Source organism: Mytilus edulis, chromosome 1 (assembly GCF_963676685.1).
Source record: "Mytilus edulis chromosome 1, xbMytEdul2.2, whole genome shotgun sequence".
Lineage (NCBI taxonomy): Eukaryota > Metazoa > Mollusca > Bivalvia > Mytilida > Mytilidae > Mytilus > Mytilus edulis.
In genome coordinates this window covers 110,775,416-110,914,684 of record NC_092344.1, presented here as the reverse complement: position 1 = coordinate 110,914,684, position 139,269 = coordinate 110,775,416, and the positions used below count along the sequence as shown (strand labels likewise).

The window sequence follows — 139,269 nt, the reverse complement described above, 5'->3', positions numbered from 1 at the left end:
AGCTTTGTTAGCTGTACATGTCTGCTTGGCATGGTTCATCTGACCTTGACCTCATTTTCATGGTTCATTGGTCTTTGATTAGTTATCTTGGTTAATGCTAAGTTTATGTGACAGTTTATAATAAAGCTTTATACTTAGGACTATCAACATAATATCAATGATTAGTAAAGAAGGCGAGAAATTTCAGTGTGCACTCTTGTTTTCAAAATGTGTCAAAACAAGGGGTATTACAATTTAATAGGATGTATGATGTAAAAAAACAATAATATACAATGATTGTTACAGGTAAATATTAACTTTAATAGTATCATGGATGTGATTCCGATAAGATGGCGTATACATTATGGTTTCAAAAATATCTTCACAAGGTTTGTTAGACAACAAGAGTTAGACAAGTCTGATAGAAAAATATTGAAACTTGAAAAGCCTATATCGTCTATTAGTTGGACAAGAGGGAGGATGTTTACATAATGTTGTTTTAGTTGTGATGCAGTCCTTACTGGACATCAATGTTATTTACGTTTTTGATATTAAGTTTTTTAAACAGTGAAACATTCTGATATAATTTACGGATTTCCTGATATTCTTTTCAAAAAGTTTTGACTTTTATTGCTATTGAAATGTCTTTTGTAGACGAAACGCGCGTCTTGTTTACTAAATGTTAGTCATAGAATCAATGAAGGGTTTATTTACCTTATTGTCAGTTTTGTTTATTCCAGCTAAAAATGCGATATAGGCCAATATCAATGTAACACACATTATCATTAATATCACAGATTTATCAGATGTAAGATTCCTGCAAAATGAAGAAAAAAGAAATAAAAACATTTTTTAATCCGTTGATAAAAATTAAACATGGCATCATTTATAGATTGTTTCGTGGTTTGTTTTTCTAATATTTTTAGATGCTCGCATAGAGTTATGTGAGTTGTTATCGTTTAGTTATATCGTTTGCAATTTCACATCAATTTATGAGATTTGATTATACCCTTGAAATATTTCACCTCTCTTATGAAATAGTCTGTTGTTGAAAATCATTATTTTAAAAGTGAGACAAGATAACATCGAATGTCATAAGTTAATTTTAAAATTAAAATGCCATGGAAAAAAAAGAAAAATGACCAATAAACTATACTTCAGTATTCGAAACACAGTAACCATATACAAAATTCAAAAAATTCTGCTGCAGTGCTTTATAAAAGTCTTCTACACTTCACATGCAATCAGCAATGGTGAAGGACACAATAATAAAAGATTTTCATCAAAAAGTAATCTTAAAAATTTGCAATGGGTTGATTCTTTTAAAAGTACCTTAACTAGTTTGTTTGTAAGTGCAATATTCCCTTTTCTAATGGGAGGGGAATAATTATACGTCTCCCATTGTGTCTCTAAATAAAAGGGACCTGCATTTATAACATTTTCCAAAAATATTTATATCAATTGGTTTTCATTTCCCTTTTGTCAATTTGATATCTATGATCCTACAACAACTATTTAAAAAAGATTTCTACTCACTTCCATTCTAAACTGTATATAATACTATAACAACTATATAAAAAGATTTCTACTCACTTCCATTCTAAACTGTATACCATTACTGTGATGAATAAACATATCAATGATATGATACAGCCAACCAAAGACATTGTCGACATTATTTCGTGATGTTCGTCAGACTGTTAATAATAAAATCAGATTTTTTTTTTTTAAATACAAAAAGTTTACACATAAATACAAACATATCAATGATATTATACAGCCAACCAAAGACATAGTCGACATTATTTCGTGATGTTCGTCAGTTTGTTAATAATAAAACCAGAAAAAAAGTAAAACATGGTATGACAAAACATTTACTCATGAATACAAATTAATAAAATCGAAATTAACAGTATTTGATGATGATGGTCGGACAGGATCTTGTACCCGCTGTCGTTCTAAAACTCAAGTCACTTGCAATCTGAACTAACGTCAGGGATCTCCGAAAAGCGCTTACATGTTTCAAGTCATTCGTATCGAGATGCAGACCAGACATCAAATCAGTCTGTTCAGAAGTGGTGTAATATATTGAAGAATTCAAACTATCGGAAAACAAATTGTTTTTGTTCGATAGATAAAAAAATAAAACAAATTCTCAAACGTTACAGCTCTTAAATTTCCAGCTGCTGACTTAATGTAATGCCATTCTGTTCAGTGGTACATGAAAAAAGTGAGATGACTAACATACGGCAATATAGCTCTACTTTAAAATAAGTCAGAGTATAGAAATATAAATCAAACAAAAGAAAAGACAAAGAAACCTTTAAAATTAATGCAGTACTTAATTCTTATAAGATTTTAAATAATATAATAATAATCTATTTACTATATCTTCCAAGCTTAGTATAACTGCAAAGTTTGTCAAATGATTACATCTGCATTCAGTAACGCTGTCATTCATGTAGGCAGTTTCACATCCATCCGTAGCCCAGTTGCCACCATTCCTGCAATGTATTTATATATAGAGACTCTCTGGAAAGGAATAGGTCCGGTAAGGGCCGATTTGGGCCTCAAATTTCACCTGACGAAAGATTTTGGACACTTTTTAAACACTAAAGTGTCTATTTCATTTGATTCAATTAGTTTATGTGAACGATTTTAACGGATTTAGTCATAAAAACTCTCCGATTCAAGCTCAAATATGAAAAATCTATCAAATATGTCAAAAATGTCACTTTTCAGATGGTTTTTGTCAAAAATGAAAGTGGCCGCATCCGAGATCATCCTCAATCTTTATATATGTTATGTATTATCATCATATACAACTTACATTTCAATATAAAGAATGAACACAAATGCGGCCACATTCATTTTAGACGGAAACCGTCTAAAATTTAACTAAAATGTTAAAATTGTAAAGATTTCAGTAATTTAGCATGACTTAATGATGCTAGTACCAGATATATGTGCATTGTATTGTCAAAAACAGCCCATATTTATGTAGCAGAAGCATTCTACTTTCCAATAAATAACTAAAAGTTTACATCTTAACAATTTTGTAAAACTGCTATATTTTGGGGCCAAAAATGGGTCTTACTGGACCTACTCCTTTGTTGACGACATCTTCAAATAAATGTGACATAAAAAAACTTTAATCAAATATACAAGGACCACCACTACACTTAAATTGGTGGTCCTACAACAATGTATGATCTTATTTTTGGTGGTCAGGACTGACATGTGACTGCCAGTTTGTGAGAAGAGTGAAGAAATGTGGGCTCAAAACTGTTGTATGTCATTCTTTTGATGTGTTTGAGCCTTTGATTTCGCCATTTGTGAAAGGACTTTCCGTCGGTGTTTTTGTTATTATTTTTTATAAACAATACATAGTCGAAAATATATATATATCCATCAAAAAGCATATGTTATGTTAACTTATAATGTAAGATAAGATAAATTGATAATTATTTTGTGTACAAAAATATGTGTGGAAAATGAAACATTGTTTATTTTTAGTTGATTTTCGAAATAAGCATAGCTTTCCTGGGCCCAATGTTTTTTTATAAATGTATAAAACATTATTTGAAAAAGAATAGAAATGCTGACATTAATTATCAATCATCGTTTTGGGTTTAACACATATGTAGTACATATTCATAAGTTAATTCCACTCCAGTTATAATTTGGAACATTGTGTCATCTTTTATCTAATTAGATCAACACTTGATATTACCGGGTGAACTCCGATGTTGTTCAAAACATTGATTTCCCTTTACTTACTTTAATCAAGTGTAGAAATGCAAGTTTCTTTAAGTACCATTTGAAAAAGAGTTATAACGGATTTACTCTAAAAATACCCCCCAAAAAACACAACCAAACACATTTATTTCATGAAATTTATTATACTTACGGTAGATCAAAATTCCAAAAAGAACAAATCTTCTTTGTGAGGTTTGACTACAAGACAAATTAAATTAATTTTAAATTAATACTTAAAATTAACAAGAGTAGTAAAGTCACATCTAACAATTTATGATATCCCACCAGGAACACATTCTATAATGATATAATGGTATAACGAGAAAAGCACTAACGGCATAACAAAGGAGAACGTTCAACAAGGCATACAATGCTCCCTATTCCTAGCAATAATTTCAAAGTGCATGTTAATGTTGATATCACTAATAAACATAGTTAAACAGTGACTTGAAAAAAAAAGTCTATTTTTGCTTTCATATCTGTAGTTTTAAAAAATCCATAACAACACGTTTAATAATCTCTTGCGTCCGAAGCGCCCCTCTGGATCAACCTTCACCAGGAACGCCTTAAGCCAAACACTAGAAATCCGAAGATGTATAAGTACCGAAACTGTTGAAGAGCTATATGTCAAAAATATCTAAAATAAATTGCCAAATTCATCTAAAGCCAAATTTGCCTGAGGGAATTGAAGCCTTAGTTTCTAAATAATTTCAAAATTTATAAACGGATATATGACGTTATAAATATTAAGGATTTCAACGTCCCACACAATAATTGAAAACAGGTAAATTTTCATTATTTTTCAGGACCAAAAACGTTTATTGAATATGTTGACAAACCAATCTGAATTAAGCACTATTTTCTTCAAAGGAATAAATGCATTTGCCATCCAGAGGATTCTGCCAATAGGAAGTTAAAGATACCAAATGGACATTCAAACTCATAAGTCGAAAAGAAACTAACAACGCCATGGCTAAAAAATAAAGAAAAAGAAAAAGACCAACAGACCAACAACAGTACACACAGCACAATATATAAAACTAAATACTGAGCAACCCAAACCGGACCAAAAAACTGGGGTTAGGAAATTGACGCTTTATCTAACACTAAAACATCACCAAATGCATAAATCATCAATCATGTTAATAAACTTACTCTAAAATATAAACGAACAATACATTTTGCAATTAAAACAACTTTTTCATGACGGAGGAAAGACAAGACTATTACCAGTATAAACACCACATGCATTTAGAAAATACAAAATCACAAAGAACAAAACTATTGCAAGACAAATTTAAGCATCTCTGGTACTCCGGAAGGGAAAGCAAATTCTGCTTAACATCTGGAATCTTTTTTGATGCTCATTTAAGTACAAACCTAGTGATCAGTCTACTTCGGTAAGTCACATTAGGGGAAAGGGAGACGTGATCAAAAGTCATCAAAAACTCTACGCTTGACCTGTGTTGCTTGTAAAATGTCAAGAAGTTCAAACATTCTAATCCACTGTCTCTTATATTTTTTATTCACTTAAAACACTTTTTAATTCAAAATTATATTGGAGGCCCAAAATAAGCACTTACAACACATTTAATTTCTAAATAATTTGAAAAACTGATAACTGTGGTTATCAACAAATTCCCCAATTCATGATTACATAATTGAAAGGTTTGCAAATATTTGGATTTATTGTTGCTTATGTTATTTGGACAAAAACAAATACACTAACCTCAATTGTTTCAAAATGTAGCTGGAGAGGTGGGCTAAGCTTTTTCAAAATTTGACCTTGCGGAATTGAAAACGCCATAACTTGTGATCCAACTATGTTCTGTGACGCGCTGTAAAAGAAAATAGAAACAACGTCATCAGTATAATTATGCTTGAACAACTTCTTGATAAGAAGAACATAGACACAACAAAAGTCGGTTCTTTCTTAAACATGCTCAATTGAAAAAGATGTTATTTTGATTGAAAATTGGTATTATTGACATAGAATGAAATTGAAACTTAAATCTTAAAAACAATTTCAAATATTTGACTTAGCATGGATTCATATGATAACTGTTGCATGCTGTGAAGTGGCCGCTTTCATGTTTAATGCATCCGGTATTGTTCCGTTTGGAGTTTGACTCAGTCATTTCCAGGACTATTAGAGCTTTATGTGCGGTATGGGTTTACTTATTTTTGATGGCATGTAATTGGTATTTTCTACATCTTTTGGTCACTGATGGAGAGTTGTCTCATTGGCAAATATATTTTATTTACTTATTTTTATATTATATACATTACTTGTTACTGGTAGGTAGCAGTTGTGACATTGTTTTATATAACACCGCTGAGTACTGTATTGTACCATTTGCTGTAAACATATACGTATAAATATGTATTCTATAATATATGGTCGATGTTCTAAAATGTATCAACATTTTGCATGAGGCTTAGAAACTGGGAAAGTACGAAGTTCGGCGAAGTTCACCGAACCCTTCTACTATTTCGTGTCAATTACAAAAACGTTGATATGTTAATGAAATCAACCATGTTTTGTTTTTAATACTGAAGCCAAGAATTATAACACACAGTTATGCATATATTAACATAAACAGTTAAATGTACATTCCATCCTTAAACTTAAGTAAAAACTGTGCAAAAAGTGACGTGATACTAAATCGACTTTGCATGAAACATCCCTTTTATTTGTTACAATGTTTGGTACAACTTGGAGTATTCAAGTTGCAGTATATATTCCTATATAGGATGTATAACAGCAACTTAATATTAATCACTTTGTGAAAGAAACGTATCAAAGATAACAGGCTTATAATTTGTAATGCCAGAAATCATATTTTTGCCAGTATTGTTGTGATTAGGAAACAAAAAATATAGTTACGAAAAAGTTTTGTTATGAACTCTATATCAATCAAAATGTTGTCCGACCAACCAATTTCGGTTCTGAGAGGAATATACCCCCCCCCCCCAAAAAAAAAAAGAGAAAATGTATGATACGATTTTTCTGTTATGCAAGACTGACTTATGGAAGAAATATTCGAATATCAAACTGTATAACTTCAGATTTAATTTTATCGTTATTTATTGTCATTTACTAAAAGTATAAGCATATCTATATATATTATGATATTTACTCAAAAGGTTATATCATTTAATGTAAATGTCAATATATCAATTATTCTCACTCTTTAAACTATCAGTAATCGTCTTTTCTAATAGAACTACTTTGTTTTGAAAACTCTGTGTTTTATTTCGAATTTCATTCCCTGGAAACCTAACGTCACCAATATCTGCATTTCCGATTTCTAAAACTGAAATAAAGAATAAAGTTGTATTATCCAAAATAATGTAAAGGATCAACACAAATTGTAAGACCAAGAGGTAAATTTATGAAAAGCAAAAAATGTCCTTAAAATAACTTTCACATTTCAATTGTAATACAGTCTTTATTTATTTATATTTTTTTACAACTGCGTTTTATTTTTATATGTTTCTATTACTTATAATAAGATATTTGATACTTCCATTAAATATAAAACTATCAATCCTATAACTTAAGATTTATATTTTACTATGTAATGCCTGAGTGGAAATATAATCCAAATTCAAACGTTAATTACACAGTTTTTATTTTCAAAATCAATCAAATACCTCTTGATGTCTGATAAAAAATGTTTATTTAATGAATAATTCGACGAAACAATGTTTACGCGCGGCAAACTATCATGTTGGTATCTTGTGGACAGTTGTCTCATTGGCAATCATACCACATCTTCTTTTTTGTATCAAGAAATCATAGTTCTTTACAATTAAAATAGCAACTCAGATTCCTAGTTTGACCTACTGTTTTTTTTTTCAAGTTAGAAATTTAATTAATCACAAAAAGATTTACGATTATCTCCTCTTTAACCCTTTCGCCGATGAGTCCCGGTTTACCGGGATTCACGCTTCAGACAGCTGACGATGAGTCCCGTTTTACCGGGATCGGAATACCTCTTTTATGTTTCCCGCTTAAAACAGTGCAAACATGAGTTATCTTTCTTTGATGAATACCCGGATGAAAGTGTAAACATGGCGCTTCCGTTTGTTGAAAACCGTGTCAAAATCAGAGGAAATTTACGGAATTTACGAGAATTTGAAATGAGCGGTCTCACTAATTAGCGACAAGAAAACATATTTTTTCAATTAAAATTAATTATTGCAATAAATATTAAAAGAATATGCAAAAGAAAATAATTTTAGCGACAAGAAAGTTATAATTGATAGAAAAAAATGAAACATTATTTACATAATATTTTATCATCTATTATGTATAACAGCCAGTATTACGTTTAATTATTGTGTTATGAGATTACTTTTCCTTGTGTTTTAAAACATATTATTTATCTTATAATATTTTTTTTTAAACTCTTTTCGTGCAATATATATATTAAGCTCGCAAAATGAATTATTTGTGCATCATTGTCCTGAAAATATTGACACAAATTGTGAAATACAAAGAACTGAAATCAAACAAGAGGAAAAGAAAATTGAAATGTGAATGTTTTCATCTTTTTATTTGCTTATTGTCTCATTAAACGATATTTATCATGTTTATGCATATTGATTGAAGATGAAAGAAAATTAATGACAATCTTGAGTTTTCAACAGGTGTTCACTATTTCTTCCTCACAAATGTTTCCTTTCTTCGTCTATCTATATAATAAAACATTTTAATTAGACTGACATATCTGCTCGTATATTTAAAAAAAAAACATTAAATACAAATTTCTTTATATCTAATAAAAAAAAAATGTTTTCTTGTCGCTAAATAGTCTTCTTGTCGCTTGTTGTCCCTAAAATAATTCTTGTTGTCGCTTTTTGTCGCTTGTTGACGCTTGTTGTCGCTTCTTGACGCTTGTTGTCGCTAATTAGTGAGACCCGAAATGAGGGAACATTTTTTTTGAAAGAATATGGAAGAATTGAAGCCAAACTAGTATACTTTTTTGACATAAAATGTCGTTTAAAGTACAAAACACTTGGAATGGACATCGTTCAGTGTGAGGAATTTGTACAGCCTCATAAAAATTTTCAAAATTTTGCCGTTTTGGGTTAAAAAATTACGATTTGGGGTCAAAGAGCAGAATTTTGAGAATTTCACCTAGAAAATGCCGAAAATTTGAAAATTTGAATATTTTAAGAAGAAAAAATTATTAAAACATGAATAAAACTGTGAACATGGTGTTAGTGAATGAAATAAATACACAAATAACTACAAACAAGTTTTTATTGACATTTATTATGAAGATCTCCCACTTGAGTAATAGTAGCCAGGGAAGCCATCGTCTCAGAGTAGCTTCTGTCTTGGCAGCAATCGGTGAAAGTGTTAAACAGTTCGACCCAACATTTGTGCAGATACTCGGGTAGTGTTGTACAATATTGCCAATTTTCATCAATATCAATCAAACCATTTTATGTATTACGATAGCAAAGCATATGGACATGCAGAAAGACGGACATACTATTTCCTATATTCCCCCTCACAACGTGTTACATTAACTGGTATAAGAGATTGCTAGTTATCCTTTAATGTTATTAAGCATTACTAACGTATGTTGACAACAATTGTAACTATCAATGTGATAACCGTATTTTAGGACAAAAAATTCTAAAACGAAAGGAACTGCTCATAAAACAACATAGTACTAAACTGCACCAAACACTATATTACACTTTTCTGTTTAAGTGAAATTTTATTTAAAAGGTGCATAATAAGCAGAACTCACTCTGCTACAAGTCTAATAAAGTAATACAATAAGACTTACCAATATTATCGCGTACAATACTTCTAGATTCGTTCTTTTTGAGTGACTTTAAAACTGAATCACTAACATTTGACACAATGCTCATCATTTGACCAGCCTTGTTTTCTCCAGTCTTTGTGAAATGAAATTAAAAAAAAGCGTGAAACGATCAGAGTGCAATTAAATAGCTTACATTTAGTACTTTCATCATTGAAGCAAGAATTTAGACTTATGTATTCAAAAATATAGTCTAAATCCAACAATAAGTCCGTTATTTTTTTTATCCTTTGATATATATGTACACAAGTTTTTTTTCTCTAGAGTTTCAATTATATAGCTATTTTCGTTTGATGTGTTTTGTCATTTGAATTTGCCATTTGAGTGGAGTGACTTTCCGTTTTAAATTTTCCTCGGAGTTGTGATTTTACTTCTTTTTTTATTTCCTTCTACACAATATTTGGCTTGATCTGAGTTTGAACTAATTTTGAATAATTTTGATCTGTTAAGAAAAAAGATAGTAGCCTTCTTAAATTCCTAAATGGTACAATTTGAGATAGAACAAACCTTGGTATAGAATTCTTTCCATGATTTGTCTGTTTCACTTGATAATATGTTATCCGTGGCAGTAAAGAAATCCTTAAATAAAATCAATCTTAAATCATTTAAAGAAAACATGATGATACAGTAGCTACAATTGCAGCTTTTATTTGAAGACGAAAATCAACATTTCAATACCATGTGAGTAACACCAAGTGTAGTGTTGAGCATATCCACACTGGTCATTCAAAGTTTTTGAGTACAGGAAGCAGATGCTTGTCATGTCATAAATAAAGTCAACAATAGTATTTCGCTTTTCAATAGTCATAATTCAATTAAGCAAAACAAATCCACGTAGTAAACTAAAACCGAGGGAAGAATAGAATTACCGAAGTCCAACCAAAAGCAAACGCCAAACGATATTGAAACGAACTGTAGATAATAACTGCCATATTCCATCCAACCAAACAGAAAACAGAACTTTATTCCTGCTCAACTTAATTGACATTCGACAAGAGTTGAAAGATGAAATAGGATTTTCCATATATCTTTTTGCAATCAATGCCACCATGTTTTCAACCAAACGCAAAACATTGTTTTGTGATGGTCTTGCAATGATCATCCAACCTTAGAGACTCCACCATATTTCAATTATCAGCTGCACAATGAGCGCATTACACGCCCGTCGCGTTTTCATGTTTTCAAGATATTCAATATCTCTCAATATCAGAAATTCATGAAAAACTAAAGGGATGTTATCTTAATAAATATAAACCAGTCACCAAAGTTTACTGAAAACTGCTCAAAGCACTCCTTTTTATGATTTAAATCCCATAATTTGGAAATGTAAAATCTAAAATTAATTAAAATTGAAATGGAGCTTACGTATATAGATATAAACACTTCACCAAGTTTCATGAGAACTGCTAAAAACATTTTTGATTTCTTGACCGATAACTAGACAAAATTCCCCTTTATGAATAAAACCGCATAATCATCCCTTCGTAAATTTTATGTCATCACAAGTTGGTTGACCGTTATGGAATAACCGTTTCACAGATGGTATCGGATATGTACCTTATGTCGTAACTAAAATACCCTTCCCTTTTCACAAATGTGTCCTACCGAATTAGACTATTTACTGGATTTGTAATAACATAAGCAACAAGACGGGTGCCACATGTGGAGCAGGATCTGCTTATCCTTCCGGAGCGCCTAAGATTACCCCCAGTTTTTGGAGGGGTTCGTGTTGCGTAGTCTTTAGTTTTCTATGTTGTGTCTTCTGTACTATGATTTGTCTGTTTGTCTTTCTTTTTTTAGCCATGACGTTGTCAGTTTATTTTCTATATATACGATAGACTCTTCTTCTTGTATCTTTTGTACCTCTTTTACACCCAAAAAGACACACACGAGTACAGCTGTTCCGAGTTCTATTTTTTAATGATTGAATTTGCAATATGTATAGATGATATTGAAATAGTTTAATGAAATGTGTGGTTATTTGTTTTGGATGTGAAAACAACATATAAAGAGGATATGACATATTCAACCTGAAAATAGGTGACTTAAAAAAAGAGTGCCAGGTAAAATGAGTAATTCATATCATTCTATTTGATGCAAAGGCTTTTCAACTTCAGATCTATTTCATTTAAATAATACAAAAAAAAGCCTAATTGAAATAAACACAACAATAGTTTGCATATGTTCATATGACATGAATTAACTAAGAAGATTCAAATGAAGACAACAAAAACTAAGGGAATGGCAAGAACTTTTCAATGAACGGGCTGGGTACATCGAAAGAGTAAGCGTCGATATTTCTGCAACCTTCAACCACAATTTGAACTCACATTCAGTCAAATATCTTTACCGAGAATATTATGAAATATAATTCTTACGTCTGTTTCCTCTTCTGTAATGTTTTCTTCTCTATTAGACACAATACTTGATGCTGTTCTTAAAATTTCTACACCGGACCTGATATCACTCGCAGTTGATTTGTTGCTGTTCAAAATGTCTTTACTCTCATTTGAAAACACTTTCAACACATTAGCTAATTTATCCACTTGTAAGCCATCTTGGATATTGTGTAGCTGAAATAATTTAACTAATTATTAATCATAAACTATTGTGATTTTCTAGCTGTATAATGCCTTAAATTTATAAAGCAGAAATCCTCAATATTAACGGTTTTTTTTTCAATCAAAAATTCTTTATCAGGGATCTTCAGATGTCTGATTGTTAATTTGTTCGTTTTAATTGTTCTACATTTTGTTCATGAACAGAACGCCTAAAACACTTTGTATCTGATTTTCGAATGCTCCAATTAAAACATAATGACCATTAGGGCATTTAACAAAGACTACAAAATATTGTCAATTGCTAATCTTTTAAGTCAGATGTAAAATTCATTAAATTAAGTTGGCTTTGAATGAAGGTTTAAAAAGTAATGTTTCAAATAATTCAGGCATTGGCAATCTGATAGCCTTACTTGATCAGAAATCGATGCAAATACTTTTCTAGTGCATGAAACCAGGTTTGGTTCTCTCCACATGCCTCTGAAATCTTTAAGTTGGCAATATCTGGAAGCTAAACCTGTAGTTAAACAAAATGTTCATCAAATTTTATACAATTTCTTTGTTTGTTGCATATCAAATGATTTCCTTGATTACGGTTAATCAACTTTATTTCAAAGGTTATCAATCTAGGTTCTTTTATCAATGCTTCCGCAAAAATTGTCGCCTTAAAACTTTTACATACTAGGTCACATTTTACACCTACCAATTATCATAATAAATCCACTTTTATAAAGTTATATCGTAGATATTTTCAACTATTTTGTCATTGTCTTTGGCTTTAATTATTTGAAAATAGAATATTAAGAAAAGAAAGAGTAATAACTGAAATAACTAAAATACCGAACTCCAAGGTAATTACAACTGGGAAAGTCCCTTATTAAAATGCCAGATCAAAAACCTTTAATAGTCAATGTTTTGTTATACTATAAAACACCATCCACGATAGGCGAATATAGTTATCAAAGGTACCAGGATTATAATTTAATACGCTGGTCGCGCGTTTCGTCTACACAAGACTCCTCAGTGACGCTCAGATCAAAAAGTTATAAAGCCAAACAAGTACAAAGTTGAAGAGCATTAAGGACCCAAAATTCCAAATAGTTGTGCCAAATACGGCTAATGTAATCTATTCCTGGGATAAGAAAATCCTAAGTTTTTCGAAAAATTCAAAGACTTGTATTAAACATGAAATTTATAAAAATAACCACATAATTGAAAACATACCTATATATCCAGACGGGCATGATTGCTCATTGGTGATACCAGGATGAGTTTTCTCCCATGTAATATTGTTTGCGTCATTTTCTTTAAGACATGGCGTTATTTCTGGAAGATTGATTAATTAATTATGACGAGGAATACCGGATAAAATATAGTTGTGCAGCTTATACATTTATGATGCGCTTCTAAAATTATATTTTTGAAATGATAAACACTTAGGACGACATCATCTGGTCACTTAATTGTGACATATTTAACATAGCTGATTTGAAGTTTTCAAAGAAATATACATTAAAATATATATTTAATATTACAGTGAAGAGATATTCAAAAAGTTCCATATGCAGTTTTAAATCATAATATATACATATATATATATATATATATATATTAAAACGTATTCGAACTTTAAAAAAATATGGAGTAATTGTTACAGCAAACAAGCAAATACGAAGGTTGAGTTGTTCTAGTTTTTTTTTATATTTAAAAAAACGTATTTATGATGATTGAATGGTTCACCACATAATTGTAAGACATGAGGACTTATGTAATATTATCAGTTATTTAATCATTCATAAAATATAGAGTCAGAAAATTACATTATTGAAAATAAAAAAAACAAGAAAAGCACTAATTAATCTTTAGGAATACCCTGTATCCACTTACTAGGATTAAATATCCTTATTGTCCTGGTTTCGGAGCAATCTTTGTCAGTTTTCCAACTACATCCAACAGTTGTTTGGGTTTTTAGGGTGGTCAATTTCAACTCTGCAATGTTAGCCTTTAAAATCACCCTGGAATCTATAATGCAAAACAGACTCTGTAAGATTTTGCTAGGCATAATGTCGGTATCAATTTGATAGCTGACTAAGTTAACATACAATTCTAAATTTTCGCAAGACAAATATGGAAATAAGGAGATTTGTAATGATAAACGATTATCTTTCAAACTTCAAGTAAAGTGGAGGTATGCAATTATATGTAAACGTACGGCCTTCAACATTAAAATAAGCTCCTAACTGTATAGTCGGCTGGATCCCAAAATTAAAAATGTGAAACATTTCAACTAAAACTAACGGCCAAATTTATAACAAAATAATTTACGAAAAATAAATATGACTGACATGAACCCACTACAATCATTTAACTAACCATTTCTGACTTCGGACATGCACATAAAGAATGTGACGGGGTTAAACATATTGAGTCGTTAACCGTCCCCGTACCCTATAATAGTGTAACGCCATACCACAAGAACAAACTACACAATACAATATCTAAAATTGTAAAATTATCGCTCAATGCATCAGAAGTTCTGCAAAATTTGAAATTAACTCTTGATTTTTTGTATCAGGTAATGTTGCGTAACATATGTTGACCAACTGTTAACTATCAAGTAGCAAATATAGTGATAAATATTCCGTCACTAGAAATTTATAGTTTCAAAATTTTCCAAACGAAAGTTTTTGTTGAAACAGTCCCACGTTGATTCATGTATAAAAAGGGGTCTGTAATTACTATGTTTTCTTGGTCCAAAATGATAAATAAAGTAATAGCCATAACATTTATATAGTTATGCTATGTAATTTTCATCAACATCAATTATGTCGGCATGATTTCAGTCATAAGTAATTCCGAATATAATAACAGAGCATTTCACTCATTTTTGTTTCAATGATATATGACAGCGAACACAACTTCTAAAATACGACAGAACATAACAACGACAAAATGTTAATTATACTGTCTTTAATCATAGTCATAAATAGCCTGTTTGTCGAAATAAGTGAAGACCTACCACATGTGAGATACCGATAAAAGAAAAAAAATATGTTTAGCCTATTCAATCAAAATGACACCCCCTCAGACAGTTGATCGAGGAAGTCTAAGACGTTTACAGGGCATTTTCAAAATGTATCATGGATTCGAATAATGATGGGTGGACGCATCGAGTTACTCGGTCTAACTTATAATGATGGGTGGACGCCTCGAGTTACTCGGTCTAACTTATAATGATGGGTGGACGCCTCGAGTTACTCGGTCTAACTGATAATGATGGGTGGACGCCTAGAGTTACTCGGTCTAACTTATAATGATGGGTGGACGCATCGAGTTACTCGGTCTAACTTATAATGATGGGTGGACGGCTCGAGTTACTCGGTCTAACTTATAATGATGGGTGGACGCCTTGAGTTACTCGGTCTAACTTATAATGATGGGTGGACGCCTCGAGTTACTCGGTCTAACTTATAATGATGGGTGGACGCATCGAGTTACTCGGTCTAACTTATAATGATGGGTGGACGGCTCGAGTTACTCGGTCTAACTTATAATGATGGGTGGACGCCTCGAGTTACTCGGTCTAACTTCATTTGAAGTTCATGCGATTCCCTCGTTTATGTTTGTTCCCTTGATTTGTATCTTATTAAAAGATTTATTCGATTTTTTCATCGGTAAAACTTCTTCTAGTTTATATTTAATGATAAATACAACATTAGTCCTCTTGTGCAGTCTTCATAACTCACAATTAAAATCACACATTGTCAGAAAATATTATACAAAAAGCTTAATATAAACATACCAGGAATAACCTTTCCATTTAAACACATTTTCAAGTCATTTGCTGATTTAGTAGGTGGTAGAATTGTGCACGTGACGTTGATATCACTCCCATTCCGAATAACAAATGAGTCACTTTCAAGTTTGAATGAATAAAGATATATCTTGGTTGATCTGATTTCAGTGTTGTTACCAAGTCTTGCCTCACATGTCAAATTTCCTACAGATAAAATTATATTAGTACTTGCATTGTCAGTTAAAAGAGAATTTAAGCCCATTCCAAACTATTAGTTAGATAATAAACACACTATTCATCAAATCGTGGCGATCTGATAGTTTCTTCTAAAGTGTGAAGTAGAATGTCTCCTTGTAACAAGTTTTCTTTTCCTAAAACACAATAAAGGAGAAACGAAAGATACAAGAGGGTAATTCAAACTCATAGATTGAAAAAAAAAAAAAAAACTGACAACGCCATGGCTTAACATAGAAAACTAAAAACTAAGCAACACGAACCCCACCGACACAACATAGAAAACTAAAGACTAAGCAACACGAACCCCACCGACACACAATAGAAAACTATAAACTTAGCAACACGAACCACACCAAAAATTAGGGGTGATCTGATGTGCTCCGGAAGGGTAAGCAGAGCCTGCTCCACATGTCGTCCCCGTTGTATTGCTCAAGTTATTACAAACCTGGTAAATAGGTTAATCAAGTAGGTCACATTCGTGAAAAAGACACGGGATATTAGTTACGACATAAGGAACATATCCGATACCATCTGTGAAAGTGATATTTCATAACGGCCAACCAAATCGTAATGGCGTCTGTAAAATTTACGAAGGGATGATTTCAACTTCACCATTTTGGAACTCTTGGTTTAATAGCTTCCGGAAATATCGTATCAATTTGGGGATAAAAAAACCTGACAAAATCAAACGCTATCAATCAACAAAAGAAGTGAAAAGTAACTGCCATATTCCTGACTTGTTAAAGGCATATCCGAAGAAAATGGAGGGTTAAAAAAATGAAGGGTTCAAGCTAGTTTTATAGCTAGCTTAACATCCCATTTCTCATATGTTTATTTGAAAGTGTGCTCATCTCTTTTTGAAAATGATTCTTCCAAATTGATACACTAGAGAAAATATAAAAAATCAATATAACAGATCTAGGAAATTAATAAACGCAAGACAATAATGTGTCCCCAGTACACGGATGCCCCACTCGCACTATCATTTTCCATGTTCAGTGGACCGTGAAATTGGGGGTCAAAACTCTTATTTGGCATTAAAATTAGAAAGATCATATCATAAGGAACATGTGTTCTAAGTTTCAAGTTGATTGGACTTCAACTTCATCAAAAACTACCTTGACCAAAAACTTTAACCTGAAGCAGGACGAACAGACGAACGGACAGACGGACGAACGGACGTACAGACCAGAAAACATAATGCCCCTCTACTATCGTAGGTGGGGCATAAAAATAATTCTCTTGTCTCCATATGTTGTATAAATAAACATTCTTAAAATATGTGAATCCATGATACCAACCTTTATCCTGTCTCTTTAAATTTTCTATCACTAGAGTAGAGTTGTATTTTGTACTTGTTATCTTACTGTACAACACTTGTAATCTAGATATCTTTGTTGGGTTTATTTTTACATCATTTAACTTCCAAAGATATTCAATATTCCCAGTAATTGATACTGCATCTACTATACATTCTGCTGTAGCTATTGCTCCTTCAGTACCCGTAACGTTTTCATTAATAGTGATATCAGTTATATATCCCACTGGAATAAAGGAAAACAGAAAGTTTGTGACAAGAATATGTGTCCATTGAATAATAACTAAATCTGTTTCTCTCTTATACAAATAAAAGGCAACTACAAACAGAATAGATATTTAAAAGAAGTTAACGTATGACCTTCAAATAACAAGTGACAATAAACATTTTTTCAGGATCACACTTCAAAATCATCCAGATTCAACATGAAATCTCAATGAACAAAATGAGGAAATGACAAGATAAAAATGGTTAAGACGAGCAAAATATATTACAATGTATACAGTCATCAAACTTAACGAAAACTGATTCACATTACATCTTCCAAATTACTCATTACGTACTTTGTCAGTTTAGAATGTGTATGTGAAAAATAACTGTATTTGATGCTTTTAAAAAAGCGTCTTTTATAGAATACTATTTCTACCAAACAGCTTAGAAAGCAAAATAAAATACCAAGAGACCAATCAAAACCAATAAAACGAAATCTTTATGTACAGTTACGATCACTTACGATCCTAATTTTATTAAGGAATTGAATGTTTTGTGTCAGACTGTTAACGACGTCTTTAAAGTAAATTCGTTAGATATTTACCGTTTGATATTTTTGTCCATGACACATGATTTATTTTTAAGTTGTTAACGCTTTTGAATATCCTTCCAGTAACCAAAAGTACTCTGATATCGGTAATTTGTGTCTTTAATCTTTTTAAACGTTTTTCGTGGTTGATTTTGATCCAATGAAATAAACCTTTTTACAACTGATTACAGCTTATCCCATCCCTGTCCCAAATTAGGGGATGTAGAGATATAGCAAACATATTAAACCTGAAACATACTTTTAAATACTACACGACATGGGTTTTGCACGTAAGTGAAGTCCATATGGTGACCAATTATTGCTTACTATGTCATTCGTTTCTCTTGTGGATTGTTGTCTCGTTTGTTTTTCTCGTTCTAAATAGTCCTTTTACGTGCTCTGGAGATTTATATCATATTTAAAAACATATTTGAACTATTGTATTCTTAATATTTGCCTTCTTTTACTTACAGCCCTGGACGCTCCGAACAGTTTCATTCGTGACTGTGAAGTTTCCAAATGTTTGCATTGTAACGTTCCTTTGTATACTTTGAAGAAGCATTGATAAATTTGATGACTTGTCCATTATGATACCTTGATCTACATCTATACTTCCAGGTCTGAAATGTTAAATGTTATCTATTTTATTCATTTTCTTTCCTTAATTATAGTAAGAGACCATCAAACAGTGTTTGAAAAAAACTATCGCTACATGTGTATGACTCTTATAAATGTTGGTTATATAAGAAAAAAATAAATAAAATAGAAAAGAATGATAAAAAAAAATCAGTTTTCGCCCAAAATTTTACTTCTCTCATGTCTCGCATAAAAACTTCAAGAACCACGCATCAATCATCACATAAAATATATAACAGTATATTTTCGTAATATTTATAACCCCTTATGGTTTTGAAACTGTTAAATATATTAATTCTAAGTAGAATGTTCTAACTTTTGTTTCTTAGTATTCATGAGAAAGAGTAAACATGAGATATGAATCGTAGATAACAAAAATATCAGGTTAGAAATCCACAATCTAGAGGTTGCTGATTCAGTGATAACTTTATCATATCAACCCAATCTAGAGGTTGCTGATTCAGTGTTAACTTTAACATATCAACCCAATCTAGAGGTTGCTGATTCACTGTTAACTTTAACATATCAACCCATTCTAGAGGTTGCTGGTTCAGTGTTAACTTTAACATATCAACCCAATCTTGAGGTTGCTGATTCGCTGTTAACTTTAACATATCAACCCAATCTAAAGGTTGCTGATTCAGTGTTAACTTTAACATATCAATTGGATTATAATAAGAAATGAAATGGAAGTACTTTTAAAATAAAGTTCTAAATGGGAAAGATATTCCGCAATACTATTTCCACTAGAACTTTACAGTATTTGTCTCTAATGAAAATAAACGGAATAGTAAATGTGTTCCAATAAAAACAGATATTTTACCGGTTGATAACAAATTTTCTTGGGGATTTCTGATAGGCGGAAGAAATATACGTTGACACACAAGTGGTAAATTTTGAAATAGTTGCAGTAACTCGGTTCGAACCTACCGCAGACATAATTCATTTCAGTTGGATACGTTTACTTACTTTAAGTAAATAAAATTTATATTTTGGACATATTGTTATATTGTAGTTCGTTTCTGTGTGTGTTACATTTAATATTGTGTTTCTGTTGTGTCGTAGTTCTCTTATATTTAATGCGTTTTCCTCAGTTTTAGTTTGTAACTCGGATTTGTTTTTTTCTCTACAGATTTATGAATTTCGAACAACGGTATACTATTGTTGCCTTTATATATCATCTTTACTGAATAAAAATCTCGTTTTGATAATTCAGGTATCCTGGTAGGTACATGTTCATGTCATGTTTATATCTTTTGACGTGATTTTGTCATAACTTGTGAACTCTCAATTTATTCATTCATCTTGTGGGACCTTCGACAACGTCTAAACTGATCGATGAATGTGTATCTAGATATGCTCCACCGAAGGCATAAAACCTACCTTAAACTTATAATCTTTGTTTCTCTGTATCCAGGATGTGTTTGGCCAATTTCATTTGCCTGTAAAAGAAAGACGAAAGATAATCAATGAGTCATTCAAACTTATACGTTGAAGATGAACTGACAACTAAATGTTTCATATTAATTCGGATTAACTAGGGATTATTTTGAAAAAAATGTGGACAAAAAATGTCGATATCGATATAGGTGTTATACCACCAAATAATGGTACATTATATCCGGTTGTATACGAAATTAGGTCATAACAAAAATATTCCCTTGAATTTGACAGTTGTAGGTAATTATTCCTACATTTTATTGCATTAAAACATTTCTGTTTTATAAACATTATGTCTTGGGTATTTTAAAGCACCATTATTTTTTTATTTGGGGTTTCTATAGAAGATTTTGTAAACTTGAGGTTACAGGGTAACTCAAGCATGTACACATGTTTAATAAAGGGAGAAATTTGATTGCCTAACTTCCAGTGATGGTTATTTTCTTATATGCAATGAAATGTTATGTGAAGTTTTTCTATAGTACTGGATAGGATAGGTATAATAGTAAATTATTGCCATAATTAAGCAACAGGATGGAACACAAGTTTTTCTTATGTTCTTATATTTAACAATTCACATATAATGATGTGCATTATTAATGTTAAAAATTAACAGAAAATTAACAGTATTAATAAATGACAAATGGAGTAGTTAAAGATTAATACAATCACATAAAAAAAAAGAATAGAAAGAAAAAAAATAATAATGAAAACAGAGAAATAGAACCAGGTAGAAATAAGATGGCTGACTTGTAGAATATATATTTTGACCGTTAAATGAAATTTATCGAACATTTTTTAATAGTTTTAGAATTCTATAAATCGTTTCCAAACAACTGGGCGTCAATGTCATATCATTTGTATAAAGTAGTCCTGCTTTATTCTGAATGCAAAATTGCTTATCGGTTTAATATATGGCACGATCATTTCAATGAGTGAAAATTGCTACCCATGTTTTGCATGATTCATAGTTATGTATTCGTCTTTTAAATATTGTATTGTTATAGTAGGTTGGTTTTGTAGAAAAGCGACCCCTGGTAGATTTTGTGCGAACCGATATTTACAAATTTGATACGGTCATAAAATTTAAGAAAAGAGACATGCATTGATATCTGTAACTTTTTCTGCCTTGCAATAATTATATTTTGTCATGTCTTTAGTAGGTTAATAACTAATAACTCTTCAAGAACACCTAGTTTCACCCATATTCTTTGAGTTCTAATATGATCAAAATGATAATCAGTTGCTATATATTCTTCTCCAGTCTTTTGTTTGTTCTCTTAATTCGATTCTTTTTTCATGTAAATGTCTTTTCATGTAAATGCATAAGAAAACAGAACAAGTCATTTCACCTAAAGCCTTGTATTGATCAACATACCGTTTTAACAAATTGTGATGTGAAGTATTTATAATAGTTGGAATTAACGTCATACAAGCTTGCATTCCATTGATATGGACCTTCAACAGTTATGGAAATCACTGCAGTTCTTAAATATTTTGCTGTTGATAAAAACATGGTAGCTAAATAAATTTTATAAATTAACCATATCAACATAGCTCTAATATATATATATGTGATCTGTAACAATAACATCTTCATGCCTTATATATCATGTACTGTAGTACGCCGCTAGATTAAAACTGACGTGGAAAGGTAACACATGCCCACCGAAAGCTCTTTTTTTGAGAGCCCAGGTGGTCGTGTGGTCTAGCGGGACGGCTGCAGTGCAGGCGATTTGGTGTCACGATATCACAGTAGCATGGGTTCGAATCCCGGCGAGGGAAGAACCTAAAATTTGCGAAAGCAAATTTACAGATCTAACATTGTTGGGTTGATGTTTAGACGAGTTGTATATACATTATGTACACAGCCATGTATCACCATCATTGATGGCGATCCGATAGATACATCTGTTGTAGGGTTGTCACTGACTCAGACGTACTTATGCATATAATTATTTTCTGTGACTGTATCTTACATTAATTTGTAGGATCCTTTACTATAGATAATTTAGCTGATCTGTAACAATAACATCTTCATGCCTTATATATCATGTACTGTAGTACGCCGCTAGATTAAAACTGACGTGGAAAGGTAACACATGCCCACCGAAAGCTCTTTTTTTGAGAGCCCAGGTGGTCGTGTGGTCTAGCGGGACGGCTGCAGTGCAGGCGATTTGGTGTCACGATATCACAGTAGCATGGGTTCGAATCCCGGCGAGGGAAGAACCAAAAATTTGCGAAAGCAAATTTACAGATCTAACATTGTTGGGTTGATGTTTAGACGAGTTATATATATATATATGTGGTCTAGCGGGACGGCTACAGTGCAGGCGTTTTGGTGTCACGATATCTCAGAAGCATGGGTTCGAATCCCGGCGAGGCAGGGTTGGCAAAGTATTACCCGCCCGGGAAAACCCAGGTGGGAAAACCCGGGTTTTCCCGGGCTGGGCAATACTCCCTGAAAAGGGTATTAGTGGGCAATACTGAGCAATATGATTATTTAAGCTTATTTCAACACAACAGACTAAAGACTTGTGGTAGTTTCATAGTGTTATAGCTAAATATATACATTTTATACAGATAACCATTGAGAGTCATTGCTAGAAGATTGAAAATTCAATTCATTCTCCTCTCCACTAATTCTATACATGTAGGCAGAATACATGATTTGCACATTTTAGGATAGCTTATTAATTTCCTAGCATTGTTTCAATAATTCAATCTTTGCAAAAAAATACATTTTATTGCAGTGTGGTAAATTCAAATTGTCATACAATCATATTGCTAAATAAACACCCTACAGGGTCATGTCATTAACACTTATAGAAATGAAAAGGCTGATTATTGTTATATAAACATATCTGTGTTCTATTCTGAATAATTACTAACTAATTAGTGATGTACATAGATATTATTCAAAAGAATTTTTCTTACATGCAATTGTTAATTCTTAATATTAGTTATATATATTTGAAATAAATGAATTATTTGGCTTTAAATGAATGTTAAGAGTGTGACCAATCTAGACAGATGGGTGATTTACTAGAGTTTTAGGATAATTATTGAGAAAGGCTTTCTGCTATTTATATTTGTCTAATGTGTCTTCATGTACACTTGTCTCAGAGTTGCTAGAATAATACATTTGTATTATAAGTCTCTTAAACGATAATGAGACTTATTTATTAATCAAACTGTGTTTACATATAATTATATCTTTAATGTATTGCATTTGTGTTTAATCACTGAATCCTCTTCAAAAATTTAGGCCAGTATTTCATATTACCCAGTATTGCCCAGTATTACCCGGTAAAACACAGTAAAACCCGGGTTTTCCCAGTATTTCCCACTGGGCTGGGCAATACTCATAAAACCCGGGGTTTTGCCAACCCTGCGGCGAGGGGAGGAAAAAAATTTGCGAAAGCAAATTAACAGATCTAACATTGTTGGGTTGATATTTAGACGAGTTGTATATACATAATGTACACAGCCATGTATCACCATCATTGCTGGTGATCCGATGGATAAATCTGTTGTAGAGTTTTCACTGACTCAGACGTACTTATAATATACTATATAATACGATTGAAGTTTGCCTTGTTTATACCACAGCTTGATTTGAAATGTGTTCATGAACTTGAAAAGAACCATCTAGACATTACATGATATTAATGAAAGCTTTACTCAAAACCAAATACAAAGCAATCTACGTAATTGTAATATATCAAAGATGTAGGTTAAAGTAATCATTTGGATTATCAAACTGACTTAGAGTATATAGAAAAATTGAAACAAACATTAATTTTAAAGTACTTCAAGTAATTAAAGCAGGAAGAATAAGTAAAACGAACAATATTTTTGATTGATGCTGACCTTTTTAAAATATTGCAGTACAAGAGAATTTTACATATTGAAATTGTTGTTGATAAATCTGTGGTATTCTGTGATATTTTCTATTCAAACAAGATATTTATCAAACATTTTTTAAATATTTTCATAATAATATGAATCATTTCCAAACAAAAGGGCTTCAATATGATTATTTTTCAAATTAAATAATTTTATAAAACGTAAAGGACTTATTCAACAGAAAAACCACATGAACATTGATGATTGTTCACGATATGTATTTGTGTAGGTTATCATGTACTAATCATAACGTGCTTGTGTATACTTGAAGTTATTTCTTTTGCAGAATGCAAAGGTAGAAAAAAAGGTTATTTGGTAGTTCTGATGAAAATGTGTAGTTCGGTTTATCAAATGAATAAAGTTGTTTTCTAAGAAGAAATTCTACAGTAGCAAATCATTAAAGGATTCAATAAGAATATAAAAAACTTTAGTTTAAATTTTTGTTTTTGCCATTAAAATGTTTGTTCTCTAATCAAGTTATACAACCTGGAATAGTCAAAATATTGTAAATATTGTTTTTACCTATTTGAGCGTTGTCTACTTTACAATTCCTGTTCCCATCACCAGTGTAGCCTCTCCAACAACGACAAACAAATGAACCAAATGTGTTTTCACAATCCTGTATACAATTGTTTAAGGTATGGTTTTGACATTCGTCAATATCTGAAATTAGATATCATATTTAAATCATTAACATTAATAATAGATTGCATCCTATTAAGGATCCAATGAATAAAAAGGTTAAAAAAATGTAGTATTTAAGATTTTTCGGGTTTTTCACCATTTTGACTGATAATTGCAAAGTTAACCTACGCTGGTCTCGGATATTCGTTTAATCTCCCCTTTTTTTATATAGCGTATGTACTGTATGTACATCCTTTGCTTTTGAGTGTCCCTGTAGGTTAAACCAGAATAGCGTTTCGGATGCATCAACTGTATAAAACATTAATTATACTAAATATCAATCTCCTTCTTTGCATTCTATATTTGTCCAACTGATGATGAATCTACCAATTTAATCAATCAGACAATAAGTTAGTCGGACTCTTATCTCCGTTAAAGTACATACATCACATTTTATGATACCAGACATTTATAACCAGATAATGTTATAATGTTAACCTGAACCTTCTATTGAATTCCTCGGCGTCTGTCTACAAGGACAATGAATTCAAAAGTAGATCATACTTCCCGTATATGGACTAAAATAAATACTCAACCATATTAAAGCAACATTAGAGTCTGAGTCCTTCTCAATTTTGTTTTAATGCCAAACTATTCCATGTTCTCACATATTTAATATGGTCGTAATTGTAAAACAAGAATAACCAATCCAAATCATTAACCAACGAAAATGAACATGTCAAATAGATTAAAAGATTAATTCTGTTTTAATGATGAACATACTATAAATGAAATAAACTTATGTTTTGTTTCTGAGATATGATTTTTTATGCAAACGCCCCTGAAACCACTTAGATTTTGAAATAATTCCATAGCTATATGGCATTGTATCAGTTTTAGCTCAAAACTATACACGTTTTCTGTTATATATGGTTAATGGGGTATAAGTCCGAATATATGTAAAAACATTGACCTGCAAACTGACTGACAAAGTCCTTCCAATCATCGTTAAAGAGCACTTAGAGTCAAATTGAGATTTGGACCATTTATTAAAATGATAATGCCATGTTAAAATACATTCACAATAGCATGGATGTGTTAAAGTTTTCATTTCCTGAAAATCAGAGAAATATTCAAAGTAAATTAACATAAATCATATTGCAGATATAAGTATAAAAAATTATAAACCGATTGGCATACCAATAACAACGATCCGAATAGTATCAGCGCTTCCATTTCCTACACTATTACTGGCAGTACAGGTATAATTTCCGCTATCGTTCCCATCAACATTGAGGATAGTAAGTGAAGGATTTGTAACGTTTCCACCCTGATATTTTCCCTCATTTCTGTGTATCTGTAATTTCTCCACTGTAGAACCAACTTCTTTTTCCCACGTGACCGATTGTATTGGCGAATTTGAAGAGACTATACAAGAGAGCTTTGCTGAGTGTCCATATATAACGTTAACTAACGTTTTATCTGTTGACACCACTGGAGGCTTTGCTGGAACAAAATTTTTAATATTAATCTATTATTTTATATTCACTTTATTCGTCAGGCGTTGTCATCGATAAAATATAAAGATAAACATTCAAAAAGCCTATATCTCTAACTTAATGATGAATTCAAAATTCAAACCGTCAAATATTTTATTTATTATTATTACATGTCACATATGTAAAGCTGATTTTAAGTCATGTCGAATGACAAATAAAATTCGACAAGCGTTTTCTGTCTTAAAAAAACTGCCTCAATTAAGTGAAATTGACGTCAATCTTAATTACCTAGTAGTATGCATTTATTTTATTATTTTATTATATTTAAACGATTGAAGATTTTGTAGGCTTATTCATATTTTTTTTTTACTCATAAAATACGCCAGCACATCATTTGCAAATTTAATTGTTACAAAACCGAGCCCAGAATTAGTCAATCTAGTGAATTGTTATTACTAGCATAATACGCAAACACAAACGCATACTTATAAAAGATAAATAATATAAGTAATGTATATACATATGAATATTATATTTCTAAATACGACAATGTCACACAAACATGTAGCATTGCAATAGACTTAAGATAAATGCAATGAGATACAAACAAGATCAATAATACATGTAAGTTTTATGAATCTGCATTGCATGAGTTGTGAAGCTATGAAAAACCATCATTTACCCGTCTATAAATCGTAAATGCAATAATATATTCAAAATGCGATTGAACCAATATAAAATCTCTGTTTTTCTGTTTCTATTAATGTGCTATTTCCTTACACATTCGGTTATATTGGAATTTAAAAGGTTAACAAATCGTTTTCGAGTTCATATTTTTCTGCAAAACATGCCCATAAAGCATTTTTTTTTAATTCTTGATGTTATATTTGGGTAAAATACGTGCTAACATATAGAAATAATGAAAGATATGGATAAATTTTAACGAAAAAGTGTGTTTTGTGTTCTGTTCAAAATTTGATTTATTTGTTTTCAATAGAATAAAATTTTATCTTTCTGTCATAAGATTGAGAGGTTTTGCTAGCTATAAAACCTGGTTTAATCCACTTTTTTCTACATTAGGAAATGCCTGTACCAAGTCAGGAATATGAAAATTGTTTTTAATTCATTTGATATGTTTGAGCTTTTAATTTTGCCATTAAATAATGGACTTTCCAATTTGAATCCCTTTGAGTCGGTATTTTATATTTCCTTTTTTATTTTAATTTTCCTTACTGACAGAACCCTTGCTATTTTTGCCATATATGTACATGTACAAATAACATTTAATCTCAAATGTTTTAAAAGAAACTCGAGAAATCTTAAACGCATACATTTCATGCATCCAAATCGCTTTTCTTTATGCATTTTGTTCAGAAACGCTCAAAGCCAAATATTTGAAAGCCAAGATGGACGAGTACCGAAGCATATGCAGATCTTTCTAAAATAATAGCAGAATCCATCCAAAGTTATCCTTGTATGAGGAAATTTAAGCTTTCAAAGACAAAATCAGTGCAATCGAGAAATAACCACCAGCTAAACTTTATAGTGTTGTTTGTTTGTTTTGTTATGATAAGACGCATTGTGGACTACGACTAATTCTACATATTTATATAATGGTCAATTGTATTTAATATGAAACACAATATTCTACTAATTGACTACTAGACAGATGATGATTCAGTAATTATAACTATCACTAAGTATGACTATTTTCTAATATCTTTATTATTTTTAAAAACGAGAATACAGGATTGGTCACAGATGTAACTCAAATAATGTATAAATATACATATTGCTCTACTATGATAAATTAGATAATAATGTTTAAGGAGATAAGAAAAAGATATAAAAAAATCCCATAACAATTCTAACAAATTCTAAATTTCTAATCGCAAAACTAGACGGAAAGGCCACGCAATAATGCTTTTTCTTTTTCTTTTTTTTTTAATAATGCAATGAAAAGTGTGAAAAAAAATTGTACAATAAATCTCTAGCAAAAATTCGTAAAACATAGAAATATCACATTTCAGTTACAGGTCATTGCAGAGTAGACATCGATAAATATAAGATGCATATATCTTGTTGTGTCCGTAAACATTAGAGACATTCATTAATTTAAACTTCGAAGCATCTTTTGAGGTCTTTAAAATGTAAAACTATGGTACGGAAAAAAGAAGGGTGTAACTTTGCAAGATTTCACTCTATTAACACTAACCCAAGTGTTTTATACTGTCTTTGATAATGTTTTTTGTAGAAAAGTCCTTATAGACAAGACAATGAAGAACTGTTCATTTGATTTACCAGTATTACAATTAAAAATATCTAAACAACGTTTTTTTTTCTGCTTCTTATTCAGTTCGAACACATAATTAATATTGATTGGTATCCTATTTCTCGTCAGTTCGTCCTTAAGATTTGTACCTGCTGTATCATAAGATAATTTCTCTGCTCGTGCTGTAGTCTATAAATAGAATTTAATAGTAGGTTGCTGCATTATCTTTGTCTTCAATATGAGAGTCTTTCTTGATTTCGAATATTTAGGAATACCTAATCAATATTTCCTTTACCTGGTTTACAAATCATTACCATTAGCTCTGCCTCATCTCAGCAGTATTTCCTTACTAAATCAAAATCTTCCAAAATTGTTTCGTCTCTCTCAAAGGCGTATACTCTTCGCTGAATCATGATCTTTTGTCGTTATCTTAAATCTACATATTCTTTACTGGATTTCAACAAATTTTATTTAATTTCTCTTCTTTTTCCAAATAAATATAGCTGTCAATATGATATTCTGAACGTAGTCATCAATACTATTTTCCCCCTGTATCACCGGGTTGTCATAGTCAGTTCGTCTCACATGCATAGATGCTCGTGCATTCTGTTCCCAGCCGGGTCAAACCTCTTTGAAATTGTTTTTGCAGTTCTGCCCCGAGGACGCAGCATTGCAATGCAAGAGCAAATACATGTTGGCTCGGTATTACCTCCTGAAGTAGCAAATTAAAACAGGCTCTGGGTTTTTCTCTAGTACAAAGCAGGTTCAAATCATATCGTAGTGACAAGGTTCATCTTAAATGTGCATTTGATTTGCCACTTGACGTTTTATAGCCGTTCATCTTGCCATTTTCAATTCATGTTATAATTTATAATGACATAACTCGCAACAAGTAAATTCTCAGTTTGTATTTAGCTATTCACATTTCTATGGTTTACCTGTGTAGTGGAAACTTATTCTTCATCGAGTAATTTCAAAATGTCATGCAGTTTCATACTAGATCACCATTAATTGTGCCTGATATGCACTTTCTGTGCACAGAGGTTATCAGCTATATTCTATAATCATTTCCGAATATGTACTTTGTTGAAAAAAGAGGGATGAAAGATACCAGAGGGACAGTCAAACTCATAAATCGAATAATAAACTGACAAAGCCATGGCTAAAAATAAAAAGACAAACAGACAACTAATAATACAGAGAAACAACATAAACAAACTTAAGACTAAGCAACACGAGCCCCAACAAAAACGGGGGGTGTTCTCGGGTGCTCTGAAAGGTTAAGCAGATCCCACATGTAGAGCAGGATTAGCATACCCTTTCGGAGCACCTTAGCGCACCTTCGGTTTGTTTTATGAGAATCGCTTTGCTCTGTCTTTAGTTTTATATGATGTGTTTTGAAGATTGTTATTCGTCTACTTCGGTTTTTATGCCATGACATTGTCAGTTTGTTTTCGACGAATAGGTCTGAATATCTCTAAATCATTATCCGACTTTTTTTTTTGTCTTTTCACTAAAGTATTTTCTCTCAAGATGTTGTTTTGATCATTTTCATAATCACATTTCTATTACACATCGTCTTAATTTATTCTCTATGGGTTCTTGCAAGTATTGTCTGTTTTCTATTTTTCTTTAAGCATAATATTTGAGTTTTCCAAAACCCTCTCTTTTTGCATATTTCCTCTCCTAATTCAGTCGTCGCTTTTCTCTATAGAGACCTTGCAATTTTGTGTCAAAATGATTTGGTCTTTTTTTAATCATTTGTTTTAATTCCCTTCATATTCCTTATTATTTTGACCTTTTTCAAATATTTTTGTTCCATATGAATCCTGGAGTCTGCTTGTGCCGATTTCCCCCTGACGTTGTGTCCTGTAAGAGATATTACTTTGGCTGTCTACTTTTACATTTTCTTGCTACACATTTCCGATAGCTTTCTATTTCTATTGATCTTCTGATTGTTTTCATTATGCATTCATTTCTGCATCATTTCTTAGCGTTCAAATATAAGAATGGCAGGTGCATAACTTTATGTCCTGCAAAATAATATAACAAGTTTGATTCAGGTCTATTGATCATTTTTCAAGGAACTGAAAAAGGAGAAAGGATGGTGAAAGAAGTAGTCTCTGTGCATTTCTATTGCACTTGACGCTGTTAATAAATAAACTCATCATAGATACCAGGACTAAATTTTATATATACGCCAGTCGCGCGTTTCGTCTACAAAAGACTCATCAGTGACGCTCGAATCCAAAAAAGTTTAAAAAAAAAGCCAAATAAAGTACGAAGTTGAAGAGCATTGAGATCCAAAATTCCTAAAAGTGTTGCCAAATAAAGCTAAGGTAATCTATGCCTGAGGTAGAAAAGCCTTAGTATTTCAAAAAAATCAAAATTTTGTAATCAGTTAATTTATAAATATAAAAATATCAATGATAATTCATGTCAGCACAAAAAGTTCTGACTACTGGGCTTGTGATACCCTCGGGGAAATAAATCTCCACCAGCAGTGGCATCGACCCAGTGGTTGTAAATAAATTCATCATAGATAACAGGACTACATTTTTTATATACGCCAGACGCGCGTTTCGTCTACAAAAGACTTATCAGTGACGCTCGAATCCAAAAAAGTAAAAAAAAAAAAAAAGACTTTTTCTGACTACTGGGCTTGTGATACCCTTAAAAGAACACAAAACTAAAACTGACAGTGATTAAACACCATTGTGACAACATTTTACATATGTTCTCCCATCTTTTTAGAAAAATGTAAATTTGCGGAAACTATTATAGGGGAAAGTATTAGTATATTATCCCGGCTTAATGTTGGTCTGTCATGCGACAAAGGCAGGTGAAGGGAGAGTGCTGAAATTGAATGCGAGGGTATGATATATTATGTTTTTTATTCATGAATTAATGCAAAGTGTACAATATTAATTTTGAAACACATTGAAATATTTTTTTGAGAATTATTCGAAATGGCTTCTAATTTTTCATAAAATAGTAAAATGACGTGGGGCATGTCAGGTTTTTTTTATTTTAAAACGTGATAAAATTAGAAAATGTTAGTATTGTCACCTATGGAGAAATAAATACAACCGTTTTCCCTTTTAGCTCCCTTTTTTCAAGAAGCAAACATTAGGAAAAAATAGGGGTTTGTGGGTAAATACTAAAATGTATGTGTGTAAATACTTAAATGAATACTTTTTGGTAAATACGAAAATATCTGATTTTGGGTAAATACTAAATTGTATGTTTGCATTCTATAAAGAATTATTGATGCAGTTAATAACAAAATCCTGAAAACCCGGGACCAATGCAGTGTTTACACATATATCTAAAAAATATATATCTTGCATATATCGATTAAAGTAAATTATTTCTATAAGTGGTAGTAATATATATATCAGTAGCAGCATTAGCAGTAGAAGTAGTATCAGCAGTTGTACTAAAGGTATAAATAGCAGTTGAAGAAGTAGTATCGTTATCAAATATCATTTACCTGTTAAAGTTGTCGTTTCTGTAGTTACTATGAGATCCACAGGTAATCTGGTTGACACTGTATTGTCTGTGGGAATCACAGATAAACTAGTTGTTACTGTATTGTCTGTGGGACTCACAAGTAAACTAGTTGTTACTGTATTGTCTGTGGGAATCACAGGTAAACTAGTTGTTACTGTATTGTCTGTGGAAACCACAGGTAAACTAGGTGTCACTGTGTTCACTGTCAGATTTACAGATAAACTAATTGTACTAGTAGTCGCATTTATGGCCCGACACCTGTATATTCCAGTATCGCTAAGATCTAAATTTTTTATAGTGAGAGACGGAGTGTAGATGGAAGCCCCTTGGTATTTCATTAAGGAAAAGGAAAATTTAATTGGGTCAATGCTATATCCTGTGTTGTTTACAAATGTCCACTGTATTTTCTGTACTCTGAATCCGACTAATTGTAGTGGGCAGGCTAAAGCTACATGTTCTCCGACATATTTTGAATATGATGCTGTTCGCTTTTCTCGATTTAAGGACGAGGCTGAATGAAACAAAAATGAGAATATACATTTTTTCTAATTACTATACTTGCAAGAAAAGTGATATTTTTCTTATGTAACATTTATCAAAATAAATAAATCTATAATGATTCTTTTCGTTAAAAGTAGGCCAAATCAGAAATAAACACTTACTTGGTCGGTTTACTTATGAACACAAATTATGCTCTGAACATTAAGATATTACCAAAATAGAAAAAAATGAAGGGTCGAAATTTCGCCAAAAAACCAGTCAACCTGAACAAACTAGAATCCAATCTGTAAGATAATATTGTACAAATAATGGTTTGTCAGGCACAAATTAACGCAACCAAAAAATAGTATATGAAATCAAGAAGGCAAACGAGGATTACCATCTTCAGATACCAGATTTCAAAAGTGTATGTGATTAATCAAATAACATTGCGTGAAATGTTTCCCTGTAAGCAACAACCATATATCTATAAAAAAAAACAGAAAACAATTGTGACCATATGCTGATGAAAAATTCTTTTCTAAAGACACCCGTGTGGAGTCTGCATCATAGGAATGAAAGAACAATTTGAATAGAAAAGTAACATAGAGGTTGTCATCAAAATGCCAAATATCGACAATAGCTGGAGTGTAACAAATTTATTGTTCTAAAATAATTAGTCATCATGATGATGTCAATTCTAAAGAACTGTTGTTGGATTCCATAAACTCCGGCTTCAAATTACAAAATACTGGCAAAACACAATAAAGGTATCTACAAATCAAAATCTGTTTACAATCAGTTGATGGGTTTCTTTTACCATTTTTTTTTAAACATTTTATACATTATATATTTTTATGTTTAGTAAGTATGTCTTTCACCTGGTTACCATGATTTGACTCATAACCTTATAGAAATACTATGTCTCATTATATAGACAATAGTTGTATACCGCTGTTCAATAGTTATAAATCAATTAAGCGAAACAAATCCGGGTTACAAACTAAAACAAAGAGAAACACACCAACTAAACGAGAAAAATAACGGAACAACAGAAACACTGAACTGCAACAAAAGTAAACACCAACATACATAGATCTCATTTTATGATACCTTACATCTCATGACAGGTTTTCTTTAACGTCCTTTAGATTTTCTGAAGGCATGCATGAGGCAAGATATATTTTATTTATAATACCAGATGTTGTGACGATGAAAGAGCCTTGGCATTTCATTAACGGAAAGGAATAAATAACAGTTGATGTCCTATGTAGATTGAGCTTGAACCATAACTGTGATGGCTTTAATTTTAGCAAGCTGTACAACTCCATTAACTTCAAGGCGACTTTTTTCATCTGTTACATAGGGAAAGTTTCTCCGTCAAATATCTTCAATCTTCATTGCATTCCAACAAAGCATTTTCCATGTCTGGTGCTATACTGTGCTTTTTTTGTTGTTTTTTTTTGGAGGAGGAGGGGCTATTTCTATCTGTATTCTATTTCAAAACATTTTCTTCTGCTATTTTTCTAAGAGCGTTCTTCGGCAACATTTTAAAAAAGAATTGGTATGAACGGAATTTCCCGTAATATCGGTACTATTCACGTGTTTTTAATTCGGATCCCTTCTTCCAAAACAGAATCTTATTGGGAACTTCGTGCGTCATATACAGGAATAATTGCAGAAAAAAAAACAAAACAAATAAGGTACAATGACCTATAGTTGTAAATTTAATTCTTGGTAAAAATTCCAATTCTTTCCAAGTATGGCTGGTACTATCATGTTTTGCAACATATTCAAATTTGAAGATCCACGGTCATATATATCTAAAATAATAATCGATTAAAGATACTACTATATATTGGAATTCAATTATAAAAAAAAATATAGAATTGTTATATATAAGATTTTGATACCTTTAATAATGCCTTGGTATGACGCCTCTATACTGTCTGATCCACCGCCATATCGAGAATATTCAATAAACACGTTGTTACTTGATGAGTTATAATAAGAAGGGCTACTCAAGAATATTATAGTGGCTATTGAAGAACCGTTGCTACTAGAACCATCATAAATCTACAAACATATACATGTAATCATTTTACAAAAAGCATCAGAGATGTTAAAGAATTCAAATTTAAAATGTAATTTTTATAAAAAACTGACAGATATTTAAGAAATATAACAGCCGATCATGTTATGTCTTTTTGAAGATTTTGATAAAACATCTACCATATACTAAACAGTTACCAAAATAAAATAAAAAAGTTTCCAACAAACTAATCAACTTGTCCCACCAAACCATCAATCCTTCCGTCCGCAAATATCATGATATGATAGCGAACAGGGAAGGATTAATTACCAATCATTCTATCATGCAAATTTGTAGACGAAGTGCTCGTCTGGTGTACAACATTATAATTCTGGTATCTTAGTTGAGTTTATTTACAACCACTGAATCAATGTTTGAACGATAACAGAGTTGAGTGGGTTTTTTTTCTTTTTTTAATATTTCTTCTTATTAAATCCGATTTAATATACTTTTAATTTTAGTTTCTTGTGTACAATTTGGAAATTAGTATGGCGTTCATTATCACTGAACTAGTATATATTTGTTTAGGGGCCAGTTGAAGGACGCCTCCGGGTGCGGGAATTTCTCGCTACATTGAAGACCTGTTGGTGACCTTCTGCTGTTGTTTTTTTCTATGGTCGGGTTGTTGTCTCTTTGGCACATTCTCCATTTCCATTTTCAATTTTATTACACATTAGATTAGTTGGTTTTTTTTCATGTTTACCTCTGCATGTCATTTTGTGTGTTTCGTGTTGGTCTATTGACGTTTGCTATTTGACACGCAGCATTACATTATAAAAGTCATCATAATGTAACACCGCAGTTATATCTTTGAATATCGCTTTTGTCCGTGCTTTCATTTATTTCGTTTTTGAAAAATTAAAACAACAGCACGATTTACTTACTAATTGGAATTAGCTTTGAACTGCAAGTAATCTTAACTTAGTAATTAATGTCTTTTGTTTTAATGAATGTTTGGAATTTTGGGTTCGATACCAATTGAGTTCAGCCCAGATTTTTACATCTCATTCTGAAGTTGTGTTGTTAAAACTGGTTAACTCTTTATGTGTCAGTTAAAAATTATGTCAAAAGTCCTGCTATTCCAAGGTTTCCGTTGTTTCATGTCTGCCATATATGTTTTTTGGGGTTTTTTTTGGGTCATTGTTTAGCCATAATCAGGTCGTTGTTTTTTTTATTTCCATTGTTTTACATTTTGTCATGTCGGTGCCTTTTATAGCTGTTAAAGCTAACAATTTGGAAAGGATTTTTCTCATTGTTGACGGCCATACGGTTTTCTAGAGTTACTTTTGTTCACATCATTTGAACAAGTTTTTGCATTAACATTCATACCACATCCTCTTTTATAATACAGTTGAGCAATGACAAAGGTTTTAGAACTGGGCTGCATACGAAAATATTTGACCAAGTCAGGAATAAGACAGTTATTATCCATTCGTTTGATGTGTTTGAGCTATTGTTTTTGTCATTTGCTATTAAGGGACTTTCCGTTTGAAATTTTGCTTGGTGACAAGAATTACTGTTATTTTACGATTCACATTTATAATAAAACGACCTTACCCGTCTATACTACATGGCTGGCAGAACCTAAGTCATGTGATTTTTATTTAACTTAACATTACTTTACTACCAGAATAATTTGTAGATTGTTGTAAAAACAAAGTCATGTTTTTAACTGACTGTTTATGACGTCTTTACACGAAATCCATTGGATGTTGGATGTGTACGGACTCAAAATTTAGTCTTAGATTTTTTTTTATTAGTTGTTAGAGGCTTTCAACTAGCTGTTAGTCAACTGCGAGTACTCTCATATCTGTACTTAGTGTCTTTTTGTTGTTGGGATGTACAAGTACCCGTCCACGTCCACTTGTATTTTTATCCATCTGATGAGTTAAGCCTTATTCAACTGATTTTTATAATTCGTTCTTATGTTGTACTGTATACAACTGACCCAGGTTAGGGGGAGGGTTGCGATCCCGCTAACATGTTTAAACCCGCCACATTTTGAATGTATGTGCCTGTCCGAAGTCAGGAGCCTGTTATACAGTGGTTGTCGTTTGTATATGTGTTACATATTTGTTTTTCGTTCATTTTTTATACATAAATTAGGGCGTTATTTTTCTCGTTTGAATTGTTTTACATTGTCATTTCGGGGCCTATTATAGCTGACTATGCGGTATGGGCTTTGCATTATTGAAGGCCGTACGGTAACCTATAGTTGTTAATTTCTGTGTCATGTTGGTCTCATGTGGAGAGGTGTCTCATTGGCAATCATACCCTATCTTCGTTTTTTATATTTTATTCTTATAAAGATTAACATACTTTTATTGTGTATCCAGTATTTGTCCAACCTCTGCTATTGATAAAGCTAATTGATACTATATAATTCGTCTGTAAAGAAATCTGATAAAAGCAGACTTTTCTGTTATCTATGGCGGGAAAAATAACTGTTCCTGCCTTTGCTGTAAAGTTTCCTCCACACAATTCTATAAGAACAGCACATAGTTATTGCCTTATTATACAGTTAAATCTGTATTTAGCAGACACTCTTATGAAATATAAAAAGCAACCCTCAAGAGACGAAGTTAATATTCCATCATCAACCGTGACTTGGATCGGGGCAAATTGTATAAGTGTGTCCAAATGGTAGAACCATCGTTATTGTGAGCAGTGAAATAAAAACAAGGTCAAATATGGTCACCTGCAGCCTACAAAATTATCATCAACCCTCTATTAGACCATTTACTTTAATCAGATGGGATGTTACATTGGATCAATCTACTGTAGGACTCTAATAATCGCTGATGCCCGCATTAACCACCAGAGAACTTTGCATTTTTGCGACCGTCCCAAGACAGGAGCCTCTGGCCTTTGTTAGTCTTGTATTATTTTTAATTCTAGTTCATTTATATATTTCGGAGTTTTGTCCATTATCACTGAACTAGTACATATTTGTATTCAGGGGCCAGCTAAAGCACGCCTCTGGTTGCGTTTTTCCCCCGCTGTATTGAATACTCATTAGTGGTCTTCGGCTGTTTTCTGCTGTTTGGCCGGGTTGTTCACTCTTCGACACAGTACCCATTTTCATTCTAAATTTTATGGCCAGAGAACTACACTTTTATAGAAACAAAATCAAAATGTTGGTTACTGGAAATCAGGACACTTACAAATGTTTTGATTGAGTATTTGAAACACAGTTATTACCATCCCACTTTTAGTGTATATGTTTACTTTTTTTAGATTTGAAGTAAATCGTGACAGTAAATAGTATGTTAATGAAGTGCCATTTATCTATACACCTCACTACAGGTCTCCAAACAGTGGACGAACCATACATACCAACAACAACAATGGCGTATTATTTCAGCGCTGTAAATGTGAAAATAAAATCAAAATATGTAAATATTCGTTGAGAAATAAGTGATACAGTTTTCAATGAAAACTGAAAGGTTGGAACACGGGGAGGTGACGAGTACACTTTGTATTACGCGTTCTTAGTTGCAAACAGATTTTCTGTCCTAATTTTAACTTCAACAATGACAACAAACATCTTTCATCCTGAAGTTTTTTCGTAATTAAAATATTGAAATGTTGTTGATCAAAGTTATTCAAAGTTGAAATTACGATTTCGTTCGAAAATTAGGTGAACGCTGACCTCTTTAGATTGTTGATCCCTGAAACGAGTTCATTTACAGAGAGAAAAACATTTGAGATGGTATAAAAAAGTAAAATAACAAACATAACGACCTCCAAGGAAATTTCAAGAAAGAAAATAATCAAACCAATGGAAAACGACTGTCATATTCCTGACTTTGTACAAGCATTTCCTTATGTAGAAAATGGTGGCTGAAACCAGCTTTTAAGCTGCTAAACCTTGTCACTTGTATGGCAGTAGCACATAATTCAATTTATTCGACAACAGATATAATGAGCAAAATTGTTAGGTACAGCAGTCATCATTGTGTTATATTCTTACTCACTATAAAAAGTGTTATTATTTCTATTCTATATTAAATGCATTGAATTAAATTTAATACCTGTGACATGAAGCGTGATGTTACTAGTACTATGTCCTGTTCCATCGCTGTTAACAGCAGAACATCTGTATTGTCCTGCATCACCAAGTACAGCACTAACTATAGTCAAAGATGGTGTGTCTGGAGTACTTCCTCTGTACCTGTTTGTATCTGTACTGGAGGTAATTCTAGTATCGGTATTTGTATACTTGGTCCAGAAGACTGATGTTATTATACTTTGACTTGATACCGTGCATTCTAGGGTCACTGAACTACCAGCTGGTATCGTGTAGGATGTGGTATTAAGTGAAACGTTTGGTAAGTCTATTAAAATAAAATGCAATGAGTCTGTAATCCCCTCAGCACATTTGAAACAAATAAAAGCTACACTTGAGTATGCCACAATATACTAAATGAATACATGAATTGAAAACATTTCAGATATTGTTATACAATATCTTTCCTAAAGACATATAAAATGACCCTGTATGTGATATCAATTATTCCTACAAACCATGTTCACTTATACAAAGTTCACCAGATTATTCTATGGAAAATTTGGGAGGATGAATGAAATTGTACTTCAATATTTTACAACCATTCTTTTAAGTTTAGGGAAAATGTATATTATTTTCACTTTAAAATTTCCGGTGAATGTACGATTGCTCTTTAAAATTGAGAGGCGTAGTCTTGTAAAGAACTGACAAAACTTCTTGAGACCGCCATTGTTTTCGAATCTTTGTATAAGCTTCAATTATTTAACTTACGACCTTGTAAATTTCGTGTTATAAACGCAATTAGTAAATGTTGAACTACTCGTTATCAAAACGTGTGTCAGAACAAAATTAGTTTGAGTTATGTATTGAAAAGGTAATTACTAAACTGTTGATATAACTGTTCATCGGGCCCTAAACAAAAATGTGTACTAAATTAACGAAAATGAACGTCACCCTAACCTCCAAAACGAATAAATGAACTAGAAATATTTTAAAAAAAAAACACAAAAAAAACAAAAAAATAAAGGAAGATAAGAGCAACTAAGGTCGGAAGCTCCTGATTTTGAATTGGCACAAAAATGCTGGTGGTGTGGTGGGGGTTGCTTTTATCTTGTCTTGTGCGAACTAAATCTCCCTAATAAATAATAAACAAACACGGCAATTCTCAAAGTAAAACTCAGTTTAAAAGACGTCCGAGTCCAATGTTAGAACAGGTAACAGAAGAAACTGGCAAAATGACAATGATCAACATAACTTAACAAAGGACTACTAGCACAATTCCTCTCGTTAGGGGTTTAGTATCATACAATCATTAAATATACGATATGAACATTACTCGTATCATGTCAACAGCTTGTTCTTTCTAATAAATGTGTTTATAAATATATATAGTTCTGATGCAAAGACCTGTAAATACCATATGAGTAAATAAACATCAATTTCATGTGAAAAATGCAATCTTTAATGACCTGGCAACAGTATCGTTACTATGTCTCTTATAAAGAAGTTTGTTTAAAGGTTTTATTTAATTGGATATTGAGTAGAATGACGACAATTGTGTGCTTTGTATAGAATATTTCCGTAAAAGATAGGATGTGAGACACATTAACGTATAAGATTCTGCATGTTAATTAATGTCCTTAAAGTTTTTTTTTACCTTTGTTTATTAGCTAGTATTATTGAAGTAAAAAATATTTTTTGGTCTGTGAAATGGGTAAATACTCCAAAACGCTAGCCTCAATCAGCAACAAAAGGTGTTCAAGAAATTAATCCCTAGTTATATATTTGTGTCTTTATTAAACAGGATGTTGCTACCATCTCTTTAAATTGATTCACCGTAAAATTTGTTTTATCGTAGACGGAGTGCAATTTACATTTTGAAATATTGTACAAAAATTCTCTTATTGTGGGATTATAGTGAGTTTTTGTTTTGCTGTTTCTTTAGCATTTGACCAACATCTTCATATAATTTAATAAATATCTGAATAAAATCAAGTTGATATCTTTTATACAAACTGTTAAGCAAGGATAAACACAGTTATATACCATAATTTACAAGTATCATGCATAACTTACTACAACCGCTGACTATACTTGCAAATCCTGAACCTGCACATTGTCTTTTATTTCTCTGCAGTGGTCTATCTGTAGCATAAATACATTCATAATATTTTGAAACAAAAAAGTGTTTCATTTGAATTTCATATTACATGTTTATGAATAAATGACATATTGATATACAAGTGAAACAGTAGCCAAACAAAACAATTTAAAATTACCACCAGCATTGCAATAATATAAATATTAAAAAAAATGTGTAGCTAACCAGTGAAGTGTGACTAATAAAATAGTCCCTCAATTGTATATGCATCAGATAAGTGTCAATAATCATACATGTTGCATTTCAAAGTTTAACTTAGGTATACAAAGTTCTCTGTAGTACTTGACAATTTAGTTCACCGGGAAGTTATGTTAATTTGAAGAAAAAAATATAACACTTTGAGTATTCTAGCTGAGGATAATTTTCAATCCAGTAAGGTTTTGATATAGGAGATTCGTTTACAAGGTTTATCAAGAGATCTTAAAATGTTCGAGTATCTTGTGGTATAGCAAGAACGGATAAAAAAGTGTGTGTGTGTGTGTGTGTAAGGGGAGAAAGGGGGTATAATCTAGACAAAGTTTGGAATGGAACAGGTAAAAAGTCAGAAATAAAATGTGGCTCCATAAGGGGTCTGACTGCATATCTTCAACCAAAAATGCAAGACAATTTTCAGTTATTTCAAAAAAGAGGCGAAAGATACCAAAGGGACACTTAAAACTCAAAATCCTTTTCAACTGGATTTAATAAAAAAAAAAATGCTTTCACCGAGGACCTAAAACCAAAAATTTTAAGAATTGTATCTGGAAAATGTAAACCAACTTTTTATTTCATTTATCTGTAATATTTGTTTCATAAGCCATATAGTTTTGAAATCCTTTAAAAATCAACAGTTATTTTCGTAATTTGTAAAAGAACTTAGAAGGAATTGTCTGAACTGTTAGTGAATACCATAATTTTACAACAGAGATGAATATTTTTTTAAGCCTTGAATTGTAATGCTCTTCGTATTTATTTCCTTTTGTTTTCTTTTCTAAATGAACTTATACTTACACAGATGATAAAACAAGTATCGATGAAGTTAAATATATCGCTGTATTCATTAGTTAAAAACAGTAGTTATGGAGTATTTTCTCCTATTTTAAAATATTGAATTTTTTTTGAGAATTGCAGAATTTCATTTTGATACAAATTATCATTTCCTAAAATTAAGATATTAGATTTTTCTTAATTGATGTTTGCACGCGAAGCACCACTATTTTTTTTTTAATATCTTATAATACTTGACTTCACGAATATTTATTTTGGTGATTGTGGAACTGGTTAACCGTATGATATAACTCTAAATTTAATATTCCAAATGAAAAGTAATCATAAATACATTAGCCTTCATTGTTTTATTGAACTACTGCATTTTGTTCACATGATATTCTTGTGATATCACGGTTTGCTTTCAACCGACACTCGTTTTCAATTTCTAGATATAAGTCAAAATATAAGACAGACTTAATTGTTTCTGTTGTATACTTTATTTCAAGTTCGATCGTTTACACAGTCACCAAACTTTAAATTATCTAATGAGAGGACATCATCTATATTGAGGATAGTGAAGTTAAACGATAATGCTAGCTTCAATCTTTCCATTGTTCCCAAGAAAAGTCGACAAAAAGAAGAGCACGAGTGGTTCTCTTTGGTATGCCCATTGTTTGTTAAAAACAAGTTTTCCACATTTAACAAATATGTTGCCAATCAAGTAATTCAGTAACTTGATAATGTCAGTTTTAGGGATTTTTTGTTTGAATAGGAGTTGTATTTTTTTCTTTACAAAGGACGCTTTATCTTGTATCTACGTTGGCCATTCCCTTGTATGACACAAAGCAGGACCTATTATTTTAATTTGTCTTTTGGTTTGGAATGAAAAATTCCTGTAATAAGAGTAGACAAGTTGAATATTAAATACTTTTGCAGGATAATTTAGATTGTACGTACTCAATCATATCTTTCAGATTTTATAGTATCCACATCTAATTCAGGTCGACCCTAGAATATGTAGTTTAGCAAAAGCTTTGAAGCCCAGCTTTGATTGCCAAGAAAAGTGAAGTTAATAATTAAGAAGTAGAGATCGTGGGAAACTTGGAAGTCCAAGCAATATGTAGTTGTTTTAATATGTGTAAGGAAACCTAAAATGTGGGAATGAATTCATAAACTTTTGTTTTTCGGTTTGAAAAACGATTGATAGACTTACCGACGGTCGTTGATTGAGACATGTTTACAGAAATATATACCCCATATTCTTGATATTCTCGATATTTGTGCAGTTTATCACCACTGCTAAGTCATAAGCATATATTCTGAACGTGTCAGTAATATTAGCTCGTATAGTGTATTTCTGCCCAAAAATAAAGGCGCAGTGGAATGATGAAGTTACAATGCATAACCAAAACACTTAATACAAATAAATGAAGAATATGTTCATGCTTGATACCAGTGACACCCAACTATTAAGTATTGTAAAGCTTTATGGGAACCACTTATGTACCTACTTCTATAACACTTACCCTCGGATTCTTTATCTTTGTCTTTTCCGATAGAGCTCTGTTAATAGAAAATACATAAACTTCAATAAACCTTTTCTTGTTAATAGTACAAAAAATGGATACTAGCATAATTATGAATGTATTAGTAAATGCTTTTCTGGTTTGTGTTTGAAATCATTTGTTTCTTTTTTTTCGCCAAATAATAACAAGTATTTTTAATTCGACAAAAAAAGGCTTCAAATATACTAGGTTCATAATTCTGTAAGCCATAGTTATTAGTATATGTATTGGCCAAAGGTGTATTACAGAACTGGGTGTATTTTGAATATATTTCTATGAGGGCTACTTAGGTAAAACTAATAATACCAAAACTTACATAATTTGGAAAGTTTTTACTTTTCGTGTAAGATCTCAATATAATAAATGACAATTGTTTAAACTAATTTTAAATTTCCACAATACACAGAAGAATTCATAAAGGATGTTTTTCTTCGTATAGACTCCGTAAAATTCAAATTCATAACATAATATGGTGTTATGTAAACGATTTGATTTGCTTGACAATTAAAATAAAGCGAAACCTTACGTCCACGGCTTCCCTCCTCATCTTCACACAATTACTATCATTGTTTTCATAGAACAAGGTTTCGTTTTATTTTAAATGTGCAGAACTGCTAATCATAATACTGATATTAACTGTACTCGTTTTAAAATAATAATTTATCAACGGTATCATGAATAACGTTGTCCAAACCAAATGACATTTAAGAACTTTCAATCCTGTATGTTTTACTTACTAAATTAAATATGCGGGAGGGATCAAGGCTTCTTTTCAAACGTTGCAGACAAAATTTGAGATGTTCGTTCAAAATATATTTAACTGTTAAAGTAAAGTAATAAAATACCAAACTTAAAGGGAGATTCAAATCGAAAAGTCCCTTATTAAATGGCAAAAATAAACTGACTTGACACATGCCTTATCTAACGTAAAATAATGTTGGATTAAACCTGGTTTATAGCTATCTAAACTGCTAAGATGTTAACGGAAACAATTTTACAACTTACAAAGTAGAATATGATAACAAAACTACCGAACTCAAAGGAAAGTCCCGTGTATAATGTCAAATCTAAATTTCAAACACATGAAACGAGTGGATAAGAACTGTCTTATTCCTGACTTGGTACGGGCATGTTCTTGTATAGGAATTGGTGGATTAAACCTGGATTTATAGCTAGCTAACCTCTCACTAGTATGACAGTCCCATAAAATTCAATTATATTGTACAAAACAAACAGACATAAAATGTAAAATTTTAAAAATAGGGGGAACAGCTGTCAACATTGTGTTACAAAAAAATGCAATCTTAATCACTATAAAATACCAAATATGTTTACAAAGAAAAACATAATGATATATAGATAAAGCACATGATCAAAACGGAAGTCAAATAATACTAAATGACCATGGCAGAATAACACTTTGACAGAATGTACCAAGCCATGTCAAAAACCTATACATAAATATTTGACTTGTTTACCTGTACGTAAGCATTTGGCAGTCTAAAATACTTGTAAATGACATTCTTTATTATAACAGTGTGAACACAATTGTTTTTGTATAAACAGTTGACTTTTTGATCATCCAGCAATGATAAAAATACGGAATCGTTCCGTATTTAAAAATTGCAGAATTTCGAATTGAATGATTATACAGAAACTTTTAAAGTGTTTATATGAAATTTTATACACATTTCAATCATCTATTGCCAACTTTAAACAAGTTACAAAATGTATTTGCCTTAAAACAAAGAAAGGGAGGCCGAGCTGCTAATTAATAAATATATTGCTTGCGTGCATATCCGTTATAAATCAAAAAGATTTAAAATTTCACTGTATTAATGTGAAAAGGTAATACATAAAATTTAAGAAGTTGATAAGAATTACGAAAGTATTTCATTTTCTGTTTAAAGAGGGACTTGAAAAAATTAAGTAGAAGCTTTGTTTTGATATTAAAGTTGATTCCTATAATATAAACAAAGAATATGGGGTATCCATCCATGACACAAAATCAGTACATGCACAGCTAAACAATATCCAACAAAAAGCAAATCAACAGCCCTTTCATTGCTGTTCTTCATCTCAAAGTCACAGTGAGACCATTAACACGGAGACAGATAATATCATTCAAATTCATTCCTGTGGCATAAAAGAGTACTGACTGATACAATAACAGGATGAATACCAATTGTTTTGATTTACAGATAATTACTATCAAATGTATAAGCATTAAATGGAATCTCCTTCAAAAAGTGAAATAACAAAAGAGCCGAACTCCGTGGAAAATTCAAAACGGGTAGTCCCTGATCAATTAGCCAATTCAAAAGCTGAAACACATCAAACAAATGAATTATTACTGTCATATTTCTGACTTGGAACAGACATTTTCTTATGTAGATATATTTCAAATCATAATTGACCACAGTTAATATGTCATGTATTACATAATTGAACAGTTATTGTGTAAACTCCTGAGGGTTTACGCAGTACATATTGGACGATGTCCGTAGTCTTTCGGAACAGCGGGTGTTATTCGAAATACATCTGTTCTTTCTATGGCCACCTTTCATATACATGTGCAATAGCTAATTAATTGACCTGTTGCATAAGCATTAGCATCTTAAAGTTGCTATAGAGATATGTTACATATGATGCGAAATTTGTAATGTAGCAAGCTACTTTAATGAGCATTTGAATACTTCCTTGCTCGCAATTACAAGCTGCTAATATTTACCTTACATATATGCGTAGTTATTTTAATTAGTGTCAAACGTTGAAACCAGCTGTTTTTAGATATGAGATAAGATTTCATGTAAATAATGCGATTTATATTCGGAAACAAGATTTGTCAAAACTAAAATCTATAACAGAAGTATTACTAGCATTTAATTTAAGATTACGAGTTTAGGAAGATGTACATGATGTACAAAGCAGGCTCATTTTTTTTTCTCATACTGAAATTAAAAGGAAGTCTTTCTTTCTACCTCAGGAATAGATTATCTTAGCTGTATTTGGCAAAACTTTTAGGAATTGTTGGTCCTCAATGCTCTTCAACTTCGTAATCTATTTGGCCTTTTTAACAATTCTTAATTCGAGCTTCACTGATGAGTCTTTTATAGACGAAACGTGCGTCTGGCGTAAATATAAAATAACAATCCTGGTATCTATGATGAGTTTATTTGCACTTTATTAATATTTCACGTCTAGGACGTATATAATCTAAGGACTTGAATACTAGTAGATGTAAAACTAGAGGCTCTCTGTGTGTTTGTACATCTTACTTTACTGAACATTCTTGCTGCTTACAATTATCTCTATTTATAATTAACTTCGCCCAGTAGTTTCAGTTGAAAACTGTTAGTAAAAATTTACAAATTTTATGAAAATTGTTAAAAATTGACTATAAAGGACAATAACTCCTTAGGGGGTCAATTGACCATTTCGGTCATGTTGACTTATTTGTAAATCTTACTTTGCTGCACATTATTGCTGTCTATAATAATATTCAAGATAATAACCAAAAACAGCAAAATCTCCTTAAAATTACCAATTCAGGTGCAGCAACCCAACAATGGGTTGTCTGATTCATCTGAATATTTCAAGGCAGATAGATCTTGACCTGATAAACAATTTTATCCCATGTCAGATTTCCTCTTAATGCTTTGGTTTTTGAGTTATAAGCCAAAAACTGCATGTTACCCCTATGTTCTATTTTTAGCCATGGCGGCCGACTAATTTGTTGCTGAGGTAGCAGCAGCCATTCCCGACGAAGGGTATTGTTTATTTCATGACGTGTTTGAACTGGGGTGTCTTTTCTAGTACTTTACGCCCAATAGTGTGCCATATATGCTCGATATGGATCAAATTCGGGCCACGATTGGACCAAGGAAGATAAACCTAATTCAATTGGAACAATGGATCTTCCTCCACGATGTTAATTTCCGACTTTGGCGAGCTCTGCACTATATTGGATACGGGCAACTTTGTGTCTGTTCGTAGGTAAAGGTCTTCGAAATGGTCTTATCGCACGATTACCAGAAACGATGAGCCGATCTCGAACAGATCTTGTTTGGTCATCCCTCTCTTTTTAGGATTATATTGTTTGCAATGGGTTTCCTTCAGACCAACCTTCATGATGCTTGATTTTTCCCTAGCAGCTCTTATAGGGGGTCTTCTTGATCTCGGAGGGTCTTTAACATCGTTTGTTACCTGATTTTTTATTCTCAAAACGACTTATAGTGGAATGGTGATGACCAACAATACGTGCAATTGTCACAGCGACATACCTGCTTCTCTCATGTTGATTATCTGCCATCTTGCTGCAGTTATGAGTTGTGGATGACCAATTACAAGGTGTAAATCACATAACTTTATAAACTTGGTTATTTCAAGTGTTGAAAACAATGAGGATAAAAATATCTGTTTGTATTCTATAAATCATATAGGATAAGTTTTTCAAGGACCAAAATATAAATTGTGAAAGGAAATGCAACCAGGAACTATCATATGTGTAAAATCAGTGGCATTTTAATCTGATATTATTCAATGATGTAGGTTAATTTAAGTTGACATTATATGTTATTTGCTTAAAACAATAAATAGAATTTCATTATTGAAAACTCTAACCTGAACATTTTCTGCAGTTATATTTATTTGTTTCATTTAGATTATTATCTAAGAGTTTAAGGTGTGTATACTAGTATCTTTGAATATTGGAAATGTATTTCCCAATCAAGAATGAAAAACAATTAAATAAGAATTAATACACAATATTGAGTTGTTGTTGATAACGGGTGCATTTCCAATGCCTCTATTTGGGAATGATTAAGTCACGCGTCAATAAAAATCATTATACTTCAGTCACCATTCCTTGAATATACCTCTTTTCTTCCATTTCAAATTCGGATAAATTTGAAATAAATTTATAGAACAGATTTAAATTTCAGTGCACAAATTCTGAAATTGATATAGTCAATAAAAGAGTTGTGCATCACTTTTGAAAAGTTCTTGGTCAGTTGGTCAAAATCACTTATCACTCAGAATAGTATATCAAGGAGGTTATACTATGTCTCAACTCATTCTTTATTGAAATATTTTACAGGAGTATAATAAAAATAAAATCTTTAAAATAAAATCATATAAAATGTCTGACTAGTTGAAAATTGGCTGGATCACAGCACTGACAATGCTTGGGTTATAACTGACAACTTTTGATTTGATCGTATACGTGTTAAGGGGTTATAATTAATTTGGAAAAAATAATGAGCACAGATGCCAAATCGACATACAGTTTTCGCTATTTGTCCGCCATTACTGGATATCACACAGGTTCCCGTAAAATTTTGACGTCATAAAACAAAATATCTGACACCACAATGGAAAAGTGATTGTTGTCTGCGTCAAAAGTTTAAGCGGCCAGGTCAGCCAGGATTAGCGAAAAGGTGTATTATTGTAGTTGTAAAAGTTTAAACTGGTATTAATATATGAAATTACATCAAAAATGCATTTAATTCACTTAATAAAGCCGGATACTGACGACCTCGAGCTGACGACAGTAACTATATAAAGGTTCAAATGATAAATACATATATACAGAAATTGTCCACACTATAAAATGATGTTGTATTCACATAAACATTATTAGTTTTTGTTGCATGAAAATTAAAAAAAAACTTTTTTATCCATTTTAATGCTAAACTCAATGTTTCCTGGATCAAAAACAGTTGGAATATTTATTTAATACAGCTTTAATGAATGACTATTCAAATATAATTCATACAGATTATATCATATTTGCTTATATTTATAAACGTCTATATCACTCGTTATAGTGTGAAAAATAGAAAGGCAACAACCTTTTTTTAGAGTGAAATTATTATACTACAGAAATTATACTTTTTGCTTTAATTCGTTACGATGAGGTTAACACATACGATATGAGTGAGGGAAAGGAATAATATTTTAATATTTGTAATTTTACTCCTTCTTCCAGGAGGATTCATTTGAACAACTATACTAGGGTCATGTGCTGGGAGAAAAACAGAATTATGCCTCATATCTTGAATAACATCTATAAATTGACAATGAGAGTCGGTTGAGAACAAAACTTTGACAATTTCATTTCAGCTTTCCAATTGATTCATTTGTAGCAAAATTTCAGCTGCACCTGCATATATATAGAGTATATGTCCTAGTTAATACGATATTGCAAAGTTAACATTAAAGGAAATAGTTAGTTACAAGGAAACTACAAACATGACGGGTTCCAAGTGATGAAGTTATGTCATCTCTGCGGGAAAAAATGAATTATTGACTCAAATACGAGTTGGGGGACCGCTATGTTATGTCTGTTTCAAAGATTACGACATACATGTTTCAATCGTCGTAACAACAATTATGTCATCTTTCCCTCAAATTTGACATCATTAACTCAGACTCATGACCGAATTTGTACAAAAATGATAAACGTGGGATCTTATAGTTCTGTTTCGAAAGGTTATAGTAGTTCTTTCCTTAGTTTAAGTATTTTTATTAGTGCTTTTTATGTTTATATGTCTGTGTTAAAGTAATAATCTAGTCCACAATTTTCCATGAGAATAAGTTTCAAGTTCAAAATGTCATACTCGGTCAAATATTAAGGGTAGACAATTTACATCACAAAAGGTTGATGTCTCCGGGTAAGATTTAGGTGATGGTAGTATACCGATGGTCAAATCTCGCAAATCTTGGAAGTGACAAATCAAGGTAAAAAATAAAACCAGAACAATGCCGGGACGACAAGGTAATAATCTCCTACTATGAATACATTTTCAAGACATGGAACTTAACTATTGGAAGGCTAATATCACAACGTTTGACATATATTTTATCTTGAAGTTGTTGACAATTGATTCCGTTCGTTTGATGTGTTTGAGCTTTAGATTTTGCCATTTGATGAGGGACTTTCCGTTTTGAATTTTCCTTGGATTGCGATATTTTTGTTATTTTACATCCATCTGTTTCAATATCGAGGACAGGATCAAGGTAGTTAGCAGTCTATCTACTTTCTATATAATACTTGATCGCAAGTTAACTAGGATATGCGAGCACTCATTGAAAAGAGGATTAGATAAGATTTAGATTGGATCACTAATCCGTTATTGCATTTATAAACATTTACACATATGTTGCTGTCACATGTCGGGTGTCACTCATAAAACAGGGTCTTGTAACTAGTCTAGAGCTCACCCCCGGTATTTTGTGAAGTTCTTTTCATTTTAAATTATTTGAAAATTATATATATATTAATCAATTGAAGATTCTAATATGTTATTCACTTTTGTACCAGACTTCACCATCAAATCTAAAATGTGTAATGCCCTTACCACTCAGAAATAATATAGGTCCTGTGGATTTAATAAATGTTCTTAGGCACTGATTTCCGTGCTTTAAGGAAAGATTGCATATTCGTAGATATTTTATTTTAAGGTTTTTGCAAAGTCTGCAAACACTCCTTTAGAAAATTTGTAATTCGTTGAATATTTAAATTCGTGGTCCCCCTGTACTCCCGAAATCAACTGAAAATGGTATCCAACAAATATTTGTTAATCCACAGTATTTCATATATATATATTATTTTAAAACAAAAATATTTTTTCTAAATTCAGAATGAAACTCAGTTGACAATTACAATAAGTTTTTGTTGTGTAACAGAGCCAGTAATATTTATTGGATAATTCTTGAATAGCAAATGAAGACATATTAAAATAGTACAAGTCGCCCCTTTCTGAATAACAAATGTTTATTTATGTTGTGAAAGACGTATTTTATTTAGAATAAAGGTAAAATATTGTTGACACTTAATTTGTTGAATTAAACTATGTGTATTATTAGTCTGCAGCAAATTTGACAGAGTGAGTGTTTTCTATAATCCTGATGATCCTGATATGTATCAATAATAAGAAATTAGAGAAACTTTAATGCAAAAAACTCGTACGAAATAAAAATGTTTATAGATTCTTGAATATTTCACAAAACACCGATTAGAAATTTAGAGAAAATTATAAAGAAGTACATATGAGTACAGAAATTGACATTATTTATAGATTATAACATATTTTTCCATATCCGCCCTGATCCTAACACGATATAACATAACATACATGTCTTATGAAACCTGGTGCAAAGCCCAATTATGTGATAACTAACTACATAAATACTAGTATAATAACTTATCGGATATTTAACAGACTGAGGTAAAAATTAAACTCTTGTTAACGTGAATGTGTACATCATTTTGTCGTCGCCTTATCAAAAGTTGTAACATGTAACACAATGTATATATGATGACATGTAAAAAGAATATTTTGCAAATCAGCTGGGTTTGTTTTAGTTGAAAGAATACCAATACACGCCATGCATTATCATCTACAATTTTTTTATTTTCCTAATTATGTTACAGATCGACAAGACTTAGTATTCAAGTAGATATGTGGCCTGTCATAGCTTACTACTATTGTTTGATATTTGAAAATTGCTGAATGTTAACATGTTTGCTTTAAATGTTACGCACAATTTTTAGTAACTGTTTAACTGTTTATTCATTTAACATTAATTTAAAGCAAACATAATGTTGTTAAGAGCTTTTATAGTATTAAAGCTGATTGTAATAGCTTGAATTAATAATATTGTATGAATAACACCTCCACGCAATGTAAATATAAAATATGTATCTCTTATCATCATCATTGAGAAAATATGTTTGGTTGTTTTTGTTTGTTTGTTTGTTTGTTTGTTTATTTTTGTATTTGTATTTTGTAAATGTCGGCTGGTATCATTTCTGGATAGGAATTTATACCAATAAAATTATTTGATTTGATTTGATTTGTAGTTGTGTACGTTCTTGTCCCCTTGTATATATAAGATAGTCTTCCCATTGTTAATTTGTATAAGAAACTTACCACAACAGATGTCAAACAATACAGAAATAATCCTAGACACAAAAATCTGTTCAACTTCTCCATGATTTAGATGTAGTATTCAGATGTACAAATTGGTGAATATGTTTTGTTTCCCAATCATAAGTGGAGATTTCCTGTCGGGAAGTGATGATCGAGAGTCAACCAATCTTCATTTATATACGTCTTGAAAGTATCTTCCTCGTCTGCACATGAGGATCCACAGAATATGTTTTCACGAGGGCGAACGACAATCCTTTTTCGTTATAACTTGTTTTATATTTACAAATTACTAAGAAATACATTTAACACTCAAAAGAAAAGAAACCGCATTTTTTTCAACATGTCGCCTAGGGATGTTTGAAATGACTAATGACAATTTAAAATTATTAGCGAGCAATCTAGTGTATCTGTTACAGTGAATTTGTATAATCAGGGTTTATGTAGAATCCCTGATTTTTCAGGGATTATGTAGAATCACTAAAATCATTAGTGATTATATAGATTCCCTGAAAATGACCAGTTATTTTATATAATCACTGATAATTTTAACTATTATTCTACAAATTCCCTAATATGATTTCAGGGATTATCAATAATTAAAAGCTTCAAAGATGATATCTCAAACCAATTACACTAGTGGTTCCAGCAAGGATTGTATAGTCTTACTAAACAAATCCTTGGTTCCAGGAAAGGGAGATCCCCAAAAACTAATGGTCAATAGTCACGTAAAGACTGAAGAAGGATATCGCCTTGCTATATAGCATGGAATCCTGCTTGGATCTTAAATACACGAAATCAGTTTGAAGTTGTTGATTTTCCTTCATTGGTACAACTTGTACCTTCAGATGTTTGTGCTGTAAACTCTATTTCTTTGAGACGTGCCGTAAAATCTGATTTGATGTGGAGGACTAGGTTTTTTTTTAAATGTTGATATTGTGGTAAAAACAGATGTGAATTTGATAGATATGCCTGTAGAAAATCAGGGCAAATTTGTAAAAGTCGATGCCATCCAAATTTAGTTTGTAAATAAAATGTTTAATATTAAAATATTATACATAACATTAACATTTATCAAAACGACTGTACGCATAAAAATAGTTTTAATGACAATTTCATTTTATTCAAATTCTCAACCTAAAAAGAATTGCTAAACAATACGATAAAAAGAATAATCATTATGCAATTTAATATTTTCATATTTACTTCATGAACCCGCCCGTGTGGGCTCGCTTGATATTATTAAAGGGAAAATTCACGATTTTTTACTTATGGTTTAAATATGTTCATTATGACATAATATATATATTCACAAAGTTTTATCGCTATATGTGCAGTAATAAAGGAGAAATTCAATAATTAATGAAAAAATATCAACTACTTCCTGTAGGTCGTGACGTTTTCTCCTGATTTTTGCATGCCGGGATTTAAAATACAATCATTAAAAGTCTTGGTTTTTAATCATATTTTAACGTAATCGTAAGCGCGCCGATGACTTATGCTTTATCTAATAACCATCCGATAATAAGAAGATAAAACGCACAGACGTTCAATTGTACTCATTCGTGAGATAAATTATCTATGTTAAACGTATATATTCGAATTATTTTTGTAGACAACACAAAAAGTTATAAATTTATTTTTAATAAATGCATTTTCGGACTGATAAGGTGAACAAATTAAAGTACAATAATCTGTAAAGACAATATGTTGGTGTACTATTATTGACCTTTTACTATCTCTGCTATGACTAGGGTTATACGATGTGTGTATTCACGGTTCTGTGGCAATACTCGTAGATGGCTTGTTGAAAGGTAAATTGTTATTTGCACTTCGGTATTTAACCACGCCTCTAGGGCACACCTTGCCAGGTGTGACTGTCTATTCGGATCAGTGGGAGCATTTAATACACACATTAAAAATACATATTCAAGTTGGTGACAAATAAAAATTGGTCGCCGTGGAATTATTTAATTATATTTGGTGCTATTATTTATTTGAATTCAAATAAGTTAATTTACTAAGAAATACACAATTTTCGGTTAAAGACGGGAAACTTAATGCATATGTCAGAATGAAATGATATACGAGTCTTGTCCTTGATTTATGTCTCATAAAAAAGTGGGACTTAGAAATTAGAAATAGCTTTACTAAATCATTTTTATTTGTCTTTATTAGGCGAAAAAATGTACGAGAACACTTACATTTAGACTTTTGAAAGCCATGTATTGATTAATATATGAAACTATATGAAGATAACTTTACCGAAGCGGAATATAATATGTACGAATAAAGAAAAAATACTTTTGTATTGGAATGGAATCGAAAAATTACGAATAGATATTCTTTTCAAGTGTGAAAAACGTCAACCAAATTTATTCATAATCGGGAACGTCCTTATTAAAATCTGAGACTACTATAATAATCGTCGTCTCCCAACGTATATATATACTTAAATAACTATTTGACCAACGATGTTTAAAATTAAAAGACAACGAATTTAATGTTATCTTTCCCTATTTTTGAATGTTATTATAAGTCTGTTCAACTTGCAAGAATACCCCTAAAGCGGACAAATATCCGACAAGCAGTTTATTCTTTAAATTGCTGTCATTGAATATCAAGAAAGAAAATAAATCCCGAAATTGATACTCAATAGTTTTCCTAGAAAATATTCACATCCCTTGGGGATTATTAGTGTACGTCCAGTTGCATATATTTTACATGAATGTTGGAACAATTGTGATGAAGACGAATTTCGTCCTTTATTCGAGAACAATCTAATTGATATATAAATCTGTGAGTTTACTATGTTCTTAACTTCGATGAACCAAAGCAAGTTATAAATTGACCTGTATTTAAATCAAATTGTTTCTTTTTTTTCTTCTTCTTCTTTTGGTATACAATAGTCTATCGAATTCGTTGATTACATACTGTTGGCATACGTGGACTAGTCTATTTACAAAACTTTTACCACAATTTACACAAAATGTATGTTTCTTTCTTATGTTCAATGTATACATGTATACATATTTTAAATTGCGCTACTGACTATAGTTCCGTAACTTTCTACCCAGGCGTATGTATACACGAATCGTCGACAAGTGCGCACATTTTTTTTAAATCAATAATTCTGGTATGTTCCAATCTGTCCTAAACTATTGACAACGAGTATATATTACATTTTCCCAAATTAACCCTTGGAAAAATATGTAAATAGATTTGTATTTCTTCAATTTTTTTTTTTGTATTATTTTTTTTTTATAAATAATATTCTTTACACCAGAAATGTTATTTATAAACAAGCGTATGAGTTCAGTAATGACTAGTATATTATATCACTTTCGGACACGCAAGACAAAAATGTATATTATACATGCACCTGATAGTTCAAAATGGAAAGTTATAAGTAACGGTCGTGTACACTGATCAATACCTACAGAAGTGAAACGATGCATGAACTTGCAAGCCCGCCGGACAGGAAATCGATTGAATACCTGGACGTGTCACCTTACACCCCTTCCAATACCTTTGGGAGTAATACCTTTAGCCATGCTGGTGATCAGATGAGGGAAGATCCGAATTTATTTAAATAAAGTTTATTACTTGAAAGAATTATGAACGAATTAGATTTTCGAAAACAATTTCCACGGAACACTTATTTATGATTTGAACTTTGACTTTTTAACTAATTACAATATTATCAGTTTAAAAATAACAGACTATATGGTTATTTAAAAATATAAGACCATTTTCCGTATCAAGTTAGTCAGTCAGATAAAACAACCGTACGATTGACAAGATATCGACACGCAATTACGACTACATCGTTTACTGTAGTTTTGTTCCTTTGCGGTTTATAGACATATCGGGATTTTTCATCGGAGAAGGTGACAAGATGGCGGAGAGCAAAGAACTGATACACAAAATTTAAAATTGATGGTGATCTCTTATTTAGCGGAATAAAACTTTAATATCTATAAATTTGATCATTTTTATACAGAATGGACATAATATCAATTTTTGATTTTTTTGCGAAGTTTCCCTTTAATACTAATACAGTCAATATCAAAAAGGGCTTATATTTTGCTTATCATTTAATTATATTGTGCTTATCATTTAATTATTTTGTGTATAACATTTCAATATTTTTGTGTCTTTCATATTAATAAATTATGCCTAACATTTTACAACATTAAGGTTATTATATTGATATATTAAGGTTAACTTTCAAGATATTTCAATATGTTATATATTTTAGTATCATTTCAGTTATTCTGTATAATCCCTGACGTTTTTTCTAGTGATTATACATAATCCCTGAAAGTTTTAGTGATTATATATAATCCCTAAATTAACCAGTGATTATACATAATCCCTGAAAATTTTAGGGATTCTACATAATCCCTGATTATACAAATTCACTGTAACATATACACATGTGTATATATGTGTAACACTCAGAAACGTGTCCTTCCCCCAAAACGTGTCCGATTCCCCAAACGTGTCCACATCGACGTCACTGAACTGCAAAAACATGTCTAGTTGTCAAAGGGCGCCAAAGCGTGTCATTTGTATAAACGCTCAAACGTGTCCATTTTTTAATAACCCCCAATCGTGTCCAATTCCCCAAACGTGTCCATACCAAGCTTTTTTTTTTTATTTTACTGGAACTATCATTCGTATTCATATTACAAAAACGTAGGTTATTTGTGTGTTTTTTTTATTATTGTCATTGTATACTCATTTTACGATCTTTTACTATTTCCTTAAAAGATCAAAATAAATTTCTTAAATTCTTTTTCTATGCTCATTAAAATGTTTATAGCATTTCACTCTTTATAATGTGCCATACGTTGTATTTTGGAAGGCAACATTTTTGTTAATTTCTGCAACTTTTATTTGAAACGGCCTCTATATTACATAACAGACATTGAAGTAGTTTCTTACTTCAAAGTCATAAACAAATCGTTCTTTACTCGCATTTATTTTTCTTTTGATTAAAATCCAAACTAGTGGTCATCCCAGATAACCGTAAAAATTAATGGCCAATTTTAAATTCCGGTTTGATAATATAACCTATCTACAGTATATGTCGTTAATATAATATCGTTCAAATAACGAATGAAATATTTGGCACTGGACGTTATTTCTCTTGTTCTGTGTCTTTAGTGACGCTCGTAACCTAAAATTTATTAAAAATTAGAACTGTTAAAAGAAGATGGGAGGTCAATTCGACTGAAAGCCCGCCGTGCAATATTCTATTAATATAAAAGGCATCATCGGAGTTTATTAGTATAAAATAATTTACATAGTAAACGATTACTATCAACTGTATTAGAATTATCTGTATGTTTGCATCAACTGTGTCCCCCATCATAGAACTGCCGTGAACGTTATTGATGTCGCGTTTAGGACATGTATTAGCGCTAAAAGACGCGAGACTTCTTGCGTTTAAAAGTGGACATGTTTGGGCGAATAACAATAGTATCGGGCTCGTTTGGGGGTTCTGAAATCGGACACGTTTGGGGAATATTGAATATTATGGACACGTTTGGGGAGAATAGACACGTTTGGGGGAATCGGACACGTTTTGGGGGAAGGACACGTTTGGGAGTGTTACATATGTCTCTGACTAAAGTAGATAAATAAAACGCTGAATTTCTGTCTGTATTCTTTTTTTTTTATATAAGATGTACCTATTAAATCATTTTTATCAGTGCAGGGTCATATTATTTAAGCATCAATTAAGATAAAAAAAAATGAAAAAAAATTGAAAAAAAATGAAAAACATTTGCCATGTCATGTTTATTTATGTTTATTTGTTACTAACTTTTGATCATTGACCACAAACAGATGACCTCAAAAGTACAAAATGTATATTTATATGTATATTGCCATTTCCCTGTTTATATGTTGTTTAATATAATGCATTTGTCATAATTATATAACATGAATTCCAAGACTTGCTTCAATAGGTGTATACGTAACAAGTGCAGTTAGTCAACTTGTCTTTTGTACTAAAAATTTAGTGAAGTATGCGTGCGATAGTTCGTCGTTGGAATATGATTGAATTTAAATTATTTTTCAACAGAAATGTAATTAATTAAATAACTACATTACATGCGCACAATTTTTAGTAACTGTTTAACTGTTAATCCCCCCCCCCCCCGAGGTTTATTCAAAATACACTCAGCCGGACGGAGATTTCCTGTGTAACAGGAGCGACAAATACACATACATTTACAAATAACATAGAAGTGAAATGAATAGAATACATAAAATGAAACATTTTTACAAAGCTAAATGTATACTAAATCTATTGACCATACCACAAAAAAATCCGTGCAATCTGTAAGTTTAAATAATCACGTGATCACATGAACACAATCAAATAATAATGGATAGTAACAAAAAGTGTAACATATATAAATATATTCATATGTGCTGATTTACAGAGAAAGCAGTAGTTTTTCAACCTTTTGTATGAAAAAAGAAAGGTTAGTTAATACATGTACATTGCAATATTTCAGCATTCCATAAAGTTTATTGAAATTTTGGTTGATTCTGTAGTAATTAGGAATATATGCATTTCTTATTTCAATAACATCAGCATTGTTACAAAGTGCTATGTTATGATACTCATCTCCAAGTCCAGTCGATATATTATAATATTTGATATTTTCAAACTGAAACAATTTCAAAGTTCTTTTTTATAAATTGAAGAATATTGTCTTTTAATAATTGGTTCTTAAAAACAATTTCACGTTAATAAAAAAAGAAATTGGAATATGTATGTAAAATATCAAATAAATAGTTTACATAACTCTACCAAATTTAATTATTATTTTTACGTGCTCCATGATTCTGTGTTGACTGATTATCATTTTTATCCTGTAAATTTCGGAAGTAAACTCAATTAACAATCACTGAATGAAATATTATTTTGCGGTTATACATTTTTTTTCTCCAAAAGTCCAAAAACGTGCAAAGAGGGCTTAGTTTAGTAAATATAATTCATTGGTTCAATAATTTCCTCCACATTGTAATAGCAAGACACTCGTTTCATGTTAATTTCAGTTCAGAAAATTCATTCCGAAAAGGCAAATGTTCATATAAGTAATCTGTTGATAAGACTCATTTGTGTCAATACATTTTATGCCTTATATAAAAACGAGGAACGTTGGTTTGATGGTCCATTAAATAATGTATATAAAAACAAGGAACGTTGTTTTGATGGTGCATTAGATAATGTATATAAAAACGAGGAACGTTGGTTTGATGGTCCATTAGATAATGTATATAAAAACAAGGAACGTTGGTTTGAGGGTCCATTAGATAATGTATATAAAAACGAGGAACGTTGGTTTGAGGGTCCATTAGATAATGTATATAAAAACGAGGAACGTTGGTTTGAGGGTCCATTAGATAATGTATATAAAAAAGAGGAACGTTGGTTTTAGGGTCCTTTAGATAATGTATATAAAAACGAGGAACGTTGGTTTGAGGGTCCATTAGATAATGTATATAAAAACGAGGAACGTTGGTTTGATGGTCCATTAGATAATGTATGTAAAAACGAAAAACGTTGGTTTGATGGTTCATTAGATAATGTATATAAAAACGAGGAACGTTGGTTTGAGGGTCCATTAGATAATGTATATAAAAACGAGGAACGTTGGTTTGAGGGTCCATTAGATAATGTATATAAAAACGAGGAACGTTGGTTTGAGGGTCCATTAGATAATGTATATAAAAACGAGGAACGTTGGTTTTAGGGTCCATTAGATAATGTATATAAAAACGAGGGACGTTGTTTTGATGGTGCATTAGATAATGTATATAAAAACGAGGGACGTTGGTTTGAGGGTCCATTAGATAATGTATATAAAAACGAGGAACGTTGGTTTGAGGGTCCATTAGATAATGTATATAAAAACGAGGAACGTTGGTTTGATGGTCCATTATATAATGTATATAAAAACGAGGGACGTTGTTTTGATGGTGCATTAGATAATGTATATAAAAACGAGGGACGTTGGTTTGATGGTCCATTACATATTAGATAATGTATATAAAAACGAGGAACGTTGGTTTGATGGGCCATTAGATAATGTATATAAAAACGAGGAACGTTGGTTTGACGGTCCATTAGAAAATGTATATAAAAACGAGAAACGTTGGTTTGATGGTCCATTAGATAATGTATATAAAAACGAGGGACGTTGTTTTGATGGTGCATTAGATAATGTATATAAAAACGAGGGACGTTGGTTTGATGGTCCATTACATATTAGATAATGTATATAAAAACGAGGAACGTTGGTTTGATGGTCCATTAGATAATGTATATAAAAACGAGGAACGTTGGTTTGATGGTCCATTATATAATGTATATAAAAACGAGGGACGTTGTTTTGATGGTGCATTAGATAATGTATATAAAAACGAGGAACGTTGGTTTGATGGTGCATTAGATAATGTATATAAAAACGAGGAACGTTGGTTTGAGGGTCCATTATATAATGTATATAAAAACGAGGGACGTTGTTTTGATGGTCCATTATATATTAGATAATGTATATAAAAACGAGGAACGTTGGTTTGATGGTCCATTAGATAATGTATATAAAAACGAGGAACGTTGGTTTGAGGGTCCATTATATAATGTATATAAAAACGAGGGACGTTGTTTTGATGGTCCATTATATAATGTATATAAAAACGAGGGACGTTGTTTTGATGGTGCATTAGATAATGTATATAAAAACGAGGAACGTTGGTTTGATGGTCCATTAGATAATGTATATAAAAACGAGGAACGTTGGTTTGAGGGTCCATTAGATAATGTATATAAAAACGAGGAACGTTGGTTTGATGGTCCATTAGATAATGTATATAAAAGATGAAAATGAAGTGAGCTTGATAATAATATCTATTTTTGTTAAAAAGTCTCTATAAGACAAAAGGCAAAAACTTGTCAATAATGGTATTAGTCAGACATTAATGATATAAGAAGTTAATTAATGGTTTTATTTTAAAAAAAAATTCCACATCTAGGTTTTTACTTCTGGTTGCTTCTGAATTATGCTTAAGGTTTCAAAGATAAGATGAAATTTCGCTAATAAAACTTATAGTCGACCTTCTGCTAGGAATTTGGCATTATCACGTAATTTTAATATAAATGATATATAGATTTATGAGTTTGACTGTCCCTTTGGTATCTTTCGTCCCTCTTTTTTTCTTCTTCTTTATGTCATAACGTAAGTCCCATCTCCTTTTCACAAATGTGACACACCGAATAAGACTTATAACCGGATTTGCACTAAAATGGACAAAACGACGGAAGCCTCATGTGAAGCAGGATCTGCTTACTCTTCTGGAACACTTTGGGATTAATTTTTGATGTTGCGTTTTGTGTACTATTGTTTGTCTGTTTGTCTATTTCTTTTTTGGCCACGGCGATGTCAGTTTATTTTCGACTAATGAGTTTGAACTTCCGTTTTGTATCTTCCACCTCTCTTTCACTTTAATTTCTGATGGATATGTAGATATTAGAAGGACCTATACAGCAAACATATTTTTCTTATTTATATGTTCGCATGACAAAAAACATTTTTCCTAGCAGTCTTTATATCGAAAATGAGGTGGATAGTGGACATATATATATATATATATATATATATAAATAAAGGCAACAGTAGTATACCGCTGTTCAAAACTCATAAATCCAGGGACAAAAAACAAAATCGGGGTAACAAACTAAAACCGAGGGAAACGCATTAAATATAAGAGGAGAACAACGACATAACACCGAAACGTAACACACACAGAAACGGACCAAGCATCAGACAAAACACCACGAGAATAACAAATATAACATGAAAACCAAATACATAATATATACACGGAAACTTCATAACATAAGGCATCCGTAAATCTAGATACGACTGCAGATATCGAACTGAACAGTTGGGGATAGAACAGACATTAAATTCAAACTTATTACAGCTCTGAATTTAGATTGCCATTAAATATTTGACACACCCTTGGTTTCTAGAACAAAATGAATGTGGTAAAATTACTGAAAAATATGAAAGTGGAATTTTACCCATTATAGACCATTATTTTAATTTAAATATATACGGTAAGTTTCGGTATATCCAAGTTAACCAAGCATTTCATTTATTTGTTTTACTTATCATGCTTATAAACAATATTACACAAGTTGTTTTAAAGGGGTTCGCTTCATAAAAAAGTATATAGGATTCTGAAAAAAATATCATACATAATTACAAACAAACCTAGCTACCTATGTTTTTCAATAATTTACAAAATAAAAATTAAAAACAAATAGTTTTCCAAAATTTAATATCTCAATGAAAGAAAGTCTTAAAAAAATTTAATAAACCTACCATAATTATATCAAAAATTATCTAATATAAAAAATTCAAAACCATATTTGTACATAATTTCTACTATAAGATTAGATTAGAAGCTGTATCTATTTTGAACTATAACTCTACTTATAGTTGTATTAATTGTGCAATATAACTTTGAATTTTGATTGTGATTACAGTTTTCAAATTACAGTGGCCAAATACCTAAAATAAATACATGGTAAGAATCAGCATGGTCTTGAAGTTTAGATTCTATGTACTGACGTTATTTATCATCTTAATTACGTGTTATAGCGTTCTTTTATTGTTTAGTCCATTTTGATTAACATCCTTTTGACGTGGTTCGTTACTAAATACTATACATCCCGTTATTGTGTTAAGTATAGTAAAACATGCTTCAAAAAGGAACCAGTGATCAATATATTGGAGTTTCTAATCGACAAAATAATATTGAATTCGGAAGTAGACTTTTTCAACAAATTTTCGGCATTCCTGATAAAGAACTTTCAGTTTTTATTTTTTTAGGTGGAGTTCGGTATTTTTTATATTTTCTGGTTGATATTAACTTTGAATTAAGCCCCGATTTGATAGCTGATAAAATTTATGTTTATAATTTAGAATGAGTCAAATCTCTTAAAAATACCCAACAATAAAACCTGGTATGGAAGAACACTTTTGTGGTTTAGGTTCCCTATATAGTGAATAAAGATCCAGTTCTTCATCTTTGGTTGAAAAATCAAAGGAACATAGATAAAGGCAACAGTAGTATACCGTTGTTCGAAAGTCATTAATCGATTGAGAAAAATTAAATCCGGATTACAAACTAACACTGCGGGAAACACATCAAATATATGAGAAGAACAATGACACAACAGAAACAATAAAATGCAACACACACAGAAACGAACTATGATATAACAGTGGCCACTTTCCTGACTTATTACAGGACATTTTTAGTAAATATCGTGGGTGGGACCGGGCTTTGTGGCTAGCCAAACCTCCCGATTTTATGTTAATATTAGATATAACACTAAAATGACAACAGTACATAACAGACTACAATACAAACAAATGGAAGAACATACAGGACAGAAAAATTATACACAAATAAACAATACAATAGAACATTTCGACATGCTTATAGTTTTTATTACACCCCAGCTCTTTTTTTATACTTCTTAGTTTCTATATTTCCTAAAACACGTGTTTGAATAGATCTATTGCTACAAATAACAATGGATTTTAGCCACAGGGTGCTTCTACATCCCGAAAAGACAGTCTATTGTTATTCATAACAATTGAAATTGATCATTTTTCAAATAACATGAGCAAAAGAAAGTACTAATAGTGTCACCTACAAATGGTTTAAAGACATTTAAAAAAAAACCCACATTTTAGGAAATTACAATAGCAGGAAAATAAAAAATATTAAGTATCTGGTTTTTTTTGTTGATAAAAACAAAATCTTTTAAATTCTCATTTGCTTCAAGATTTTTTCCCCAGTCATATTTCTCTATTCTAAAGCATTGATCTTTAAAAAAAAAAAGGGGGGGTAACTCCCGCCCACCCAGATTGCCCCCCCCCCAAAAAAAAAGAAGGTTCCTTCATATTCAATCTGTACATTTGTATGTTGAGCGTGTCCAGCCATTTTTAAAAGGGGGTTCCTAACCCAGGAGAAAAGGGGATTGGTTCCAACTTTATGTCCCCATTCAAATGCACTGACCGTCCAAATAAAGGGGGTTCCAACCCCGGAACCTTCCCCTGGATTCGCCACTGCCGGTCGTCGGGTTTCTCATCTAGACACATTTCAATCAGTGTGTCCGAATATGAATGCTTGTTTATTCTTGAGAAGAGGGGGAGGGGGCTTTTTTTATAAAGCCGTAAGATATATAAAATACATTTATGATTACCTTAGTTAAACAGGTAAGTACTTTGGATTATAATAATACCTTTATCTTTAGTTGCTTCTAGCAAATCCAACGCTTGACTCATGTTGTCGTTCGTCTTATACCCAGCCGTATTAACAACTGCATACAAAAATCAAGATGTGTTTTTTTTTGTGACAAGTATACACGAAACAGGGTGTTTGTTAGTTATACACCTCGGGATACGGCTTGTCTAGATAAGAAACCCCTCCGGCGGGGTTTCTTTTTCAGACACACATATCCCTCGGTGTATAACTATTACAGAAACACTAAAGTGCATCAAAAAACAAAACGACAATGCAATACACATAGAAACGAACTATAAGATAACAATTGTCATTTTCCTGACATGGTAGAAAACGTTTTAAGAACAAATTGTGGGTCGAACTTAGTTTTGTGGCTAGCCAAACCTTCCACTTTTATGGCAATGTTAAATATAACATTAAAATGGCAGCATTACATGACAGGACTACAATACACATAAATTGAAGAACATACAGGACATAGAAACACACAAATAAACAATACAATAGAACAATACGACAGGCTAATAGTTATTAAAGATACCAGGTTTATAATTCAATACGCCATTTGGTTATGGTTATTCAGGATTTCTTTCTTAGTGTCATGAGGGTATATGTGGAGTTTTCAAGAGAATTGTCAATATCTAATGCAATAATCAAGCACTTTATGAAAGTGATTTTCACACAAAAACGATGTTGTTTTGGACTTTATCGGGGACAATAACACATTTGTTATGGAGTTAAGACGGGTGCTTTGTACCATTTGGGTTTCAAAGATTGACGAAGCACATGTTTTAAAAGGGTGTTCCATTACTTTTTTAACTTTTAATTTGTGTCAACGACTTCAAAAAAAAAAGTAGTTAAATAAACTTATCATAAATACCAGGAATAAAATGTTGTATATGCGTCAGAAGGGTCTACAAAAGCCGCGATCATCAGTGGCACTCGAATCAATAAAAAGTTAAACAGGTCAAATAAAGTACGAAGTTGAGGAGTATTGAGGACCAAAAATTCCTAAAGGTTTTGTCAAATAAAGCTACGGTAATCTATTCCTGAGGTAGAAAAGCATTAGTATTTAAACTAGTATCTCAATTGTTTGTAAAACAATTGAAAGGTCTTTCCTGTAAAAGTGATGTTTTCGTAATGTACTTTGTATGACCTTTCGTTTGATATACGACAAGCATAACTTCTGAAACTTTTCGCTTTTTACACTTAATGACCTCATCCGCCTACATTTTTTGAGATCGGAAGTATGATATATGTATCACAGGGTAGATGAGCTTTCATTTGATATGCGACAACGTCATGTTCTAGAAAGTTTGATTTTTGCACTTAATAACCCCATCAAACTACTATTTGGAGGTCGGGAATTTGATATTTCAAATGTACACATCATGACCTTTCAAATGATTGTACATTATCATTTGATATACAACAACCCTATCATTTGATATACAACAACCCTATCGTAAAAAAAAAATATTTTTTGCACTCAATGACCCCTTCCAACCAATTTTTGGGGGACGTCAATTTGAAATTTGAAATGTACGCTTTATGTTCTTTCATTTGATATGCGACAACCTTACCATCTGAGAAATTTGAATGTTTGCACTAAATGACTCCACCCGTCCCCCTGGGATGAAAAGGGGGTTTAAAATTTTCATTTTTAAGTAGAGTTTATTAAGACCTTCAATTTGATATATCAGATGACCCCATTTGACAAAGTGCAAATAATGATGCAATATCAACTATATAAATAGAAGTTATGAAACTTACAAAGTCAATGCAAAACTTGAAAATTTTAAATTGAATTTTTGGTGTTTTTTTCCATGGAATGTTTTTGGTATTTGGTCAAACATATAACTATGTTAACCTCTTCACTTTTTAAAAAATTTTAAGTGGTAAGCTCTTGTTGATTCAGAAATACATGCCTCCGCTCGCAAAACTGCAAACTGCATTCTCTCTAAAACGACAATAGATATCTCAAAACTGTTAAATGATAAATGATCTACAGTTGAAGGACAATATTATAGAAAAAGAATTGGGACAATTTCAAAGTTCACCAAGGTCACAATTAATCATCAAATATATGATGCAATACCAAACTTGAGAACCGGAAATCGTAGAGACATGGGACTATCACCATTCAACTCAGGACCACTTGACCTTTTTAAATATCACAAGGTCAAGGTCATAGTATAATGTGAAGGTCAAGGTGAAATTTCATCATGACCTGATATTGACCTCAAATTGAAGGTCTTGAATTACTGATCATCTTTGCCGTTTATAGTAGGTTGATATCTGTTACCTTTAAAAAGATATACACACAATACTATATTTTTAAGAATCATCCCGTTGTAACTTTTGAACAGACGGTCAGACATTTTTGGGCTTATTGTATAAAATGTAGAGCTCGTCGAGAAGAACATTTTATGCGCTGTATGTATGCAGCAAAGTCTTATCGTTTTCCTAATATGTAAGCTTGAAATTGCAGCGTAATTTTTTTTTTGCACTCGGTGACCTTTGACCTTGGGTGCATATTGAAGGTCACATGAATTAAAGATTATTGGTCAAGGTTCAAGGTCTCTATGACTTCCGGTTCTCGAAAATAGAATTTTTCAAAAATTATTTATAATTTTTAAAGGGAAATAACTCCTTATAAGGATAAGTAACAAATTAATTGTTTATGTTCATAAACATTGCCATCTGTTCTTGTACATGCTGTCATTTTCAATTACATTCTATCTCAAATACTTTTTGAGAAAAATGCAAATATTAAAAATTGCTATAAGGGGATATAACTCTCAAAGGGGATGATGAAATCCTATGCAGCCTCATGTGGTAATACATCATGATGATATCTACCTATTGTCCATATAAGGTCATGATATCTTTTAAAACATTAAAGGGGGGCCATGTTGAAAAAAATCAATAAAAGTGAGATAACTTCTAAAGGGGATGATGAAATCCTACAAAAGTTCATCTGGTAAAAGTTCACGATGAGGTCTATCGATGGTCCATATTTGGTCTTGATAACTTCAACAGAAAGGGGAGAAGGCCCTGTCAAAAAAATGTTGGAAGAAAAAAAAGAAAAAGAAAAAAAAGAAAAAAAAGAAAAAAAAGAAAAAGAAAAAACATTAGAAAAACAATAAGGTCTTTCCCATGTAGGGGAAAGACCTTAAAAAACATTAGAAAAACAATAAGGTCTTTCCTCGCGGAGAGGAAAGACCTTAAAAATTCAAAGTGTTGTCAACAGTTAATTTATGATTACGACCATATCAAGGATTCAATTCATGTCAACACAAAAGTGCCGAGTACTGGGCCGGTGTGCAAGTATGCATTCTCGCGTTTAGACAATTACCTGAATCAATAATTATTTTGAGGCTTGTTTTATAATTGATAAATTTCGGCTGATAATATTTTGGGGCTTGGGCAAAAGACATTTCACATAGAAGTGTCATTGATAATGCTTAGTTATAAGAAATTACGTTTAAAAAAACTTTCATATCTTCGCATGGGTTGGACGAAGTTCAGATACAGTTTGTTGTATGTTGATGTCTGGCGAGCGGGGAAAGAAGAAACAAATCAGGTTAACAACTAAAAACTAACCAAGTCGTGTGTACTTGAAGCGAGTTCAGGTTATTTGGTAGGATCAGCTTCTCTTAATATGCATGTAGACCAGATTCAATTAAAATGTAAAATCATTTTTAATTATATCAGTCTTTAATAAATATTAGCCTGTAAAAAAACTTGGAGCATGAAGTTATGTGGTTCGGCTGTTACATTTTCATAGGAATAAGATTTGATTGACTTCTATATCACTGTATTAAATTGTGAGTTGGTAAAAAAGTACATATAAAACACACTCATATAGCTACTTAAGAATTTATTAGCTCAAGGTTATCGAGATATATTTAGTATTCTTAATATAACATAGCGGAACCAATCACATTCAATTTAGAATCCGGCTCCTTATCTGGAAGAACAATGCTCCATGACCAAATCACAAAATACAACTTGAAAAACTTTAAATAATAAACAAATGCAGTACAATTTTGGATCAAACTTGAAAATTGTTTTCAAGAATTGTTTTTCAATTTATAACGGAATTCTGGCCGACCAAAGCTGAATGACCAGATATTCAAGTTGGTGCCATTTGGGCATGGTATAAAGCTAACACTAAAAATCAAATAATTATTTTTTTGGTTAATCTCATTCAAGATACGTTTTTCCAATTTATATTTTAAAGTGATATAATGTACAAGTAGAATCGGAAGTAGCAGATTATTTGTCAGTGTATGAAATCAGAGACATATATACGTCTCTGATGAAATGTAACTTGTGTTAAAAGCCTGACCTAAATATGTATGTTCCTTCTTAAAATTATGTTAAGTGTTCAAGGAAAATAATACGTCGTAAAACCACAAAGTATGTACTCTACATATTTAGGTTCTTTTTTGTATACCAAATATAATGCACTCAGATTAATCATACAAGATGAATTTCACAACAAATAAATAATTTTCCCGTCATTTCACCATCATTTGTAAGAGGTAGGAATATACTCTTCAAATGAGTAGTCTTACTTACATGCTGTAAATATATATACAGTTCCTAGTTTTTAGGTCATAAAAAAACTTACTTTGTTGAGAACTACACTATTAAATTCCCATAACAAATACATCGAGGATGAAACATCGAAATACTAGATCGTTTGATCGACATTGATATAGATGGACGACTTCAAACTGAATCTTTTGGTAATAGCAATAATTTCAACTTTTCTAATGTCAACTTCCCGTTTCTCAGCAGTAGCACACCCTTTGCTCCATCTTATTGCGTTGCCATGTCTCACTTAAAACGTGACTCTTGTAAAATCACAATTAATAGGTTTGCCCTTATACAAAATCATCTCAAAGAGTATGAGGATAAATAACTGAAATCGACACTACACAATTTTAATGGTCACAATAACGAATTGGTTGACAGGTACGATGTTTCAGTGTCTCTGCATACGTTTTCTCAGTTTAATATCTTCTGAAGATCTGTAATTTCATTAATTGTTTCCTATTCCTGATTGTAAAATTTTGTCCAAGTGTTAATTCGTATGATATGTTATGCATGCACAGCAGGTGATGATAACTCTGTGGACACACATGATTTTGCTCCTTTTGGAATTCATGCGATTCCCTAAGTGTTTGTACATTGTAAATCCCTTGATATATCTCCTTTTAATCGATTTACTAGATTAAACAATGTTAACTACTGTTGCCTTACTGCATTTGTCATCATTTCAGCATATAATCCAATAAGATCATTAAAGAAAAACAACAAACAATCGTATTCCGTACGTACCATTTATTAACAAACATGTATAAAACAAGAGTGCACACACTGAAATGTCTCGCCTTCTTTACTAATCATTGATATTATGTTGATAGTCCTAAGTATAAAGCTTTATTACAACTGTCACATGAACGTTTCATTAACCAAGATAACTAAACAAAGACCAATGAACCATGAAAATGAGGTCAAGGTCATTTGAACCATGCCAGGCTGAAATGTACAGCTAACAATGCTTCCATAAAACAAATATAGTTAACCTAATACTTATAGTTTAAGAAAAATAGACCAAAACAAAAAAACTTAACACTGAGCAATGAACCATGAAAATGAGGTCAAGGTCAAATAAAACCTGCGCGACTAATATATAAATCATAAAATATTTCCATACACTAAATATAGTTGACCTATGGCGTATAGTATCAGATAAAAACACAAAAACTTAACTATAACCACTGAACCATGGAAATGAGGTCAAGGTCAGATGACACCTGCCAGTTGGACATGTACACCTTACAGTCCTTCCATACACCCAATATACTAGCCCTATTGCTTATAGTATCTGAGATATGGACTTGACCACCAAAACTTAACCTTGTTCACTGAGCCATGAAATGAGGTCGAGGTCAAGTGAAAACTGTCTGACGGGCATGAGGACCTTGCAAGGTACGCACATACCAAATATAGTTATCCTATTACTTATAATAAGAGAGAATTCAACATTACAAAAAATCTGAACTTTTTTTTCAAGTGGTCACTGAACCATGAAAATGAGGTCAAGGACATTGGACATGTGACTGTTGGAAAATTCGTAACATGAGGCATCTATATACAAAGTATGAAGCATCCAGGTCTTCCACCTTCTAAAATATAAAGCTTTTAAGAAGTGAGCTAACACCGCCGCCGCCGCCGCCGGATCACTATCCCTATGTCGAGCTTTCTGCAACAAAAGTTGCAGGCTCGACAAAAAATGGCATATTTCCCTTCACATATTTGCATATCTTTCTGATTCTAATACTGACACACACTTTTTAATAAAATATGATAAATACAGAAAACAGTATGGGAATAGGTACTGGAAAGAAAGTTATATCTAAAGAAATATTTTCAAAAACTGTTCTAAATGATTTCTTTATTTACGACTTTAAGGCTCCTGTTGTTGGCTGTTGTTACATAAAATGTATTTTTATATCTCTGGAAACCCTTAATACAATGTACTTTATAAAGGATTTTGATTGTACGTTGTCTCTGTCAGCATCAAGCATTTTCTCCTAAATATATAAGAAAATTATTTTATGATTGCAGATAGATCCATAAGATTGCAAACTTTTTTAAAGAATATCTAAAATATACTTTCATAGTGCATTTCTAATAAAAAAAAAAGCATGCAAAAAATGGAACACTTGGTTTATCATGGAAAATTTCTGAGCTGCAGTTCATTAATCCAGAACAAATGTATTCCCATCTGCAAAATATCGACAACAGTCACAATCATTATTTTTATTTCTACTACTCTTTTCATTGATTTTAAATAACTTTAATATATACACATAAATGTGTAACAATGTCATTAGGTTTCAATAATGTCAATTCTATTGTTCCAAACATAATTTGCAAAAAGTTTAATTGGAAATCTGATCTAGATGTTACCCCCATTTTCTAATCAACTAACTGGCCTAATGGTCTATGATTGTCTTTAATGTGATAAAATAGCTAACTAGATATCAATATATACAAAAAGTATAAAGATTACACAATGATTTTTGTTTCCCAATATTGGGCATTTACTGACTGCATGACTAACTTCCTATCATAATTTCCCAAATGAAATAAGGCTATTCACAAAACTCACTGGAATTCACCTAACATTTTTAATTTATACATATCATTAAAAATGAATGAAATCTATTCATTACTGACAAAAATACCCTGCTTCATTTCAAGAATTATAGCTCAATAATGTTACTTAGACAAATGTAAATATATCTTGTCAGAAGAAACAAGTAATAATTGAATAAATAGGAAAATAAGGTTATCTTGAAAAAAATGTATAAGATTGTTTACATTTATAACTATTCCTAAGTGGAAAAGATGAGGTGTGGCTGATGCCAATGAAAATGTCACCCTAAACCCTTGTTAATAAAAAATGATTATTAAAATATATGACCCTTTCAAGCAGTATTATCAATAAATATGAGTATAACTTAAAAATTACAAATTTGTAAATCAGTAAATCAGTAAATCAACAGTTATCTAGTAAGCATGACAACTAACATAACAGAGTAGGTTTCTAATAAATAAATAAAATAAAAATTAGTAACAGTAGTTAACATAAATAGACAATAAATAAACAATTAAACCATACAATAATTTCTTTTGTAATTTGTGACCCTGACCATACATAGTTATACTACTATCGTTCTGTTCCTTTCCCCTCACCCTTAATATACCTTGTATGTATACATGCCCCTCACCTAAAAGAAAGAAACTAAACCCTGGGCTCATTTGAGTTCCTTCTAAAACAGAAAACAGTGGATAGTCAATGATTACAAAATATCTTATCACTGATTTATATTAACCTAAAACCCTGATATTACCTAGTATACATATGTCACACCCTCAGTTACTTTTATGACATGGAAGACAATAATATATACGAGGTTGTAAAGCTGGAGCTTTAAGAAAAAACTATCTGAGGTCAGAATATTTTTCTAAATGCAATCAAACATACAAATTCAAATGTTTCATATTATCACAAACTTAAGCACTAAAATAAAATAATTACGATTACATAAAACGTAATCACCGGTCACAACAGTTCAAACACTAACAAAACTGCACATACTTAAACAATTGATATGTCTTCATAAGAAAATAAATTAAAATCTGTTTCATCAATCAACATTACAATTATTGTATCCTAACTAACATTTCATTCCAACTTAAAATACATGTCATCTGTTTATACCTTGCATAATATAGTGAAAACTATTAGATGAATAAAATACACATGTTCACTCTTACCAGGTTACATATATTACATTATTGTTTACCTTTTTAAAATATTCAAATATACATGTAAATATACATGTATCTATAGATTTATTCTAAAACAACAAATAGGCATGAGAATTAATGATGAGTTTTCAATCTAACTTTTTGATAACTAGCCATTACAAACAGTTTTACTGGGCAATATCTGGTTGTTTCAGTTCTATAAAACTTTACTATTTTATGTTGAATTTCTGTTTTTTTAAGTCTATATTTAGGCCCTCTTTTTCAGTCTGATATCTTTGATGAATTTTAATTGAAAATCAGAGAGCACATAGTATTTAAAAATGTATACACTTCTCAATAATGTCTTTTAAGTTAATATAATCAGTAGTGATGTAAGAACACTTATTTCAAGAAAAGCAAGGATACATAGTACAGCATACACCAAAATATCTCATTTTACCTACATAGTTAAAGGTTTACCTGTACTTGAGAAATAAACTTCATATGTAAATTTGACAAAGTAAATAAACTATGAGAAATACTTTTTTTTTTATTTGTACTTCATTTGCAGACACAGTTTTGGTCAACTGATTAATTTTTGAATGTCCTCTTGCAGTAAAGTAAAATCAATTAATATAATTGGTTTTTCTTTCAAACAATGACAAGCTTTTTTTTTATTTTAAAAAAATAATAGTTTAAACTGGTCAATGATTTGATACAAATTAAACTTTAAAACCAAATTGATAGATTGATTAATTGTTGGTGTTCCATTCCATTTTCTGCCTGTTTGGCTAAAGATTGCCTATCAGTTTTTACTTGTGAAGAAAGATGGGTATGCAGAGAGCATCAAAAACCCTTGGCATGAGTTCTGGCATCCCTAGTCAATAAAGAAAGGCGTTTAACACACATACTACAAGCAGGCATCAATATCATATCCTCAATATTGACAGGGGATATATTACTGTAAATGAAACACTTATATCACTCTGCCAAATAAGGTCCTAAAACATATTTGAAGCGTTGTTATGACAGCCAGAAAAATAATTTCCAATGGAAACCACAGTGTCTACATACATAACCCATTAAATATACACATTCACAACATTCTTCCTAACTGCAATTGAAATAAGTGGTGTAAAATAACCACTTTATTTGTCTCAAGTTCAACAAATATAAAAAAACACCTGTGAGAATCATCTTCCTTCTTCATTATTTACAGTAACTTTATCTTGTACATGATTTACAGTAACTTTATCTTGTACATCAGTATCAGCAGCTGTAGTCATTTTATCTGTATTCCTCTCAATTAAACTGAAATAGAAAATTATTGTTATTTAATTATGCTTTGATTCTGATCACAAGGAGTCATGAAAAAAACTAGAACATTTATTATGATTTTCAGTCTGATACAGGGCTGCATTTATAAGCAATATTCCCCCCCCCCCCCCATTTGCTTTCAAAGAACAGTGGGTTCATTTCATTAATGGAAACTCAAAAGAGAAGATGCAATGCTCACCTTTGATATTGTTTAAAATATATTTTTTGGTAAAGCTGTTGCTCGATCAGTTCTATTATAACTAAAACTAAGTTGAAATGACCATTATAGGTGAAAAAGCAAAATTAAACATGTACTAGAACACACCCGCGAAATCGTGGGCATTCAGAGCGTGGTTGAAAGTATGTAAAGTGTTGTAGGAAGAATTTTTGTAAAAGATGTAAGTAATTACAGTGTACTGGAGAATTTCAGGAAAAGCATCAAAAGTCATAGGTATTTGGGGACAGGAAAATGTTTTTTTATCCCTCCTCCTTTATTTTCAAAATTCCCAATTTTTTGTTTTCTTTCAATTTCAATATGAACATACATTCAGTATGTTATGAACATTCAAGTCAGGAGCCTGTAATTCAGTGGTTGTCGTTTGTTTATGTGTTACATATTTGTTTTTCTGCCATTTTTTGTACACAAATAAGGCAGCTATAGTTTTCTCGTTTATGTTGTCAGTTTTACATGTCATTTCGAGGCCTTTTATGGCCAGTTATGTGGTATGGGCTTTGCTCGTTTTTGAAGGCCATACGGTGACCTATAGTTGTTAATTTCTGTGTCTTTTTGATCTCTTGTGGAGAGTTGTGTCAATGGCAATCATACCACATCTTTTTTTGTAATCAATGAATTTTTGTAAAAGATTTGACTGGAGAATTTCAGAAAAGGTATCAAAAGTCATAGGTACTTTGGGACAGGACAATTGTTTTTCTAGCCTGGCTTCTCCTTTTTTTTCCATCCAAATTCCCATTTTTTTCCCTCCAAATTCCCATTTTTTTCTTCTTATTTTAATAACACATGAATAATTTTAGCGCTTATCTGTATATTCTAAACATTCATTACTATAAATAAAGAAATAAAGTGTATTTGCTTTTTACTTTCAATTCTCAGTTAACTGATCTATCCACGGCGGTCATTGATATATTATACAGACCCTCTTTATTTAATAAACTCAGTGCCCACCGTGGATAGTAAACTTGAAAATGATAGCAGATATAAAATACACTTTATTCGTAGTATATGCATGTTCAAAGTATACAGAAAAATGCAAACCGGAAGTATAATATGACTTAAAATTTCGTTCAATGACAGAAACAATATCCAGATGCCTTTTTTCTTGTTTTTTTCCCCAAAATAACTCAATTTGAATAATATGCACTTTACCTTTAGGCCACAGAGGCATGATGATAAATTAATTGTGGAAAGAAGAGAAGCGACACACAAAATGAGGTCTTCTCCTTTAATAGTATAGATACAATGATTAAGTGAAATTAAAAGTGAACTTTCTGTGCTAGAGTGTCTAGAAACTAAAATTATAAATCATACAAGACTAACAGAGGTTCCTGACTCTAATTAATTATATTATTACTGTGTAGGAAAACCTTCATATAACTGACAAATCTAAACAAAATAACATGGCCTTTTCAATTCTGAATATTCTCAAGAGAAGAGAAAGCATAATGAAATTATAAGTTTCAATATATTGCCATTTAACAGATTTACTTATTATTGTATAATAAAAATGTCACTTAAATATTTAACATCAAATCCTTGATCATAATGGAATATACAAATAGTATACAAACAAAATTAGGTATAATTCAGTATTCTGGCATTATTAGTATTTATAAATGTAAATACGAAATTATGATGTTCAATTTTCTAATGAAAATAACAAGAAAAAAGAGTATTACTAAAATAGCATGCTTTTAAAATAAATGTTAAAAAGAAAAATATGCAGTGACTAGACTTTGTACAATTGAATACTATTTATTCACATGTTTTTGATATACACTTTTAATTAATTTTATATATATTTAATGCTTAAAGCATGCATACTGTAAATTTGTCATAGAAATAAACATGTATGTCCTCCTACAAAATTTTACATTACGCTGAAAGTAAATAACGTGTTTTTTTCCAGACTGACCTTGTGCCTCCATAAGCCTATGCCATGACGGGTCACATATAGTTTTTGGGTTAATCGCCAAAATCAAGAGAATTAAACAAAAATTATCAATCAAAGGCAATAACTCCTTTAGGAGTCATCTGCTAATTTAGGTGCACCCTCAAGGAGTTAAATCTCCACATTCTGGACATTTTTGTCCTGTCAGATTTTCTCAATCTATTATATATGTATTGTTTTACATTTTGTCATGTTGAAGACATTACAAAATGTGTTCTTCTCAATGTTGAAGGCATGACTTTAAAGATCTATTGTTGATTATATTCACTATATTTTGGAATCTACTGGACAATTGTCTTGCTGGCATAGAAGTTAACAAGTAAAGGTCACCTTGCAGTCATCAAAAAGAGTACACCCATACTGCTTGGCTATAAAAGGCCACAAAATGAGAAAGTAAAACATTAAGGATATGGAAACTATCAACCTAATTTATGTATCAATAAATGAAAAACAAATATGATAACCAGCAACAAATAAACCGGAATTTAACAAAAATAAAACACCATTGTAAAATACATTTTGTATCAAAATACCTATTTGGATAAAGATGTTGCTAATATCTAATTTTCAATGACAAGATCTAAAAATAGGCTGTCACAACGACAGCAAACCGGATTTATTAACATTTATTTGTGTCCTGGCAATATCACAAAAACCACAAATGATGAATGGTGAAAGTGAAAATCATTAATATCATATTTGACCTCCATTTTGCCATCAGTACCAACATATTACAAATTGAAAAGCTTAGGTTGAATGGTACATGAGTAAATGCAACAACATGAATGGAAACACCATTTTTCGATCTTTCAAGAACCATAACTCCTGAACGGTAAAAGTCAAAATCAACATTATTGATCTTGACCTCCATTTTGTCATCAGTAACAACAAATCAAAATTTGAAAAGCTTTGGTTGAACAGTTCATGAGTAAATGCACAGACACAACTGGAAACACCATTTTTCAATCTTTCGAGAACCATAACTCCTGAACGGTAAAAGTCAAAATCGTCATTATTGAACTTGACCTCCTTTTTGTCATCAGTAACAACATATTAAAATTTGAAAAGCTTTGGTTGAACAGTTCATGCGTAAATACAGGGACACAACTGGAAACACCATTTTTCAATCTTTCAAGAATCATAACTCCTGAACGGTAAAAGTCAAAATCATCATTATTGAACCTGACCTTCATTTTGTTGTCAGTAACAACACATTAAAATTTTAAAAGCTTTGGTTGAATGGTTCATGAGTAAATGCACGGACAACTTTTAGAAGTTTGAAGCCATTAAGCTGTTGTACAGACACATGTTTTATGAACATCTGAAGGACGTTATTTGTACTTTATTCAAGAGTCATAGGTGTATCCTTATCATACTTTTTTTCTTCCCGCTGACCTGTTTTATGGAAATTTCATGATAAAAACCTTTTGTTTTAAGCTCAAAAGATTAATTTCAGGTCAAGAGAAATTATGTCGGTTTCTATTTTTTTCTCCAGTTTCCTGTTTCAGGAAATATTATGATAAAAAGCTTTGTTTTAGCTCATATCAGTAAGTATGTCAGTTCCTTATAAAATCATGAATTGAATGTTTCAAAGCAAGTAACATTTTACAATTTTCCTTCCTGTTTTCAGAGATTTTATCATCTAACCTTAGTTTTTACCTCAAAGAACTCATTTCTGGTCATGAAGTTTTGTCATTTTCCTTATACAGTCTGCATCAAAATCTTTTTTTGGTCAAAAAAAATTTTGATGCAGACTGTATAAGAAATAACCATAAATCGTTTTTTAGATACAGCGCGACATGTAAAAACCCCATCCCCCTTTTTTACAAAATACTCAAAAATAAAATTTTGAATCATCACCAAAAATTATACAGATCTTTAGATTAATTTAACTAAGAATTGTGTAAAGTTTTAAGCAATTACCATAAATCATTTTGAGATACAACATGTGAAAACCGAATGCTCCGCAGGGTGCAGCTTTATATGACCGCAGATGTCAAACACTGAACAGTTGGGGCAAGTATGGACACAACATTTAAGCTTGATACAGCTCTGAATTTGTATTGTGATTAAATAGATGACACAGCTTAAGTTTCTGACACAGAATGGATGTGGTCCAATGAACCAGCTATTGAATATTAATCCCCTCAAAAAGAGTTTGCAAAAATACCTATTCATTTTAATACATCATAAAATATCAAAATATAAAATGACATACAGTCATGGTTAAAATTAATATTAATTAATAGTAACTTCTAACATGTCTAAATATAAATTTACAGCTAATCATCTCAAGACAATCATCATTTCTTAATACATTATTTTCAAGCAGTTTGTAAGGGAGTTAATCAAACACATATATATATATATATATATATATTATGTACACAGCCATGTATCACCATCATTGATGGCAATCCGATGGATACATCTGTTGTAGTGTTGTCACTGACTCAGACGTACTTATAAATATAATTATTTTCTGTGACTGTATATTACATTAATTTGTAGGATCCTTTACTATAGATAATTTAGCTGATCTGTAACAATTACATCTTCATGCCTTATATATCATGTACTGTAGTACGCCGCTAGATTAAAACTGACGAGGAAAGGTAACACACGGCCAGCGAAAGCTCTTTTTTTGAGAGCCCAGGTGGTCGTGTGATCTAGCGGGACGGCTGCAGTGCAGGCGATTTGGTGTCATGATATCACAGTAGCATGGGTTCGAATCCCGGCGAGGGAAGAACCAAAAATTTGCGAAAGCAAATTTACAGATCTAACATTGTTGGGTTGATGTTTAGACGAGTTATATATATAACACAATCTTTCAGACTCATATAATTTTTCCTGTTTGTGTAGTATTGTCAATTTTGATGATCCAATACCTATATAATACCTCCCTTACACTGCTTTTAAATTGTTTAAATTGTCCTTTAACCAGAAACCCCCTTGTTTTCCCCCTTTTTTGACCCTAATTGCTAACTGATTAAAGCCATAACCCCCAATAACCATCCCTTCGTGGTATGGAAACTTGTAGTATAATTTCAGAGGGTTTATACACTTAAATACAATCTATTGACTGGAAACTACAAAAATGTTTATTTGGGCCCCTTTTTTGGCCCCAAATTCCTACAACGTTGGGACCCTAACCCCCAAAATCAATCCTAACCTTCTACCTGTGGTATAAAACATTGTGGTACAATTTCAGAGCAATTGAAATACTTAACCAAAAGTTGATATCCTGAAAGTAGAAAAATGCTTGTTTTGGGCCCCTAATTCCAACACTTTAGACCATGATCCCCAAAATTAATTCCAACCTTCCTTTTGTGGTATTGAACCTTCTTGATGAACTTCATAGATATCCATTCACTTAAACAAAGTAATTGTCCAGACAAGTTATTGACAGGAAACTACAAAAATGCTTATTTGGGCCCCTTTTTTGCCCCAAATTCCTAAACTGTTGGGACCCTAACCCCCAAAATGAATCCAAACCGTCTACCTGTGTTATAAAACTTTGTGGTACAATTTCAGAGAAATTGATATACTTATACACAAGATGATATCCTGAAAGTAGAAAAATGCTTGTTTTGGGCCCTTTTTCGGCCCCTAATTCCAGTACGCTTGGGACCATCATCCCCAAAATCAATCCCAACCTTCTTTTTGTGGTATTGAACCTTCTTAAAAAAATTGATTGATTTACTATGTCAAGCAAAATCTTACAAATCTGTTGCGCAATATTGTGCAATTAAAGATGTCTTCTTTTTACTTTTCAAAAATTTGGAATTTGAGAAATTTAGAAAAAAAAAATTGAAAACAAATATCACCCCCCTCTTTTTTGGGTAAATAGTCCAAAACCTGACATTTCTTTATACATAATACATAATATACAAGTAGTGTAAGGGAGGTTAATCAGAAACAAACCCAACATTGTATGTTAAATGTTTTAGAATTACCTCCCTTAGACTGCTTTTAAATTGTCTTAATTGTCCATTGACCAGAAATACCTAGTTTTTCCCCTTTTTTTGCCCCTAATTCCAAAACATTTTGAGAAATAACCCCCTAAAGTCAATACTAACCATCCCTTCATAGTATGGAAACTTGTGGTTTAATTTCAGAGAGATTCATACACTTAAACATAAGTTATTGTTTGAAAACTACAAAAATTATCATTTTGGACCCCCATTTGGGCCCCTAATTCCTAAACTATTGGGACCATCACCATAACCCCAAAAATCGATCCCAACCTTACTTAAGTGGTATTGAACCTTCTTGTAAAAATGTATAGAGATCCATACACTTAAAGTTATTGTCTGTAAACTAGAAAAATGCTCCTTTTTGGCCCTTTTTTGGCCCCTTTTTCCTACATATTTGGGGAAATTAACCCAAAACTGAATCCAAGTCTTTCTTGTGTTAAATGGAAACTTGCGGTACAATGTCAGAGAGATCCATACAGTTACACACAAGTTATTGTCTTGAAACTAGAAAAATGCTTGTTTTTGGCCCCCTTTTGGCTCTTAATTTCTAGACTGTTTGCCCAATAACCCCTTAAAATAAATCCCAACCTTCTACTTATGGTATTAAACATTGTGGTACAATTTCAGAACAATTGTAATACTAATACACAACTTTTTGTCCTGAAACTAGATAATGCTGTTTTTGGCCCCTTTGGGACCATAGCCACCAAAATCAATCCCAAGCTTCCTTTTGTGGTTATAAACATTGTTGTTAAAAAAATTTTGATCTCTTTTTACTTATTCAAAAGTTATTATTGGAAACAATCCGTCTTGGGACGATGCTGAAGACGACGATGTGATACCAATATACTACCAATTTTTTTTTAATTTTGCGGTCGTATAAAAAGGAGAGAGGGTCTATGGACTGTAATGTGAACTGAGGGCACATTGGAAAGGGGCAGATATTTTTACAGACCCAACATAAGAGTTATTGCAATGCTGACATTCTCTCTTATTGAGGCATCTGATTTAAAGTCCCAATCATGACCAGACATGGCTGTCTATTAAAACATCCTGCTCAACCATTTGAGATACTAGGATCAAGAAAATTACCATGTTATAAACACTTGCATAATACATCCTTCATTTTATGCAATTATTTCATTATGAAAACATTCAATAAAGACAAATAAAAAATCAAATGAATAATGATGAATTTGAAGACTAAAAAAATTAAATGGAATTTTATTTTGGTTGAATGATCAAAAGAATTTGTTGATGCATTATACTAGTCTCTCATCATGCTCATGGTTAAGAATGCTAAACAATGCAGAAGTGTCATTATATTGGATCATTGGTCAATGGCGGTATACCAGCCTCTAATGGTTTCCAATGCTTAACACCACAAAAGTGACATTATATTGGATCAAAACCATTTTCATTTGGAAACCATTTCAATTAATCTTACCTTTCACTTTCTGGTAAAAATCCTGCATTTTTATCCACACCATTTGTTCTTTTTGATTTCACTATTGGACTAGAAGTTATTGCACATGCTCTACCATCTGTAACTTCTGAACTGTTACCAGATTCTGATTGGGCAGACCTCAATGGACTATTCTCTGAACTGGTGTCCTGTCTGATACAGCCAGAATCAGCATCCCTGTCAGTAAATAACTAATGTTATCAACCTCAACACCACATGTTAAAGAATTGTCCATTTTAAGAAACAAAGATGATAATACCTTGCTTTAAAATTAAATTATTACTCTCCTCAAAAAGGATTATTCAGGCTAAATTTTTAAAGTTTGTATTTGTGAAATGCTGGCATATAAAAAGGTCTTATTTATTCTTATAAACTTTAAAACCTCTATTTAATTTTATTCATAAATACTTGTTAATAAAAGCGACTTATGCATTCTTATAAAATAAAAAAATAAAAAAATCAACAGTTAATGAAAATTCTTTTATTCTTTTTTTGGTATGAGGAAATACATTGTAATAGCTATAATTCAAATGTATATTAATCTCTACTTACATCTCATAGTCTTCCTAAAAATAAGAAAAAAACAAGATTAAAGTATACTAAATATAATATGTAGTAGCACATTTCATCTTAGGCATACCTGTCTATCAAAATATTGAAAAACTAGAAGTAGGTGTAGACAGATACAAAATTTGCTTGAACACTACTAATGTTCATTTGTCAACTTACTGAATTACTTATTGGACAAATTATAGAAATATCATAGTAAAGTTAACCAGCTCTAACTCAAATACTTTATGGGAAATATAATGTAATTCAGTTTGACAGCTTGAGACATAATAATATCTGTTTTCGACCAACTTACCTTAAAATTACTACATTACCCAAAAGAGAAGATTCATTTTTTTAGCAAAGTATGGCCTAGAATTTCAACTTCATCATTAACTATCAAAAAGACCACAATATATTTCTTAAATGGGTATATTTCAAAAACCTTAATTATATGGTGCTAGGAAAAGAAAATTTCTTCATTAAAGTGTATTATAGGCTCCAAAGTCCATTTATTTTGAAGATGTTGCATTTATTTTGGAGATATTGACAATTGATGATAATTTTGTGCATTTTTCACCCCTGAAAATTAAGAAAAATGTAGGCTGAAACCAACAATCCAAAATGGTCTGTAATCCACAGGTGATAAGATTAATATCAAATATTTTATTTCATCATCCCTGTACTAACTTTTGTATGCATCAATATAAATAAATAAATTTGGAAAGTGTATGAAAAAATTTGCAAGCTATACACTGTCAATTATAGAGTCTTATTTAGAAAGGAAAATCAAAGGATGATAACTGTAGACTGCAAACCAGTAAATAACAAAAGCAGAAAGTAATATATTTACATAATTATGCAATATGCATAAAGAAAAATTTAAATTTATTGAGTATTTGTTCTTAAGCTATGGCTACAACTTTCTCTGTCAAAGTTGTCTTTATACCTTACAGGTTGTTTTGTTTAGGCTTATTCTAATTTGTAAAAGTTTTTTTGTTAATATACTTATTTGTTATGTACTCAAAAAAGGAAAATCCTTATTATGATTTCCTTCAATGCAATTAAAAACTAACTTCTAATCCCATGTACTTCAATTTCAGATCATATTGGTTTTGTATTTCCTTTTACAGGGGGTTTCCCCTTTATAGTCCATTCAAGATACAAGATAATTTGAGTACATTGTAACTTAATCTAAGTTTTGAAATAGCATGATTTAAATTACATTAGTGTAAATTTTAATAATAGTCAATAAAATATTCTTACAGATTGTAATGGCAGCAGGAAATAAAAGGCTATGACTATTTCAATATAGCTACATACTCTGTTGTAAGAAATGAAAAGTGAGGAAAAGAACTTTGACTTACCTTTTCATCAGCACTAATTCCATTTGAACGACCATTATGTAAATATTTCTGATTATCTTCTTCGCTGTGGTAGGGCTCTGGTCCTATCCAACTTAATATAACCGGTAAATATGCTAAACCATGGAATAATCCAAAAACAACAACAGTAAAAAATACCTAAAATTGAAAACAGTTGGGTTCAAAACAAATAAATGGACAGCATCCTATAGATAAGTACCATTTCAATGTTGATAAGAGACCCTGTAATTAGTGGTAGACAGGTGACTATCAAATCTTAAATTTAAGTATTCATTGAATTATAAATCAGAATAACATTCTCCTAGTTGGTTTAGAGGCTACCATTTTATGAACTCTTCTAACCAAAACTGTTGTAACTTAATGAAATCACAAGGTAATTCTTTCATGTTTGGTTCAATTCAAATGAGATTGATTGATTGATTAATTGGTTTGTGTTTAACACCACTTTCAGCACTGTTAGTTATTTTGTGGTAGATAGTTTTATTTATTGGAGGAAATTAAGAAGCCAGGAGACGTTAACTATGGAAAATTTTGTGAAGACATAGTAAAATGCCATAAACCCCTACAAAATCGATCTCACCAAAAGATATCACAAATAGTATTTTAAATATTATATAAATAACACATAGCTGAGAGGGTGATAGAGCGACCATGCCAGGGCTGTATAGCCAGTCAAGGTTGATTAAATCTTCCATCAACAGGGTGATAGTTCAAATTGATACTCAGAGAAAAAATTGTTGACTGAGGTGAAGCCAAGGTTGACACATGTTTTTCCAAGAGGTAACAATCTGCTTTATTACACTTTAAGCCTAAGTGTTACCAAATTTTTTTAAATTGGATGTTTAGTAATCATTCAGTTTTTTATTTTAAGGTATTATAACAACCATCTGCTTTTAATATAGCTCACACATGATCAATCATCTCTGCAAAGGGGATAGAATATCAGCCAGGGGATAAATTAAAATGTCTCCATCTTATTAACCAATCAAAATCTGACATTCTATTGTGAAGTATGATAAATTTTACCATAAAATTTCCTAATGTTATAGTTGTAGGTTTTTTAAAAATTGCTATGCTCATTAAAAACATCTTTTAACAGTTGGTGGTGGGTTGAGTCATGTGTTGAAGGAAGGGGTGTATAACTTTGGATAAAATAGACTGGTTAGTAAGGACATTATCTGGTTCTCAAACTGAATCTGAGGGAATTCTAATGTTGTTCTGAATTTCAAAAAAGAGTTATATTCAATGTGGATGCCACAGCCAGCTTTCTAAAAACTAAATAATAATCAAAGAGCTGACAGCTCTGAGGTGGAAGAAGGTGAATAAAAGGTAACTTGAATTACCATAAAAGCAGCCCCACTAACGCAGCCTGCTTTGTTCCATTATCGTCATGACATATTTTTTTCTTCAAACAAGAATGTGTCATAAGTACATGGATTTCCCATCCGTACAATCATTTTCTATGTTCAGTGGACTGTGAAAATTAGGTAAAATCTTTAATTTGGCAGTAAAATTAGAAAGTTCATGTCATAAGGAACAGATGTGTACTAACTTTCAAGTTGATTGGATTTCAACTTCATCAAAAACTACCTCGACCATAAACTTTAACCTGAAGCAGGACGGACAGACAGACCAGAAAACATAATGCCCATAAATGGGGCATAAAAATAGTAAGACTTGTTACATACCCGCCAACTTTTGAAAGTTCCCATGGGTATTTTTAGTGCGTGACAACAATTTTAAAGGTTACAATTTTAAGCGAAGTATTTTGCACGATCTGGATTGTCTAGAAAAAGTGTCATATTTGTATGATGAACTTATATGCCGTTTTCTTAAGTCTGTTTGCATGATTCTAGTTATTAAATCGGTAGAAAAGATGAACATGTAGCTAGCAGACCAGGGTTTATTTTCTTGTGTAAGAATATTAGATGCTTGTTGAAATTTCCAATTTTGAGTTATGCACAAAGATGGACCTTTAACAGGTTGGGAACAACACTCCAAATGAGGGGTAACCCTCATTGGAAGAACATTACAACCCACTGTAAAAAATGAGCACCTTTATATTCATATTATTTGATGAAACTTTTCCCCAAGAACTATATGCATCTATCAAGTATTAAATGGTCAAAACATGTCAAAAAAATTTTGTGATGTTTCTAAACTTATATCTTCTTTATCAATTTGACCCCTCATTTAGAAAAGTTGTTCCAAATATAATGAATTTTCCCACTTTTGAGTTCAAAATCTTAAAAATTTTCTTTCTTTTTTTTTCAAAAGTAAAATGACCCCTTGTTTTAGGACAGTCCCTCATTTAAGGGACACCACTCATAATGAGGGGGGGTCCAAACCTGTTTGTTGGTCTTTGTGAAAAAAGAATAGTACATAAATTAGTGAAAAAAAATACTATTTATTATCTTTCTGGTAGTACTGCATCATTGAATTTTGTCAATCAGCCATGGTTTTATCCTTAAGCTGTGCAAGAACCTGCTTGCAGATGATAATTCACATGCCATGTTCACGATCCCTTTACAACTAGAAATCAACACAAGTTCAAAATCTAGCAAGTTAGAATAATCTTCAGAGATTTTTGATTGACTTATCAATTGATCATGAGAAACACAGAATTTGATTGGCTGAGCACGATTTTCTTACCTTGGGAACAAAATAAGGCACATATGATTTTCACTAAATCGTGTTTTAGAGTTTTTTAACGATACCCTTAATTATAAATATAATATGTCCTTGATAAGAGTAAAAGAGAATAAACACAGGGCGAACGTACTATACGGGCGAAAGAACTCAGGACGAACAGACCAAGGGCGAACAAGTAAACAGGGCGAGTTGTCCCGATACCAAATTCATGCATGCGTACTACAAATATCTACAGTAAAAACATCCGGTTACAAGTAAACAAATAACGTTCATGTAGATGAGATGAAATCCAATAATTTACATAAGTAAAAGGGTCGGCATTGGCACCATTGGCCTTCAGAAGACTTGAAGTCTTCTTCCACCAAAAAAACTGACCTCATAGGAAAATCCAAAACAGAAAGTCCCTAATCAAATGGCAAAATCAAAAGCTCAAACACATTTAAAGAAAGTATAACAACTGCCATATTGGTGACTTGGTACAGGCATTTTTTTATTTAGAAAGTGGTGGAAAAAAAACTGGTTTTAAAGCTAGCTAGCTATCTAAGGGAGACAACTGTAATTTTATAAGAAGCTGTCATTTTCATTGAGAATGTTTGTTGCAATTTTTGGAAAAGTTTTTAGATTAAATGTGAAGTAAGAGATTTACATATGGAACTGACACTTTGGTCTATTATTTAATACAATATGATTGGACTCTTAGGATTTTATTGTGTTGTTTGTTTGTTTTATTAATGATATACACCACACATCTGCTGTCAGTACTCTATATAATTTTGAATAACAAGATGAAAGCTTATATCTGAAAAATTATGATTCCTGACTACCATATGTACTAGTAAAGTATAACTAAATCAATGCATTTCTAATCTATTTTTACTTACTCTAAAAAATAAAGCAAATCCATAACTATTACTCCTAGATAGCAGTAAAAAAGCTAAAAATGTACTGAATCCACCACTAAACACAGCTGGTCCTATGGCAGCTAAAGCTTTAATTGGACGTTCTACAAATGGATAAATAAATATCTTTACAAATATACATATAAACAACCTACAACAAGGTATTAACTATTTAAAATTCTATTGCCAGAGATTCTTTGAACATGCACATGTCATTTAGAGAACCATTAAGCAAGTAACCAGTGCTAGTCAAACTTCCTGAAACTTTTAAAAGATAAATTTGATATGCAGGTCTATGCTATTCAGTTTTAATCTCCCAAGTCATACACCAAACTGTAGACAAAAGTGCCTATTGACATCTGTCAACATTAAGGTGTACTTTAGTGGGATTAATCAAACATCAATCAATCAATCTCTATTCTGTAACCATAGAGAAAAGGTATCTAATGAGCTAAATAGGATTAAATCTGATAATATCAATATGATTATAAACAGATTGGGGTTTTGTTTCAATCCCCTTACTGTGATCACTATATTGAGAGCAACTGAACTGAGTGACTTGACCAAGTATATGATCATCATATACCTAAATGGTAAATATTCCCATTGTAGTTTTCACAATATTACCAAGAAATTTATGATTGTTATTCATGAAAGTAATTTTTACCATTTTTGTCTCCCAGGATTGTCATGTATGTATGCCCTATGTGTGCAGAATAGTCCACTGCCAATCCCACAGACAAAGTCAATAAGATACTGCTGGCAGTGTCAATAGTAACGTCCCAAAAATATAATGTTCCTGCAACGTCAATCTGAAAAGTAAACAGAGTGTAAGAAAGTGACTCGAAAAAAAAATATTGTTCCAGTAATGTCAATATGACCAAGAAGTTATACATATGGTTCTGCAAAATATACAAACCTTTGTTATATGACATTGACAACAAATTCTGTCAACTGTGTACTTTATAATGTCTTATATTTGTGGAGTTCAAAAAATTAGATCTAGTAAATGTTTATTTTGATTTTCAGAATAGTATTTAAGCATTTTGAATTCTTGTATCATAACTTGTATGTACATTTAACTTACCAATGTAAATATAACACATGTAAACACAATCAAACTTGTCCATAAGTTGGCAATTAACAGTAACGTCACAATAAACACACAAACACCAGCCAAGGCCAAGTTTCTGTATAACTCCACTTGAAGAATCTGCAATTGTATATAACATTTATGTTCACATGAAGCCTTTCAAAATGTTTTAGAAAGCTCTAATTGTAGTTTCCTAGAAAAATGTGATGAAAATTTTATACATGGTCATTTAGTGTACACAATGACATGTATTTATTTTACAGGATTTTATCAGCAATGAACCAGAAACCATGTCTCTCAGGATAGCATGCTGACATAAAGCTGGATAACAAATATCTAAACGTTCTTACTTGTAGTTCTTTAGAAAACTTTGTGAAAAAATTTAAACATGGCCATTATGTTTAGAATATTTGGTAAGCAGGCAGCTGATGAGTGATGATTCTGAAACCACATAGAGTGTATAGCATGCTGGTATGAGGCCTGACAACAAAGTTCTGGAAACCGTTATTTGTAGTTCTTGAGAAAAATTTGACTAAAACTTATTAAAAAAATATGTGCTATTTTGTATTCTAAGGATGTATACATTCAATGAGTTAAAACATACCTTATTTGTTTCATAGGTAAGATACTGAACAGCATATGGAAAACATTTCCCTGAGGTGAACCCCATCATGTCTGTTATATTACGTAAACTTTCCATGGCTTTAATCTCTTTCTTACTATCTCCCTGGTAGGTGTGTATAAATGGAATGTATGTACCCTGAAAAAAAATCTATATTCATAAAGGTATATTGAAATGAGTATGTGTAGCATGCCATTATAGTAATAGAATGAAGATACCAAAAATATACTTGAAAGAAACATATTAGTCCTAAAAAATATTATAATTTTGTGATTGGGAATATACAAAGTTTCTATACAGGTATAAACTGCAAGTTCTTTTACATATCCTAAATATTCACCAAAATTTTAATTTCAAAAGATGACATCATTAATTTTTTTTATCAAAAATGCAGGAGAATAAACAGAATAGTTTTGACAGATACATTGTATTTGGGAAATATCTAACTAATGCATGAACAAAGTAAGCTTTCTGTTTTATTTTCTTTAAAAAATAAAAATTAATCAACAGATATGAAAGGATATTTGAAATACAAATTCAAATTTCAGTGATAGCTAAATAAAGCCTGTTCAGCATTTTTGTTTATTTTATTCTTAAGTATAATGTACATACATACATCACTCCCAATTTGGGAGTATCCTTTATGTATTAAAATTATTATCATAAACCATTCATTTCATACAAATTCATAAACAGGCACAACATATTTACATGTATGTTCCACCAGGCGTGAAGGCATACAAAAATATTGATTTGCATTTATTTTCATCATACATGTAAATATTAATAACATAAACATTTTAATATAAATTTCATTGTAATCAATAAAGAAATGTAAACCCTGCATTTTTAAATCTCTTGCAAGATGTTGCAGATAAAAATTAATCACAGCATGACTTTCTCTAAAATTAATCTCTCAGTATTTAAATTGACTGCAATATAACTATTTTTGAGTGTCAAGAGAAGTTAATATTGTTTCAAAGGATGAGTTTGTTTTTACAATCTTGATAACCCATAAGGGTCTAACACAGAATAATTGTTTGAAAAAAATGTATAATTTATTTCTCTAATTCTTTGTCAATTTATCCCTTTCTGCAACCATTGTATAAAATCAAAGCGCTGTAAGCGCTGAAGGCAGTTAACCAAAAACCAAGGCAACCGTAATGAAAACTGTGGCAAAGTTGCCTCAACATTAAACATTCATGTATAGTACATTTATGTTTATCTAATAATTTATTTATTAAGACAAATAATTTATATGTTATCAAGGTTTCAAAAGCAATGCATGTAGCAATGTATATTTTTTATGGTGAGTCTGCAGTGGTACAAGTTCCCAATGATTGCAGTTGTTCTACTTGGTAGTTAACCTTGGTTTTATTTGAATGCTAGAAGTTCAAGTTGACTTAGTATGAACATGTAATAGTATGAATGGACTGGTTTCCCTGGAAAGAAAACTGAATTTGTGTTCTATAGTACAAAAGTTATGAGACACAAATCAGACAAATGTTCACTGCAACAGGGATCAAAGCTGAGGTCTGACTGACTTGCCCATAGTAAATGTAAATGATTTGTTATTTTGTCCCATACATATGAATATATATATAATTTAGGGGTGGTGATCTCAACGGTTTTCAAGTTCTCAAACAGGTAGGGTAGGCAGAGGATTTAGGGGAGGGCGCCCCCCCTTTTTTTGGGAAAAAAATTGGTTGCTTATATAGGGAATCACTGAAGCGTATCTGGAGCTGGCCCCCTCTTAGGTAAGTCAGTGGGCCCCCACTTATGAAAGTTTCTGGATCTCCCACTGGGGGTAGGGTGACCCTAGGGACTTCCCCTACATTTCAATTTATTTGTTATATTGTCCCATACATAAATATATATGGTTTAAGGGTGGGGATCTCATTGGTTTCCAAGTTCTCAAACAGGAGGGTTAGGGTGACCCCAGGGACTCCCCCTATATTTCATTTAATTAGTTATATTGGCCCATATATGAATATATATTGTTTTGGTGAGGATCTCGACCGTTTCCAAGTTCTCAAACAGGAGGGTTGGGGTGACCACAGGGACTTCCCCTATATTTCATTTTTGATTTGTTATATTGTCCCATACATGAGTATATATGGTTTAGGGGTGAGGATCTTGACCATTTCCAAGTTCTCAAACAGGAGCCCTAGGGTGTACAGTGACTCAAGGGACTCCCCTATCTTTCATTTGAATTATTATATTGTCCTGTATATGCATATATATGGTAAAGGGGTGGGGATCTCAACGGGTTTCAAATTCTCAAACAGGAAGGGGTGGGGTGACCCAAGGGACTCCCCCTATTTTTCATCTGATTTGTTATATTGTCCCATACATGAATATATATGGTTTAGGGGTGGGGATCTCGACCATTTCTAAATTCCAAAACAGGAGGGTAGGGGTGACCCCCAGCGACTCTTCCTATATTTCATTGATTTTTCATATTGTCACAAACATGAATATATATGGTTAAGGGGTGTGGATCTCGACCGTTTCCAAGTTCTCAAACAGGATGGGGTTGGGTAACTCCAGGGACTCCCCCTATATTTCATTTTATTTATTATATTGTCCTATACTTGAATATATGCAGGGGCTGATTCAGGCGGAAGGGGGGGAGCGGGCGTGCACCCCCCCTTAAATTTGCAAAGCATGAGTTGTTTTCATTTATTCTAAAGAATATTCTTAATAAAGATTAATTATTCCTCATATTTTTATTAGCCTCACTCTGCTCGGAGAAAATTTAAGTTTGCGCCACTCCTAACCTAAAATCCTGGATCTGCCCCTCATATGGTTTAAGGGTGGGGAGCTCGACCGTTTCCAAGTTATTAAACAGGAGGTGGTAGAGTGGCCCAAAGGATGCCACCTATATATCTTATGATTTACTTACATTCAGGTATATATAATATAGTAAATAAAGAAAGAAACTTTCAGCTACTTTAATTGACCCTTCAAAATTGAGATAAAAATATAACCCTTCGAAATTGCAGTAATATGTTTACACTTTAAAAGCATCTCACATGCATTATCATCATGTATCACTAATAAAGAAAATTTAGACTGTGACCATGAACAGATGAACATGTATATTCTTACATATACACTATTCCCAGCTGTCACGTTGTATTGGATTTTTAAATTAAAATTTGTCAAAAAGAATTTTGAGTTTCTGTATAAAATATTTTTCTTTTTTTTCTTTCCTTTACATATATTTTTTGGTTTACAATTCTAGTGTTTATATTCATTTACCATGCATAGATGTATTTTTTCACCTGTTTGGATTAATTTTGTAATTGATCGCCAAACCCGGAATTACCCTTATCCGCTTCCGGAATCGGATCCGATATTGTAAAATTTTGTCTTCGCGGCCGCCATTGTTATGTGTTTACAATGTTGTTTTTGTCAATCAGATAAGATTTTACTCGAATTTATACAATATTTGTCGGCGATTTTCTGTATAAAGCTAGCGGTTGAACAAAATGAACATCGCTGTCATGAATAATAATGATAAAATAAGTTTTTAGCTCGTTCAATTGGAGACTTTGGTGAACATGGTGAAAAGGTTTGCAAAGTTAATTCTTATTTTCTTTCAAGTGGAAGGTGACTACGTCGGGCGTAGCTAGAAGTCAAAATTCCGCTTGCAAAAGTGGAAGGTCGCGGACCTCGGACCACCGCTAATTTGCACACCTGCCTCCAAATTGAAAAGATACGAAAATTTCTTTTTCTAATTTGAAATTGCCGCCAACTGCATGTACAGTTGAACTTATTATATAATAGACTGACGTAGTTGTACTACGTATTAATGACAAACAATATTCCTACGACTTTTGCCATTTGGGAAATCTAAACTACTTGTCTTAAGAGATTTTCGGCGATTAAATATTTCATACAATTGTTCTTTGACATGTTGGCCAAAAGCACAAGTCATAATGAAATACACAAGGATTCTTTATAAGCACTACTTCCTATGTGTAACTTCAAAACTTTTGGATAAATCGACGATCATTTAAGGTTTTTCTGGTCATATTTTTTGTAATCCAGAATAAAAAGTATTAAAAAAGTGTTCAATTAGTCATATATAACATAGTAGCAAGCTAGATAATAACAATGGCAAGTATTTCAGCATTAATTGGGTAGAGCACAAATCTAGGGTGCTCGCATAATGCAGCTTAACTGCATAAAAATTAATCAACGTGTGGTTTGTTTGATCTCAGTTGTTCATAGGTTAAAATCATATAATGACGTCAAATTTTCTTGCTTTCCTCTGAATTTCCTATTGTTACGGCATGAAAAAAGGCGACCATGTCCGATGACATCTCATAGAAAGAATACATCTTTTTGCAGATCATTCGAAAAGAATGAATCAGTTTGCCTGCATATTGTAAGAAAATCATTAGAGAAACAGATTCCACCACCAAATCTCGTGTAATACGATATTTATCCACTCTCGACATTCAAATTTTAAGTCTAGCACTTTAAATTTGAAAATTTAACTGTCTCAAGTGGATAAATATGATATCACACTTAATGCAGTGGTAGAATCTATATTTATATACTTAGACAATAAACGTATAGTGTCTTGAAATATGAAATTTATTTGCATGAGGCTTAGAAACGGGGGAAATGCGAGGTTCTACAGAGCATTTCCCATTTCGTGCCGAATACAAATAAATTTCATATTTCAAGACACTATACGTATATTGTTTTTATACTGAAATCGATAAAAAAAAATAAAAAAAATATGTAACAAATATTTAAAAAAAAAAAGTTTGGAATTTCCCTCTTTGGTACAATTTTGGGGTATTTCCCTATGATCGTAGTCCAGGCAGTAGGACATTGACATTTTAAGGAATTAGAAATGAAAATGAACTTAATTAATAACATTTAATAAACATGGTATATAAATTACCAATTTGAAGACATAACAAGTTTAAATTCATAAAAGTTTGACCATTGTTACTACACGTGGTCATGGTTGTGACGTGACGTTGTTGATGAAATATAGTAGTTCCGGTAAAAAGGCGGGGCTTATAGGTTAGTTGAGGTCATTGACGTATAAAGCTAACGTTTATACGTATAGCTTTATCTGTATAGTAAAATAGCTGATTGCAGTATAATATGGTTTAATGAGGCTGGCGGGTATAAAAAATTCAGCAAAAAAATAAACATTTGTTTTTCCATTACAACTTTTATTTATTACACTATAAGTTATTACTTTATAATATGGTAAAAAAATCACCCAGACAAATCGATTTGGTTTGGCCACAGATCACTTTAAAAATGATTATATCATTGAAAAAGCTCCAAATTATCTCCCTTTGGTGCAAAAATGCCATTTTTTGGCATTAAAATTGAAATATCTTTTTTAACTCATCGGTGACCTATATTTTTCATTGTTGTTTTCGAATAAGCTGTACATAAACTAAATAATTGGAAAATTTAAGCGATTTCTGTAATTTAGTTCTTTTTTTATTTCGATATTACAAATGTACCAATATTTCTCTTATTAGTTCAACAGAGAAAAAGGACATTAACAAAAATGTATGCTTCTTTCAGAGGCAGATTGTGAGCTTAAATGAACGGTGACCCATATTTTTATTTTACATTTCTATTAGGTATAAGATAAAGTTTAATTATAGAAAAAAATAGCAAAATCCTATATTAGAAAAAAAAGTTGATTTAGACCCGCAAGCCCCCTTAATAGCTTTCTGTTTAACTTTAATTTATAAGAATTTTCATTGTTCCTTTTAGTATCTGCTTCCTCTTTATGTCAATTACCTGTAAGAGAGGAGGAGTCGTATTGGTGAACTTTACACAATTACCTGTAAGAGAGGAGGAGTCATATTGGTGAACTTGTCAATTACCTGTAAGAGAGGAGAAGTCGTATTGGTGAACTTGTCAATTACCTGTAAGAGAGGAGGAGTCGTATTGGTGAACTTTACATATGGACTAAAAGCTTGACCAATCCTTGTCTCTGTGATAAACTTATATAACAGCTGAGCAAATGCATAGTTAGAATATGGATATCCATCTGAAATATCAATCAAAATAATCTATCAATCTGAAATTCTATAAACTTGAAAAATTAAATCCTAACAAATACCGTAATTTTTTTCAACCTCCTTAAACAGAAATAAATTGCTTCATGTAAAAAAAATTTAAATAGAGTTCTTAATGGACTAATGGTATACTGAGAATATTATATAAATAACTTAACTTCCTTTACAAATTGATTGTTGTTGATAAAGAAGGATAGAAGTAGCTATGCTAAAAGGTACTTAATGGATTTTAAAACACGATCCATTAATAAATCAATACTATAAATATTAATGATCAAAACCATTCCAGTTTTACCTAATAGTTATAAAACAGAGAAAATTATCAATACTTCCTCCTCATGTTACAAAGTTGCCATTATTTTATTATCAATGCTGGTCAGAACAGAGTTTACATCTCTTAAAGTCTTATCTGAACAAAAGGACAACTTCTTATGGTCACAATAGTTATTACTGGTGCATTGATCTAAAGTAACTACATACAGTATAACCGATTTTAATTATATGTCTGAAATTTGATTTAACTATGCAACTGGATTCAAAAGTAAAGTGACTCCAAGGCTGACTGGGGAAACAAAATATAGTCACTTGGTTTTCTCCCGACCAGGAGTAAATGCTTGCCAAAGTGGGGCACCATTTGTTCCTATGTAATGCTATCCTTTGTTCCAATTTAATGCTTTCCTTTGTTCCAATCTGTAAAGTTGTTTAAGATGAAAGGAACTCATTGACAAGTATACAAAGTCAATTTCAACCTATATCTATATAATATGCAGGGCAACACAGAACAGGATAACATGGAATTTCAAAACAAACATTTCTCTGAGATACCTAGTACAAGGTTTTATACTCAAAACTTTTTTACGACAAGCAAAAGTCCTCAATACTGACCTGCAACTATGAGATATCAGATATCAATTTTCCCCTGTTGTTGAATGTTTGATACTGACCTACACCTATGAGATATCAGATATACATTGTCCCCTGTACTTGAATGTTTAACACTGACCTGCAACTATGAGATATCAGATATACATTGTCCCCTATAGTTGAATGTTTAACACTGACCTGCAACTATGAGATATCAGATATACATTGTCCCCTATAGTTGAATGTTTGATACTAACCTGCACCTATGAGATATCAGATATTCATTTTCCCCTGTACTTGAATGTTTGATACTACACCCTCCTGTAGTGGAATGGTTCATACTAGCCTGCACCTATGAGGTATCTGATATCCACTTTATCCGTTGTGACAAGCTAATAGTGGAATGGTTCATACTAACCTGCACTTATGAGGTATCTGATATCTGCTTTATTTGTTGTGACAAGCCAATAGTGGAATGGTTCATACCAGTTGACCACTGTTCCATTTTGAACATGAGTACTATTTTTTAGTTTCTTTATCATTTCTTCAAATAACCTCATATCCTTTTTATAATTTAGACCACCTAAAAAATGGAATAATAACTTTAAAAGTAGATAGATACTTAAGTTCATATTATATAATTTTTTCTTCTTAAAATATAATTGTAAAATGGTTAATGCTTAGCTATATACATTAAAATCATATTTTCATTTTGGAGAGATATATTACGTTGAAATGTTATAAACCTTACATACATTGAATCTGTGTACCTCTCAGTGTGAACACATTTGGAGAATTGTTTACTATTTAAGCTTGCATATAATGGGAGACCATATTTTTCTCATTTTCTCAAGTTGTAAAAATCAGTGGAAAACAAAAATGGGATAACAGTTACAAATGTTTATATGAATATTTCATACAATGATAATAAGTTTGAAAGCTTATCACTAAAATTCAGTTAAGTTATCTCCACTTGCCAAAATACCATAACATTCAGTTACGTTATCTCCCTTTGCCAAACTACAGTTATTTTCAGTTAAGTTATCTCCATTTGCCAAAATACAGTACTAGTCAGTTAAGTTATCCCCACTTGCCAAAATAGTTATTTTCAGTTAAGTATCTCCCTTTGCCAAAATACCATAATATTCAACTCCAATTGCAAAAAAACAGAAATTAATCAGTCAAATATCTCCACATGCGAAAATATTTGTGCACAACTCAGTTATAATTTTAGCATCTTATATTACTCTTTAGCTCTGAATAAAAAAAGTAAGGACCATCAAGACATAAGTCATTAGTAATGAGGTTTCCAACACCAAATTATCTTCACATCAAGTTAATAAAAATTATAGCTTAAAAATATTTTAATTTTGGTTGATAGAGGATAGACTTTTACTTGAGTGGAAAGGTCTATGCCTTTGACACTATAAGTTTTGTCCTTTGAAGCGAAAATAAATATTTATAAAATAAGATATTTTAACCCCCTCAGTTTTACCTTGTAGGAAAATGTTTTGGTTTGAGGGTAAATATTTTGATTTGAGGTTGATTATGACTTTTTATAATACAGACAAGTGGGTTGCCTAATAGATCAAACATCAATGGTTAAATCCTCCAAAAGTTACAAGTTCATAAACAAACAAGTTTGGTAATATTATGTTCCTCTTATTTCATTAAGAGTTAATTTCAAAATAATACTAAATAAACCAAATGTATTTAATAATTCCCCCAAAATTGTCTACAGCCAACTTTTTTTGCATGTTTTAGATTATAATATAAAATTGAGAATGGAAATGGGGAATGTGCCAAAGAGACAACATGTATCTTGATAAATGCTAGTATATTTGAAATTATGAACGCAATTTGATTTCCTATTCAGAAGTCTGGTCTGCACTAGAACACAATAATAATGATTGATGCTTACAAGATTAAACAACTTCAATTAAGCTTCATCATCTACAAGTTTTAGCAGGTATGAAGAGAAAACCATTTCACCTCAATACATTTGATTAGTAAATAGCAGTGTGAAAATATTCCAGTTTATAATGGTAGTAACACATAACAGCCATACTCAGGTTTAGTAAGTAAAAAGCATGTCTTTTAATGCAAAGTACATAAATCTGGTTAACAAGTCTTCATGAAAATATCAGTTATGTTCAAGAAAAGTATTCAAACTTATATATTGATTACAGCTTTTACATTAATGCTAGCAAGACAAATCTTTGTTTGGCTTGCTTGCTTTGTTTGTATCAATGTTTGCTCAAGCATGGTAATTAAGATAGGCGGGGCTTCAGCTTGTATACATCATACTTAAATTTTATTGGACGTAATGTTGGAGGTTAAGGACACTTAATTTTTAAACATCACACATATTCTCACATGTTTCCTCACCTGTAAATATACAATACAGACAGGATTCTACTTCGTCGAAATTATCTTCCTATTACGCCAGTTCATTTTCACAATCGTAGAAACGGAAGACAATTTTTTTTCAGAGATCCAACTTAAAGACTGTCGACAAGCACGTTCAGTAAAATAGCTATTCGAACACACCTACTCTGATTTTGTGATCCATTGGATAGGTATTTCACTTGACCCCTATATTTCATCTTTTAGTACTGTGCTTTTTTTTTATGTAATAAAGTCAACCTGTAGCTTTGCTATATAAAATGATAGAGTCTGAAGCGAGATGATGTATCAAATACTCTAATTTTGTACATTTTCAAGACAAAATATTCATCTCAAACACACCCTAACATAAAAAAGGTGCACTCGATTTTCTCTTTTCGATGCAATTATTTCCCATTTTTTGGAATATTTTCTTGAGTTGCATAATCGAAGGACAGACATGGAAATAACTGACTGAACTATTAAATAGATTGATATGTTATAACAAGAATGTGTCCTCAGTACACGAATGCCCCACTCGCACTATCATTTTCCATGTTCAGTGGACCGTGAAATTGGGGTAAAAACTCTAATTTGGCTTAAAATTAGAAAGATCATACCATAGGGGACATGTGTACTAAGTTTGAAGTCGATTGGACTTAAACTTCATCAAAAACTACCTTGACCGAAAACTTTAACCTGAAGCGGGACAGACGGACGGACGAACGAACGGACAGACGGACAAACGAACGGACAGACAGACGGACGGACACACAGACCAGAAAACATAATGCCCCTCTACTATCGTAGGTGGGGCATAAAAACATACCTGTCAACCTGTGACGATGAAAATGCAGGTCATGACCTGCATTGAAGAATCAAATCTCAGGTCATAACGCGTACGAACTTTTTCGAGCTGAATTTCAGTATTTATGGTACATTTTCTTATAATGTACTGTATATCTAAGATACCAAAACATCAATGCATGTTCACTTGGTTAAGTCATTTTAAATCTTATTTATTATTATTTCATAAAACTTTTAAAGATTTTTATTAACTTGTGAATGACAGTCTTATGTCCTTTAAATTTGTCATCATCTAAAATTTATTTTTCAAATGCAATTTTAAAATGAGACTACTAGCATTTAAACATACTATGTAGAGGTATTACATGAATGAACATTCATCTCTCAATTGACAAGGAAATTAGACTATGATAAAATATAGTAATACAGTTAAAGGAAGTATAAATGTAAAAATTAATTTTCAACTTTTTTTTAAAAATTGTATAAAGGTATAAAAATAATGAAAAGTTATTTTTCAATATGTATTTGAATTTTATATTATTATGATTTAATCTTTTTCACCCATAAAACGTAAATATAAGGGATAATTTTGAATGGTGACAAATAAGGGGAAGTAACTCTTAGTTGAAATATCTTTGTAAAACAACAGGGCAATTTATTTACGACCTAAAGCTAAGGTAATTGGTGTTAATCAACAGTGTGTTTGACACCAAAGCTGTCAAGTGAAGCCATGCACTTAATGGGTCACTTAATTTGACAGTTTACATAGCTAGATGAACTGCATGTTCATGGAAGAATTACGAATTTGCCGGTATTTCAAAGGAATATTACTTATCATGGTCATGAAAATCAATCTCAAGGATAAGAAATACGGGTGAAATCGGGTCATTTTCGGAATTTCCGGGTTATTTCAATGACCCGGCCGGTGATCCGGGTGATCCCTCAGAATTTTGAAAATCTCGGGTCACACCCGCAGAATACGGGTCAGTTGACAGGTATGTAAAAACAATATTAGGTCAATTAATGTTGAAGGCCAGTTTCTCAGCCTTATACAAGAAAAAAGTTTATATTTTTCTTTCATTGACAAATTATTGTATTTTTACAGGTGAGAAAACATGTGAGAATATTTGTCATGTGATGTTTTAAAATTAAGTGTCCTTAACCTCAGACATAACGTCCAATAAAATCTAAGTATGATGTATACAAGCTGAAGCCCCGCCTATCTTAATTACCATGCTTGAGCAAACACTGATACAAACTAAGTAAGCAAGCCAAACAAAGATTTGTCTTGCTAGCATTAATGTAAAAGCTGTAACAGATAAACCATATATTAGCTTAGGTAAAAACTTGACCTTCTCATTTGAAACATGTTACATAACTTGTTTTTTAGCCACACTTTCTGCATGGCAATATGAAAGCCCAAACACAAATAAAAATCAGATCCTACTCCTAGTCTACCAAACACCCTGTACAGAAAGTCTGGGAAAATTCAATATGTGTCATCCTGTTATAGTTCTTAATATCTCGTGTTTTGTAAGAAGAAAAATCTATTTTGTCATAAAAGGTACCAGTCAAAATATATGTATTTAGAAATACTAGTCAGTACTGTAAATGCCTTTTATCGCTATATTGTGCATTTTTCCTTTGATCTTTTTTTGTGATAATTTTTCATATCATGTTTCTCGCTTGAGATGGAAAATTATTTCTAGAAACTAAGAAGGCACTTGACGTTGCTAATGAAATTGACATGAAATTGACAACGTCCTCATAGGAAAAATAGCAATATAGCGGATTAAATGGATTATCATTGGTCATCTCAACTTGATTGCTTTTCTCGCTTTCGCCGTACCGGCTCAAGCGAGAAAATCAATCTCGTTGAGATGATCAACGATAATAATCAATAAGTCTCAAACAAAGCAGAGGATAGCAATGGTGTTTTGCCTTAGTAAAATAAATTATCAAGAAAACATGGTGGTTTCAGAGCAGGCCAAAAGAAAGTTTAAAAGGGAGAACAAAACAGCTGATTTTCAAAATAACATCAATTCAACAGCAAAGATAAATCATACCAAAAAGTCTAAAAGCTAAAAGGTTGTTGTGGTAAAGTGAGTATCCTCTCCCTATCTTGGTAGAAAAATAAAAGATTTAGTGAAACATTCTCTACATGCTACAGTGTATCAAATCTGTCCAAAGCAAATAGTACTAGTATTTCTTATCATCACATACCTACTAGAAAACCTACATTAGGATTTATACAACCTACAATAATCATATCATATTCTTTATAATCAATAGAATAGAATATGGAAACATGTTTTTGGACTGATAAAGTCTGATTTTATCATTTTCATATTCCTTACCTTGTATTTATTGATTTGTATATCTCAGAAGTGTGATAAAGACAACAAAGTGTGATAGTCACACCAAAGTGCAAAGTTCACAGTTCACAAGTCTGATGGCTATGAGATATTAAGATTCTCTGTTGAACAATTGTGATTAATTAGACGTTACAATATATCTATTGTTTATTTTAAGGAGTTCCAGGACACCAACTGAACAATATGATTGATCACACTATTTAGTATTTTGGCTCAGAATTGGTCCATCATAATGTATTATAAGGCAACCTTCCCACAGATTTCTGCCTACAAATCTCATTGTATTATAAATCTAAATTCAACTTTTTTCTCTTTTGATTTCAGCTCCTTAAAAGTATTTTTGGGGCTTTTTAAGTCAAAATCATCTATATTTTAAGTCTTTTTTCTCCCATGTAATTTGAACTGTTTCATGGCAATAAATTTATGCAGTACATTAACTACCAGAATAACTACAAAAAAAACACTCTAGTAATCTTTAATCATGATGCTCAGTGAGAGTTAAATAAATTGGCTTCTACACATTTAGCTGAATTGTTCCTGTATTTTTCCAAGGATAAGGATTGCATCATTTAAGACAACAACTATAATGTAAACCATCCACCATTCTACAAATCCTTTGTAAAGCTTCTTTTGGAAAAGTGACAAAGTCAGAAGTTTAGCATGCAGCATTTTTAGATTAGCTGTTTAAAAAAACTTTGTTTCATGTTATGTTTTCAAGTTCATGTGAGCTGCAATCGAATAACTATCTTTACTGTTATAATGAAGCAAGTTTTTGTAATGGGAACCCCAAAATGATTTGACCCAAAATATTTGTACAACATAAAGATGAAGCAATTTTGACAATTCTGTTCCACACTAATGTAGGGCATATTTCTTCATATATAAATATGGCAAAGACCATGTTTTTGAAATGGAAACCTCCATAACACTAAGATATGAAATACAACATCAAGGTGAGTGGTATTCTGTCATGCCCTTTATATGTTTAGTTTAACAAACTTCTCTAAGATACTTACGACAATATACAGCTGAATTGATGCCAGCATATGGAAAGTATGCTTCTTTAGCTTTGGAATATTTGTGTGCATAGGAATCAGCTGGTATATACATTGTCAAATCAAAATCTTGTCGTAAATTTATAAAACCATAGAGATTAACACCAACTATTAAAGCTGTGATGAGCATAACAATAATCTGAAAGAAAAGCAACATTGTTCAAAGCAATGGGCATTTAAAGCTTTATTCCAAAATGATAAAAAAAAATGACAGTTTTCAATAGGAATATCCAATGAATGTGGTTTGTATGTGAATGCCATCATGTATCAATTGCAATATGTTTATATTAGATGTCTGCTAGTGGCAAACATTTAGAATTTATTATACCCCTGCTTTAAAGCGGGGGTATAATAAAAACAGGTTATATCTTAATAAAAGGACCATAATAATGATCAAATTAAACAAGTTCAGACTAATTAATGAAAAATAACACACAATAGTTGCTTATTTTTATAAGAAATTTCATTAAGTAATGCACATAATAATAGATGCAGACCATTGTTAAGACTGATTTGCTGAAAAACACGCAACAATAGTTACTTACTTTAACAGGTAACTTCATTAAAAATGGACCATAATAATGTTTGAAGAACAGCTGACCATAATCTCGTTTACTGCATTCGTTGATCTCGTAATCTTTATGTACATAACAACATATAATGGCGTTCCTTCTGGCTTCTACTCTCATCTGGTCTAATGTCAAACATGCCACAAAGAATGTTGATTGCAAGAGGAATAAGGCAAAGATTCCTAATGATGCATAGATACAAAATCCACTTAGTCCTGGTATTACCTATAAACAATAATAAACTGTTATCACAGAGATATGTCTCGCATTTTTGTAATTTTGATTCTGCAAATGTTGAAATCAAAATAGCAATACTTTAATATCTTACACAAATTATGCAAATATTCAAAGTTAATGAACCATGACTGAGTTACATGGCTAAACAATCTCCATATAAATGAGATGTGCCAATGCTAATACAACTGCATACCAAATACCATTGACTTATTATAAGTTGTTCCCAAATCTAAATACAAAAAATAACTTAAAAACTATGTAAAAGTTTCCAAGTCAATGAAGCATGAAGAGGGGGTGGGCTCTATGGAACCAATACTTGCAAATGTAAATAAATTTGTTTATAAAATATCATTGATTTAACATTAGCAGTTCATCTTAAACTGATATACATGTAATCACAAACTAATACATGTAAACTAAGATAAGTCTCCAAGTCAATAGACCATGACTAAGGGGGCGGAGCCAAATTATCTCCATGGAAATGAGATATATCAATGCTTATACAACTGCATACCAAATATCATTGACCTACCACTTGTGGTTCCCCATCAACTGACCTAATCACAAACTAATACATGATAACTTACAATTTTTTTTTAAGTCAATAGACCATGACTTAGGGGGTGGAGCCAAATTATCTCCATTGAAATGAGATATGCCAATGCTTATACAACTGCATACCAAATATCATTTACCTACCACTTGTGGTTCCCCATAAACTGACCTAATCACAAACTAATACATGTTAAATAAGCAAAAGTTTCAAAGTCAATAGACCATGACTGAGGGGGCAGGGCCAAATAATCTCTGTTGAAATGAGATGTGACAATGCTTATACAACTGCATACCAAATATGATTGACCTAACACTTGTGGTTCACCATAAACTAGACCTTATCACAAACTAATACATTGTTGACGCCGTCGCCAACGCCGGAAACAGCATACCTATGCATTTTGATTGGACGAATAAAGCACTTTTCTACTGTTTTTGAAGCCTTAGTATGTGCTTGTTCAAAGCCAGGTCCCTGTAGGAAGTCAGTCAGACTATTGTTTTTTTGCTTTTGAATTTTTTCACATTTTATCATCCTTGGGCCTTTTGTACCTTACAACATGGTTTGATATTTGTTCAAAGTTGAAGGTCATATTGTGATCTTGGTTGTTCACATCCATGTCTTAGGTGATAAGCTGTAAAATTGGCAATTATACCACATCTTCTTATCTTTATATTATGCATTATTGTCAGTTGCATAAATTGCAATTATTAATACACACATTACTGGGTAAATTCAAAATTTCAGGTAAACATGCTGTACATACTGTAGAAGCTCCTACAGCAAAAGCCACAACATCTGTTACTGATGTTACTGTTACAGATACACCAGCTCGTTTTAAGGTTAAGGCCATTCTTTGGACCAATGGAAGCTTCTGTTCCACATAAGTCAGGTTTTTCCAGGCCTCCACAATAACAAACATATCATCCACACCAATACCTACAAATATTTTATAACATCCATTTATTTCAATAGTAAATATAAACTTCAGGTTGGAAACTTACTGTCATACTAGTGGGAATTTTTGACACTTTTTTAAGAATATTATAGACTTAAGTTTAATTCCTTTTAATTTTATTAAACATTTGTCTATATTAGTTGCATTTTTAACAAGACAGTTAAAAGTTTTAAATGATATAACTAATAAATCAAAAGACAGACCTCTGGACTTAAATCTGAAACACTTTTTGCAAAGGAGGAAAATAGTAATTGTAGGCATCTCAGTATATTAGTAGACATATATGTTAAGACATATAAACAATAGTCTCTACATTTACTCACCCAGTAAAAGAAATGGCATCAAAGCATGAACTGGTCCATAAATTACACCACAGGCCATGGCAAGTCCATACGCAAACATAATAGATAGTCCAACTACTAATAGTCCAGCTAAAGACAAGTACAACTAGAACAAGAGTTTTAACTAAAATATAGTATGAAAAAGAAACAGAAATACACTACTTGCCATTCTGACAAAGTCTAATAGAATTCAACATTACAATATCCATGCTAGTTATAATATGTGTACAATTCTAAGGTTCTTCTCACAGACATAAGGGTCTGCAAAAGGGGTCTAACATAATCAATATTAGTCAGTATTTTGGTTTGAATTATAAAATATTAACATTCTTTTTGTATGTATTTCACATTTGAATGAAAAAAAGTTTTTTTCCTGGTTTTTTTTCCATGATCACCACAAATATAAATTATACCAAAAGAAACAATGCTTGAAAAGAGAAATTTAGAAAAAAATGTAAATTTATAGACTAATAACAAATGTAAATGATGGCTGCAACATGATGGACTATTGCATTAACCACCAATCACCCTCTAATTGCTGATAAAGTTGACATTCGTCTTAAAGGTTTGGCATTGTATCACTTGTATAATATAAGGCTTGCTAGTTTACTTAAGAGCCGGACCCTCCCCCCTCCACAGCACAGGCTATAACTGTAAATTATCATCTACATGTTTCACAGAACATTTTGAATGACATAAGATGCATAGGTCATGCAGATACAATTGTATATTATATGAGAACCAGATGCTCTGCAGGGCACAGCTTTATACGACTGCAGAGGGGAACCCTGAACCGTTGGGGCAAGTATGGACACAACATATTCAAGCTGGATTCAGCTCTGAATTTGGATTGTGATTAAATAGTTGACACAGCATAGGTTTCTGGCACAGAATGAATGTGGTCTAATGAACTTAAAAAAATTTCTTTTCCCTTATTCCAAAACTGATCTAAATTCAAATTTCTAATGGAGTATGCAACAATAACTACTCATTTAAATACATCATAAAATATTAAAATATAAAAAAAAGTGCTTGTAATCACTGAATGGTAAAGATTGTTTTAATTTATTAGTTGGTAATAAAAGTGAATATTGCATTGTATATTGTATATAGCATTGATTTAAGTTGATTCAACTACTATTCTGGACAAAGAAAAATAACTCCAATTTTCAAAGAATATTTGTACTCCTATTTTTGACATTTTTACTCTTTGAGTATGTTTGTTTGGTTCATGCATCGTTGACAATGTAATGGAATTTGATGCGACTGTCATACAAGTGAGAGGTTTAGCTAGCTATAAAACCAGGTTCAATCCACCATTTTCTACATTAGAAAATGCCTGTACCAAGTCAGGAATATGACAGTTGTTATCCATTCGTTTGATGTGTTTGGACTTTTGATTTTGCCTTTTGATTTTTGATTTTCCTTTTTGAATTTTCCTCGGAGTTCAGTATTTTTGTGTTTTTACTTTTTTCATAAAGCATTAGTTTAAGGTGATTCAACAACCATTCTGGACAAAGAAAGATAACTCCAATTTAGTGTCTTGAAACTACAAAAATGCTTGTTTTTGGTCCCTTTATTCCTAGACTGTTTGCCCCATAAAACCCTTAACATATATCCCAACCTTCTACTTATGGTATTAAACATTGTGGTACAATTTCAGAGCAATTGAAATACTTACACACAACTTATTGTCCTGGCACTAGATAAATGCTTGTTTTTGGGCCCTTTGGGCCCCTTATTCCTAAACCTTAGGGACCATAACCCCCAAAATCAATCCCAAGCTCCCTTTTGTGGACATAAACCTTGTGCTAAAATGTGTGCTGACGACAACGCCAACGACGACATGATACCAATATACCATCGCAAAAATTTTGGAGTCGTACAAAAATCTATCATTGAGAACATTACGTATTTGACACAAGACATTATATGTTCATGCAGCTTGTCACAGAGTTTCAGCATGTTACACATGGAATTAAGAAAACATAAAGCAGTTGGTCAAGTCAATAATACCTTTAGGGTTTACAATGCATTCATTTCATTGTGTTTTACTAACTTTTACTTACTTTAAATTCAGTAATATTTGCTTTGTTTTTATTATCATTGATAAAATTGCAACACAATAGGTAATGCAAATATAAAATTTGAGAGAATTTTTGTATGTTTAATTTACTAAATTTACTAAAACCTCATTGATATATAGCCCACTTATTTCTACATTTCTCTATTCTTCATTAGACAGGTAACTTGATGTTATTATAATTATTAGGTTCGAACGCACCTTTGATAAGCAAGGACGTTAATTTCAACAGGAAAACAAATCTCCAATATATCTAGGATTTCCAGGACTTCCAGGATTCGTATTCATGTTTTGGCAGCAGAGCTTACTAGTTTAAAGTAAGTGGTGTTTCTATGTTGAAAACTGTGATGTCCCTGTTTCACAAAGACATTTTAAGCCGAATGTTTATTACTGTAACATGAACCTAGATATTTACCTATAGAATTATTATTAATATGGATAGATTACCTGTTTATTTGATGAAGTCTATAGAAAATGCATATAGTATATTTGACAATATAACATTCACAATACACAGGGATGAAAGTAAAGCACGAATTTCAATAATGTTCGGACAAAGGGCTCCTGGGATTATATTGGTGTCTCGGGTTGATACAGATGCGATATTGAAAAAGCCATATCATATACACTTTATTATATACATATACCTCAAGTAGATGTTTTTTATGTAACATGACGTCATACAGATTAGGGATTTGAAAGCCTTTGCAACAGTGACTGCAATCGATGACGTGACGTCATACAGATTAAAGGTGTGATAAAGCTTTTGCAACCGTGCTGATATCGATATCATCACGGGTGGCTGATACAGCACGCTTGTCAATGATTGTATTACACATACAATTTATCTGTATTTACTACTAAGTATATAACAAACAAAGTAAATCAAAATCAAAATCTACAGAACACCGAAATAACAAAAGAATGGCTGAATATATTCAAAAAGTTGGAAATGTAGATGAAAGCTCAGATAGAAATAAAAGTATTTTACAAGAAACTGTCATTTTCGTGATTGATCAATTAATGGAAATTGAAATCACAAATGTATGGAGCACAGAAACAAACACTATAGTAGAGAATGGTGAGCTTAAATTACAGGAAAACAATGTACTTCTTTCAAACATATATTTCGAAAAAGTTGAATTTGAAGATTTAATCAAAGTTACAAAACAACCGGAAATTAGTGCGCATCGCTTATTTGAAACCATAACAAGAATGTGTCCAAAGTACATGGATGCCCCACTCGCACTATCATTTTCCATGTTCAATGGACCGTGAAATTGGGTAAAAAATATAATTAGGCATTAAAACTAGAAAGATAATATCGTAGGGAACATGTGTACTAAGTTTCAAGTTGATTGGGCTTCAACTTCATCAAAAACTACCTTGACCAAAAACTTTAACCTGAAACTCGCACTTTCATTTTCTATGTTCAGTGAACCGTGAAATTGGGATCAAAAGATTAATTTGGCTTTAAAATTAGAAAGATCATATCATAAGGAACATATGTACTAAGTTTCAAGTTGATTGGACTTCAACTTCATCAAAAACTACCTTGACCAAAAACTTTAACCTGAAGCGGGACAGACGGACGAACGAACGGACGGACGGACGAACAAACGGACGGACGGAAGCACAGACGGACGGAGGAACAGACCGACGGACTAACGGAGCCACAGACCAGAAGACATAATGCCCCTCTACTATCGTAGGTGGGGCATAAAAATCTAACTGATTATGATGTAATGTGTGAAGTGTTGTATGGACATACATGTTGTATCTACATAATACTGAAAATATGATATGTATAACGATTGTATAGTATGTATAGATATGTAGTATGATGAATAAACAAAAAAGAATAATAAAAAAAAAAGTAAATAAATTAAAAAAAAATAATAATAATAATTATTAGTACTTTTTAGATTTAAATGACAGTTTTAGTCTGGTGACGGGTGACATCATCCTCACATGGTTAATTCATTAGTAAGTTTAATACTTAATGAGGTACTTAACTCAAGTCTTAAGAAAAGCATACTATATTTTGTACTCTTATAAGTACTTTTCACTAATAATATTTTGTCCTTTTAAATGTACTTTTAAAAGGTGATACATTTCCTAGCAGTCAATGTATTTCCAATATCTGTTTGAAACAATTACTGTCTATCATTTACAGATCAATGTGTTTCAATGGTCCTTAGGCTATCCAAAAACATCTGCATATAATCTATATGTACCATGTGCAATCAAACATTTCAGGCTTTTGATCTGCTAGTATATTTTCTTTAAGTTTTTATAGGTGATCTAACGGATCTTCATTTATTGACATTGTTATGGACTATTTCATGTGACATGCTTCATACCATACATTTATCGATGTTTATAGAAATAAGAAGGTGTGGTATGAGTGCCAATAAGACAACTCTCCATCCAAAATGTAAAAAGTAAACAATTATAGGTAAAAGTATGACATTCAACACAGAGAATAGCAATGTAGCCTTGTTCTGGCTCAATAAGTAACACCAATCATGTTACTTTTGTTAATTTTACATTAATGATCAACAAGACAATACGAAGAAATAGTTCTAATCAGTGTATAATTTATGATGAAATAACTGTGATGGTCATGTAGACCTTGGAAAAAATTTAAAACTAAATAACACTGTGGTGTCACTCAAATAAGGAGAAAAATCATGGGATAAAAAAAAACCCACTAGTTTCTTAAATCAAAGAGCTGAATAGCTCTGAGGGGAAAGACTGCCCTTGTTTCAATTATTATTTTTTTGGGGGGGGAGGGGGGGGGGGGTATCTTTTGATAATCTTCATATATAAAAAATGAAAAAAAGAACAGCTAGAACATGTAGAAAGGTTGACAATATTGAAATCAATTGTTGTTTAATGTAATTTCAATTCCTTAGTTTAGGATTCAATTTGGACCATGGAAGAGATCTGCATCATCTAAATCTAAACATTCGATTAAAGTTAATAGTAAATCCTCTAAAATTCAACTGAATTCTGACATTTAAATACAACTACAATATGTTTTGAAATCTTAATTGTGTACCACTGAACTGCAGGCAAGGGTCATTTCAAGGCTTCCAAAAAATATTTGAGCCAGCCGGACATTTCATATCTGATCCCGATTTTAATCCCTTAAGACTTAGTCACAAAAGGCAATTATGGTAATCAGATGGCCATTCCAATGATTGACATAACATTAAACTTTACTTTGATATGATATGAATTTGATGTATGGATGTAACTGTTAAATTGGCAGTTCATCATTCAAAGTGTGCACATCAGCGTGCTCATATCTGCCTTAGACTTTTTATTTGTGCAAAATGACATTGTCAAAAACTTTACTTTCGTTTCACATTGTTCTAACCGGAGAGGTTAACTGGATGTTGACTTGACAATGATAAAACATGGACCATAAACGGATATGTAAAATCCGTGTACGTTTACAAAGCACGACTGAGCGAAGAAGCTCTTTCCACATTATTTCTTCAACAAAATACTTGAAACGAACGTTAGATACATGTATCAATGATAATTTTAGCATTTTTGAAGAAATGTAGGATGCATAATTAAATTTCCCACCTGTGCACATGCGCACACGTGTTCTAGTTCATACGACGTAGTTATGACGATTTTTCATTTAAAACCTTTTTAAATTTTTCATCAAATCATGTTGATAAACTAATTTCTAATAATTTTAATCTTTTGGACTAAATCAATTAGAAACAAACCGCTGAAAAGGAAGAAAAAAATTGTGAATAAACCGATCAATTTATACGATGTCCGGTACTGAACATAGATCACCTGTCACCTGATCAGGTAGATTTCAGCTGTCCAACTACTAATTAGCCTTGATTAAAATTAGAAAGTATTGAAGTAGGTGTTGTTTTGATAGTAATTAATCATCATGTCACATTTATGACCGGAAATGTGATGATGTTAAAGGCAAAAGGTTGGGTCAAAAAAGATCGTGAATTATGTAAAAATGACCGAAAAAGCCTTGAAAACTAAAAAGTATATGACCGTTTCATGTTTTGACCAGCCGGTCTTTTACCGGACATTATACAAATGACCGGAATATATGACCGTTTTGGAAGCCCTGGGTCATTTTCCATTTTTTGTGACAGTACTCTTAAGATTTTTTTTTTTTTTTTCTTAAGAAAGTTAGGACTGAAAAATCTATTCAGTTTTAAATCCGTTGATAAAGTTCCCAGTTACAACTCTCATCACAGGGATACAGGTACTAATAAAAAACAATATGATCCTACATTTTGAAGTATTTGTAAATTTCATGAAAAAAATATACTAAATGTCACATTTTAAATGATCAGATACATTAACTATCATTTTAGTGGATAATTACTCATCAATTGAGGTGCTCCTGAATTGGAGGAAGATTCTCATAAACAGAATTTTACAGAAATAATGAATAAAATCGTTTCTCTCCCCAATCTCATGTATCCGCACGGTCTTTGTTTACTTTGAAAGTTGTTGACCTACAAATTAAGGTATTGCATGTTTGAATCATCAACAGCAAACATAATTATGTTAAAATTTAACTAATACCAATTTTTAATAAGTGCACAAACTCTGAGAATGATTTAAATAACCAGTAAAGGATATCCCTGCATCTGCGTAGTGTGGCATTCCCACAATGACGTCACTATTAAATATAATGTAGGTTGGATATATTTAGAATATCTCGTCATACTGATTTTTCCGGATTGTAAAAGAAACGTAAATAGTGTAAAGGAGAGCTAAAGATACGATAATTTCGTGAGAAACAGAAGGGAAATGAATAAAAAAGTGTTTAAAGTCAATCTATTCATTTGTGTGTCTCCTTCTCATCAATCTCAGTAAGATTTGTTGGGGGGTTTTCCACACTTTACAAACAAAATGAATGATGTGAGGGGATGTCACTCTGGTCAACCCCATAGGGGATTCACGGTTTGAAGCTGTCTTTCCCCAAAAACATGACTTTTCCTACACCGAAGGGCTAATAAATAACCTCCTTAGTACCACATTAATATAAATATAAAACCTCAGAAAACAGTGCTAAGATCAAATCAGAATAAAACATGAGAGGAAAAGCAATAATGATAATTGATACTTATAGTAGACATGGAACTACTAATATGTAAATACAAACCTTTTGTTCAAGAAGATTGAATCTCCCTAGCGTCAATATTACATAAATAAACACAATAGAAAACCCTGCAGAAAGTAACTTGGTATCACTGTTTACAGCACCATAACCTTCGTCATCAAAACTGAAAATAAAATAGGGAAATATATTTGTTTGTAATGCTTAAATTTTACCTAATCTGCAGAATTTATTGTTTGTATCTGGTTACAGCACTATAACAGAACAACTGTGATAAAACTGAATCAAAGCCTTAAAGGCTGTAAAAGCAATTGCTGCCATGTTAATGTTTGGGGACTTTTATTTTTCATCCACATATATACAAGAATTAAACCTGACATGAGTGTTGTCTAGTTAAAAGTAAGAAGGTTTTAACTTTATATAAATAAAAGACTTTAGCAGAAAGTCATTTTTAATATGTTTTATATTTCACAAGGAGACAACACGTTTACCAGGCTAAAGTTGGGGTCAAATATACATGTGCTGAAACATATAACTCAAAAAGAAATCATCATGGATTATCCCCTGGTAGTGTTTGTAACTTCCTTGGCAATAATTTCCTTTATTGATTTAATTTTAACAATTTTCATTATTAACTTATATTTAACCATTAACACAAATGATTAAGTTAAAACATTTCAACTTTCCAGACGCAAATGTTGGGAAAGAAATAAAATATCTTACAAGACATAAACATGTAAAGAATAAATGTATATTTCAGCTTAATAAAAATATTTTCATAATGTTACTTTGTCATCATTTTTAAAACTAAGTTCCAAACATTATTGCTCAGTTGATATGTGTCCTTCTGATGCGATACGAGCACAGGCACTTGTTTCTATCCATAAGAAGGTCGATTATCCATATAAATAGTTTTATATGGATAGTCGACCTTCCTATGGATAGAAACAAGTGCATGTGGGTACGAGATAACTACAATTCTCATGCAATCCCGAAAAGGGGGGTCATCACAGACAAACATGACATTAAATCGTTATCACTGAACTAGTATATATATTGTATTATCTATAGGGCCAGCTGAAGGACGCCTCCGGGTGCGGGAATTTTTCGCTGCATTGAAGACCTGTTGGTGACCTTAATTCTGCTGTTGTATGTTTTTCTATGGTCGGGTTGTTGTCTCTTTGACAAATTCCCCATTTCCATTCTCAATTTTATTATACGAACAAGAACAAACAGCTCTACGTTGCTTTGATATTTATCAATTTTCAGGAAACATTGCGAAAAATGATCTTCAATATTTCGAAAACATGTGAAATAAAATTGCTAACACGGTGGACCGTCGAGTGTCAACAAACGTAGTAGACTTGTTCACTGAAAAGACGAGGATAATGGTTTCATCTGACATTTGTTATGCAAACCCAGTTTTGATCATGATATTTAAAAAGACGTACTTTTTTTCAATCTATGTATTAATAAACTAGAAAATTCCAAATTGTAAATATCTCTTCATCTGGACCGACTTGGCATCTACTACGTTTGGGCGGGTCCATTTCATTAGTAAGGTGATCGATAAATATTACGGAGTTTTGACAGAAAAGGAAAACGAACTTATTGTTATGTGTTTTCAACAAGGGTTTCGTTCCGCTAAATTATTTGCGCAAATAAAGTTTGTCTATTTTTAGATTACAGGTAATAATTTGACACTACGCATTAACCTGTGTAGTGATTTTGATTTTACGATAAATGTATGAATGAACGATAATTTTATGAATGAACAAGAGCACCTGACCTCTTAAAGAAACACAAATTAAACATAAAAAACCGTATTTATTAGGAGATAATTCAGTTAAATTTTCAATACTAAATCAACAACTGAAATGAATCCATATTTTGTTGAAACATCGTACGAACGGCGGAAAACGGAATCGCATTTATAAAAATGTACTTTTTTTCACTCGGACTTCTATGTTATTTGATAGTCAAACGGTTGACCCTTTAAATACAAAAATACATCTACAAGAACATATTCTGAAACTTCTTAAATCCACTAACTTTTTTTTTAAAGTTTCAAGCTATGTATTGCATAAGAAAACATACATAGGTGTTAAAGAATGACTGACCAGGAGCCTGTTTAACAAAATACTATGGCTTGATCTGGGCGGAGTCTCTGATCTGGGTCACAAAGATGGCTATACGCGACGGCATAAAAGCAATTGCTTTAAAAATTGTGTATACAGCAAAGTACCTGTCTAAATATGAATAAAGAAAGATGTGGGATATATGTCAATAAGATAGGGACAATCATTCACAATAAAAGTAGGAAACAAATTAGAGGGTTAACAACAATATAAACTAGTGTATACACCATTAATCAAGGTCTAAATCTTCCTGATTCAAGACAATATTTGAATTAATTTAACAGAGACTATCAAATATCTGCCTTCAACAAAAATATTTGATGATCTGACAAAAAAAATTAAAACATCCTAGTTTTCTGACTTGATGTGGCATGGAAAAATAGTTTTTTTTTGTCCTGAAAAATACTATAAAAGTCTTACTTGAAAGGAAAATAAGAATATTCAAAAATTGCCAATGATAACATACACAATTTCTTTTGTTGGGTTAATCTTTGCTTCAATAATTGAGAGTTACAGTTCTATTTCATAGTTTTCACTGGATATACACCTTGACACTTTCCTACTTAAATTTCCTGTGACCTAAACGTTGTGATGTGGGATGTAACTCCCCTCCTTTAAAAGAGAGATAAAGGGATGCAACTCCCCTCTTTTATGAGTGGAATAATGGAATGTACCAGATTCTTGGTCTCAAGGTTTTATATGTCCAATATACAAAAACAAAGGTGACCCCGCAAGTGCGGACAATTATAGAGGTATCACTATACTTAGTTGTTATGGCAAACTATTTACATGTATTCTTAATAACAGATTATTCAATTACCTTGAATGTTTGGGTTTATTATGTGAAGAGCAAGCAGGTTTTCGGAAAGGCTATGGTACTGTTGACCATATTTTTAACTTAAAATGCCTTATTGATATGTATTTATTTAGAAGGAAAAAACTGTACTGTGCTTTTGTAGATTATAGAAAAGCTTTTGATTCTGTAAACAGGGTATTATTATGGCAAAAACTGTTACGTAATGGTATTGACGGTAAAATGCTTGTTATTGTACAAAACTTGTATAAAAATGCTAAGTCTTGTGTTAGATCTGGTAGCAACTTTTCAGAATTTTTTGCCTCCAATGTAGGAGTTCGACAGGGTGAGAATCTCTCACCTTTATTGTTCTCAATTTTTCTAAATGATTTGACAGATTTTTTGTCACATGCTTATAATGGTCTCTCTGATATATGTAATATGTCTCATTTATTATTTGATAATGATGATATTGAAGTTTTCTTTAAATTGTATTTGTTATTATATGCTGATGATACTGTTATATTTGCTGAGTCTGCTACTGAATTACAATCTGCATTGAATGCCATGTATTTGTATTGTGAAACATGGAAGCTTAGTGTTAATGTAGCCAAAACCAATATTGTGATATTTTCAAAAAACAGACAGTGTGAAAACACTCAATTTTTCTATAACAATGAACCAATAGCTGTGTTGGATGATTTTCTATATTTGGGTACAGTTTTTTCTAGAAAAGGTACTTTTCACAAAAATAAGGCTAGACTTGTACAACAAGCTAGAAAAGCTATGTTCTATGTTTTATGTAAAGCGAGAAAGCTTAGTTTGCCAATAGATATTTTGTTGCAATTATTTGATGCAATGGTGGCACCTATTTTGTTATATGGTGCAGAAGTATGGGGTTATGAAAATAATGACATTATTGAGTCTTTGCATTTAGAATTTTGCAAGTATATATTAAAGGTTAAAAAATGTACACCAAACTATATTGTATATGGTGAATTTGGTAGAACACCCATGTCTATATGCATTAAAGCTAGAATGGTTGGTTTATGGCAGCGAATTTTAAATGGCAAGAAAGAGAAAATATCTCGAACATTGTATGATATGTTGCATAAACTGAATGAAGGTGATGTGTACCATTCTAAATGGTTATTATATATAAAAGATATTTTAATTGAATGTGGTTATCGAAATTATTGGTATGACCAATCTGTATTAAGAAATATAAGCCTGTCTAAAAATGTAAAGCAAGTTCTTCATGAAAAATTTGTAGAAGGTTGGAAATTACAAGTATATGACTCACCGAAGTGTATAAATTACCGTATTTATAAATCTGATTTTAAATTTGAGAATTATCTCACTGTACTTCCACCTGACTTAATGTATAATCTTATTAAGTTTAGATGCGGTAGCCATAAATTGCCAATTGAAGCTGGTAGATTTTTTAGTATCAATAGAGCTGAAAGAATTTGTGATCTTTGTAATAAGCAAGAACTGGGTGATGAATTTCATTATATATTTAATTGTAACTTTTTTACTCAAGAAAGACTAAAGTTTATACCTGATCATATATATAAAAACAAAAATACTGTAAGCTTGTCAAATTTAATGAGTAGTCAAGATAAGTATGTACTTGTTGGGTTGGCAAAATTTTGCAAAATTGTTATGTCTGTATTTAAATGATAATATATGGATGTTACTCTTTCATCTGCATCAGGCATGGGGTAATCGTAATCAGTAATCGTAATCAGCTGTAATCGATTACATTTTGCAGTGTAATCCTATGTAATCAGTAATCATGCCATTTCTGATTACAAGTAATCATAATGTAATCGATTACATGGCAAAAAACAGGTGTAATCATGATTACTTTTAGATTACTTTAAGATTACATTCATAAGATTACTTGATGATTACAAATCTTGTATAAATATGAAAATAGTTTTTGATAGACAAGATGAAAATAAAAAAATGTAAAGCTTGAATGAAAAATCATGAAACTAGTAATCACAATGATGGGACCTTGTTTAATGTGATCATCTATATAACAAATTTGTATAACCAAGTGTTTTATTTTGTTTTAACAGTTTACAAAAAGAAATTTACTGTCCAATACTTCTTTGTGAAATTGAGCTCTTATGATACAAGAATATGCCTTGAAAGCATTTGTTTTCCTTGATTGGAAACTTCTGATATTAACTCCAATTTCATATTAGTTTACCCAATATTTTTACATAAATACATTGAAATTCAAATGCAGAGAACATTTAGTTCCTATTTGACTTTGATGGTCGGCATAAATATATAAGCCCACTTAATTCAAAATGGAAGTTAAAACCAGGTTTCATTTATTGACAAAATTGAATGAATTTTAGTTTCCATAAATTCGTGTATAATATGTGCTTTCTTATTTTTGTTCTTTATTAACTTTATTAGCCTTAAGGCTCACCAGTAAAACAAGTACATTTTGTACATGTACAGTGTATACATATGGCATAAATATTGCAAACAATATGCATAGTAAACAATAGGTGACGCCAGAAGTTTCATCAATACAATAATCTGTTGCTTTTATAAAGAGAAATGTATAATCTTTCCTAAGTTACAAAACAGTTTTGTGTTTTCACCTGACAATAATTCTATTAATTTCAATTAGATCAAGTATTAAAAATTTTCAAACAAATAATGCCAATCAACCACTTTTAACTTTATTAATATCGTTATTAAGACAATAAAATTTTAATACCCAAGCCCACCCATTGTTTGTTTAAAACAATGGAAGTAGCTATTAACACCTGTAAAAACATTAATGGATGTGTCAATTATGTCCCAACAGACAATAAAACTATACTTAATTAATTTTTCCTTATTTTCATTTTTTTTTTGTTAATTAGGCAGTTGGTTACAATTTGTAGTTAAAAATAAAGTTACATCTTTTACATAGAGAAAGGACACTTGTCTATAGCTATTTTATCAAATTACACATGTTACACTGTAACTGTCTTGTCTATAAATTCTTTTAAAGATGAATAAATTAAGACTTTAAAAAAAAATCACCAAAATAAGCGGATAAGAAGTTATAAAAAAACTTTGATATAGCAATATATAGAATGTAATCATAAGTAATCTAAAGTAATCATGATTACAATAAAGAAAAGTAATCTAATGTAATCGATTACATATGAAATAGGGTGTAATTGTAATGTAATCGATTACATTTTATTAGCAAAGTAATTGTAATTTAATCGATTACATTTTAAAGTAATCGACCCCATCCCTGATCTGCATACACCTACTTCATATGTATATATGTTAGTTCATGCATTACTATTGTTTGTTAAATTTATTGTTTGTTAAATTTATTGTACTATTATGCCTCATGTGAGGCCTTTAGTGAAATAAAAAGTTTCAAGTTTCAAGTTTCAAGTTACTCCCCATCTTTGGGCAAGAGATACTGGAAGGGAAGGTTGTAACTTTTTAATCAAGACTTAATCTTATTAAGCTACTTTACTTTTTTAATCAGTTTTCCCGTATTATTTCGAAGTTCATCATTATTTTATGCAAATTCTTACAATCTGTGTCACTGATAATCCCTAATTACTAAACTTGACTTTTAAGATCTATTATAGGACTCATCTTTCACATTAACCTAACTCTCCTTGACATATTTGAACTACCCATTAAATGAAATTAAAATACTTTTTATAAAATTGTATGTTGCTTTTTCTCATAAAAGGACAGTAATAATAGAGTAAGTTATAAATAATTTGATACTTATATTAAGTTCAGAATATTATTAAAATGTCAAGGTGACAATTGTTACCTTTTTGTACTATATTATATCTCAACCTGTTAATATTGAATAATATAACCTTGGGTGAAACATACTACCTACATTTTTTTATTTAGAAAGACTAAAAAAAATACAATGTATAAAACTGTATGGAGTCTTTCCCCATAAAAGGACAGTGATAATAGAAATTTAAAACTTAAAACTTATTTAGTTCAGAATATTATTAAAAGGTCAAAGTGACAATCATTACCTTTTTGTACTAAATTATATCTATTCATGTATTATCAACCTGATTATATTAAACAAGATAACCTTCGGTGAAACATAAAAAGATTAAGTCAACTAATGAACCAATTTCTTGAAACCAAAAGTGAGACAGATGGATAGTTGAAGAGGGGCAACAGTGTAGATTAAAACCTTGTAAGACTTTAAAATTTTGGGGATGGAAGAATCTCTAGCTTAAGTTATTTGATGCACCATGTTCACTCAGACTAAAATCAAACATGAATAAGAAACATTTGTTAAATGCATTATGACTAACCTTCTCGTTGTATAGATATATATTTGCTTGATGTGGTCGTGACCCTCATTAGCAATCTTAATCATCTCTGATTCCCATTCCATTGCTTCTGTCTTCCACTGAAAAAAAATTATTAAAATTATGTCAGTTCTTCTTTTAAATTTAAAAAAAATGTACATCAAGGTGGTACCTAACACTACAGGGGGATAACTCTGTAAAATCAGCTTAACGTTTTGATTACGTTGTGTTGTTAAGGGAATATTAAGCTTCTCAATGATCAAAATAAGTGGTTGTCAAACTGCTATATAACCAGTGTAAATTTTCTGATAATACGGTTAGTACAAATGTTTTGAAATTTTTATATTTTTGTCAAAGGGTCAAAGTAAATACTTTGTCAAAATTTTAAGAAAACTAAACGAGTCAAATTAATTTGAGTTAAAGTGTTGGGTACCACCTTAATTTCCAAGATCTTAATCTAAAGAAAACTTGTCTTAAAAGTTTGATTCTAGCTAGCAAGCAATAGTAGCATCAATGGAAAAGATTATTTTAAAATTTAGAAAATGCATCTGCACTTAATATTTGTCCCCTTGTAATTTGATGAATACAAATTAATTTACATGAGTAGAGATAATTATCTACAATAATTTTCAATATGTTATTTTTAATATGCACTAAGACAACTAAAATAATGAATATATTCATTGATTGAAGAGAAGGATTTAAAAAAAAATCAAAGAGAGCTATTCTATTTAATTTAATTCAAAGCAGGTGCTTGAAATACACAGATTTTATTATATATAACATAAAACTGAGGAAACAGAAGTAAATTGACAGTGTGTTTGACACCTAAAGAAATTGAAGTACTTTAATTGTCAAAATTAATTTTGGCTGCCTTAAAAGTATGCTGTCAAACAAGGGGTAAATAGGCAGTCAACAAATATAAATTTTTAATGTTGTAAACAGGAAATGGCTTAATAAAAGGGCATGGCAGATTGTACCGTTTTGGTCATTCTCATTGTTGAAGATAAAAGGTTGCCTATAATTGCTTACATCCAATTCATTTGAACTTTGGTGGATAGTTGTCTCATCGGCAATCATACCACATCTCCTTATCTTTATATGGTATCAAGATAACAAAAAATGTTGGCACTACATACTGTGTCATTTGTCTTGATGTTACAATGTAGGATCTTTAATGGACAACTGAAGTAGCTTCTTTTAAAAATAATTAACTACTTTGTTCAGCAATTTATATCAAAGAAATACTTACTTTCAGATTCTCTTGCAGCAAGAAAACATAACAGGACTTTCTGCTCCAGTGATGGTACCCCCTCTGTACTTTGTTCATTGGATTGATATCTAATGAATACTTACTTCAAGATTATCTTGCAGCAGGAATAACATGACAGCACTTTCTGCTCCAGTGATAGTACCCCCTCTGTAACGTCGTATTTTACCTATCAGTGTAGTTATGTCTGTTTCCTTATGATATAAAGGACTGTAATGAAAACATATAGCAAGTTATTTGCCTTAAATATTTAAGTTCAAATTAGAAAGTGGAATGAAGGCTTGAAAAGAAATCAAAGTTTGATCTTAATAAAACAAATCAAAAGAAAACTAACAAGCAAATCTCTAAAAGAGTGTGTCGTTCAATAACAACAAGCAGTTTTTAGTGATTAATAGAGAATAATACATGGCAAAATTCGTATCATATGCCGTATCATCCCGAGACATCAATATCAGCCCAAGGGCCTTTAGGCCCGAGGGATGATATTGGTCGAGGGTGATACGGCATGTGATACGGATTTTGCCATGTATTATACACTTTATCATATATTTCAACAGAAGTGTATTATATTATATGAACTGTTTTCTGATCCATAGCACTGGGTTACCTTCAGTTCTACTTTTGTCTTGTTTCAAAGGCCTTAAAAGAACTGCTCAATTACTTATCCGAAGCACCTGGGTTACCTTACAATTTGCGTGCTGTTGTTTTAAAAATATTTTGTTTATTATTGTATTAATTTGTGTGTTTTGTATTTTTCATAGTTGCATTTAGTGTGCCAAAAAATATGAAAATTTGACGTTCGTGACGTCACATACAATATGAAAAATCGACGTTCGTGACGTCACATACCAAACAATGACATCATTCAAAAAATTTACCTATTTTGAGGAAAAATTTTCTTAAGCAAAAAAAAAACCAAAACTGACTTTATGTAAAAAAAAAAAAAAAAAAAAAGTAGGGGTGTGATAAAGGGTATGCGATAAAGGGTGCGCATCAAAGTTGCGAGATATGGATTAAACAGCAGGCTATTTATCACATATGCAAAACTACTGTATTTACTACTAAACATATGATAAAAGTACATATCAAAGCCTAATGATAAGACATCCATTGTTAATATCAATTTATACGTAAATTAATATATTACTTTTTTCTAGAAAGTTTTAAATTTATAGAACCTTCAAATTCTGTAATTAAAATAAGTAGTTATGTGTATTTATACCTGATATTAATTTATCACAGACTTAAATATTTAAGTTAGGAATAAAACAGTAACTTTCCAATTTTTCCATCCATTGATATCTCAAGTGTTTACCTATTTTTGGTATTCATTTTGAATTTTTTTCTTGAAATTACAATTGACATTGAGACAATGTGAGAGTTTGGTTATAAAACAATGAAACCAACTGAAGAAAACTTACCTATAAGTTACATTTTGATTGACCACCTTGTACTTATCCTCCAAGGTCAAAGAATTTATCACAGTTTCGTTGTATGACCAAAGCTCTAATATATTATTTACATAGCAGTGACCTGCAACCCTGTATAGAAAAACATGGAACTACTAGTGATTTTTTTAAAATAAAAAGTAAAACCTGAGAATTAAATGTATTCAAACATATTTACATACAATGTCAATTTTATATTTTTCTAGCATTCTGATTGGTCAATACTATTACTGAAAGTCAATGACACAGTAAACCTCACATTTATTCAATGCCCTCACATTTACATGTGACTAACGTGGATTCTAATAAAAAGCTCTTCTTTTATTTTTTACAAAAGACATGATTTAGATTCATCTAATTCCACCAAAACACAAGGTGTATGTGCTTGACATCACAATTCAGTATTCAACATCAGCTGAGGCTAATTTGAACCAGGCTATGTTCACATTGGGATGCATTATTTCTGAGATAGAAAACTAATAAAAACAAGCATGAAGAAAACAGTGTGAAAAACTGATATGACGGATGGACAGACAGACAGATGGACAGAGTGAAAACCTATAGTCCCTTTGACTTTGTTGGTAGAGGACTAAACAACTTATTATAATAACAAGTACCAATGACCCATCTCCTTGAAATTGATGCAGTATAATGCAAGCACCAATCAACCAATCATTGAACTATAAGGTAGAGTTATGGAAGAAATGATCTAATCCTAAAAACTAAATTGGACCACCAATTCATGAAAATGAAACTAAGACCATGAGATACACATCAGATTGACACTGACTCCTCACAACCAACTTATATAGCTGATCTATCATGTATACTATAGATACTTTGAAAAACATGTAACACTGAAAACTTAACCTGACCAATAAAGAATGAAAATGTAGCCAAATGTTAAACTCCTCACAAAAAAATAGATCTACCTAACACATATCATTCATCAAAATTACTGAGGAACAACCCTTGTCCTGAAAACTTGACCAGTCTAATGGATCCTGGAAAACGAGGTAAAAGTAATTGGTCAATATTTTTTTTAGCAAGGTCTCATCAAGAAAAAGTCTATTTTTTTTTTTATTTCTAAGTGGAATGAAACAGTTTCCCAAAAATAACTAGAGGCTCTCAAGAGCCTGTGTCACTCACATGATTCTATTTGGGATTTTGAAATAATGTTAAAAAATGTAAAAAAAATTTAACAGATACTTATAATGATGTTTTAGGCCAAATTTGGTTTAATATTGTTATGTTTGGTTTCATTTCATTCAGTAGTTCTCTTAAAGAAAACATTTGTATGTATTTCCTATAAGGTACCATGTTAATCTAAGTCCCCATCTGGCGGCCATCTTGGATAATGGATCGGCTACAAAGTAACAACACTTGGTCAGCACCTCATAGGGAACATTCATGCCATGTTTGATTTCATTCCATTAAGTGCTTTTCTAAAAGAAGACATTTGTATGTATTTCCCAAAGGGTCCTATGTTAAACTAAATATAGTCCCCCTGCTAGCCGCCATCTTATATGATGGATCAGCTACAAAGTAACAACACTTGGTCAGCATCTCATAAGGAGCATTCATGCTATGTTTAGTTTCAATCCATTCAGTGGTTCTCTAAAAGAAGACATTTGTATGTATTTCCCATAGGGTCCCATGTTAAACTAAGTCCCCCGCTGGCAGCCATCTTGGATGAGGGATCTGCTACAAAGTAACAACACTTGGTCAGCATCTCATAAGGAACATTCATGCTATGTTTGGTTTCATTCCATTCAGTGGTTCTCTAGAAGAAGTTAAAAATGTAAAAAGTTTACGAGGACAACGACGGACGACGACAGACGACAGATGATGAGATAAGCTCACTTGGCCCTTTGGGCCAGGAGAACTAAAAAGACAGACTCAAAGAAAAGGATATCTATTTTAACTCTTCCTGACTGCTCCTTCATCATGTTTCAGTTAAATTTATATCTATTTTTATTTTTGGCAGTACCTTTACTAGTACACAAGGGCTGTATATATTAAATAATTGTGTGGTAAAAAATAAACTAAGTTAATTATTCTATACCAGTAATAGATGGCAATTTAGATGCATAAACCCTTATATATTTTTGGATAATCAAAAATGATGACAGGCCTAGATTTCAGACAAGTCTCGATCTAGATCATAACAAATATTTTCAATTTTGAACAGAAACTTGATATACATTTACATAATTCATTATTTCCTGGTATTATAGACAGAATAAGTGCAAATAATATTATATCCAACAGCTATTGATAACAGTTCTTGATGTAAGAATTGATTTTGTTTATTTTTAAATCAAAATTTAGTAACAATATGCCATTTTGATATATATTTTCAATCCTATTGCAAACAGATCTTTTTTATTTCAAAATCTTATTTTGTGTTTTTTTTTGTGTAGATCTTAATTGTTGTGATGAACATTTCTACTGTTTACAGTGTATACCTACCTATACTAGGCTGCAGGTGAAACAAAAATTGTCATTAAAGGGCAATATCTCCAATAACGAGTTGACTAATGATTTCTGCCATGTTTAATTTATTTGTATATCTTAGTCTTGCTAATCATTTTTGCTATATAAAGTTTCTGTGTATCTATCATAGATATCAAGATAATAGGCAACCATGAAGGATTGGTAAACTTTGTCATTTATATGTCCAGTTAGAAGTTGTCTGACATTTCTATATGTTTAGGGTGGTATCAACATTTTGACCTCCAGTCAGATTTTTTCTATCTTTAGAAGTTTTCAAGTTAATAGACAAAAATTTAATTTTCCCCTATGATCAATTTTTATCCAAGTAGGCCATTTTGGTTGACCGGTAGTTATTGGGCACATTTTTAAAACTACATACACCAATGATGATTGTGGCTAACTTTGGATAAATTTGGTCCAGTAGCTTCAGAGGAGAAGATTTTTACTAAAGTTAAAAAACAATGACGGATGACAATGCTAAGTGATGAGAAAAGCTCACATTTGCCAGGTGAGCTAAAAAGTGAGACAGGTAGAAAACAGACTTCAAGATTGCAAGGATATTAAAGAAAATAATCATAAAACAAATAATCATCTGCACAAAAGTAACAGAAGACTAAGTGATATTACCGAAAATCAGGGGTGAACTCCAAGTGTAATGAGCTATACCAAATTTGGATAGAAGTATAATCTAGGCATTACATAAACATCTTAAGGTGGAATGTAAAATGCTATGTTGACAGCTTGAATGATTATTATGTAATATATCACAAAACATTAAACTGATGACTGCAATATATCACTATTGATTCATAAAAAAAAAATACTATGTACTAAAAATTCTAGCTGAAAAACATGTCATGTATCTCTTGTTGTTATCTTCAAGAATTTTGTAGTAAAGTAATTGTAAATATTTATCAACATGAGCAATGCTTGAAATATAAAACGAAAGTTGATAAAACCATGGAAGTAATATTGATAATAATGATAAAACTAAACAAGTTGAGATAATTAGAATGTCCTTGCCTGCAGAATAAAGGAAAGACTCAGTTATTCAGGGAAAAAGTAAAACTAAACATGATGAGATGATTAGAATGTCCTTGCCTGCAGAATAAAGGAAAGACTCAGTTATCCAGGGAAAAAGTAAAACTAAACATGATGAGATGATTAGAATGTCCTTGCCTGCAGAATAAAGGAAAGACTCAGTTATTCCGGGAAAAAATCAAACTAAACGTGATGCGTTGATTAGAATAAATTTCCTATTAAGGAGAAGTCCAGGACACCTGTGGCTTGCCTACAAGCTGCTGCTCCCAGTTTGAAAACGAAATGTTGACTGCCAAAAACTTACATTTGTTAGTAAATTTTTCATCTTAAGTTTCTGTCCAAGTTTCATAAAGTTCCATGAAGGGTTAAACCATGTTTTGTTGTTTTTAAAGTATATAAAACAAAAACAAAAACATGTTTCTGATCTAATATCTAAATTATAGAAAGCTTCTACAAAATTTTAATAAATTCCATGACGGTTTGATAAAGTTATTGACGTTTGTGAAAACTCTGACCTTAGGTGAATCTAAAAGTTAACTTAAAAATAAAACCTTGTATATGTACCAGTTCAAAACAAAACAATAGAGCTCAGCACATACTGAAATGTCTCACCTGCTTTACAGACCATTTATTGTATGTTAAAAGTCTTGAGAAGACAGGTTTTACTACACATATTTTTAAATAGCAATGACTAAGGTCAAGGTAAGATAATCCTCTGAAACAGACATGGACACCTTATAACTTTTCCATACACCAAATATAGTTGACCTATTACTATTCTCATTTAAAAAAACAGACCAAAACAAAAATAAGTAACATTGACCAACTATTTTACCATGAAATAAAGTCAAGGTCAGATGAGACCTGCCAGACAGACTTGACATCTTACAATCATCCATACACCAAATATATTTGACCTATTACTTATAGTTCTTGAAAAACAGACCAACACACAAAAACTTATATTGATCAATGAACAAGAAAATGAGGTCAAGGTCAGATAAAACCTGACAGACTGACATGTACCCCTTACAATCATTTCATAAACACATGTATTTGACTTACTTATCTTAGAAGCAGATATCACGTAACTTTAACCTTGATCAATGATCCTGTGAAATAAGGTTGAGGTGAGATAAATACTGTCTGACGAACATGTTGACTTTGAAAGGAACCCATATACCAAATATAGATATCACATTACTCATACCTTAAGTGAGAAATTCACATGACCCAAAACCTGTAATTTTTTTCAAGCAGCCATTGAACAATGAAAATGAGGTCAAGGACACTCAAGTGGACATATAATGATATGACAACCAGAAACTTCGTTACATAAGGTATCTGTCTTGTACCTTCTGAATTATAAAGATTTATACAAACAGTTTACACAGCCGCCTGATAGTAATCTCTATGTCTTAAATTAGACTGTGACTAAAGTTGCAGACAAGACAAAAATGATAAAAACAAATTTTTGGGCTCTACATACAGTCTTCTCTATGGTCGGGTTGTTGTCTCTTTGACACATTCCCCATTTCCATTCTCAATTTTATTTTGAACATTTAAAGATTCTGTCCAATTTTTGTACAAGTTCCAGTGAAGATTACTGCTGGATTAAAATTAATTAACCACAGAATGAACTTAAATGTTGATACCTCCACACTTCAGACGGTTATATCTTGCTTCTAACACAAAATGTCACAGGTTCTACAAAAACCAGGAAAAATCTAGTGGTTTACACAATTTTTTAATGAAAAAATAATTCCTCATCTGGTTGTAAACTCTGTGAAAAATTAAAGGAATGACAAATTTTGCTGCCTTCCTGCTTTGAATATGATATATACAAATGTACATACCGATAACACAGGTCTTCAAATTTCTTCCCATTCACCTCAATATTCAGGGCTTGCTGGTATAAATCATACATCTGATTAAAAAAAACACCACTTTATAATATTTACTTGTTTTGTATTATTTTAAAAGAAATGAAAATGTTTTATATTATGTTCAACTTGAAACAAATGCAAATTATAGTATTTTTCAAATTATTCAAATAATGATCAAGCGATATAAATGAAAGCTGTATCTATAAAGGAATAATCAGAAGATATGTTCTATAAGGTTTTTTTTAAATCTAGTATCGCTGCTTATTGTTGCTGCTTACAATTTCAGTCTATCTGTTACAATTTTCAATATAATAGTCCAATAAAATGAATGGATTCTTGCATGTATTAAGATATCACTCACAGCTTTAAAGGATCTTTCTGATAACACATTATTTTCCACTAATATCAATGATGCATATCGTGTTATTGGGGGGAAGTTATCCAGCACCCATTTCCTCTCTGACTGTATCCTGGATGTGGCTGGTACCCAGAGCTCGGCATCTTCTGTTGTCTGGTTGAAATCCTTCATGCCTATCCCAAACAGGCCACATACAGCAATGCATATTATAATGGTAAGGATTGGATAAGTTGCTACTGTTTTACCAAGTCTAGAAATATAAAAATTAGCAATTTTTAATATCCCTTGGTTTGTTTTTATATATTATATCTTCATACCAGTTGAATCTGACAAAAGTCTAATAAACACTGTCAGTTAAACAGTCTCATTTATTTAATTTATTTGTATCTATTTGTTGACAGATGCCTGTACTTGACCATAGCCATTTATAATGGTGTCTTCATAATAATTGTATTAAACCCTTAATTCATTATAATCATACAATTTAAGCATGGATAGTCTCTTGATTTTAGACTTTTTACTTGGGATGGCAATGAGTACTCAAGAAGTTTAGTACTATGATACATGGTTGCCTTTTATAAATCTTGAGATACATGTATGTCTCCTTACATTTCCCTACACTTTAGTTCCCTTTAAAACATCCTTCCATTACTTATAAAAATAATATCTATTATATGTTTATCCAGAGACTTATATAGTCTCTACATGTATCTCAGGTTTACCTATACATTTTTTTAATAGCAAAACATGTTATAGCAGTACTAGCATTGTCCCTTCAGACTTGTAACAAAATTCAGAAACAAGTTAAACTTAGGTAAATGTCCATTAACCAGGACACCCTTGTTTTTCCCCTTTTTTGTCCCTAATTCCTAGACAGTTTGGGCCATCTCCCCCAAAGCCAATTCTTACCATCCCTTTATGGTATGGAAACTTGTGGTATAATAGTTTGGGCAATTACCCCCAAAATGAATTCAAACCTTCTGCTTGTGGTATTGAACCTATAAAAGTTATTGTCCTAAAACTAGAAAAATGCTTGTTTTTGGCCCTTAATTCCTGGGGTTGGGATCATCACCCCAAAACTAAACTTCCTTTTGTGGTATTGAATCATATGGTTAAATTTCATAGAGATCCATACAATTAAACTGAAGTTATTGTCCGGAAATTAATTGTGTCTTTAAACGACGACGAGATGGAGACGACAACAACGTCATACATGTAGCATTATACAAACCCATATAAAAAGTAAATTCTAGAGCTATCTTTTCACTTCATTTGTGTTTGTATGCTGTACATGTAGTTTAATGGTTTTGTATGTTGTACATGTAGTTTAATGAGCTATCTTTTCACTTCATTTGTGTTTGTATGTTGTACATGTAGTTTAATGAGCTATCTTTTCACTTCATTTGTGTTTGTATGTTGTACATGTAGTTTAATGAGCTATCTTTTCACTTCATTTGTGTTTGTATGTTGTACATGTAGTTTAATGGTTTTGTATGCTGTACATGTAGTTTAATGGTTTTGTATGCTGTACATGTAGTTTAATGGTTTTGTATGCTGTACATGTAGTTTAATGGTTTTGTATGTTGTACATGTAGTTTAATGGTTTTGTATGTTGTACATGTAGTTTAATGGTTTTGTATGTTGTACATGTAGTTTAATGAGCTATCTTTTCACTTCATTTGTGTTTGTATGTTGTACATGTAGTTTAATGAGCGATCTTTTCACTTCATTTGTGTTTGTATGTTGTACATGTAGTTTAATGAGCTATCTTTTCACTTCATTTGTGTTTGTATGTTGTACATGTAGTTTAATGAGCTATCTTTTCACTTCATTTGTGTTTGTATGTTGTACATGTAGTTTAATGGTTTTGTATGCTGTACATGTAGTTTAATGGTTTTGTATGCTCAGTGATGTCACTAAGTTTTGAAGAAGCAGGCTGAATTTCTAAAATAGGCGGCAAGTACATGCGGACGGCGAAGCCGTTCTTGTCGACGAGCTTGCTCGTCGCTACTACGGCGGGGGGTCTGGGGCCCGCTCAAGGGCCCCAGGATTTTTTTTTAAAATGGTGCAAAATCCTGCATTCTGGGGGTGTCCTAGACCCTTATTCAGACCTCTGAAAACATCATTTTTTACTGAAGATAATGTAATAAAATCAACGGTACCAATTTTGTTGCACCAGATGCGCATTTCGACAATACATGTCTCTTCAGTGATGCTCGTGGCCAAAATATTTGAAATCCAAAGCTTATATAAAAGATGAAGAGCTATAATCCAAAAGGTCCAAAAAGTATAGCCAAACTCGTAAAAGGAATCAGAGCTTTGCATGAGGGAGATACATTGTAAATGATTAACTAAAATTAGCAACATGATGGGTAAATTTTCTGTACATGTGATCACATCATTGATCATCTTGATGGACCAATATACATTTTTGTGCATTTTCCTGCAGGTTGACTGCTATTAAATATTTTTGAACTGAAAGAATCCAAAAATCTTAGTTTGAATAGAAACATATTGTCTCTGGTTTGAATTATCACTTGAATAATTTAGTTTTAAATGAAAATTGTAATTGTGACATTGAGAACATTATGTTTTAATTTTATATTAAAAAAGTGTTGGTTTTGTTTTTACAAAATTAAAAACAATATTCACTGACTAGTAGTCAGCTGGAGCTTCGATTTCAAAGTTAAAACTGTTACAGAGGTGCTATATTTTATAGAATCGTATGCTATCCCAAGGACGTATAACTAACATAATATACGTCCTTGGCTATCCCCAAAAAGATTTGAAAATTTAGACTAAAATTCCTGCATTCTGAGCATACCTGAGAGTGATTTAGATGCTTGGGAAAATGTTAATTTTGTCTTATTTTTGTTGTTGACTTCAATCACATTGATTTTTTTTTTAAATGAGAATCCGTAGTCCTGGCAAGGCTAATCTATATTATATTTTTTTCTGGGAAGGTGTCTTTTGTAAGACAACTAAGGAAGTCTGTTCTTGAATATATGTAAATAATACACAGGCAAGTGCCTGTGAAATAATAGGTGAAATATTATAATTTTATTTCAAAAATAATCGAATTTATTAAATATCTTGATCGATTTATTTGCGTACACGTGTACTTAGTGACAAATGACCCCCTTTTTTCTCATATAAGACTTGTACACGTATTTCAAACATGTTGTCAAGCTATGTCGTTTTATTTTCTCTTATTTGTTAACTGTTCAGTAATCAGTAAACTAAAATCCTTTTGAACTATAAAAGATATTTTTAAAAATTATTTGTGGTCGACAATATTCTACTTTCGTTATTGACCTTCATTCTCTGGACACCATGTGGTCGTGGGCTTTGAAATGTGAACTTCAAAAGGTGCTGTTTTCCAGATTCTTGACAACATTATATATATTATACTTTCTTTTATTTGACTGATATATTAATTTCCATAACATGCTATTGTCATCTTTGGCTTATTCCTTCTCTTGAAGCAAAAACCAAACAGGGTCATAATGTCCATCGGAACGTTTCTAAACATTACAATACTTACCGACTTTAAATAGACGACCAATCAGCGGACTGCATTTACGTGAACTATATTTAGTCAAAGGTAAACACTGATTTACATCCTTGTTTATCGCGACTTTAATTGTGGAAGCTGATGCATTGAAAAATTATTTTTTAATATTAACCTGATTATCTTTTTTATCTTATTAATTTTTTTTTACTCATGCAAAAATAGCCGGCGGGAAAAGGACAATAACCGGCGAAAATCGCCGGCTGCCGGCTTCTAACGACATCACTGATGCTGTACATGTAGTTTAATGGTTTTGTATGTTGTACATGTAGTTTAATGGTTTTGTATGTTGTACATGTAGTTTAATGGTTTTGTATGCTGTACATGTAGTTTAATGGTTTTGTATGTTGTACATGTAGTTTAATGGTTTTGTATGCTGTACATGTAGTTTAATGGTTTTGTATGTTGTACATGTAGTTTAATGGTTTTGTATGCTGTACATGTAGTTTAATGGTTTTGTATGTTGTACATGTAGTTTAATGGTTTTGTATGCTGTACATGTAGTTTAATGGTTTTGTATGTTGTACATGTAGTTTAATGGTTTTGTATGTTGTACATGTAGTTTAAAGGTAGAGAGCAATCATATCAACAAGAAAAATTCCAAGAAAAATATTTTTTTCATAAACCGTAACTTAAATGTTACATTTTATATAAAAGAGTTGGATATTTCTTGTGTTTGTTTACACATGATGTGTTATTTGTTATGATTAGTTTAATAGATTATAATGACGTTGGTTGGATCAATGTAAACATGTGATAATTTAAACTATTTACATCAGAGATATATGCTTGTGGTTTTATTGAAAAGAACAGATAAAAATTTATGTAAATTACAAAATTGGGAATAACAAATGTACAAAACTTCAATAATTATCAAAAGTCATATGAAACAAGTTTCTGGTAATTATCATGTTGAGAAAATCATTGGGCCAATGCATGCATATTAAACTAAGTGCACTGCACAAAATGACATTTTTTTATGTTTATTACGAAACCATACAACATAACAATATGTCATCCTACGATAGTTGATCACATATTTAACCTAAAAATTAACTTTTGAGTTTTGGTGCCAAAGTTTACAGATTAATACCTTTTGATATACAATCAACACAGAATCATGGAACATATAAAACATATGGAAAATAAATGAGACCATAAAGCATAAATATTTAGTTACCATATTTTCAATTAGTCCAAATAATTATAATGTTTTGAACAAGCCCATCTTATTTTTTAGCTTTGATGCCTTACATGTACATGATTTTAAAAGTATTTGCAATGGAAAACCAACATGTAACAAATTTTGCATGAAAACTGATGAAAATGAACATGTTTTTGTTTACTTTTCTGTCATCAATAAACATCCCATTGTTGTTAAACAGGCTGGTGAAAAGCTGCTCAAGGATACACTGCGATGTTATTTAGTGCCAAGTTAAGGAAAATAGAGATCTTCAGCATTTAAAATACTATGTTTTCTTTTTAAAGCTAAAAAAAAAAGAGCACATGAACCCTTCATGAAACATTTTTTCTTATCCTATAACTTCAAGAATGATCAAAATCAAAAGAAAAAAAGAAAAGATTGAATGTTTTCTATATGTATATATGTATTAACAAGAAAAGTGCCTTCACCTTTTTATTACCAGTAATTGTATGATTTCACAAAAATTAAAGCCATGAACTTTAATTTTAGGAATGCCTGAAAGGCCACTAAATTAAGGAAAACTTGCTAAAAAAAATTGTGTTAATTTTTTGAATAAGTATAAATAAAATTTGTAAGGGTTCCGCGGAACCCAGTGTCCTGCCTTCTTTTGCTGTAAATTGCAGGCTCAACAAAAAAAACAATTCAAATGAGAAAACTAACGGCCATATTTATATAAAAAAATGAATGATAGAAAAACAAATATGTTACACATAAACAAACGACAACCACTGAATTACAGGCTCTTGACTTGGGACAGACACATACATAAATAATGTGGCGGAGTTAAACATGTTAGCAGGATGTGTTGTTATGATTAGTTTAATAGATTATAATGACGTTGGTTGGATCAATGTAAACATGTGATAATTTAAACTATTTACATCAGAGATCTATGCTTGTGGTTTTATTGAAAAGAACAGATAAAAATTTATGTAAATTACAAAATTGGGAATAACAAATGTACAAAACTTCAATATTTATCAAAAGTCATATGAAACAAGTTTCTGGTAATTATCATGTTGAGAAAATCATTGGGCCAATGCATGCATATTAAACTAAGTGCACTGCACAGAATGACATTTTTTATGTTTATTACGAAACCATACAACATAACAATATGTCATCCTATGATAGTTGATCACATATTTAACCTAAAAATTAACTTTTGAGTTTTGGTGCCAAAATTTACAGATTAATACCTTTTGATATACAATCAACACAGAATAATGGAACATATGGAAAATAAGTGAGATCATAGAGAATAAATATTTGGTTTCCATATTTTCAATTACCAGTAGTCCAAATAATTATGATGTTTTGAAAGTCTATCTTATTCTTTTGCTTTGACGCCTTACATGTACATTTACATGATTTAAAAGTATTTTCAATGGAAAACCAACATGTAATAAATTTTGCATGAACATGATGAAAGCAAGGGGGGCATAAAAACTGATGAAAATGAACATGTTTACTTTTCTGTCATCAATAAACTTATAATCATAAATACGACAGTACTACATATCACATTTGTTGGCAAACAGGATGAAAAGCTGCTAAACGATACACTGCAATGTTATTTAGCACCAAGTAAAGGAAAATAGAGATCTCCAGCATTTAAAAAACTATGTTTTCTTTTTATAGCTAAAAAAAAGAGCACATGAACCCAAATTATTTTTACATTTTGTGCTTTTTCATGAAAAATGCAAATTTCAAACCGAAATATCTCTAAAAGAAAGTAATGGTATGTTTTTCTTTGAACATTTCGATTGTGCAGATCAAACTTGAAATTGTGTCAAAATCTAAAGGAAAAATCAACCATTATTTGGCTTATTAATGCACTAGATTAATCATCATCATCATTATCTATTTAAAAAATTAGCTGACTTTGCTTGAAACTGAATACATTTATTTAACCCCTAATTTTTTTTAAAAGATGCAGAAGAAAACAAGTTATATTCAAACTTATGAATTAATGACAAACTGACAACACCATGGAAAAAAAGTTAATAAAATGCTCCAGGGCGCAGCTTGATACATTTACGATTGCAGAGGCTGAACCCTGAACATTTGGGACAAGTATGAACACAGCATTCAAGCTTGAAACAGCTCTGAATTTGGATTGTGATTAAATAGTTGACACAGCATATGTTTCTGTCAGATACAGAATGAATGTGGTCTAAGAAATTAAAAATTTTAAATTTGACATTTAGTATTTACCTTTTATGCTCCAAAAATCTAAATACATGGTTAGATTCAGCATATATAAAAGAACCCCATTATATTCAATTTTTTATGAAATCAAATAAAGTTTAATTTTGGACACTGATTTTGACCAACTTGAAAACTGGGCTCATAATCAAAAATCTAAGTACATGTTCAGATTCAGTACATCAAAGAACTCCAAGAATTTAAACTTTGTTAAAATCAAACTAAGTTTAATTTTGGACCCTTTGGACCTTAATGTAGTCCATTTTGAACAGGACCAAAAATTAAGAATCTAAATACGGTACACGGTTAGTTTCAGCATGTCAAAGAACCCAAATAATTCATTTTTTTATGAAATCAAACAAAGTTTAATTTTGGATCCTTTTGCCCCCTAATTCCTAAACTGTGGGGACCAAAACCCCCAAAATCATTCCCAACCTTCCTTTGGTGGTTATAAACCTTGTGTTAAAAGTTTATTGATTTCCATTTTCTTATACTAAGGTTATTATCCGGAAATCATCCGTCTTTGGACTATAACGTGATATCAATATACGACCAAATTTTTTATTAATTTTTGCGTTCATGTAAAAACAAGTTGAACAAGAATACAAATAATTGATTTTACCATCTTCAAATAAAGTATTTATTATTATTATTATTTAAGGATAATTTTTCTGTCTCTAAAGAAATAACATCTAAAACTGGTGCACCCTGAATATGCTGGTTACTTTAAAGTGTGCACCACATCTTTTTTTATATTATTTCCTATAAACAGACAAAATATTAGTCATTCCTTACAATTAAATTTTAAAAATTGAGTAATCATGAAAAAATATGATGACGTCAAGGTCACATGATTGGTGGTTATAAACCTTGTGTTAAAAGTTTATTGATTTTCATTTTCTTATACTAAGGTTATTATCCGGAAATCATCCATCTTCGGACTATAACGTGATATCAATATACGACCAAATTTTTTTATTAATTTTTGCGTTCATGTAAAAACAAGTTGAACAAGAATACAAATAATTGATTTTACCATCTTCAAATGAAGTATTTATTATTATTATTATTTAAGGATAATTTTTCTGTCTATAAAGAAATAACATCTAAAACTGGTGCACCCTGAATATGCTGGTTACTTTAAAGTGTGCACCACATCTTTTTTTATATTATTTCCTATAAACAGACAAAATATTAGTCATTCCTTACAATTAAATTTTAAAAATTGAGTAATCATGAAAAAATATGATGACGTCAAGGTCACATGATTAAATTATGTCTATGAACTGATAGACAAAACACTGTCAGCCAATCAGAAGACATGTTACATCCAAAATTAAATTAAAACAGTATACAAAACACAACTTAGACTGAGCAACACATTCCTTGTCAATAAGAGTTTTAAAAATTGATTACCTATAGAAATGATTTATCAAAGATGCCAATGTTAGTACATAGTGAAAAAACAAATCTGGGACAACAGCATGCCTGCAGCTCTTCACTCATTCAGTTTTTGGTAGGGTTAGAGCTATTTTCCTAATGTATGTTATTTATAGGTATATAGGTTTTGTTGGCTTGATTGCTATGTTTATCTAAATGTTAGCCCAAGTATCCAATAACAGTATACAAGCAGAAGCCATGCCTATGAATTGATTGTAGATGTCAATCATAATTACAATGCTTGAACAAACATTTATGCAAACAAAGCAAGCAAGCCAACCAAACCTTTAAAATACATGTATCAGAAAAATAGCTCTAATGTTGTTCAGTCTTAAGTTTTCTGTGTTGTGTTTTATGAACTATTGTTTGTTGGTATTTTTTTGCTTTTTCAGCAATGGCATTGTCAGTTTATAGTCAAGTTATGAGTTTGAATATTCCCCTGGTATCTTAACCTCTGCTTAATGTGATATACCTCTAGCAAGAGTCTGTTGAAGTTGGTGAAAAAAAATCTAAATTGGGTGCTTTATTTTAACAGAGGTTTCACTTTGCAACAACATGTCAACATGCTCAGTGAAAAGGAAACTACAGAATTGATAAGCTATTGTACTTAGACTTCCAAACTAAAAGGCACTACAGTATCTTTCAAATTCTTTTATTCAACATATGAGTTTTAATGTTTCTAAGCATTCATAGGGGGTCTCATTGGGGGTTCTGATCCCGGATCCCACTTACTATTTTGTCAAATTCCCGCATCCCGCTTACACTATGAACGTGAGCAATTCTAATTTTTTGGTAGACATCATTTCCTGTTTTCACAGCACAATAATTTAACTTTCACATGTCTAGCTTACAAAGAAATTGGCAATCCTGTGTCACGCTTAGACCCCAATGAAACCTGCTGGGTTTAAAATGTTTTGGGGGTCCAGTCAGCTTAGTGGTTGAGAGTTAAAACCAAGCACCAGCCAGGTGCTTTAAAAATCAATCTTTATTGATTCGGATTGGGAGTTTTCCAACCGACGGTCAATGGTCAGTGGCGGATCCAGAACTTTCCCTAAGGGGGGGGGGGGGCGCTGACTGACCTAAAGGGGGGCCCCGCTCCAGTCATGCTTCATCTATTAGGAATAGATGAAGAAGAAATTAATAGAGACAATCGAAATGAGATATTGTGCCATCTGGAAAATTATTTAACGGAGTCTGGTAGATTCAAAAACACTATACAGCAAAAAACACTATAAATCTATATCAAAATTAAGTCAAAATTTTTTAAGCAGCAGCCACAATTTCAATTAAGTACATGAGTGAACATTACATATGTGAAGAAACTACAAAAGAGGAAACGTACACAAGTGTTTACAGTGTCATTTGGGACACTTACTAAAGACTAAAGACTATTCCCTGTATAATCAACCAAATTTTTCCCACCTATGATGGTTCTCTCCACATACTTCAGCTTCCTTCACCAGTAATAACTGGCTAACTGGCAGTCTCAATATAGCCAAAAGTGTAGTCTAAATGATTATGATCCAGTAATGCTTCCATGCATAAACATAAAATAGCATTTTAAGATGTCTTAATTATTTGGACTACCAATAAGGCTGAAAGTGGTGCTAAACACCAAAGATTAATCAATCATGAATCAAATGTTTGGATTTCAGCTTTGATGAAAGTAGTCAGTAATGCACTTTAGATATTTTTACAGCATTAACCTGTTTTGATTTTTATTCACTATATCTTTATACTCAAGACATCTGTTCTTGTGTCAAGTTATCTTTAAAATTATGTTGTTTTGTACATGACATAATATATTTTTATTACGTTATCAATTATTATGTTCATGTGTTTATATTGTTGTGTAACTGTTTACAGAATATCGACTTTAAATAAAACTTTAAATTAGGCTTACTTGTAAAATGCATTTTCCAAACCACCTATGATCCCATCACTAACAAACTTTAGACATGTCTTTTTTCTTATTGACGCTTTTGTAAAATGATTACGATCTTCATCTTCATCTTCCGGGTGCCCCATTGTCTCAGTTCAGAAACTGGACTTTGTATATCGTGAATTACTGATGACATTTCATTTGTTTATAGTAAGTCTACATGTCGTCTTGTGAGATCTACATGTATTTCACTGTGTATGCACCGGTGAATATGGAAATTCCTCCAAACTGGAACGAAAGACCGCCCTTGGACCACGCCCCCTTTTTATATGGCGCATAATTTGAACACTAACATCTGAGACATCAGAGACATATAATACAATTGTATTATATGTCTCTGCTAATATTAATAAAAAATAATTCTGGCAAGAAAAAAATCCTTTGCGAAAATAACAATTTATACAACATAGAAAGTTTCAGATAGTTTTAATATATTTTTTTCGCAACAGATCCTGAAAACATTTGTAAAGATGTGACAGGCACTGCATGACGG

At 31.5% G+C, this 139,269-nt stretch overlaps 2 protein-coding genes across 8 annotated transcripts in view; both read right to left on the bottom strand.

Moving 5' to 3' along the window:
* The window catches only part of LOC139518114 (uncharacterized), a 91,291-nt gene extending 38,525 nt beyond the window's left edge, over nucleotides 1–52,766 (bottom strand). For 3 of the 6 annotated variants that reach the window (XM_071309787.1, XM_071309795.1, XM_071309805.1), the window contains exons 1-27: nucleotides 52,398–52,673; nucleotides 43,423–43,459; nucleotides 40,843–40,911; nucleotides 38,792–39,094; nucleotides 37,077–37,240; nucleotides 34,579–34,741; nucleotides 32,166–32,696; nucleotides 26,102–26,407; nucleotides 24,800–24,940; nucleotides 21,747–21,868; nucleotides 20,312–20,370; nucleotides 18,764–18,912; nucleotides 17,477–17,719; nucleotides 15,945–16,142; nucleotides 14,030–14,164; nucleotides 13,367–13,468; nucleotides 12,556–12,659; nucleotides 11,963–12,157; nucleotides 10,092–10,163; nucleotides 9,549–9,660; nucleotides 6,930–7,055; nucleotides 6,028–6,097; nucleotides 5,468–5,576; nucleotides 3,890–3,936; nucleotides 2,366–2,483; nucleotides 1,573–1,676; nucleotides 694–796 (exon numbers count right to left, since the gene is read on the bottom strand). In XM_071309787.1, the coding sequence (XP_071165888.1) occupies nucleotides 694–796; nucleotides 1,573–1,676; nucleotides 2,366–2,483; nucleotides 3,890–3,936; nucleotides 5,468–5,576; nucleotides 6,028–6,097; nucleotides 6,930–7,055; nucleotides 9,549–9,660; nucleotides 10,092–10,163; nucleotides 11,963–12,157; nucleotides 12,556–12,659; nucleotides 13,367–13,468; nucleotides 14,030–14,164; nucleotides 15,945–16,142; nucleotides 17,477–17,719; nucleotides 18,764–18,912; nucleotides 20,312–20,370; nucleotides 21,747–21,868; nucleotides 24,800–24,940; nucleotides 26,102–26,407; nucleotides 32,166–32,696; nucleotides 34,579–34,741; nucleotides 37,077–37,240; nucleotides 38,792–39,094; nucleotides 40,843–40,911; nucleotides 43,423–43,459; nucleotides 52,398–52,460 (3,945 nt within the window). In that variant the 5' untranslated portion in view covers nucleotides 52,461–52,673. Of the gene's footprint in view, nucleotides 1–693; nucleotides 797–1,572; nucleotides 1,677–2,365; nucleotides 2,484–3,889; nucleotides 3,937–5,467; nucleotides 5,577–6,027; nucleotides 6,098–6,929; nucleotides 7,056–9,548; nucleotides 9,661–10,091; nucleotides 10,164–11,962; nucleotides 12,158–12,555; nucleotides 12,660–13,366; nucleotides 13,469–14,029; nucleotides 14,165–15,944; nucleotides 16,143–17,476; nucleotides 17,720–18,763; nucleotides 18,913–20,311; nucleotides 20,371–21,746; nucleotides 21,869–24,799; nucleotides 24,941–26,101; nucleotides 26,408–32,165; nucleotides 32,697–34,578; nucleotides 34,742–37,076; nucleotides 37,241–38,791; nucleotides 39,095–40,842; nucleotides 40,912–43,422; nucleotides 43,460–52,397 lie in introns of all 6 variants that reach the window. The other 3 variants (XM_071309813.1, XM_071309822.1, XM_071309830.1) reach the window with 1 other exon arrangement.
* An 18,811-nt stretch (nucleotides 52,767–71,577) lies between these two features.
* Nucleotides 71,578–139,001, bottom strand: LOC139518099 (patched domain-containing protein 3-like). Of its 2 annotated transcripts, XM_071309766.1 has the most exons (22): nucleotides 138,738–139,001; nucleotides 128,415–128,661; nucleotides 128,024–128,094; nucleotides 122,604–122,723; nucleotides 121,269–121,392; nucleotides 119,916–120,013; nucleotides 112,696–112,816; nucleotides 105,428–105,551; nucleotides 104,913–105,085; nucleotides 103,333–103,581; nucleotides 102,749–102,926; nucleotides 101,581–101,613; nucleotides 96,584–96,748; nucleotides 95,149–95,273; nucleotides 89,210–89,365; nucleotides 88,600–88,725; nucleotides 88,180–88,324; nucleotides 87,495–87,616; nucleotides 83,944–84,099; nucleotides 82,580–82,593; nucleotides 82,010–82,204; nucleotides 71,578–74,393 (listed from the first exon to the last, which is right to left on the bottom strand). In XM_071309766.1, the coding sequence occupies exons 1-22, from the start codon at nucleotides 138,860–138,862 to the stop codon at nucleotides 74,276–74,278; spliced, it is 2,985 nt and encodes a 994-aa protein (XP_071165867.1). In that variant the 5' UTR covers nucleotides 138,863–139,001; the 3' UTR covers nucleotides 71,578–74,275. The 2 variants fall into 2 exon arrangements, with proteins under 2 accessions (XP_071165867.1, XP_071165875.1); XM_071309774.1 differs by lacking the exon at nucleotides 101,581–101,613.
* Between the last annotated feature and the right edge of the window lie 268 nt (nucleotides 139,002–139,269).

Coding starts and splice junctions, on each gene's coding strand:
- LOC139518099 (XM_071309766.1), bottom strand. CDS start 138,862: ATGGGGCACCCGGAAGATGAAGATGAAGATCGTAATCATTTTACAAAA. Junction 88,325..88,599: donor CATGTGTTATATTTACATTG/GTAAGTTAAATG, acceptor TTTACTTTTCAG/ATTGACGTTGCAGGAACATT. Junction 84,100..87,494: donor GATTTGCTTTATTTTTTAGA/GTAAGTAAAAAT, acceptor TTTCAATTTTAG/GTATTTTTTACTGTTGTTGT.